This window comes from Rattus norvegicus, chromosome 4 (genome assembly GCF_021556685.1).
Source record: "Rattus norvegicus strain SHRSP/BbbUtx chromosome 4, alternate assembly SHRSP_T2T, whole genome shotgun sequence".
NCBI classification, from domain to species: Eukaryota; Metazoa; Chordata; class Mammalia; order Rodentia; family Muridae; genus Rattus; species Rattus norvegicus.
Genome location: NC_141537.1, coordinates 160127144 through 160231641, shown reverse-complemented (window position 1 = coordinate 160231641; position 104498 = coordinate 160127144). Strand labels below are relative to the sequence as shown.

At 50.7% G+C, this 104498-nt stretch overlaps 4 protein-coding genes and 1 long non-coding RNA gene across 13 annotated transcripts; 3 read left to right on the top strand and 2 right to left on the bottom strand.

Moving 5' to 3' along the window:
- Positions 1-23056: 23056 nt before the first annotated feature.
- Plekhg6 (pleckstrin homology and RhoGEF domain containing G6) lies at positions 23057-41508 on the top strand. 4 transcript variants are annotated; one of them, NM_001427743.2, is given in 17 exon segments: positions 23057-23223; positions 23600-23817; positions 24686-24896; positions 26081-26227; positions 27672-27836; positions 28198-28293; positions 28492-28542; positions 28862-29011; positions 30422-30532; positions 30686-30835; positions 31031-31168; positions 31484-31603; positions 33491-33623; positions 33709-33824; positions 39144-39289; positions 40126-40806; positions 40972-41508. In NM_001427743.2, coding segments are annotated over 15 exon segments (2352 nt in total). In that variant the 5' UTR covers positions 23057-23223; positions 23600-23817; positions 24686-24758; the 3' UTR covers positions 40982-41508.
- On the bottom strand, positions 41358-54069 carry Tnfrsf1a (TNF receptor superfamily member 1A). 2 transcript variants are annotated; one of them, NM_013091.2, is given in 10 exon segments: positions 41359-42159; positions 42264-42573; positions 42750-42778; positions 43168-43281; positions 43417-43490; positions 45609-45687; positions 45880-46029; positions 46312-46440; positions 46603-46756; positions 53795-54069. In NM_013091.2, coding segments are annotated over 10 exon segments (1386 nt in total). In that variant the 5' UTR covers positions 53834-54069; the 3' UTR covers positions 41359-41851.
- Positions 54070-58778: 4709 nt separating this feature from the next.
- Positions 58779-81984, bottom strand: Scnn1a (sodium channel epithelial 1 subunit alpha). The gene is given in 12 exon segments (NM_031548.2): positions 58779-60075; positions 60472-60547; positions 60691-60746; positions 60945-61002; positions 61112-61190; positions 64255-64372; positions 64540-64638; positions 65057-65220; positions 65563-65666; positions 70929-71119; positions 72200-72473; positions 81126-81984. Coding segments are annotated over 12 exon segments (2100 nt in total). The 5' UTR covers positions 81620-81984; the 3' UTR covers positions 58779-59688.
- LOC147995065 (uncharacterized) lies at positions 81709-88354 on the top strand. 4 transcript variants are annotated; one of them, XR_015687020.1, is made up of 4 exons: positions 81709-82285; positions 83410-83514; positions 83861-84065; positions 88143-88354. It is a non-coding gene; the product is annotated as an uncharacterized LOC147995065 (long non-coding RNA). The 4 variants fall into 4 exon arrangements; XR_015687017.1 differs by having other exon boundaries at positions 83407-83514; XR_015687018.1 differs by lacking the exon at positions 81709-82285 and adding an exon at positions 82314-82444 and having other exon boundaries at positions 83407-83514.
- Positions 88355-89619: 1265 nt separating this feature from the next.
- Positions 89620-96046, top strand: Ltbr (lymphotoxin beta receptor). Of its 2 annotated transcripts, none has more exon segments than NM_001008315.1 (10): positions 89620-89904; positions 90008-90104; positions 90368-90493; positions 90571-90729; positions 91063-91159; positions 91305-91384; positions 93256-93366; positions 93631-93656; positions 94601-94817; positions 95170-96046. In NM_001008315.1, coding segments are annotated over 10 exon segments (1251 nt in total). In that variant the 5' UTR covers positions 89620-89808; the 3' UTR covers positions 95412-96046.
- Positions 96047-104498: the final 8452 nt, after the last annotated feature.

Here is a 104498-nt window from a genome sequence, read left to right as displayed (position 1 = left end):
CTCAGATCCTCCCTCCCTCCCTTTGCTGAGTCCCTGAGTATTGGGATTATTGGGATTACAGGTCAGCACCAGCAGGACTTTATTCTGAGTGAGCGCAGTGTGATCCCACAGGGTCTCTCTGCTCCTGTCTGCTTACTCCTTACAAGTTATACTCACAGGCTTACTAACCCTCCTGGACAGGACCTCAGGACCACCACGCCACCATCACAGCAAGAGGCACAGCACAACAGACATTCCTACTCCGGGCTAACTAAATTTATCCTTACTAAATTCTGGGGTCTTCCTGTAGGCTGCCTTTTGAGGGTTATGGTTAGATCGCACATGTAAAGTTTGGCCCTTATACATATAAGCAGGGCCTTCTGTGACTGGGCCTCAGAAAGCTCTTGACTTTGGGTGACTGAGAGGGCGATGCCACACATCCCTTTGAGAGTTTGATTAAAACTATAAAACCAGGCCTGGTGTGGTGACCCTTGCCTGTAATCCCAGTACTCTGAGGGCTGGAGCAGGAGGATGGTGGGTTCATGGTGCATATATTGTCTTCTGATGTTTATAAGGCTGTCAAAAGCCCCGGAAACCAAGAACCCTAAGTATACAGAGAGAACACAAAATTAATCTTAAGAGCTGAGAAGCGTGGCTAGCTTGTGAAGAGAGCCTGGAGTACAGGGAACGCTGCAGCCAGGAGACTAGCATCTTTAGGTCCACAGTGCCCCCTGCTTGTTGCACTCAGCAACTACACAGGCTTGCCTGGTGGGAAGAAATTTATCACCCTGGGAAAATACTTGGTGGGACTATTCCCCAGCCTGTTCCACCGTGTTCTCCACAGCCATCTCTACAGTCTGACATCTCTCCAAGACATTAAATGTGTCAGTTCTGCCCCTCTGCTTGCTACAAGTCTGGAACGGGATGTTAAACACCATTATGAAATACCATTGTTTTTAATAATTGTTTTCTCTGTCTCTTTGGGAATTGAACTCAGGGTCTCAAATATACAAAATACCCGCTCTACCACTGAGATACACCCTCAGCTCAATAATCGTGATATTTCTAATTATTGTTACAATCTTTGCCACAAGCAAGTGTCCCTGGTACCGGAGAAGCTGAGGCAGGAAGTTTGAAAGCACAAAACCCATCTGGGCTGCAGACTGAGTTCAAGGACAGCCTGGGGAGTTTAATGAGACCCCCACTCAAAATTTTAAAAAAGTGGAAAACAAGGGATGAGGATGTGGCCCAGGGCTAGGGAACTTGTCTAGCATGCATGCTGGGCACGGACTTCAGGGACTGCCGGAATCTCCGTGGCTAATCTTCGCTACACGAATGTCTTAGTGCGTGCTTTAAATGGTACTTAGAAATATGGTTCGGCAGCTAAGAACACTTGCTGTTCTTACAGAGGGCCAGTTCATCTCCTCGGAACCCTTGGCGAGCCCTGCACCCACATCAAGTGGCTCACTACTCCCGGTGGTTTCCAGCTCCAAGGGATCCGATGCTTCTTCCGGTCTCCGTTGGCACCCGCGCCCAGACACGCATAACTAACAGAAAATCTCTTTTTTTCTAGCAGTGCTTTCTACATTCCCAGTTTGTGATTCATTAACTCTGAAATCATAGAAGTCACTCTTGCTGGGAACAGGTGACACAGAGAAAGCAAACAGCTACAGCAGAAACGTCCAGAAAAGGCCAGGCACAGGGTAACCCATCTTTAATTTCAGCGCTCAGGAGGCAGAGGCAGGGAGATCTCTATAAAATTTGAGACCCACCTGATCTACAGAGGTACACAGTGAGACCTTGTCTAAAAAAAACAACAAATATCCGGGCAGTGGTGGTGCAGGCCTTTAATCCCAGTACTCGGGTGGCAGAGGCAGGAAGAGCTCTGAGTTTGAGGCCAGCCTGGTCTACAGAGCCAGTTCTAGAATAGCCAGGGGTATTCTCAGAAAAGCCCCATCTCTTTTCTTTTCTTTTTTTCTTTTCTTTTCTTTTTTTTTTTTTTTTTTGGAGCTGGGGACCGAACCCAGGGCCTTGTGCTTGCTAGGCAAGCGCTCTACCGCTGAGCTTAGCATCTTATGTGAGGCGAGACCTGGAGTCATCTCCAGGACTGAGTGGGAGTAGGGAAGAGAGAGAGAAACTTAGGGTCGTGCAGTATGTAGAATTACTCAATAAGGGGCTGGGGAAACGGCCTGGCAGCGCTCCCCACCAGTCGTTGCTTTTGCAGAGAACCTGAATTCAGTTGCCAGAACCCACATAGAGACTCACAACCATCTGTAACTCCAGCTCCAGGGGATCTGACACCTTTTTCTGGTCTCCACAGGTATCAGACATGCAATGGCACATAGACATCCATGTAGGCCAAACACTCAGGTTGTCTTAGTTAGAGTGTCCTTGCTGTGAAGAGACACCATGACCAAAGCAACTCTTACAAAGGCAAACACTTCACTGGGGCTGGCTTACAGGTTCAGAGACTCGGTCCATTACCATCATGGTGGGAAGCATGGAAACCCGCAGGCAGACTTGGTGCTGGAAAAGCCAAGCGTTCTACATCTTGATTCAAAGGCAGCCAGGAGGGTATCTCCCTCACACTTCATGGAGCCTGAGCAGAGGAGTCTCGAAGCCCCAAACCCACAGTGACGCACTTCCTCCAAGGCCACACCTCTTAACAGTGCCACTCCCTGGTCAAAGCATATTCAAATCACCACATAAATACACTGCAATAAAATATTATTAAAATTTATATTCACCTACTTTATGGTATAGGTATGAATGTTTTGCGTATGTTTACATGTATGCATGACTGACCTCTCAGGAGGAGTTGGGTCCCCAGAACTGTAGTTACAGATGGTTGCCATGTGGGTGCTGGGAATTGAACCCAGGTCTTCTGCAAGAGCAACAGGTACTCTAAACCACTGGGCCAGCTCCCAGCCCCAAATGAAATATTTTTAAAATTCAAGAAATACTAAGTGTTATTCTTATCACTGTCAGTGGGCCATTTTGAACTGTATTTAATTCACTGAAAGGCACTAACAGCCAGCAAGTTGGCTCCTGCAGCCAAGGAAGAGTTGAAGGAAGTAAGAAAGAAAACCCTCCATGATTCAGCAACAGTCACCAAGGAAACATTCTTTCTCGTGTGTTCACGGAAAACACAGAGACGTGAACACCGAATTGCTCCTGCGCTCTCCCAGGAAGTCTCGGTCGCTCGCTCCCAGAGTAAAGTGCTCATGTGGGTTTTGTTTGTTCTGCTTTCACATTTTTACTGAGCTGTGATTCATACGGTATAAACTTGTCGTTTGAACTTGGTCAGTGGCTTCTGGCATACTCACTGTGTAGAGACACCATCACCAGTACAATCTCGTCCCAAACCATTCCTATCGCCCCCAAAAGAAACTCCAAACTTGTCTGCAGCTCTGTTCTTTCCCCTCAGCACTCCCTGGAAGTGGTTACTCTGTCCCCTGTCTCTATGGTTAGTCTATTCTGGGCATTTTATATAAATGAGATCAGACAAACTGTTCAGACAGGGTCTTAGGTAGCCCAGGCTAGCCTCCAGCTCATTACTAAGTCAAGAATGAGCTGGAATTTGTTCTCCCAGCTCTGTCTCCTGAATGCTGGGGTTACAGGCGTGTGCCATGTGTACACATTTTTGTATAAATGTGTCTTGAGCTCTCCAATGTCTCCAGGTGGAACTTTGGTCAGTTTACATTTGACCCTTTGAGAAGCCACTAAGTAGTTCTGTGTACAGAACTACTGTATTTTACAACCCCACCAGCAGTGCATGGGGAAAGTTCTCAATTAGCAAAATAATAAACCTAGGAGAAACCCCAGTGATTATGATCCCTGGCTGCTATGCAAAGCTTATCGCAACCTCCCTCCACTCTCACAGACAGATGTCAACGTTATTTAATTAGTATCCAGCAGATAAGAAGAGACACCTTGTGTTTGCTTTCTCTTACCTTGGTTACTGATGGGGTTAGCATTTACACCTCTGTTAGGCGGTTTTGCTGTTGCTTTAAGTTCGGGGTGGGGTTTGTTTGGGGTTGGGGGTTGTTTGTTTGTTTGTTTTGGAGACAGAATCTCTGTAGCCCCAGCTAGCCTGGAGCTTGCTGTATAGACCAGGCTAGCCTGGAACTCTTCCTCACATGCTGGGATTTTAGGTGTGTACCACCGTCTGGCTGTAACTTTTTAAACTTACAAATATGTTGATGCTTTGTGGGTATATGACACCTAATAAAATGACAAGGACCAAGGATGCTTCATTTGAGGGACATCAATGTAAGCCCAACCTGGAAGCACGGACCTGTAATCCCAGCTACAGCTGAAGGCTAGCCTGGGCTAACAGAGAAACACTGACTTATCAGAAGAAGCACTGAGCCAGAAACTAGAATGTTCCGTTTCTGCTCTGATGCTTGTTTATTTTGGTTTGGGTTTTTTTGGGTTTTGTTTTTATTTTTGAGACAGGGTTTGACTACACTGCCTTGATTGACCTGGAAATCTTTGTGTAGACCAGCTGGCCTCAGCTCACAGAGATCTGCGTACCTCTGCCTCCTTAATGCTGGGATTAGAGACATTCAGAAGCTCATTATGTAGCCCAGGCTGGCCTGGAGCTCACTTTGTAGTCCAGGCACTGAAGGCCTCTTCCTAGATCCTCTGCCTCCACTGCTACCTCTTGAGAGGCCTCTACAGACTCGCACCACCATGTTCGGCTATCTTGATTGTTAAGTAACTTGAAGAGGAACCATTATCCTGGGCAGGGTGGTATAAGCCTTTAATCGCAGAATTTAGGGGGCAGAGGCAGGTGGATTTCTATGAGTTCAAGGCCAGCCTGGTCTACGTAGCCAGCTCCAAGCCTGTCAAGGCTACAGAATGAGACCCTGTCCGAAAAAAAATTATTTTTTTAAAGAATAGAGTGATAATCTTGGATTTAGCATCTTCATCATGTTCTGCCCAAAGCGTGTAAAAACGTGAAAATAAAAGGGCTTTGTAGGCTCCAGATCTGTGCATAAAAGAAACTCTGGGCGTGGTCGTGTGCACCTGTGAGCCCGGCTCTCATAGGGCTGATGCAGGAACATAGCGCGTTCACGACACGGCTGGAGTACACAGCGAGCTCCGGGGAAGCCTGGAGTGCTTAGGGAAACCTAGCCTCTAAGGTGGGGTTGCGGAAGCTGCTTTGGCCTTTTCTTTTGGCTCCAAACAACCCGCCACTGGCTGGGAGAACTCTAAGTGACCAGAGCTGTCACTAGAGCTGTTAACTGTTGTACTTTTCATTGTTGGGAGTTTTCTGTGTCTGCAGTTCTGGACTCCTCCCTAATTAGGTGGAGGGAGTGAACCCTCCAATCAGCACAGAGTTTCGCAATCAGCCCTAGTTGTGAGACCAGGCGTCTGTCTCACCTCCCGAGGAAACCCGTGCCGGAGAACGCACCTTCCCCTCCCCACATCGCGCTGCAGTGAACATAGGAAACAGCTGAGTTATGAACCAGACAAGGGAGAGGATGCTCCACCCTGCATACATGCCCTCTAGAAATCGATTTGTGCTGCATTGTTGCTGGGAACCATGGAAACCACGGTGCCCGTGAGTCAGCCGGTAGTAAACAGGATTCTTTACTAACAGAAGTTGCCAGGGCAACCCTGTGAGAATAAGACCCTGCCTCTCTTGGTTTAACCTCGGAGAGCCTCCAGGCACCGGTGCGGGACTCCTTATCTCCCACTCCAGAGCTCCTAGATCTGGCTCTTTGGAGTAAGTCAGGTGAATGACTTGTACATGCCCAGCTCTTTGGGGCTCTTTTCTGGAAACCACAGGGCACTGAGCTCCCCAATCCTGAAGTTCTGGGTTTCCTTCTCAGCACCGCTCACACCCTGAACTCTTTTACTGGCTCCTGACTCAGTCTCTGCTCAGATGACAGGGCCTTTCCTGACCCGGTGAACGACCTTTATAAACTTTATAAAACATAGAGCCTTATTACCACACACATGCAATCTGGAACAGCTGGCTTTTCATCTTGGACTTCCCAGCTCCCAGATTCGTCCCTCAGCTTCCTGGTCTAGGTTGGATGGACCCGTCCAAAGATCCGGATGGATGGAGACAGGGACGATGGGATGGGGACGGGATGAGGAGGATAGGAGGAGCAGAGATGCCGGCTGCCGTATAAATACTGACCGAGGAGTATTTAGACTCCCGTTACAGTCATCTTCTTGGAATTTCCCTGCCACGGTGAGACATCTGGCCATGCTCCATGCCTCCTGCCTTTTCACCAAGTCGCCTGCTTGCCATTTGATAAAAGAAAGATGGGGCTGGGGTTAGGGAAACGGTTCAGCAGTTAAGAACACTGGCTGCTTTTGAGAAGGACTTGGGTTCAGTTCCCAGCACCCACCCGGTAGAACACAACACCCGAAACTCCAGGTCCAGATCTGCCGCCCTCTTCCAGTCTCCAAATCGTACGGCATGCGTGTGGTGCGCAGATATACACGCAGACAAAACACTCACGCACATAAAGATGACGTAAATCTTTTTAAAATTTAAGAAAAAAGGGAGGGGTGGGATTTGGCTTGGTAGGGAGCACCTGACCAGAATGCTCGCGGAGGCTCGGGGGTTCCATACAGCGCTACGAAACCAAACGTGGACTAAACCTTTACCAATGGTGCACACCCCAGCCAGGGGTAGGGGACAGGGATGCCTTGTCTGTGGAGACTCTGAGACCAATAAGCAACCAACGGTTACCTGTTCTTTGTTTTGTTAGTTTTTAATTTTTATACATTTTAAGTTAAATACAATTGTACCACTTTCGCCTTTTCCTTTCCTTCAATCCATTCCAAGCCCTCCTTCCAACCCCTTCCCTGCCCCGCTTCACTCTCATGTTAACAGCCTCTTTTTTTTGACTAGTATTTTTTACACATATACATACACATATGCATACACAGACGCATACATGCACACGTGTATGTATAAATGTATAAATATAACCCACTGAGTGTTTTTGTGTATCAGTGTTCAGGACCGACTGCCTTGTATAGGATGAGCAATTAGAGGCCTTATCCCCCCCACCACCACCACCACCGCAAAGGCTGATTCTCCTCTCTGCAGTCATTTCTTTCCCATAGTTCTCTGGTTTGGGGGGTGGAGATGGGGCACATGAGTAACCCCGCCCCCTTTCTGGTTTGCATGTTGTTGTTCAGATAATGTTTACGTAGCCATTTCTCTGAGAGACCCTCTCGGTAGACATCATGGTATTCTGACTCTTAAAATTGTTCTACCTCCTCCTTTTCAGGGTTTCCTGAACCCTTGATGAAGGAGCTGGGATGTAGACACAGGCATTGGAGCTGGGAAACCCCTACCCCATTGTGTCCAGTTGTGGTTTCTGTGATGTTCTCCGTTGCCTTAAAGAGAAAGTTGTTTGAGAGGAGTGATAGATTTGCCCGTGGGTATAAGGATAAGATTTAGAATGTAGTTAGGATTCAATGCTGACTCGCAATGTGTCAGTAGTAGATTGCCTCCTAAGATCCAGGACCCTGTTAGCCCTGGGAAGCTGGCTTGGTTTCTAGTAGTAGAGATTTCTTTCTTGAGTTCCTTAGAGAGCAGCTGGTTATCACCAACTTGAGTGTTACTGTTGCTATGGTCCTTGCTGGTCACTGTTGTTGTTCACGGATGTCACTGGGTAGGAGTGTCACTTGCTTCCCGCCATTTGGCGGCTTGCACAGCTCCTTCTAGTACTATAAAAAGGAGACTGCAGGAAGGAGGCTTCAGAACAGATCCAGATCCTGTCCCCTCAGTGGGTCTTCAACAGGAGGGGCTGCTTACCTTTGAGACTCAGCCAAGGACAACTATTGTCTTGGGAGTCACTTGGACTATGCTCACCACCATTCAAAAGGAGATTTCTCAGAAGTGGTCCTGGGGGTTTTGTTTGTCTGTGGTTCTTGTGGGGAGCACTGTTAACCCAAGTGGCATGATCTTTCTCTCTCCTCCCTCCCTCCCTCCCTCCCGTCCTCCCTCTCTCTCTCCCTCCCCCTCCCCCTTCCCCTCTCCCTCTCCTTCTCTCTCTCCATCCCTCTCTCTCTGCATATGATTTTAGTTAAATATAATGTAAGAAAATTCCTTGAGGCTTTATCAAACAACTGTGTGGTTGTTCATCCCTCGCCATCTCCTTCAGTGTTGACCTCCCATTCCCAGTTGAAGCCCTTCCCATTTTCCCACTTACTACTTAAAATCATCTGGATCCCACTACTCCCCTCTCAAGCCCCTACACACACACACACACACACACACACACACACACACACACACACACACACACTCCATGGTCCCTTTATACTTACTTCCCTGGTTTTTGTGGTTACTCCAAGGATTACACCCATACCTGAGGATTTGGAGCTAGGAGCCACAGATGAGATGGGTTTTTCTTTCTGAGTCGGGTAATCCATCTCAATATAATCTTTTCTAGGTCCATTCACTTCCCTGTGGATTTTGTTTGTCTTTGCAGCTGAAGGGTATTCTATTTTGTACCTGTACCGTGTTTTTATTACCCGTTCACCTGTTGAAAAGCACTTAGATTGCCTCTGGTTCCGAGCCGATGTGAATAGCGTGGCTAGCAAGCTACTTGCTGAGCGAGTATCCGTGGATTAGGGTGTTGAACCCTTTGGGCATCTGCCAAGCAGTTTGGTTCAGCTGAGTCATACAGCAAATTTACTCAGTGCTTTGTGGGCTCTCCATACTGCTTCCCAGAGTGGCCACAATGATCTATATTCCGAACAACAGTGAATGAGGGTTCCCTTTTCCCACAACCCCACCCGCATTTGTGATCAGTTGTCTTGTTGATCTTAGCCATTCCGACTGGGATAAGAAGAAATCTCAAAGTTGTTTTAATCTTTGTTTCCCTGACTACTGAAAACGACTGTCTTAAAGTCACTGTTCTATTCCTGAGAAGAGACACCATGACCAAGGCAACTCTTATATAAGAAAGCATTTAGCTGGGGCCTTGATTACAGTGTCAGAGGGGTAGCTTATGATCACTATGACAGGAAACCTTATGGTAGATCCTTATGGGGCTGAGAGCTTACATACCGATGCACAGGCAGCAGGCAGAAAGACAGACCCTGGGCCTGGTGTGGGCTCTGAAACCTCCCAGGAACACACCTTCTCCAACAAGGCCACACCTCCTTCAACAAGGCTACACCTTCTCCAACAAGGCCACACCTCCTTCAACAAGGCTACACCTTCTCCAACAAGGCCACACCTCCTTCAACAAGGCCACACCTCCTTCAAAAAGGCCACGCCTCCTAATCCTTCCCAAAGGGTCATACTCAAACATATGAGCCTATGAAGACCATTTTCACTGGAACCACCACAATGATGAATACTTTTTGTGATATTTCTTAGCCGTTGAGAACTCTCTAGACTCGTGAACCACATTTTGATTGGTCCCTTTGTTTGCTTGACTCTGTTCTTTGTTTTTGTTTTCAGTTCTCTGTGTATTCAGGATATTTTTCTTCTATCAGATGAATGGCTGGCAAATATTCTCCCGAATTCTGCAGGCCTCTTCTTCACTTCACTATCCCCTCGGACCACTGATCTGATCAATGGCGGAAGCACAATGCTTTACCCTGAGAATGTGTTTTGTTGGTGTAGGAGGTTGGGGTTGTTTGTTTGTTTTGTTTCTGAGGCCAGATGTGCATCCCTGGCCTGTAACTTTCTACACAAATCATGCTGGTTTCCAATTTGCCATGATCCTCCCGTCTCTACCTCCTCAGAGCTGGGATTCAGGGCATGAATGAGCTGCCATGCTCAACCTTGGTTTTGGTTTGCTCTGATGTGGCTCCGTACGGGCTTCATTATTTGCTTGTGTTATGTTTTGGGGCCAAGGATCAAACCCAAGGTCTTAAGACAGTAGGCTAAGCTGTCTACTGCTAAACTCAGTTCTCTAACCCTGCTCTAAGTCAAAATGAATGACAGTAGTGACCACTGAGCTTCAGGGATGTGCAAACATCAAATCAGAAAGGTAGGTGTGTGTATACATGTATAACTTAGACTTCAAACACATGCAATACAAAATGTAATTCTAAAAACTCCAGAGAGGGAGGGGTGTTCCCGAACCCTCTGGACTCAACTATATGTGTTGCTGCCAACACTATGAGGCACCCTTCTGTATTGCTGAAGCTCCCTTTGGCCCAGTCAGCACCACACCCCTGTGGTGTTGCCTGTGCCCTGGACTGCTTGCTGCCTGACCCTACCTGCCCTTGGGGGTCAGGTGGTGCAGAGTCAAAGAGACAGGCTCCGGGATCAGGTGAGAAATGTAGCAGCAAGCTCATCTGAGCACTGCTGCAAGCTCCTTTAATCCCCTCCACCCACGCCCCATGGATCCCGAGAAAGCCTCTCTTCTAAACAGCAAGTCCAGATTGGCAGGCATTGTCTGCACCATCGACCACGGTCCTCCTGCAGGAGATGCTTTTGCAGCTGTGCTGCCCCCAGCGTTTACATAGAGGCGGTCCTGCTGTTCCTGCTACACTGTGGAACTGGGGATCTCTGAGCCCCAAGAAGTCAGTGACCTCGATGTCACAAAGGCGAGGCACGTACACTCCCTGCCTCTTGGCTTATGGTGTTCTAGCCGTGTCAGGATTCTGCCAAGGAGAATCATCCCTCCTCCTTGCGCGTGTCCCGATTTGCTTTCTGCTGCCGTGATCACACCCTTGAAGGCCAAAGGCAACTTGTGGAGAAAGGGGTTTGTTTCACCTTATACTTCTAGATCACAGTTCCCCCTCAGAGGGGAACCAGGGGAGGAGCTCAAGGCAGGAACTGAAACAGAGCAGACCATAGCCTGCTTCCTCCATCTTGCTGACTATTTTATACAGCCCCATCTGCCTACAGTAGCGCTAACCGAATAGCACTAGCGGGAGTGGGCTAGGTCCTCCCGCATGAATTAGCAATTTTAAAAATGCCAGGGATGAGAAGTGAGAACGCTGGCCTGGCACTTTCTTTATCACCAGGATGAGCTTTAGGACGAGCTTTAGGATGAGCTTTAGGACAAGCTTTAAGCTGGGCTGGAGAGTGCTGTGCAATGGATTAGCACGACCAGGTTGCTTTTTTTTTTTTTTTTTTTTTGCTTTTTTTTTTCGGAGCTGGGGACCGAAATCAGGGCCTTGCGCTTACTAGGCAAGCGCTCTACCACTGAGCTAAATCTCCAACCCCTGGGTTGCTTTTTAAGAATCATGAAAATGGGCTGGAGATGTGACTCAGTAGTTAGGAGCACTGACTGCTCTTCCAGAGGTTCTGAGCTCAATTCCCAGCAACCACATGGTGGCTCACAACCATCTGTAATGGGATCCAATGCCCTCTTCTGGTGTGTCTGAAAACAGGTACAGTATACTCACATACATGAAATAAATAAATCTTAAAAAAAAAAAAAGTTGCCCCATAGACATGTAAGGACCTCATGGCAAAGCACTGTGTAGTCCACCTATTGTGATGATGGGGGCGGGGGGGGGGACTAGCAGTTTCTAGACAGGGTTTCTCTGTACTGGCTGTCCTGGAACTCACTCTGTAGATCAGGCTGGCCTCAAACTCAGAGATCCTCCTGATTCTGTCTCCAGAGTACTGGAATTAAAGGCGTGAGCCACCCCTGTCTGTCTGATACTCATGATTCTTTTAATTTTTTTTTAAGATTTATTTATATATAAGTACACTGTGGGTGTCTTCAGACACACCAGAAGAGGGCACCAGAGCCCATCACAGATGGTTGTGAGCCACCGTGTGGTTGCTGGGAATTGAACTCAGGACCTCTGGAAGAGCAGTCAGTGCTCTTAACTACTGAGTCACCTCTCCAGCCCATTTTCATGTTTCTTAAAAAGCAACCTGGTCATGCTAATCCATTGCACAGCACTCTCCAGCCCAGCCTAAAGCTTATCCTAAAGCTCATCCTAAAGCTCGTCCTAAAGCTCATCCTGGTGATAAAGAAAGTGCCAGGCCAGCGTTCTCACTTCTCATCCCTGGCTGGCTGTGGTCTATGCATTACTGTTCATGACTTCAAGGAGGAAGTGAGGGGCTCCATGCTTGCTTTGTTCTCTCTCTCTCTCTCTCTCTCTCTCTCTCTCTCTGTGTGTGTGTGTGTGTCTGTGTCTGTGTGTCTGTCTCTCTGTCAATATAATGTTTGTCAATAATGTTATTCACAGTTGTATGCAACTGAAGTCACGATCATCAACTGAGCTGCAAATGCATGGGGGTAACTGTTGATATCAGGAATTGCCTTTAGCAGTGATACCCTTTTGGTCACTGTTGCCATGGCAACGGCCATACATTCCCAGAAGACCTTTTGGCTCAGTTTGCACCTCCACCTGGGAACCTTTATGCCACATTCCAAATAAGAGGCAGGTGCCCTGTCCCCTAGGCCTCTTTTTCTCTTCTTTCTCTCGCCCTTTCCCCTTGTCTCATTCCCGCATTAAAATCTCAACACGTGGAACCGTGTTGGTGTTGGTTTGGTGTGCTCTTTCCCCACGGGTGCAGCCGATATTCTGATATTATTAACAACTGATATCTGGTATTAATATCTGAGACTTAAATAACAACAGTAACACTCTAAGAGCATCCAGATGTTAACTCATCTGGCCCTCCTGTAACTGCGCAAAGTCAACACAATTGCTTTGAAGATACGGAGGTACAGACATGCTCCCCCCACCCCACCCCAGTTTTCTTTCTGTTGTTGTGATGCAAACACCATGGCCAGAGCAACTGGGGAGGGGAGGGTTTATTTAATCTTGAGGCTCTCAGTCCTTCATGAAGGGCAGAAACTCAAGGCAGGATCCAGGAGACAGGAATTGAGGCAGAGACCAGAGAAACATGCTGCTGTCTGGCCTGCCCAGCTACCCTTCTTTTTTTTTTTTCTTTTTTCTTTTTTTCGGAGCTGGGGACTGAACCCAGGGCCTTGCGGTTGCTAGGCAAGCGCTCTACCACTGAGCTAAATCCCCAACCCCCCAGCTACCCTTCTTATACACCCAGGACCACCTTCCCAGGATTGTGCCAACCATAGTGGGCTGGGCCCTCTCACATCAGTCATTAAAAAATATTCTCTCGGGGCTGGGGATTTAGCTCAGTGGTAGAGCGCTTACCTAGGAAGCGCAAGGCCCTGGGTTCAGTCCCCAGCTCCGAAAAAAAGAACCAAAAAAAAAAAAAATTCTCTCTACAGGTCAATCTGATAGAGGAATTTTCTGAACTAAAGTTCTGCCTTCCCAGATGACCTGAACTTGTGTCAAGACTATAAAAAACAAAACAAAACAAAAATAAAATAAAATAAAATAAAATAAAAAAACTAATCAGCACAAGAAACATTAGATTTTCTTTGAAATGGCAAAATCCCACCTCTAAACAAGCTGTCCTGTAACATGCCTTCTCCAAAGAGGTCCTTGTCCTTCTCAGTAGGGTCTCTGTCCCTCCTCTTTTGTTATCAGTGGTTGCCCTGGCCTCACATTCAACCTCAGATGGCGTACAAGAGCAAAAAATAAAAGCAATGACCAAGCAGGGACAGACTCTTTTTTTCTTTCCATTATTCCCTAAACAATAGAGCCACACCCAGCACTTGGTGCTATTGGGAAGCAATGGACACTCTTAGAGGTGGGTCTAGTAGGAGGTCTTTGGGTCCCTCAAAGGTACTCTTACAATGTGTGAGCAAGCCCCATCCCCTTCTTTCTCTTGTGCTTCCCCACTGTGAGGTGGATGGTTTGATCCACTCTCACCATGATACACTAGGTTGCCACAAGCCCCAAAGCAACAGGGTCAACCAGTGCGTTAAAACCTACAAACCTGTGAGCCCTACGAAACTGTGAGCCGAAATGAACTTGCCTTCTTTATGAGCTCTCTATCTTGGGTCTTCGTTATGGTGACACAGGTCTAACACACACAAGCCCTCACCAGCTAGTTCTAGGAAAGCAGCCTTTGTGGAGAACGGCACTATTGGACCTTCTCTTGGATTAGGTCTCTCTGGAGGGCAGATGGGGACACATCAAGGCTCAGAGACACGTCAGGTTCACACCACAGGTCCCTGCACTGTCATGCCTCTCCAGGCAGGCCCCCAAGGAGTTTTTCATCAGCCTTTTTCAGTGCCACCCAAAGAGTTCTTTATCAGTCCCTAGGGAGCATTCCCAACCACCCAAGTTGATTGCCCACTCTATGCCCCGCCTCAGTTTACCCTGGATCTCAAAGTTGGTCTTTGACACTGAACAACTGTCTCTCATCTGAACAAAGGAGTCAGAATTTTTTTTTTTTTTTGGTTCTTTTTTTCGGAGCTGGGGACCGAACCCAGGGCCTTGCGCTTCCTAGGCAAGCGCTCCACCACTGAGTTAAATCCCCAACCCCAGGAGTCAGAATCTTATGCTATCACACATCTGCCTGTCACTGTATGCAGTTGGCTCCAAGGAAGGAACAGGGTGGGTAGGCACTCCTTCAGCTGAGGCAATCATTAAGACAGAAGAGACCAAGGGAACTGTCAACAGGCACCCACAACATTTCTAATCATGGGAAGCATTAACCTCTGTGCCAGTATAGATGGGACTGTATCATTCTGTTGGTTTGGTTCAGGCTAGGTTGATTTCATCCAGGTAAGGGGCTAGCTTTATTCTGTTAGGTCTTATGTGGTAGTCTGAATAACAATGGCCCCATAGGCTCATGTATTTGAATGCTTTGTCACCAGGTTTTGTACACTGTGTATTATTCAGACGCTCATTACTGTGCCCAGAGATCTAGTTGCAGTTTGGACACTGGCATTGTCAAGCAACTCTTGTCTCAGCATTGTGTAAAAATTGTCACTTCTGACTGATTCACAAAGAGGCAGGACTTCCAAGCCCAGTAAGAGGGTCTCTGGTGGGGAGAGAGGGAGATTCCCCATGAGCAGTCTCCATGAACAGGTTGCCAGGGGAGTCGCTATGAGGACACTGGTGGAGCAAGAGAGCAGCCAGGGCAAGACGAAGTTGGCAAGTAATGGAGCACGTGGCTTGGTAGGAGGCCGGCATGGATGGATTAGAATAGATGGTTATCTGCCCAGCTTGAATGAGCTCTTATATTAATAAATATAAGGTCTCTGTGTCTTTATTTGGGAGTTAAAGCAGGCATAGAAAAGCCAGAATTACTTTACAACCAGGGAGAGGCACCATTTGAAAGATTAGAAGGATTAGGAGGTATGACCTTTTTGAAGTGTCTCTAGGGGTAGGATTTTTAAGGTTTCAAAAACCCATGCCAAGCCCAGAGAGTTAGTCAGTCTCTCTGTCTCTGTCTCTGTCTCTGTCTCTGTCTCTCTGTCTCTCTCTCTCTCTCCCCCTCCTCTTTCCCTGCCTATGGATCAGGATGTAGCCCTCAGCTATGGGTACTGCACCTGCCTGCACACCACCATGCTTCCTGCCATGATGATAATACAATAAAACCTCTGAAACTGTGGGCTGGCCCCCAGTTAAATGCTTTCTCTTACAATAGCTGTCTTGATCATCGTGTCTCTTCACAGCATTAGGACACAGTGACTAAGACATCTGGGAAGGACTCAGGAGGAGAGCTCATGCCACGAACTCTCTCACCCTGAAGAAGGTACTGGCTTCTTCCTCGTGCCGGTGGGAAGATGTTTGAGAGAGAAAGAAAAAGCACAAGACCAATGGTTGTGTTGGTGGTGGTGTTGTTGTTGTTGTTGGTGGTGGTAGTTTGGTTTGGTGGTTTGGTTTGGGTTTGGTTTGGTTTGGTTTGGTTTGAGAAGGGGGAAATCTCACTGTGTAGCCCAAGCAATCCCCAAATTCTTCCTGCCTCAACCTCCCAAATTCTGGGATTATATTTGTAACTGCAGACCATTACATCTAGCTATGCAAAAGTTTCTATTTGAAGCCAGTACATTTCCACTCCTAGCACACGTCGTTGATCCAAGCAAATCACAAGCTCAAACCAGAGTTAACATGGAAGGAAGATACCAAATAACACAGACAGATTTAGTCGTGCAAGATCTGGAGCGCCTTCCACAGTGATGGAACAGAATGCACATCCCCAGAACTTTGTTCTTCTCATTTTTTTTTTTTTTGAATGATTTGATTGTTTAAAACACGATCTTGGGCTGGAGAGATGGCTCAGTGGTTAAGAGCACTGACCGCTCTTCCTGAGGTCCTGAGTTCAATTCCCAGCAACCACATGGTGGCTCACAACCATCTGTAATGGGATCTGATGCCCTCTTCTGGTGTGTCTGAAGACGGCTACAGTATATTCATATAAATAAATAAATAAATTTTTTAAAAAGTTGTTTATAAAAACATGGTCTTGCCATATAGCCCTGGCTGGCTTAGATCTTATGATATAGCCTACCGTGACCTGTAACTCCCCACCCTCCTGCCTTAGCCTTCCTAGGAGTTGGGATTACAGAGACACAGCATGGTGCCCAGTTTGTAAATCTGAGTAGGCATCAATATCCCTTGTGAAGACCTTGGGAGTTCCACGTCTGTAACTTTGGGCTGAAGCAAAGCCACCAAGCTTTGGTTGGTTGGTTTTGCAGACAGAATCTCACTTATGTATCCCAAGCTAGCCTTGAATGAGATTCCGTTGCCTCCGTGTCTCTAGCGTGCTGGGTTTATATAGATGGGGCTGCCCTGCCCCGCTAGGTAATTAGCTCTAGTTGGTGTTTCCTCAGAGGTCAGCTTATGTGTACAAACTGTTCATTTCCCACACAGTAGCTAAGTAGTAGTTAAGAGTTAGGAATGAGAGGAATTTGAATTGAAATTCTGTCTTTTGCTCTTGCTAACATTGTCATCCTACAAATGTTTGATGACCTTTCTGAGTCCATTTCCTCATATTATAGGACAGTGATGCCTACGTGGGTTCTTTTGGTTTTGTTTGTTTGTTTGTTTGTTTGTTTGTTTTAGGTGGGGTATCAAGCAGTGAGTTCTAGGACAGCCAGGGCAATGGAGAGAGAGAGTGAGAGACCCTGTCTCAAGGAAAATAAATAAAAATAACCACACACACACACACACACACACACACACACACACACTTAAGTATCTATGAAAGGCTTCCTGAACTCTTGAACTGGAAGTGAAGTTCAGTGGTCAACTACTTTACACGTACAAAGCCCTGGGTTGTAACTCGCAGCACCACAAAAGAGAGAAAAGGAAAGAGAGCCTCCTACTAAGTGGAGCCTCTGACAGACACCCTGATATCCTGACACAGGACAGCAAGCCACACTAAGCCTCTGGGGCTGTGTGCAGTGCGCATACTCCAATTCCATTTCCTTTTGAACTTTTTCCCCTTTTGAGACAGCCTCTCGAACCTAGGCACACCTTGAATTCACTATGGAGCTGAGTGTGACCTTGAACTCACGATCTCGCTACTCCCACCTCAAGTGTGGGGATTCCAGGTGCTTACTGCCACATTTATAGCAGTTGCTGCTGTTGCTGCTGCTTCTCCTCCTCCTCTTTTCTTCATTCTCTTCCTCTCCCTCTTCCTCTCCCTCCTCCCCCTCCTCCCCTTCATCTTGCTCTGTTATGCTGGGCCTGTTATGCTGCCCAGACAACAGGCTAGTCTTGAATTGCTGGACTCAATCCACCCCGCCTCCTTAGGGACATGTCACCACACCTGGCCTTTTGCACCCTAAAAACAATCAACCAGTGAACACAGGAACAGCAAGGACTGTGAGGGAGGGAGGCTTAGGCAGACGGAGAGGATTACCACAGCCCCAAACTGGAGGCTGGTCTCTCGCACTCACAGCGCTCTCCTCTGAGGAGCCTGAGGTTGGACCTCACGCTAACACCTTGTTTGATGTAAGGACTGAATCACTGCGCCTTCTACTCTGCCTTTGTGACTTCAGTCAGGCCAGTTCACGTCTGAAGCTGAGTCTGGCATCTACAGGGTAAGAGCAACAGAGGCGGCCTCATTAGGGATGGTGAGGAGAGAGTAAACCAGTCACTGCCTATTCCACAGTCCTCGAAAACAGTTCCTGACACACAGGGTGGTCCCCTGGGCCTCACCAGCAGCCCACGGGAATTCCACTGAGGACCTGGTCTCTGAGGGAAGGTATGAGAACCTTCTGAGAATGACTGACTGCTCACTAAAATGACCTATGATGCCACTTACTCACAGGAGAGCCTCTAATAAGAAGGGATTCCCCAGAGCATAGGGACATTAAGCTTGGGCAAGACAAATGCAGGACAGAGATGAGAAAGAACTTCCTGAAAGTCAGGGTTGGCTAATAAAATTGGAAATAATGATTTAGAGCTGTGGCGTTCCTGGGCTGAACAAGGAGTGGCATAATGAGACGGGTTGGGACAGTCACCTGCCCTGACAAGTGGGTCTTCACACACACACACACACACACACACACACACACACACCAGGAGCCAGGTCTGTGACCTCTGACTAAGTGGCGTGGGCTGGGCTGGTAGAAACTGGCTGTGGTTGGGGAGAAACTGCCCTAACTATGAAAAAATTTACAAGGACTAACCTTGAGTGTCTACTGCCCACTCACGTGGGCTTCGGGGACACCCAGGCACAGAGTGAAGCACTTTGAGGAAGGGAACTGAGGGAAGCAATTGTGTGCATGAATCAACCTTCATGTGTAGCTCCCAGGGGCAGGCTGGGAGAAGGTTGTTAGGCCAACTCAGGGACCCTCTGCCAGGATGTCAGCCAGCCCTCAGATTGCAAGGCCTTGTGGGTCTCCTCCAAAAGAACAGGCATAGGGCTTGCCCAAGGTTCCCCAAAACCAAGCCAAATCAGTTGTCATTTCCAGGAGAAGCCACTAGGGGCAACAATGTTCCCCTGGGGTAATGGGGCAGAGAAATCCCTGAGCAGCTGTGATGTGTAAAGTACCCATGATTGCTGTGGTTTTGGGTTTTCATTGTTTTGTTTTGTTTTCCTCTCTGGAAGCAGAGAGCATCCCACAGATGAGGGGTTTGGTATGGTCACCTGTGCCTCATTGCTAAGGTTTCCTGGGATGCCGAGACACAAGGGCCCTACAAGTCTGGGTGAACATTTTACACCCTTCTCAGGTCAAAGGCAGAGGAAGGCCCAGTCAGAGAACAGGCCTGGAGTTCAGACACCCGATTCCAAGGCCAGCCCTGGGGAAACCCCACATCATTCTTCCTCTGGGGCTCCCTGTTCCTCTTCTAACTTCCTCTGTCACCTGTGCCCCCAGCAGACGCCTCACATTCCCACAGTGCCTCAGCCTCTTTCCATGCTAGAATAGACAGACATCTTCACACATTTGAAAGAGCGTCAAACGCTTTCCTGATGAGCCATCCCCATCCACATACTCTGCTTAGCCTGCCGATGAAGGGTAATACTAAACCAAGGGTGATCATAGGAAATCATCCAAACACCAGCTATCAAAAAACAGGCGGGAACAGAGAGAGAGGTGACAGTGTGGGCAAGTATCCTCCAAATGAAATGTTCTGGGTCTTCCAGTTCAGTGCAGTGCCATTGGGCAAATACTGAGGCTAGGCTAGCGCCACCATGCTTTATGCAAGGGGCTATCTCTGCTTCAGGGACATTTAGTCAAGGGCCAGGACACACACACAGAGATAGCTGCGGGGCTGGAATAAGAAAGTGGCAGAGCCTTTGAAGAAACACTGTGGGGCTGGAGAGATGGCTCAGCGGTTAAGAGCACTGACTGCTCTTCCACAGGTCCTGAGTTCAATTCCCAGCAACCACATGGGGGCTCACAACCATCTGTAATGGGATCTGACGCCCTCTTCTGGTGCGCCTGAAGACAGCTACAGTGACTTATATATAATAAATAAATCTTTAAAAGAAAGAAAGGAAGAAAGAAAGAAAGAGAACTGTGAGTGGGGCCACCCAGAGGTGATCGGCTTGGAGGTGGGATTACCCCTAGGGAGCCATCAAAGCAGACGAGTCTGGAAGACCTGACCTTTCAGTATTTCTGTTTGTTTGTATACAAGCCCTGGATAATACTGAATCTCTGGTCCTCATGCCTCCGCCTCCCCAGTGCCAGAGTAAGAGTCACGTGCCACCAGGTTACACTGATGTGGGGAGTCAGGCTGTGCGCTTCACACGTGCCAGGCCAGCACTGAGCCAACTGACTGAGCCATGCCCCGGCCCTCCTTGTTTCCTTTTAAAATTTTCTTCCCAATTGTATTTATGTGTGTGAGGAGGTCTGAGTCTCTCCTTCCACTAGGTGGGTCCTGAGGCCTTTGTTTTCCCAGTCTTCTCCTTAGCCTTGTTTGCTAGTTTTTCTGCCAGGGTCTCACTGTGGGCACTCATGCTTCAGCCTCCTGGGAATGGGGGACAAGTGTACATCACACTCAGCTCCCAGCTCCCAGCTCCTTTACATGAAAGCTCTTCCACATCATGGGTCTTTGTTCATCCTTTGTCCCAAAAGTGTCCTTCCTGCAGCCCCGCCAGCATCACCGTTTGCACTCAGCACTGTGGTCTCAGTACAAAGCTCAACTCCTCCATGAAGCCTTCCTTCCTATGTAGGAGCTGGTCCCTCTTACGTGTGCTCATGGTTTCCAGCCCATTAAGTCTATGTCTACCTTTATCAAGGTTCTGTCTACCCATCTGTCTCTCCACAAGTCTGGAGGTCCCTGAGTCTGGGTGGCATTCTCTCATTTATCTCAAGATTCCTGAGACCTCCCACAGGGGGACAGGAGGAAGCAAGGCAGGGAGAACAACGGGAGGCCAAGGCCAACGGAAGGCACCAGTGACCCAGCTGCCTTGCATGCATTGTCTTCCATGACCTGCTCAAGCCCCCAGTCTGTCCCCAACTCTTCAGAAAAGACATGAGTCCCATTGGCTGCCTCCTGTGGCTAGTAACTCCTAGCACCTCATTAACAAAGATGGCCCACCTCTCCCCAGGGATGTGGACTGGGTCGAACTTAAAGCTCAGTTCATCTTTGGCACCTTCCCGCCTCTTGAAGCTTTGTGCCTACCCCGCAGATTCACCGCTGGGCCCCAAAGTTACCTTTCAGACAGAGCCTTTCGATCCTCCAAACTCAGATCCCAGGACACCTCATCAGCTGGGAGCCTGATGAAGAGCATCTGGCCCAGGGAGGAAACTGAGGCATGGTCAAAGAATGTGACCCATGTTCTGGCTACTGGGAACTTCTAAGGAAACAGAAAAAGGAAAGAGGTATCCAGAAGGTCCCCTGTGTTCTAACCAGTGACTCCCAGCCCCTCCTGGCAGAGGTTCAGCCTCTGGCACCCTAGTCTTCAGTCGAGTGAGGATTCAGTTCCTCTCTGCTTGTGCTTCCTTCTCAGCCCGCCCCAGGAGTCTGCCCTCCCCAGTTCAGAAGAGCTTGGTTGTAGAAAGGACGGCCAGACAGAGCCAGAATAGAAGGAACGAACCAAGAAAGCCTTTGAGTCCACCTGCCCACACACCAGGAGCTGGCCACACCTCTGTCTTTAGCTGTGTCTGGGAACCTCTCCTCCCAGGGAGACTTGATACAGGCCCCAGGGGCACTGGGAGGTGGAGGTGGGACCTCAGTCCTGAGGGAAGGGAAAGGGTTAACTCTGCCTGGGTCTATGGGAGGCATCAGCAGCTCATCCCAGGTGGGGGGGGGTGGAGGGGGGGCAGGGGTGGGGGGGTGGAAGTCCAGGATTGTCTCTGTCACCCTCTCAACTCCAATTTCCCTCTTTCTTCTCCTTCCACCTTTATCTGGGAAACAGTGGGAGGAGGAGCCAAGAGCCCTCAGCCCCGACCATCTCCAGGGTGTCATTTAATATGGCCAGTAATCACCACCAACTGGTTCCTTAACTCTCTCCCACGGCTACTCACAGTCACTGCATATGTCTTCCTCTTCTCCTGGCCCCGCACAGTGTGACTGCTAGGAACAGGCAAACACTACATCCTTAACAAGCAGGGATCCAACTCCTTCCCCCCAGGGCACACAGCTGGGGGCAGGATGCAGGATGGAGGTAACCAGAGGGCTCCTCTGTAACGCTGAAACCTCACCACATCATAATTTGAAAAACAACACTGGAGAGCAAATTGTGGCTGAGAACAGGAACACACATTCAAATAACCAATAAAGGTTGCCTCTCGCCATGGGAGAGGGTGAGAATTACAGCATCCCCCCCAACCCCCCACTCCCACCCCTTCACCCTCCCCACCCCCACCCCCAACCCGGCTCTGAACACTTCTGAAAGGGTTTTGAGGACTTTGGGATGCTTTGTGTGGTGAGAGGTTGTGTCAGTCCAGTCCATTGGCAGAAGGAAGATCCCAAAGTGGACCTCAGACCTGCCCACGCCTCTACAGAGACGACTGCCTCTGGATCACACATCCATGAGATGATGCCTCTCATTTCTTCCCTCAGACCAGACAACGTGACTTGGGAATGTGGGGCGGGGTGTGGATGAGGGGGTGGGGCTTTCACATCACCTCCAACCAGTGCTGTACCACTTTGGAGAAACTGTTCAGTTTGTAGCCTTTAGGAAAGCCACGCTGGCCCAAGGGCAGTACGGTGGGAAGGTGCCCTCACCTGGTATCACCCTCCTTCCAGGCTTAGGTAATGGGAGGACTGTTGGGTATGGGCTAAGCCTGGCCCCAGACCCCTCCCTGAATCAAACGCAAAGTCCACAGAACCTTCCGCCCTGTTGCCAGGGAAGGCCAGCAAGTCCACTGGAGATAAGGGCTACACTTTGGACTCTACTCCATGGCCAGAGGACGGCCATAGTGACGAGGATCCCTGGGCCTACGCCCTTCCTGATGCTAGGCTGGCTCCCTTTCAGGGTAACGGTCTAGGACAGGCAAGAGGGGAAAGGGTGCAACGCAGGGAAGGTTACCTGCCACAAGTCACTTGGTCATTACCTCACCGCCTCCGCGTAGCGGCGCCCAACCTCTCATTTACCCCTCATTACCCTGGCGCCTGGCAGGGGTCTGGCCGGGAAGGGAAGACGCGCTGGTGGCCTGCGGGTGGCACTGGTTCCAGCCCCTGACCCCGACCAGGTGACAGATTGCTGACTAGTTCAGGTGCAAAAGAAAGGGAGAAGGCACACACCGCGAAGTGAGCACTCCTGGTCTGGGGTTGGTGTACCGGAGTCCGGCTCCGTCCGGGTGACCGGGACCGCGACGCTGCACGGCTCCCAGGGAGGGGGAGGTGCCAGCCCGCGTCCCGCCCCTCTGCCGCCACCTTCACCTCCCCTCCCGGCCCCGTGCTGCCTGGTCCCGCGGGCCGCTCGGTCCTAGTCCCCAGGCTGGGACAGTGGGACTGCCATCGCCAAAGAAGCTGACAACGACCCGGATTCCCACCGGATCCAGCGGGCATCAAGGACAGCGGAAGCCCGGACACCTGCGCTCACAGGTGAGCACTTGAGAGGGCGAGTGCCAGTGGACAGGGACCCGGGGATCTGGGACAGGGTCGCCAGGCCTCAGAAGGAGGAGGGAAGGAGGCCGGGAAAGAGGGAGGGAGAAAAACTGGGCCTGGGAAAAGATAGAAAGGGTGGGAGTGGGGAGGGATAGTAAGGGAAGCGGGGGAGGGAAGGGCGGGGGACTGCCCTCAGGGGCTGAACTGTTGTTGCCCCGGGGCGAGAGACGTAATGAGCAATCTCCTCTGCGCAGAAGTCAGAGAAAGTTAGGGGAGAGAAAAGGAGGTGCTCAGGGACCAGCCGATGGGAAACCAGCCCCTGTATAGTGTGTGTTATTGAGTCCAACTCCCATTAAGGGCCTCTTCTCCTCAGGCCCTGCCTACTGCAAGGGATGGGTCTTCCATCCAGGTCTGGAAAAGAGGGGTGGAGTCCGGCATCTGACTTGCAGCTCCATGGTGGTGTCCTCAGAGGCTGGGAAAGACCGAACTTAGTGGGAGTGCAGCGGGTTGCCTCAACTAGGCTCGTCTCTACAGACCCTGTCTGACAGTTCTCCCGACTTCGCCAGATTGTGCGTGGACGTGGGGGTCCAGGTAAGGGGTGCGCAGACTTCTCAGGAAAGGGACAAGATTTATTGTAGAGCCTCTTGCCTACTGAGTCTCAGTTGCGACTAACAGAAAAGCAGCCATGGATGGCAGCCCAACCAGTAAGGGTGACCGGATGGCTGAACCGTGATAAAACTAGATGTAACTCATGGCATGGGAACTGTGTGTATTGTTTTTCATTTCCCCCAAACATTATTATTATTAATTATTATTATTATTATTATTAGCTTTCCCCCCTACTATTTAAAAACGTAAACGTTGCCAAGCCCAGTGGAATATGTCTGTGATCACCGTCCTCTAGGAATTCAGTCAGGGGAATGCAGAGTTGGAAGGTGGTCTAACCTGAGTTACACAGTGTGTTCCAGGTCAGCCCGAGCTATGAGACCCTCCTGTCTCAAATCAGGAAAGAAAATAAAAGCCGTTCTTAGCCCACAGTCTGTCCCAACACGAGGGACCCTCTTGGCTGTCTCGAGTCAGTTTTACCCCTCCCAGTTCATGGAGTTTGTGCAGTGTTGACAAAGGCAATGCAAGAAAGGAGACACCTAAGTGCGAGAGGACCCGGCTACCTGCGGCTATCTAGAGTGCTAGACATGCCTGCGACCCTTGCTCCCAGCTGCTCTTGAGGCTACAGCATCCTCTGAGGCTGAAGTGTGGATGTTTCCCACTTGTAAAGCAGATGTTCCTACCCAGCCTGCACCTGGACCTGCCTTCCCTCTACTAACCTGTAGTTAGCACACACCCCTCCTCCCTCAAGTGATCACCACCTGGCCCTCTTCCTCCCCACTCTGGTCTTTCCTTGCTGTCTGACCAGCGGAGACATTCCTTACTAATACAGCCTGGGCTTTCTGTCTTGCAGAAAAGGGGACCCCCACCCCTTTCTCCTGGACATTGGAGATATGATCCTCTGGGGGTAACTCAGGAAAGAAACAATGCAAACCTTTGATCCTCCAAATGAGGGCCCCCTCCAAGGCCTGGTTGCTTCCCGAATTGAGACTTATGGGGGCCGTCACCAGACCTCTGCCCAGAGTTCTGCTGGGAATACATATCCCAGAGGAGGTCCTGCATTGGTGAGTTGGCCTGTGCCCGGAAGGTGACCTGGGTGGGGCAGGAGGGATGACACCAAGGCTTTGAAGTCTGTCCCCTTCTAGTTTCACAGGCTGCTCTATTCTTGTCCCTTAACCTCCTCCACTTTCCGGGGTTGCTAGGGTGAGGGAGGGGGCAGTGCCTGGGCCAGGACACCCAGCCCCAGACAACAGAGTGGGAGAGGCAGGGAGCTCAGAAGAGGGATTGGGAAGCATTTCTGAGTTACCATTGCATCGGGGAAAGGCATCTTTCAGTCTCTACTTGAGCTGGGAGGAGTCAGAAGCTCCCTGAGTCAGGGCTGAAGAAGAGCAAAGGTTCAGGGTGCCCCTGTTCTCACAGGGGAGGCGGGGGAGTGGCCTGAAGGGTCACCGTCCCGCCCCTGGCTCCACCTGCCCGGCCCACTTCCAAGCCTCGTAGAGGAAAGGGGTGTGGAAGCCAGGGCTTAGGCTGTTTCTGCCCTCAGTGCTTCCTTAAGAACAGTTCCTCTTCTAGCTGGGGGTATTCCCTGCCTCCCTAGAGGATTCCACCCCTGGAAACAGAGACTTGCCCAGGCAGAGGGCAGAAAGGGACACTAGGAAGTATGTGAGGCCATTCAGGCCAAGGCAGACAAAGAATGTGACCAGGCCTGCCTTGGGAGGAGACTTGTGGCTTCAACCTCTAACACAGAAGGGCAGCAACTCCCAGTGGCATAGGACGCTAGCTGCAGGCCCTAGGGAAGAGGCTGAACCTTTGTGGTCTCTCATTCCCACATGTGAGGGAGCCCAGCCGCCCACCAAGGGATGAACTCAGAGCACAGCACAGATTATCCACTGTTCCTGTGAGTCCGTGGCACAGAAGGCATGTGTAGAGCGGGGCAGAAGCTGGGCAGCCAATGCAGAGCCCAGGCGTGTGTGTGCCTGTGTACCAGCTCTGCAGGAGGCCTCAGCCTCTACCTCCAGGTTCCCTCAGGAGCCAGGCAGGCATGCCCCTGCCCAGCTGAACTTGGCCTCCCTGGCAGCAGCAGCAGTGACTCAAAGCAGCAGCAACTCACACCAAACTGGTTTGATGAGAGCAGTGAGCCAGCCCAGCGTGCAGGGGCAAGGGTGACGGACCGAGCCAAGCTCATTCCTTACCACCTCTCTAGTATTTCTGGTACTCCCAGAACATCCTCTGTCTTCTCCTCCCCCAGGACCTTAGTCGCCGACGCCTACAGCACTATGTCCCCTTTGCCAAGGGTTCCGGCCAGACCCGAGGCCTGTCTCCTCAGGAACCAGACCCAGAGAAGAGACATGGAAACTATTTTGGGGTTGGCTCACCTTACTTCCCCAAATTCAAGGTAAGGATTCCCTTGACTTCTGTCCCAATGCTCACAGTCCCAGCCACGATGGCAGAGAGAGAGAGAGAGAGAGAGAGAGAGAGAGAGAGAGAGAGAGAGACACCTCTGAGAGCAAGCACCTTTGAGAAGTCAGACAGGCACAGCTCTCTGCAGAGGCACTCTCCAGAAGAAGCTCTGTGCGTGGCTGATACGCTGGATCCCATGAGACTGAACTATTAATATTAAATTCCCTGCTTTGGGGGCTGGAGAGATGGCTCGGCAGTTAAGAGTACGGACGTTTCTTCCAGAGGACCTGGGTCCAATTCCCAGCACCAACAGACACAACAGCTCACAACTGTCTGTAACTCCATTTCCAGGGGACCTGATACCCTCACATAGACATACATGTGGGCAAAACACCGGAGCACATAAAATAAAAATAAACTCACAGCTTTTGGAAATTACCAAATACTATGTGATCTGGGGGCACTCTATTCATCCCTACTCTCCCGTAGCATCCTTCATCCCAGCTAGGAGCCCTACCACTTCCTCCCATGTCACAAGAAGGGCAGAGTGGACATAAAGATTATTTGTTCCCACATTATTTGACACCAAAACCACTTACAACAAACAATTTTAAAGCATGATGCTTCATAAATATCTCTGTTTTGAGCCAAGTGTGATGATTCACATTTACAATCTCTGCACACCGGAGGCTGAGGCAGGAGGGTTGCAAGTTCAAGGGTAGCCTAAGCTGCATAGCAAATCCCCACCTAAAACCAAACAAAAATGTGTCCACTTTATGTCCCGGTGTTACCTGACACCGTGCTTTTTTGTTTTATTTTGTTGTTGGTGGTTTTGTTTTGTTTTGTTTTCAAGAGAAGGTTTCTCTGTGTAGCCCTGGCTATCCTGGAACTCACTCTGTAGACCAGGCTAACCTCAAACTCATAGCAGTCCACTTGCCTCGTCCTTCAAGTGCTTGGATTAAAGGCACACACCACCACCACCCAGCAAGACTTTCATAAGTCTCGTCCTGGTCCCTGCTTGAAGGCCCCTCAGTCTGGGGTGTATATCTTAGTGGTAGAAGCATGCAGAAGGTCCTGGATTCGATTTACAGCACAACCAAAAACTGATTTTTTTCTTTCCTTTCTTTTTCTTTCTTTCTTTTTTTTAAGTAAAGAAAATCAATTCTTGAAGACTACTCTGAGAAGTCTGATTGTGCCCCTCACCCCTATTCTGAATTAGGAAACTTCTAATTCTGGTCAGGGAGGTCCCCTCAAACCCCTCTACCTTGGAATCTTTCTGCAAACAAAACTGGGACTTGACTTCCTGGGCAATAACAAACCTAGTTATTGCCCTACCAGGCACACATGTGTATCCGTGCGTGTGTGCATGTAGCCCTTCCAGAGCCTGGGCACCAGACGTTGAGGACATGACAGGCTAACCATCTTCCCTGCTCTCCCAGGAAGTCTCCAAGGCCCATGAGCTAGAAGTGAGACTGCATACATTCAGCATGTTTGGGATGCCCCGCCTGCCACCGGAGGATCGGCGACACTGGGAGATAGGAGAGGGGGGTGACAGTGCCCTGACCATTGAAAAGTCCTGGAAGGAGCTGGTGCTAGGACACAAGGTGGGCTTGAAACGGTATACATCCCCACAATGCTTCAGACCCTCCTCCACACACACAAGCATGAATTTCACTTCTGGCCTAAAGAAGACAAAGGCCTTGGGATACAGCACGTAGACGGGAAAACCTCCAGAAATCTTGTTCAAATCCCAGCTCCACCACCTTGGTTATGACAGGGAACCTCCCCGAGCCTCACTGGCTTCATAAGGAAAATGGTGGTGATGTCTCCTACAAACTAGAGGACTGGCTAAAATGACAAGGTCCTGGGTAAAGGGACCAGAATCCGTGGCGCGGATCTAGCACTTAACAAATGGCACCTGCTCTCATCAGCGTTCCCCAAGTGAACCAGCACTGTCCCCCTCAGGAGATGAATCGCGAGCTTTGCCACCAGCAGGAAGCACTGTGGGAGCTCCTGACCACTGAGCTGATCTACCTGAGAAAGCTGAAGATCATGACTGATGTGAGCCACCTTCAACCCCACCCCCCACCCCAACCTGGGTCCTTAGTGTTATCTCCATCCTCCCAGAGCAGAAGGGCTGGGATGAGGTCTGGGAGGCAGGACCTGCTCAGGAGAGAGGAGACTGGAGATGGCAGTGCTGGGAGGACCCTGAAGGAGGAAGGTGAGGGGCTGAGTCTCTGTCTTCCTCCCTGCCTCTAGCTCCTGGCAGCTGGTCTGCTGAATTTGCAGCGGGTGGGACTCCTGACTGAGGTGAGTGGAAGCATAGAAGGAGGCAGGGTCTCGGGGAGTTCTCCAGGCTGCACAGTCTGAATTCCCACAGCCCTGTTTTCTGAGACGTCCCTAGTTTCCCTATATTTTCCATTTGCATTAGACCCTCAGCAGGCCACAGGCCCCTAGCTCCCCTGATGCCGTGGGGGCGGGGTGGGACAGAGGGACTCCCAAGGATCTTCCAGGCCACTGTCAGGCTTTTCCCTTCCTTCCCAGCCCTGTCACTCAAGCTAAAAGTCTTCACCTGTCCCTCCCTGACTGTGACAAAAGTCTGTTACAGAGTTCTGCTCACTCCTTCCAGGTGTCAGCTGAGACCCTCTTTGGAAATGTCCCCAAACTGATTAGAACTCACCGGAGATTTTGGGAGGAGGTGTTGCAGCCCATCCTGGAAGACACTCGTACTTCTGGCCAACCTTTGGACCCTGTCAGCTTACAAAATGGCTTCCTGACAGTGAGTCTGGGGAGACCCAGAAAGATCAGGATGAGGGCAACTCAAAAGAATCCACAGGGCACACCCCAGCCCGACTCTAATATACAACCACATCTCCTTCACTCCATTCCACAAATGTGACCTGTCCCAAAGGCTCTTTGGTCTTCTAGGGACTCTTATGAAATGAAAATATACCTAGGAGGTGGGGGAGGGGTGCTCTCATCAACTCTACAATTTGTATTTGTGTTCCTTTTTATTTATTATTATTATCATTATTAATTTTGAAGTTTTTGTTATTGTTTTTATTTGTTTGTTTGGTTGGTTGTTTTTTTTTTTGAGACAAGATTTCCTATGTAGCCCTAGCTATCCTGGAACTCACTCTATAGACCAGGCTGGCCTCAAATTCACAAAGATCCACCAGCCTCTGCCTGCCTCCTGAGTGCCAGGATTAAAGGCATGCACCATCTCCACCTGGTTCTTGTTTTGTCTTGTTTTGTTTTGTTTTAAAGACAATGTTGCCCAGGCTAGCCTCAAATACAAGCTCTCCCTGCCTTAGCTCTTCAAGTGCTGTAATAACAAATGTGCGTCACTTGGCGGCTATAAAACATTAATGATTTCATTGAGACCCATCAGCAAACAGCTAAGAGCAAGACCTCGGTCTAAAGGGCTAGAGAGGTGGCTCCATAGTCATGAACACTTGCTGCTCTTGCAGAGGACCTGGGTCTGTTTCCCAGCACCTACCTGGTGGCTCACAACCATCTGTAACTGGTTCAAGGGGACCTGGCCTGACCTCTAAGAGAACCAGGAAGGTACATGGTACACACACACACACACACACACACACACACACACACACACACACAGGTGAAACACACATACACACAAAATAAAATAAATAAATTTAATAAAATGCCTCTTAAACAATGCTACCTAAGTAAGGAGATCCCGGAGGCATTGAATGTGAGAAAAAGAGCTAGCCTAGGGCTAGACTTTCTTCCACAGTGTCTCTGAGTCAGCAGGAAACACTGGGATGGCGTGCAAAGCTAGGTCAGGCAGTTTCCTGGGAGCCTTGGCACCCTCTTCCTTTAGAGCAGAGCTTCTGGGCAACTTTCAGGTCATAGAAACAGGAGCCCCAGTGTCCCGAAAACAAGTTAGGTTGAATTATTGATGGCGAGAGAGTGAGTCTGGAGGAGCAGGTACAGACAGTACCACAGAGAGAACGAACTCCAGGAGTGACCAGGGTCTGCCTCTCCGGGTGTCAGTTCCTCTCTGGAGGACAGAATGAGGGGTCCAGTTGTGGGAGATGTCTAGGGAGTTGGAAGCTGGCAGAGGCTTCCCTGAGGGACTGTGTGAGGTTCTCTCCTCAGCCTACAGCCACGTTCCACAGCCAGAGTTTATTCACGGCCTCCCCTGCCTAATTTGTTCCTCCAGTTTGGCCAGCGGTTCCAGCCCTATATCCAGTACTGCCTTCGAGTAAAGCAGACCATGGCTTATGCGCGGGAGCAGCAAGACAGGAACCCGCTGTTCCGCACCTTCGTGCAGGTGGGGTGCTGTGGAGCACAGGGGCTCCGATGGGGGAGGGTGCAATTGCACAGCCAGGTCATGCCAGGCTTCCGCCGGGTGCAAGGCTGGGTTACTGGAAGTGCAGGCAGGAAGGGCCCTGTACACTCCTGAGCTCTGCCCCCTCCCCTGCAGTGGTGTGAAAAACACAAGCGCTCCGGAAGACAGACACTGGGTGACTTGCTCATCAAGCCTCACCAGCGCATCACCAAATACCCACTGCTGCTGCAGGCTGTGCTCAAGAGAAGCCCTGAGCCCCGAGCCCAGCTGGCCCTGGACAACATGGTAGGTATTTAGGTGGGGCCAGGGTCCTTGTGTGGTGGGGGCTGGTGGGTGGGTAAGAAGTGATCTGTAGAAATCCCCGGAGGTCTCATTCCTCATACAGTGCTGACTGACTAGACCTATTTTAGAGCGCTCTGGCTACCATTGAATGGGGAAGCCGGGCTCAGCTGTACCTCCTTCTGCTTCTCACACCCTAAGATCGTAGCCGTGGAGTCCTTCCTGCAACACATAAATGGGCTGGTCCGACGGGGTGAAGAGCAGGAGAGTTTAATGGCTGTGGCCCAGCGCATAGGACCCTATGAGGTGCTGGAGCCCTCCAGCGAGGAGGTGGAGAAGGTGAGGAAACGGGGTGGGGGATGGGGGGAGGGGCTCCGAAAATGCCAGGCTCCAGGGAAAGCAGATGGAGGAGAAGCCTGACAGAGAACACAAGTACCTGAGTGCCACAGTCGGGTGTGTCCGTTCCTTTCTGTGGGAGGAGCCCAAAGGGTAGATGGGAAGAGTAAAGAGGGAACCCTGGGATGTCTGCTGTGGCTCCCGGTTCAGAAAGGATGGACCAGTCCCAGCACAAGGAGCCACCGCGGGTTGGGATGGAGAGGCACGCCCGCAGGATGCCCTGATCCCTTTTCTGCTTGCTCTCTGTTGTTCCCTTAGCACCTGCGTCAGTTCTCCACCCTGGATCTGATGACTCCTATAGAAGGGGTTGCCCCTGAGAACACCAGGCAGCTGTTGCTGGAAGGGCCTGTGCGGATGAAGGAAGGGCGAGAAGGGAAGGTGAGGGTACCATGCATAGAGGTGACAGAGGAGAAGACATGTAAGGACACAGGGATGAGAGGCAAAGGAGCTGGAAACAGGAATAAGGGAGGTGGCTTGGTGGGTAAGATCGTTTGCTCTTTAGGTATGCGGACCTGGGGATAGAGAGCGATGGCTCAGCAGTTAAGGGCACTTGCTGCTCTTGCAGAAGACCCAGTTTCAGTTTTCAGGACCCACATGGCCACTCACAGTTGTCTGTAACTCCAGCTCAAGGGACTGGCATCTCCAGGCACCGCATACATACATGTGCTACACAGACAGATTCATGAAGGCAAAACATGCATCCACATAAAACAAAATAAACAGGGCTGGAGAGATGGCTCGGCGGTTAAGAGCGAGGATTGCCTTCCGGAGGTCCTGAGTTCAGATCCCAGAAACCACATGGTGGCTCACAACCATCTGTAATGGGATCCGATGCCCTCTTCTGGTGTGTCTGAAGACAGTGACAGTGTACTCACAGATAAATAAAAATAAAAAATAAAACAAATATCTCCTTCAAAGAAAAAAATCAAGAAGCCGCAGTTTCCAAACGGGATCCAAACATCAAACAAAACGTGAGAACCTACATTTGAATCCTCAACACCTTCTTAAGGAACTGAGCCTAGGGGCTAGAGAGACAGCTCAGTAGCTTAGAGTGCTTGCTGGTCTTGCGGAAGTCCAGTGGTCACCACCCATTGGTGGTGGTTTGTTATTGCCTGTAACTTAGCACCAGAGGAGGATCTAAAACTCTCCTCTGGCTTCCTGGAACACCTTCACTTACATGCACATACTCCCACACAGTCACACACACTAAATAAAATAAATGGTTTATGATTTTTTTAAAAAATTTTTTATTGGGGTTGGGGATTTAGCTCAGTGGTAGAGCGCTTGCCTAGCAAGTGCAAGGCCCTGGGTTCGGTCCCCAGCTCCAAAAAAAAAAAAAAAAAGAAAAGAAAAAATTTTTTATTTAATTTAACTTAATTTTTTAAAATGTATGTTGAGTACACTGTAGTTGTCTTCAGACACACCAGAAGAGGGTGCCAGATCCCATTACAGATGGTTGTGAGCCACCATGTGGTTGCTGAGAATTGAACTCAGAACCTCAGGAAGAACAGTCAGTGCTCTTAACCTCTGAGCCATCTCTCCAACCCCCAAAATAAATGTTTTGTTTTGTTTTTTAAAAAAAGAAAGAAGGGGTTGGGGATTTAGCTCAGTGGTAGAGCGCTTGCCTAGGAAGCGCAAGGCCCTGGGTTCGGTTCCCAGCTCCAAAAAAAAAGAACCAAAAAAAAAAAAAAAAAAAGAAAAGAAAAGAAAGAAAGAAATCAAAAACTGGGCATGGTTGCTTGCATATGTAGCACCAGGACTGTTGGGAAGAGACAAGCAAACCGAGAGAGTTCCCTGGCCAGTCCACTTCATCTCAAAGAAATAAAGTAAAAAGTGAGAGTAAGACACTGAGGATCTTGCTGTCTCCCACACATGCGCACACTGGAGTGAAACATCCATACACTCACATATACCTCACACCCACTACACAACACACACGCGCACACACACACACACACACACACACACACACACACACACACACACACACACACACGGTAGCACTGGGAGAAAGTGTGGTGGGCTGGGCAGGAGGACATGGCTCTGGTCCTGCCTGAGTGCTAGGTCTTTGTATGACCTTCAGCCCGCTCTGTTCCCTGCTTGGAAATCAAGATATGGAACCAAGTCCACTCTCTCCCAGCTGATCGCTCTGCAGTTCTGACCTTGTCCTTGCGCTCACAGGCAAAGAGAAAGCTGGGATCCCAGAGAAGCCCCTCCCCTGACTCTGCCTGACCCTACCTCTTCCTCCTGCACCCTTACCTGCAGATGGATGTGTACCTGTTCCTCTTCTCGGACGTGCTCCTAGTAACCAAACCTCAACGCAAGGTGGACAAAGCCAAGGTCATCCGTCCTCCTCTCATGCTGGAGAAACTCGTGTGCCGACCACTTCGAGACCCTCGTATGTCTCTTCTCCAGAGGAGGAAGAGTCGGGATTGGGGTCAGATAAGACCCAGACCTTAAAGCAGAGCTTCTTCTCCATGCAGACAGCTTCCTGCTGATCCACCTCACGGAATTCCAGTGTGTCTCCAGTGCCCTCACCGTGCACTGTTCCAGTTCAACGGAGCGGACACAGTGGCTGCAGAAGACCCAGCAGGCTCAGGTAGGTGGCAGTTAGGCTTGGAGCAGGGTAAGCATGCACCCCTGGAACTCAGGACTGACATCACAGATGGGTGAAGGAGGGCAGAGAGACTGGGCTCAGTGCTGGTGCAGACTTGACCAGCAGCAGGTCGGATGCGCTCCAGAGTCTGAGAAAGCCTGTGGCCATCTACCAAGGCAGCTATTGAGACGACCCAACACCTGGTACACCCTAATGGTTTCCTCACACTGAAATGGTGAATTTCTAAACCTTATCTTCTGTTCAGAGACACCTATGGAGTGCTTTTTCGGGGCAGGCACTAGTGCTAGGTGCCAGGGAATCAGAAAAGAATGAAAACACAATTCCTGACCTCCAGATCTGTAGCTCATTAGAGTCATCAGGATACAAATAACAGAAGCGAGTATACAGAACGGGGCCATGCCTTCTATCCCAGCGGTCTGCTGGAAAAGCCGTGGTGCTGAGGGAGGTTAGGGGGAGAAACCGTTGCATCAGAACAGACAACGAAGCAGGAAGAAGGGAATCTATACAAAGATCCAGAAAGAGGAAACAGTCATGTGTTGAGAGAGGCACCGGACTGGAAGTGTCAAGTCAGCCCCATCTCTCACAGGAACAGGACTGGATCAAGGTCATACAAACACCTAGAGCTCAGTAGGGACCATGTTCTCTAAACCTCCCATTGCACCGAGTGTGTGTGTGTGTGTGTGTGTGTGTGTGTGTGTGTGTGTTTATTATGTGTGGTATGTGTGTATTATGTTGTGGTGTATGCATGACTGTGTATGTGACTGTATTATGTGTATGGTTTACACATATGATCCCGTGTATGTATTATGTGTAGTATTTGAATATGACTGTGTTGTGTGTGTGGTGTATGTATATAACTGTGTGTGTCCTGTGTGTATGTATTTTGTCGTGGTATATGCACACGACTGTATATTATGTGCGTATACACATGACTGTGTGTGCATTATGCATACGATTGTGTTGTATTATGTGTGGTGTGTGCATATGACTCTGTGTGTATTATGTATGTGGTGTATGCATATGACTGTATGTATGTGACTGTGTGTAGAATGGAGTAGGATGTTTGCTTGGCATTGCCAGGGTATAGGGTGGGTGCAGCAGAAGTTGAGTCCATGAGGTAGTACCACGGGATCCTGCCCGTCTCTAAAGGCCAGGCTAGGAACTTGAACTTTGTCCTGTAGACAAAATGGAGCCAGTGGAGGTTTTAAACAGGGCAGTGATGTAGGCAGACTTAAGGGATAAGAGTAGGAGTTCAAAAAAAAAAAAAAGAGAGACATCAGTAAAGCTCCGTCAGTTATAAACAAGTCAGCAGCTTTAAAAATAATAACAAGAAAACCCAAAAAACAGTAGCAGGGCTAGGGTGTAGCTCAGCGGGAGCGTGCGTGCTTAGCATGCACAAGACCTGGAGTTGATTGAGCCACATTTCCACACAAACAAAACAAAACATCCAGAAATAGAGTCCCTCACAATTTTAAAGGCCACGAGCTCAAACTGGAGGTATTGACAGAAGTGAGCTTTCTGCTCAGGTCCTAGGGGAGCACCTATGTCTCAGCTGCTGATGGCTTCCGTGGCCCTTAACTGGGACAGCAACTCCCGGCACCCCATCTCTAGTTTTCCCCTCCATGTAGCAGTGCCCAGACTTCCCTCCCTTTCTTAGAAAGACGCCAGACGTCCAGTTTAGAATCCACCTGGAATGCATGAGGGAATCTGTCTGAGATCTTCACCTTGGGTCCTATCACATCTTCAAAGACCCTTTCCCCAAATAAGGTCACATTTATGCTTTCTGGGGAATGGGTTTCAGACCTGGCTTTCTCCAGGCAAACCCACCGTGGGAGCAGAATAGCAAAGATTAGCATTAGAGGCTCCTTGTCTTGCTTGTTGGCAGAGCTGAGGCTCAAACCCAGCATCTCTGCTGTATTGGAAAAGCACTTGACCCCTGCACTCCACTCCCAGCCTCACGAAGTAAAATGTTCATTCACTCACTTACTTACTTGTGGGTGGGCAGGTGTATGTGCATACCACAAATTTGTATCACCACATCTGTAAACTTCCCTTTACCAAATTCCTCTCAAATTTCTCCCTTTCCTTTGGTTCCCAATCTTAGAACAAGCCTTCTCCCAAGTTCTCCCTTTGAACTTCTGGGAACCAGTAAAACCTGCTGGTGAGCATATGCAAAATAACAGCCTCTGTTAGGCTCTGCAGGTCATTTCTGCTCTATGACCAAACTTTCAGTGAGGTTCCCAGCCACTCAAAGACCGAAATACTGCAACACACACACACACACACACACACACACACACACACGTGCACACACACACACACACCACCACCACCACCACCACCACCACCACCACCACCACCACCACCCCACACAAGGGTGACAGAATATCTCTTAGTCCCTTCACTGCTCAGGGCTGAAAGTTTTTCTTCTTCCCATTGCAGAAATGTTAGTGAGATGGCTTCCTTGAGGGCTTACAGAGGTGGCTTACGCTTTAACAGAAAAATGAGCTTGCAGTGGGGGCGGGGAGGCTTCATGGCTGGGAGGAGGGAAAGGAACTACATCTGAGGGGAACAGGAACCCTCAAATGTAAAGGCCAAGAGATGAAAGTGAGGCCAATTAAACTAAAGCAAGATTTAGAGGACAGGCCACAGCCCACCCTGTGTTCTTGGCAAACTTTCTAAGCGTCTGGGAAGGTACAGTGATAGCAAGCCAGTGGCTTGGCATGAGGCCATGTGCTTCGTGGGTGTTTCTACAGGTGTGTTTCATTGTGACACAAGGGAGAGGGTGCTCCTATAATCTCAGCACACAAAGCTGAGGCAGGAGAATTGTGAGTTCAGGGCTAGCCTGGGCTATATAGCAAGTTCTGGATCTGAGCTGCATCGAAAGACCCAGTCTCAGAAAAATGAAGAAGAGAAAGGAGGAGAAAGAAAGAAGAGAGAAGAGGAAAGAGAAGAGGAGGAGGAAAGAGAAGAGGAGGAGGAGGAGGGCAGAGCTGGAAGGCGGCTTTGGTGTTGGTGGCTGAGAGGCGGAGAGCTCCTTCTAAAGATCTCTTGTCATACCACACTACTGGGGAGACAGTGGGTGGATGTGGTAATCCCAATGAAGTGCAGAGAGAGGAGGCATTCTCTCTTGGGGATTCTCCACAGGAATCTTGCTTGGGAGCCCTCCCCCCTTCTTTCTTCAGCTTTGTGGGGGAGGGGGCGCTCCTATAATCTCAGCTATGCTCTAGCTCCTTCTTTCCCACACCACTCACCATGGCTCTCCTCTTGCTGTAGCCAGGAAGATTTCCCCGCCCGACCAACGCCCCCGTCCCCCAACCCCCAGGGGGATTCCCCAACCCCTGCCTTTCCTGGGGAGGGTCAAGGGCAAGCTTAGTGAAGACAGGTCAGCAGATGTCCTTTAACTAAGACTTCCTCTTCTCATCCTTTCCCTTCACACCAACCCTATCCTCAGCACCCATCACAAACTGAACTTGGGTGTGTGGGGCAAAGGGCATGGCTTCTCCTCATAACAGGCCATGCAGCTCCACCACCGTCCTTCTGCTCCTACCCTTCCCCACCTCACACTGAGTAGAAAGATGAAGACTGGGGAAGAGGGAGGAGACACAGGAACTGGCCCAGACTGCCAGCTTCCTGCTCTCAGCCTCTGCTCTGGTTCAGTGACTGGGAAGCCAGGGAAAGGAGAGTTGTCAAGACTGTCCCCTTGATATCACTTTCCTATGCCTGCCCAACCCTCCTCCAACATGTCTCACCCTGACCCTCCATCCCCACCCCACCCTGCCCTCACCCTCATCTCCTACCAAAGCTTTGGAGACACCCAGGAGCCCCAGAGCTGCTGCCTCACACTCTCCACACTTCTGAGAAAGTACAAACATGGAGCTAGGAGGCTGACTTAGCATCAGTCAGAAGAGAGCATTGTATGGGGTTAGGGGACACTTGAGGTCCCCACTCTATGTCAGATGCAGCACCTTAGCTGCCACTGAGGTGGGGATGCCAAAGGGAGGAGATAAAAGACTCCAACTACAGTCCTTTCTTTCTTTCCTTCTTTTCTTTCTTTCTTATTTCTTTTTAAAAAAGATTTATTTATTATGTATACAGTGTTATGCTTACATGTATGACCCTCCACCAGGAGAGGGCACCAGATCTCATTACAGATGGTCATGAGGCACCATGTGGTTGCTGGGATTTGAACTCAGGACCTTGGGAAGAGTAGCCAGAGCTCTTAACCTCTCCACCATCTCTCCAGCCCCTCTTTTTTCTTTTTGAGATAGGGTCTCACTGTATAAGTTCTGATAGGTCTTGGACTCTCCATGTAGATTGGGCTGGCCTCAAACTCAGAGATCCGCCTGCCTCAAGTGGACACACCTATGAATATTGGTGTCCATTCTGCGCACAGCAGCTGCTTCTACGTTTCTTCATGCCAAGTCTCCTCTTACCACCCACCTTGTGCCCCCTCAGACTTTGCTGTCTCCCCCAACATTAACCTCCTGTGGTAACTCAAAGCCCTTCAAGGCTGCCAAAAAGCTTGCAGTCACTGAGCTAAGACTTACAGAGTATACTCTCACGCGGCTCTCCTCTCCACCAGAGCATCCTTGGCAAGTAGCCGCATCTACGTCTAGTCTTTGCATCTGTGAGGTGAGCTCATGGCCACACTCTCCATGCTGGAGGGTGCTGGTGTGTGACAAAGCACCCCGTGTGTATGGAGGTCCTTTGCAAGACATCTGTCGGCTGTCACTGCTTTACTCTGTGTGAAAACTCAGAAGGGACACAGACATGTGTCCTCTTGACTTCCGTCCTGGGACAGCTTTCCTTTCTCACCAGTCTAAGGGACAGGAGAGTCCTCAGCCTAGGACAAGCATGGCCCCTGCTCCTCCCTCCTTCAGGATGAAGACCAAAGTGATGAGAGAGCAATGTGCCCAAAAGAGTGACCTGAGGACCAGTATGGTCCAGAGCCCTTGCAGTACCATCCTCTCAGAACGGGAGAGATTCCTAAGAGGAGCATCGAAGGGCTTCCCTGAAGGTGTAGGGAGCAGGGGCATGAGAGCAGAAGGAAGGGGCACCAGCTCTGCAGCTTGGTGCCACCATATCTTGTCACCATTGTGCTCCCTTCCTGTAAGAAGGACTCCTATGGTGGTCCCTAGCCCTCTAGTTTCCTTTCTCAGTAGGAAAAGAAATGTAAACACCGTGCCTCAGAGGGGAGTTAGGAGAGTCTCGGATACCATAGGTAAAGCCCTTAACACAGTGTCCAGCAGACAGCAAATACTCTATAAATGACAGCTCCTAATGAAAGTCCCTCCCCAGGCCACTCTGCAGAAGCTGAAGGCCGAGGAGTATGTTCAACAGAAGAGGGGGCTGCTGGCCCTCTATCGAGACCAGGGCAGGGAGTCTCCCAGCCCCAGGCCCTCCACACCTTCCCCAGAGGACTCTCAGAGCAGTGCTGAGGGGAGGTAAGACTGAGTTCACCATCCAAAGAGGGGAACACGAGGTGGGGAGGAGGGAGGTGACATTTATGAGGCTAAGAAGAAGGGTGAGTAGAGAGCGTCGGGGGACTTGGTGTAAGAACAAAAACATTAACTGCAGCCAGGAGTGGAACAGGATAGTAGTTACCATGGGAAGGGATCGGTGGCATAGGGTGGGCACAGGGCAAAGGAAACAGAAACATGGCGTGCGAGCTCCCTGTGGTGAGCAGGCTCCAGAGTAAAGGGAGATCAGGATTCTCAGAATAGCAGTTTCCAGAACACAGCAAGCTCCAACCCCCGTAGTGTAAGAGGTTCATTCAGGATGATACAGCTGCTTAGCAACAGGCTTTTAGAGGAAAGGACCCATCCTCGGACCCACACAGCAAATCTGAGACAAGCTGCTTGAGACGAGGTCTGAACCAGGTGCTGTAGACAGAGCAGCTCAGAAGCAACCTAAGCTTTTACTCGTTTTCCCAGCGAGTAACTCAGGCTGACCGAGTTACTCTCACGGCCGTTCCTCCCAAGCAACCACTCCCAGCTTACCTCAAAGTCTTTTTCTTTTTCAAATATGACTCTACACAGGGACTGTACTACTCTCCATGTCGCTTCAGTTTTAGTATAGGCGCTGAAGAAAGGGAGTACCCAAGGTCTTTTCTAGAGTGCTAACCAGTGAGGTGGGAAAAGCCAATCGCTGTCATGTACAGAGACAGGACAGTAAGTTTGGAGGAAGAGACATTTCTGAATGGAGCAATAGGAGACGTTTCCCAGCCTTGAATTTATTTGATCCTCAGCGTCTGAGTCTGAGTCTCTGCTCTTAACTGTAGGGCTTTGGAGTTCACTGTAATCCCCCGACTGGTAGTGACTGAAGATACAGATGAAGACACGCCCTCCGTGACCGATGATACCTCAGACTCTGGCTATGGCACCTTAATTCCAAGTTCTCCAAAGGACTCTCAATCCCCCCTTAACAGGCTTCGGAGCAAGGCTCTTCGTAGGGACCCTCGCCTCACCTTCTCCACCCTGGAACTCAGAGACGTTCCCTTGCGCCCCCAGCCTCCTGACCCCCAAGCTCTCCAGCGACGAAGTGCCCCAGAGATGCCAGAAGGGATCCTAAGAGGAGGCAGTCTACCCAGGAGAGCCCCACCAACCTGGTCCGAGGAGGAAGATGAGACCTTGACACCAGGGAATGTGGTGGTAGAAACCCTAAGCAGGGCACAACGTCGGAGTCCGCTCCCCCACTCTCCCGCCCATACTGACTCTGCTGGGGAAAGCCCCTGGGAGTCCACAGATGAAGATGAGGGGCCTCTATCCCCTGGACTCCGCCCCCGCTCCTTGCGGGCTGAGGACATGCTCAGGGAGATCAGGGAGGAGCTGGCCAGCCAAAGGATCGAGGGAGCCTTGGAACCGGAACCAGGAAATGGCAAGCTCCGGAGGCTGACTAGAGCCCAGCTGCAGAGAATGAGGGGCCACCACGTCATACAGCTGGACACGCCCATGTCTACATCGTAAGTGCAGAAACTATTAAGGGTCAGAAGGGCAGTATGGAGGGGCTGTTCTAAGAGGTAGGCTGTGCAGAGCGAGGACCAACACAGGGGAGGGTACTCTGCTTTACCCATCAGTCCACTCGTTGCTTGCCCTTGACCTAATGCCTTTGTCTCCTTCCTTTACAGAGACGTATGAGGAATGCTGGAGCCCTTTGATACATCTCCTAGAGGAATTGTCTCCCCAAGAGTGCTGGTCACCACCTCCCCCTGGACTCTACCTCAAGGATTCACCTCAAACCAAGCCTGACCCAGGCATCATCTCCTTGACTCTGAAGGTCAAGAACTGGACATTGTGTCTCACAGACAAACCCCCAAGTCCCACATAAAACTGCCGAGAAACATGACTGTTTTGGTTAGCACTGGTCCGGGTGAGAAGAGGATATAGCATGGGTACCCATCCGGTGGCGCCTACTGTTAGCTAGCGGGATGACTGGACCTTCCATGTCACTTTTCATGTTCCGGGCTTTGCCGGGTCTCTCCTATCCACAGACCACTCTTTCCAAGGTCAGAGGTCACTTTTAGATTTTTAGTGTATTTACAAGAGTCGGGGGCTCCAGCTGGAGACCCCACTGTTCTGTGCTTGCCCCTACCTTAGGGAGTTCAACCGTTCATCCATTAGTGTGATATAATCAATACAAAGACTGTTTTATCTACTGTGAAAAGGGCCCAGAAATCAACTGAGGAGGCCCTGAGAAGCTTTGTTTGGGTCCTTGCATCCCAAGTGGGTATCAGATAGATTGTGCTTTTTCTCCACAATCACCTCTCCTGGCTTTTGGCACCCTCAGCTGTCTGGGAGCAGATGGCACACTTCCCTGCCATGCACAAGTGGCTGGCACAGGCTGTCCTCGGCAGCTGGGAAAAGCTATGTACACCAAGTCGGTAGCACCAAGGAAGTGGCTGCCAGATCGAGCCTGCCCCCTAGAGGACCAAAGAGGAGGTTCACAGGGAAGCAGGGCATCTAGCAGGATGGTCCTTCGAGTCCCGTTCCTGAGGTGGGGGTGTGGCCTTATCGCGGGAGGTGGGTCGTGGACGAGTGGGCAGGGCTTTCTAGAGTCTCGCGGATGTTCTCCAGGCAGCCACGCAGGTTCATGTCGCAAAGCACGCGGCCCACTACGTCCAGCGTGGCCTCGTGTCGCGGTGTGCGGCGCCGCCAGGCTTCCAGCATGCTGTAATGAGCCTCGCGGAGGCAACGCCCGTTCTGCAGCTCCAGCCGCTCGATCTCGTGCTCGCTCAGCCCCAGGAGCCGCATGAACTCCTTCCAGCGTGTCGGAGGCACGCCATCCACCACAGCATACAGCATCGCAGGGTCTGCAGCTGGGGACAAGGACCATGCACCTCCAGCAGCAGCCCTACCTTTGTACCCTCCACCCTGCCCGACTCCCTCCAGGGGTAACGCCCCCAGCGCGAACCCAACTTACTGTCAAGCCGTTGTGGCTGGGCCGCGACGACGTCTTCCCATTTCCGAACAGGGGCGGGGATTGGCACAGGGTTGAGGGATCCGTAGAGGAGAGGGTCAGCACCCTGGGTTGGGACCACCTCTCTTACAGGTGGCACGAAGTTGTGCCAGTTACTAGGACCGAAGACGGGGCTGATGGGGGTACTGGAGACAGGAGGACTGAAGCGTGGGGTGGTGCTGAAGCCCAGAGTGGGGTTGAAGCCGGGGTTGGGGCTGAAGGCTGGGATAGAGGCTGGAGTTAGGGGCTTAGTAACAATTCCTTCACCCTCCACCTGAAAGAAAGAAAACATAGCATTAGTGGGGGAGAAAAAGGACTCCCTTCAGGTGCTTTATTCTTTATGGGGGTGGGGATAGAGGAGCTAAGGGAGCCCACCACCCTCATTCCAAGTAATTTGGGTATCAGGTGTTGGAAGGAGTAGTCAGAAAAGCTGGAGTCCTTTCTTCTCACCTCTTTGACAGGAGCTGAATCCCTACAAACTGAAAAAAAGAAAAAAGAAAAAAGATATGAATTTCACTTCCCTTTTGATGTTGGCACCCTGGCCTTGGGGACTTGTGGTGTCATGCCTCAGGGCCTATGTGGCCCTGGGGAAAAGAGAATTACTGATATCAGTAAGACTTGAGGATGGGGAGGGGAACACCCTTAAAGAAGGGGGGGGGAGGGACTAGGGGGATGTTTGCCCAGAAACCGAGAAAGGGAATAACACTCGAAATGTATCCGTAAGACTTCTCTCCCACCACCCAGGGCCACTCAGCCTAGAATCCTTAGCCAGGGACAGAGAGGCCACCCCTCATCTCCCTCCATCTTGCCCACCTGACCCCCTCCCGTATTTCCACCGACACCCTTTATCCCCAAAGTCCACACTCACTGATGGAGTAGACCCTGGGCCTCCACTGGGGATATCGGCACAGTAGACTGACGCAGATAAAGAATAAAAGGCAAAGACCTAGGAAGATAACCAGAGGCAACAGCACGGCAGTACCTGCAGACAAAAAGGAAGATGCTCAGTGTGAGGCAGCAGCAGAGACTGGGGGCTTGGGGGGGTGGGCGGAGGGAGGCCATGGAGTCAGCCAGCCAGCTGGTGAGCATGGGCACTAAGCCATTCATTCCCCCTCACCTGAGTCCTGGGGGTTTGTGACATTTGCAACTGGAGGTAGGCACAGCTTCATACATTCCTGATTTTTCTTGCAGCTGAAAAGAGATGAGAACAGGTGAGTAGGAAGCTCTACGCTTTGCAATTGTGCTGCTATCTCTTCACGGAATGGAATTTAACCTGCTTCTTTGAGAGCTGATGCAGAAGAAAGAGCTCATCCTCGGAAAGGCTGTGCTGACAGCCAGGAGCAGAAGTAGATACAAGTGATCTCAGCACTTGGGAGCTAGTGAGGAAAGTATCAGTCCAAGGTCACCCATAGCAAGGTCAGGGCCAGCCTGGGCTACAGTAGACCCTGTCCAGCAAAAGAACAAGGAGAAAGGAAGGGGAAAGGGAGAGAGAGGGCAAGTCAACCATCTCGATGAGTTTAAAGTAGTCATCGTCCCACACCGTAGCACCCAATCATCTGTAACTCCAGTTCCAGGGTATCTAGTGCCCTCTTCTGGCCTCTGAGAATACCATGCATGTACACGGCACACATAGATACGTGCCAGCCAAACACTCATACACAGAAAATAAAAATAAATTTCTAAAGTATTTTTTAAATGTCAGGCATGGCAGCACATGTGAGTGGTCAGGAGGCTAAAGCAAGCAGATATCTAGGAGTTCAAGGCCAGCCTGGTCTACCTAGTGAGTCCCAGGCCAGCCAAGGCTAACCAGTGAGACCCTGAGTAAAGACAAATAAAATAAAACAAAATGGGGCTGGAGAGATGGCTCAGTGGTTAAGAGCATCGACTGCTCTTCCAGAGGTCCTGAGTTCAAATCCCACAACCACATGGTGGCTCACGACCATCTGTAATGGGGATACGATGCCCTCTTCTGGTGTGTCTGAAGATACCTACAGTGTACTCATATATAATAAATAAATAAATAAATATTTATTTATTTATTTATTTATTTATTTATTTCTCTTGGCCTCTCAGCTGCTACAAGGTGAGCTACTTTGCTTGCACAGTATGCTCTGATCATGATGTCCTGCTTCAGCACCGGCTCAAAAGCAGCAATGCCAAATACTGTGAATTGATGAAACCAGGAGGCAAAATAAGCCGGTCTTTGCTTTAAGCTGATTCAGTCACAGGTCCAGAAAGAGGACTCATACAAGAAGCTGGAGGGCCTCCCATCCGATAACACTGCTGTTTACAGCACTTGATTTTGGATATGACCGGTCACGGGGGCATGAGAGATTTTAGGATGTCTATCACTGGGGCAGCCATTGAGAGCTGTCGTGGGGGGTTGGGGAGGAGAGAGATGAGAAAACTACACTGCGTGGGGGTAGGGGGACGACAGAGGAATGTGATCTCAGCAGAAGTCTGCAAACAGGGAAAGGAGATTTTTGTCTTCCTCATGAGCTCGGGATAGAACACATAGGATTGGGCACATGAGCTCTTCTGAGTTGAAACTGAGTAGGAAAAAAAATAGAAAGTAGACAGCGTTGGCTCAGACAGTATTATAGATCGTTGGTCTAGCCGTCTGTTTTGGAGATCCAACCCAATGCCTCCAATAGGCTAGGCCAGTGCTCTACCATTGACCCAAAGTACTTCCACCCTGACTCTCCTTACCCTAAAAGTTAATAAACATTAGGTGTGGGGATGTAGGAATTTGCCCAAGGTTGCAGAGCCAGGAAATGGGTAGGTTGGGATTTAACCCCAGGTCAGTTCAACTATGAGAGTCTCAGAGTTTCTTCCTCTGGAAGCAAATGTATGAGAACAGCCCATGTGGAGGCACAGGAATGAGGAAGTCTGTCAGGGAGGCTGGGAAGGAATCACCAGCAATAGGGTGGCAGACACACCAGACCTAAGACACCATCAATAGAGAGCCGTGGAGAACAGTGTGCGCATATTCTAACTGCCCAGCACTGAAGAGGCATGCACGCTATGCCCTGTATGTGGAGGTCTGAGGATGACTTTGTGGAGCTGATAGTCTCTCCTTTCACCTTTACACGGGCTCCAGAGATTGAACTCAGGGTGCCAGACTTTTGCTGCAAGCACTTTACCCACTTGCCTGTACCCTAACATTCTGGAGAAACAGAAAGGACAATCTGATGTCTTGCTGTACTGTCTTCTCATCCAGTTGTAGGATACTTCCTTTAATCCTGCTTGGAGCCTCTCAGCCACAGCTGTTCATCCACCCTGGTCCCCAAGCACTTGGCAGATACTCACTGGCTGCAAGGGGTGCACTCATTTCCGCTTAGAAAGAATCCTGCGTGGCAGTTACACACGGTGTTCTGTTTCTCCTTACCTGTGAGAAAACAGTGAGACTAAGAGAGTGTGCCTGCAGTCTGAGGACACGAGGGAGGGAGAAGGGCAGGATGCAGGCACCACATAGGAGCTCATACCCACAGAGGAGTAGAAAAGCAGCTCCCTCATGGGGAGGAGGGAAGGAGGAGATGGGGTTGGGGGAGAGGCCTGGACTTGAGTGAGTGGTGCTCACAGGGGATTGTCACGGTGCCATTGAAGCAGGGGCTGCAGTCCACACACTGGAAATGCGTCTCACTCAGGTAGCGCTGGAATTGGTTCTTCTTGCAGCCACACACGGTGTCCATGTCAGCTTTGCAAGGAGAAATCTCCACCTGGAACATTTCTGAAGAGGGAAGGAAACGGTATATGAGTCTCGCACCGCTTTTCCCACACACATCTTGACGCCCCAGCTCGCCACGTGCATTTGTCTTCGTGACACAGACAGTCCCACACACACACGCCCAGGTTTGTAAGTGCATGCATGTTCCCGCCACACCCACGGGCAGATTCGAACCCCGACCCCTGGCAAACATCCATGGACACACACACACACACACACACATGTTCACGCGCGCCTTCTCGCACCGTGCACCTTCTAGAACCCTTGCCCAATCCTAAGGCTTGCCTTTCCGACATGTCTTGCAACTGAGACACTGTCTGACGTGGTTCTGCGAAGCTGTAAAGGTGCCTTTATCACACACCTCGCAGACTGTTTCCTGCCCTGGGCTTGGACAGTCACTCACCAAGTAGGTTCCTGTGGATGGGGTCAGGATTAGTCTGTAGTTGAGAGCTGAAGAGCAAAGCCCAACTCCGGGGGAAACAGCAAAGTAAGGGGACTCCCATGGACAAGGTCTGGGAACGTCAGAAACAAGCAAAAGGAACCTCACGAGGACTCTCTGCCCCCATTGTCTCCTACCTTTGTGGCACTTGGTGCAGCAGATGGAATTATTCTTTGGATGGGCATACTTTCCCTGGGGACACAAATTATCCCTCTTCTCCCGGTCACCAAGAGAAGGAACCAGTCCGGTGACCCCTGACGGGTGTATCCCCATCAGCAGAGCCAGGAGCACCTGAAGGAACAATCGGAAAGAGGAAATTCTGTCAGGGATAGGGTGAGGCCTTAGAGGCAACAACAAACTGGATACACACACACACACACACCGCCAAGTTTACATCCTCCCGGGGAACATTGTCCCTAAGATGGTGGCTGCTGTGTAGTCCAGTGTTTTCCTGGTCTCTGGTGGTTCTGTATGCTAGCAACGGTCTCTACAACTGAGCAGTTAGGTCTCAGGCCCCAGCTGCATTTCATCCTGTTCAGTTCCCTGAAGCAGCTCACAAGGCTGACCACGGCGGGGGAGGGGGGGACACTGGTCAAGGAATGTTTAGGCTTGTTTGCAGGGCTGAGGGTGGAGCTCCTGGTCTCACACAGAAGCACTGAGGTGCCCTCTGCCCTGCCGAGAAATGTAGCCAGAAGGAGGAAAACAAGGCTGTTTCGGATATGGCCTGGTTTTCCCGCAGACAGACTGACAGACAGACAGACAGCGGCGCCTTTGGCATTTCTCTATCTGGCTGCGGGTTTCACACTGTGCCTGTTTGTGGACACTTCCTAGAAGTGAGCAAACCTCTCTGGATTCCATTACAGTAATTAGAAAAGTATGTTGTGGGGAGGGGGTTAAGTTATAGGGAGGACTGTCGTGAAGATAGTTCGGGAAAGTGCTGCTATGCGACCTGAGGACCTGAGATCAAGCTCCATCGCCTACATAAAAAGCCAAGCATAGCAGCATAGGTTTATAATCCCAGTAATGGAGAAGAGCAAGGCAGGTCCCTGACGCTCTCTAGAGAACCTGAGATTGACCTCTGACCTCCATCCACACTGACACACCCGGAAATGAACACACATCTGTGGACCATGCTCTTCCAAGCACCACTCCTGGGCAGAAACTAAAGGAAGAACTCTGTGCGAGTGCCGGGATGGGGAGGGGGAGCTGGGAATGAAACCCAGGACCCCCACAGAGCCCTGAGCCACAGGCTCAGTCAAGACTTCCAAATATTTGTTTCAAGTCTGACTCAGCAACCTGCCCTCACATCCATGCCTCACATCACATACAGCGCAGGTTGGCAAGGACAAACAGAGAGGGAAGGCAGGTGACAAGGGTTAGGTATGAGCAAAGGCAAGTGGCTCATGGACCAGAGTGGACCAGAGCTCAGTGATCTGGCTCAAGATGACCAGCAAATCGGGAGCTGAGGATGTGACAAGAGTTCCAAAGAGGTCCATTCTAGAAGGCAGGTTTTATAATCTGAGGAAAGCTTGCACCAACCAAATGGTTTCCCTGTATGTAAATAGCTTCCGTGTGGAGAGAGCAAAACCCTCTTAGCTTCAATTTAGACCTCACTCTTTGATCTCTCCCAGCTTTGGTTCCTTTCTCTCACCCCCCCTCAGCCCCCCCACCTCCCGCTGAGCCTCTTTCTGGTCAAGACAGTGGAGGTCTTCAAGACAGATGTAGGAGCAACCGACCAATCAGATCGCATTCAGGAGAGACCTAAGAACCCATAGCTACCTAGACTCACAGCTGCCTTTGGGGGCCTGCAACACCACAGCTCTTTTGGAAGGAGGCTGGCAGCTTGCACCCTGCCAGCTGCTGTTACTCGAAGTGCTATCTCCCTGGCAACAGCAGCTGCACGGGCCAGGAAGCCCGTGCCTCCACCGCCGGAGACCTGAGAAGCCACACACAGAAGCACACCAGCAATCTCTCAGGCAGGCAGGGGGTGCACTCCTCCATGCACACACACACACACACACACACACACACACACACACACACACACACACACACACACAGGCTTCCAGGGTGACAGGAAGGGTTAGTTGTGATAAGAACTTCCCAATCATGAAAAGTGTGGTTCCTTTCCCCGAAGAAGAAAAGCCTGGAGCACCTAAGGTCAATGGTGCTTCCAACCCCATCAGAGGACCTGAAGCAAAGCCAATAGGCCAGGCGGTGTCAGCAAGAGGTAGAGGTGGGCTCCAGGCCAAGAGCGGCCTTGGAGGGAGCATCTCAACCAGTGATGGATGAACCTCCAGAGACGGAGGCTGGCTTCTCCGGTCACGTGTCCCTCCCATTCCAGAACTCTGGGGGTTAAGTCAAATCCGGGAAAGGGAGATCTTTTCCCAGCAGCTCCGCCCCAGTGACTCAGGCCAAGGGAGGGAGGGGATCTAGGACAGTGGACGGGGAACTGCAGGGCTGTGAGTCAGCAGAAAAGTCAACCAGCAAGTGGAACCCCATCTGCTCCCTCTAGGGTGCGCAGTCTCTCTCTCTCTCTCTCTCTCTCTCTCTCTCTCTCTCTCTCTCTCTCCTCCCTCTCCATCTCCCTCCCACCCCCTACTCACTCAGATTTCGGGGAAATGCCTCCCTCTTCCACCCCCATCCCAAAGGGAAGTCTTCCTGACCCCTGGCTTCCCAGTCAGGTCAGTAGGCTCCTCCCAGAGGACCAGCCTCCTCCATCCTTCCTCTAGACTGGGACCTGCCTTGATCAACAGTCTTTATCTGAAAAAGCCTACCCCGGGATCCCTGCTCCCTGGCTCCCCGGGCTTTCCCCGACAGCCCCCTGACACTCCCCAGTTCCAACCAGAATCAAACCCAGGTTGCCCTTCCACCCTAGTTCCCCACATTCCCATAGCCTGCCCGGTTCTAACCAGTCCCATTGGGTTTGGCGGCTCCCTAGACAAACCCTTAAGAAAGGACCAGTTCTGAGGCTTTATAGCCACTCCCCAAGCCAAGTAGCTATGGGGCAAAAACCCACAGCCCTCTTAAGGTTAGAAGAGATGGAGGGAGTTAGGTTTTAATCCAGGCCCTGGAGAGATAGAGGCAGGCTAACCACTGGGTTCAAGGCCAGCCTGGTTTATAACATGAGTTCCAGGAAAGTCAGGGCTACACAGAGAAACCCTATCTCAACAAAAACAAAGTAACAAAAGAGATGGGGCGCAGGCAGAGAACCGGCACTCTATCTCATGTGCTCCAGGCTTTCCAGGGCCCTCTGGTTCTTTCAATAGGTACCTGGTATAGGTGCCCTATTAGCAGTTGCATCATGAGGCAAGCAAGGGACTAGGCTATCCAGGTCCAATGTCCTGGTCCAAACCTAAATGCCTTTGCCTGGAGCAGAGGAGGGGCAGGAAGCTGGGGGTGCCTGGGGAAGAGATGGTTGAGGGGGTGGCAAGACATCTCTCTAACTACCCCTCAGCTTCCGCCTTAAGGTAGGACTTCCTGTGTAGGGGCTGTTGTATAGGGCAAAGAAGCTGTGGTCAAACTTGACCCAGCCACCTTCGGGGGACTCGCCCATCCCCCACACCAACGCGCTCATTACGTTAAAGTGTGCTTGTTCCATTTAATGTCAAGACCTACGCGGTGAGGAGCTCCTCAGTGTGACCTCTTCTGACAGCGCTGCCACAATCCTACCTTCCACCCACGAAGCCCCTAATTGGTGATTCATGTTTCCCCACCCAAGCTCCACAGATACCCTGTCACCTGTTCATGTTGAATAATGTGTTGAATAATGTGAATTTGCCCATATCTATTCTGGGCTCTTATCAGAAGCTATGGTTATTTCAGATGAGTAGATACAATCTCCCCAGGCAGACCGCAAACCTTATGAGCTAAGAGGTCAGAGCACTGCCTTGGTCACATCACCCAGGGCCAGGCCTGCGGGCCAGAGGGACAGACTGGGGTGCCTTCCATTCAGACGGAGCTGGTGATACACCCAAGGATGTAGGGAAGCAGCACCCCCGCAGCCCCCCTCACCTCAGAGACACACTTGTCTCTGGGAGGTATTTTAGAAGCTGTGCATTCCCTTCTACACACAGGCACACTCTCGCACATGTCCATGTTGACAATTCTGCCATTGCTCATCTCTTGCCGAGTCCGGCTGGCGAGCCAGTGCAGCTGGCATTAGTTAGAAGAAAGGCTGAGAGAGCTCTTGCTCCAGTCAGCACAACCACACTTCCACTTAGCCAGTCAGCGACCTACTTCACCTGCCTCCAGCTGAGCTCACCAGGCTCCTCATCTAGATGTCACATCACCAACTTCTTGGTACCAAGGCTGCAAACTCTGCAGCAGCCCTAAGAGTCACCTGCCAGTCCTTTTGGAATCTCTCCACCCTTTACCCCACACCCCAGCACTGATTTTTTTGCAACTGCCTTCCTCCTACCTACACCACTCCACAGTGGTGTCTCAGGGCCTCACTATGTGGCTGAGGCTGACATCAACCTTCTGGTTCAAGGGATGTGCCTGTCTCAAACCTTGGCAGGGGCTGAGGCTACCCACATAGTTTCTTATCTACATTCAGGCTTCAACTTGTACCACTGGGTTATGAATCTTCCTTTGCACCTCCAGGGTCTGGCTTCAAGAATCATTTCCATGGATAAATCCTTCTGTGAGCACATACATACTTCTGAGAAACTCACTGTTATTGGAACACAGTCTGGCCAGGCTGCTTGGAGAATAGCAAAGGAAAGAGGGAAGGAGAGAGGGAGGGAGGAAGGGAGGAGGAGGGGGAGGAAGGAAGGAGGAAAGAAGAAAGAGAGGAAGGGAGGAAGAAAGGGACAGAGGCAGGGAGGCAGGGAGGAGGAGAGGGAGGGAGGAAGGAAGAAAGAAGAAAAAGAGGGAAGGAAGGAGGGAAGAAGAGGGAGGGAGGGAAGGAGTAAGGGAGGAGGAGAGGGAGGGAGGAAGGAAGGAGGAAAGAAGAGAGGGAGGGAGGGGGAGAGGAAGAGAGGGAGGAAAACGGGCCCTCACCTAGGTCCTTAAGCACGATTCTATTTCTTTTTGGTATGTTTTAGGACATGGTCTCTAATCCAGACTGGTCTCAAGCTCCCTGTCTAGCCAAACCCAGTCATGACCTGAGCTCCTGTCTCCATCTAACAAGTGCTAGGATAACAGGCATGTACCACCATGACTGGCCCAAGGTTCTTTTTCACACACTCCAGAGTGCCAGTTGTCACATTCCTCAACATGGCCACTCCACCCCAGCTGAGGCATTCACCTCCTGTAACCACCTCCAACACAGAGTCCCACCTCTCCGTTCCCCTAATCCAGGCTCTCAATTCCTCTGTCTTCCCTCCTTCTGGCTTCTGCACGCCAGTCCCAAGCCCTCTTTTCTATACAACATTCCCCTGTTCCTATCTGACCGATTTCTTATTCCTTAGTTGATTAAGCCATTAGTCAATGGTCAACGTCTCCTTTCTAGGGCCCAGATAGGTGCTGGGGATGGGACAAGGCTCACACTTTCAAGAGCTCTCTGTGAGCCAAAGATAATACACTATGAGCCTTCGGGTCTCTGCAGGCAAGCTCAGCCCAGCAGACAAGCAAAAGCCATTAAGCAAGAAGATAGTGTTGGCCTATAGCCCAACCTCCTCCCCCAGCTCTGCCTCCAGGAAAGCACATCACATCACGCCAGAGTCATTTTCACTCCTGTAGTCAAACTCTTTAAAAAGTGGCAAAGTCTTCTTGGCCTTGCCACATCCCTGCCACGTCCATTGCTGCCTCATGACCTCAGCACTTCATCATCACCTGCACACCTCACAGCCCTATGCTCTGCACTGACGAGGCGGGGACAGCCTTCCGTGTCCCTGGTCTTCAGGTTCTGCTTTCTGTTCACAGTATCCCCGTCACCACCTGGGCCTCCTCCACTGAGTCAGGATGTCTCCTCTACCCAGCCTGTCAGAGGAGGACGGCCATTGAGTAGTGACACTAACACTGCTAGAGATGAGGAAAGAGAAGCCAAGCATTCGCTGAGCCCTTTCTGTTTGTGGCATACATTCCCCTTTGGGTCCACCAACTTGAACTTGATTCATTCGCCACTGATCCTAGCACCCGAAGTTGGGCCTAGGAGATTAATAAACTAATAAATATTCAACACACATTCATCTACTCAATCTTGACAACGACGGGGTACTGATCACTGTAGACATTTTGGAAATGGAGAAACAAAAGCGTAGGGGAGTCACATCACATGTCCGTAAGGGTGCTGGGCTGAGCCCTAAATCCAGATGATCTACCCCTCAAGAGAAAAGAAATGAGTGGATGGGGAGCTGGAGGATAGCCAGAAGGGCAGTCTTGACAAGTTGTGAGGTGAGGCTGGAAGGCAGGAGAGGGAGAAGGGAGGTAAGACCAGGCAGACTGGATCGGTACAGGGTTCTGGGAACACCGCTTTAGATTGGGACCCTAGAGAAAAGGAAGGGAATGGGCACAAAGGAGATTGACCAGAAGAGAGAAAGGGCATAGAGAAAAAGGCAGGTCTCAGGGGCAGCGCTGGGCCAGGGAGAGGCAGGACCAGAGACACCGTGCAGGTGGTACAGCCCACCCAGACAGCCAGGGAGCCCCGGAGGATCCCCACAGAATGATTATGGACACACAGAAATCAAGGGAACACGAACACGGGGCCAAGGCCAGAGAAAAGTACATTTTCCAGTGACGAGAACAAGCTGCCACCAACTTCCCCAATCGGAACTGTGGAATTGGAAACTGTGAGATTGACTTTTGGGTCTGTGGGGAGGGAGCTAAAGGATACGTCGCCCAGGTAAAGAGTTATTAGCTACTTAAGAAGGGTCAGGCCAGTGGAGACCTCGTATCTGGAAGCAGAAATGGAGGCAGAAGGGCAAAAGGTGTCTCAGGGTGAAGTCTGGGACCGGGAGGCTGCCCAGCTCTGTCCAGTTTCTGGTCCACTCCCAACAAGCACGCTATCCCAAACTTGTCCCGCCAACGGATTTCTTTCTGCTCAGTCTTCCAACATCCGGCCCCATGCTGTTCAACCTCTGCCAGAGAAAGAGGGCTGCCCCCTCTAAGTCCACTGGCCGGGCAGCTGGCATGGCCACAGCCCAACACAGGCCAGGACCTCCGCTGTCAGGCCCAAGGCTTGCCTGCTTGGCTTGCCGAATTCTCTCCCTCTCAGATCTCTCCCTTCTACATCTCAGGGCAGCCCCAGGTGAGGCCCAGCAAACTCGGGGGCAAACTGAAGCACACAAGCCCCTGCCCCCATCCCTTCCCCAAGTACAAGCCTACTTCTGCCAGGCCGCGCCTCGATAGCAGCCCACCCTTCTTCCCTCCCGTCTCCCATCTCACCAGTGACAGCAGCAGGCCAGGCACGATGGGGAGACCCATGTCCGGCCGGCAGTGGCCTCTCTCACTCCCCCATTGGGGCTGGGGACAGGGCAGCAATTGGCAACGCTGGTGAATGAAGTAAGACGATCGGACCAGGTGGCCCGGGTGTTGGCAGCGTGAGCCCCGGGTTAGAAAGGCTCAAAGTCAGAGGTAGATGGAAATCAGGGTACGGTCCTCCAGGATCTCGTATCCAGTAAGCCCGATCATGAGCCAGAGTTCAGAAAACTCGGAGAAAATTAAAGCCGAGGGGAGAGAGGAGGTAGGAGGGGAAGGGAGAGTGGCGGGGGTGGTGTTGCAAGAGCGGGACCGGAAGAGCCTGGGGAGCGGCGAGGGAGGAGGGAGGAGGGAACTAGAGGAGAGAGGAGAGGGCCAAGGTTCTTTAACGCTTTGTAGCCCGGGACCCAACAGCTTGGCGCCCCAAACCTACTTAACACCACTTAAGAGTTCGAGAATCCACAGAATTCCAGTTCGGACTCCTCTGTTTTTTAAGTGGGTGAACTTAGACTGGTGGACTAACCCCTCCAAGCCTGTTGTCAAATTCACCGAATGAAGACAAACTACCGATCTCATGGGTATGGAGGGAGGGCAGTATCTGATGCACTCTGTTCCTTAGCGCTCTCTGTCCCTCTAGAGTTCCCTCTAATCTCACTGTCTTGGAAGTTTACCCAGGCAACCCAAACCGGGAGGGAAACCAAATGTACTTTTGTACCCTGCCTGGGCTCTGATCCTCGGTCCCTCCCACTGACTCTCATCTTGTCTCTTCCAGACAGATACCCCAGCTACCCACCACGGCTTGCCCACCAACGGTGGGAGTGGGGTGCAGGTGTCAGACAACCCCCCTTCTAAGCCTTGGTTGTCTCCTCAGCTATTAGTTTGGAGTAAAAATGCCTTCTCTGACATAGGGAAAGAGAAGCCTTGAGGATTCGGGAAGCCATATCTGTAAATGCTTCAGGTTTCAAAGGGTTCGTTCCCAGGGCCCCTTTCCCAAACATACAGTTTTGTCTTGTTTGAAATTGGGGTTCATTTAGGCCAAGCCGGCTGGTCTCAAACTCACTCTCTAGAGGAGGCTGGTCTTGTACTTCTGATCCTCTCACCTCCTACATGCTGAGATTACAGGTGTGCACCACCACGCAAGCTCTAGATATTCTGATGCATCCATTCGGACTGACCCCAAAGATTATACCACATTCAGGGGTGAGAAAGAAGTCACAGAACTATGCATGCTGGGAGGCAGAGCTCTGGAGAATCAGGATTCCTGGCTCCTGTTGGAAGGCCCCACTGTTCTCTCTGCCCTTCTGAGTAAGACCTTACCTTCTGATAGCCATCCTTTACAAGGGATGGATACCTCCTGCCACCCCCATTCGGGTGGGTCTTCTCCCAAGGGAACCCTATAACACCGGGACACCACTCACTCAAGTGCCCTTGAGAGTCAGTGACCTTTATGCGAGCCAGTTCATCCAGCCCAAGGTCCTTTAGCAGCTGAGACTTTGAGACAGGGAGGGAAAACCAAGAAATAGGGGGTCGAGGGTTTGAGGACTTGGAAACAGAGCTCCTGGCCCTTCCCTGTGAGCTACTGCTGACCTCCAACCTCCAGGACCCCAACCCTGATGTTTCCTCTCCTCTGTTACCCCAAAGGTGAAGCTTCTGAAGACCAGCTGGAGGTGGTGCTGGGGGCCCACTTCTCTCCATCAGACTGCATCAATGGGAGCAGGCCTGGAGAAATAAATGGTGGGGAGTGGAGGTGGGGCTTGGGATGTAGTTCAGTTGTAGACTGCTTCCCCAGCATAAAGGAGGCTCTCATCCCCAGCACACACACACACACAGACATACACAGAAACACACATACATACACATAAATACACATACACACAGACATACACACACAGACACACACAGACACACACAGACACACACATATACACACATACAGACACATACACAATATACACACAGACACACACACACATACACACACAGACACACACATACACACATACACACATACAGACATATACACGATATACACACAGACACACAGACACACACATACATACACACACAGACACAGACACACGCATACACACATATACACACACATACAGACACACACATACATACACACACAGACACAGACAACACAGACACACACACATAAGCACACACACACAGACATATACATACATACACAGAGACAAACACATACACACACACCACACACACACTAAAATAGACAAGAAACACACAGCTCCCAGAGCTGGTTCAGTGGTTAGATTCAAGTGTTTGCCACATGTTAAGTATCCACAATATCAACAATTTGTAAATAACAAATAACGACTTCGAGGTCCCATGTTTAATATCACGAGGAACTTTTAATGGCCTATGAAAACTGCCAAAGCCATTATTACTCAGAGACTGGCACAAAGGGGGAATTTCCTTCAGGGCTTTGGATAAACGCTGGTTTTTCTTAGCACCTTTGAAGCATTGAGACAACACGGTACTAATGTGCTCCATAAAACTTGGTTTAAGAGAAGACGGTAAAAACAGGTGAATCTGAGGATGTGAAAAGCCAGCTAGTTTTACAGAGGAGATAGAAATAATAAGACTATGGGGGTGGAAAAGGCAACCACTGGGCTGGAGAGATGGCTCAGCAGGTAAAAATACTTGCTGCTCTCGCAAAGGTTCCGGGTTGGGCTCCCAGCACCCACATGGCAGCTTATAACTGTCACTAATTCCAGTTCCAAGGGATCAGACACCCTCTCCTGGCCTTAGGGATGCATGTGGTACACAGAGACACATGCAGGCTAAACAGCCATACATATGAAATAAAAATAGTAAATCTTAAAATGAAAAAATAACAGAAAAGATGGTGTTTGGTTTCGGACCTGGGACTGAGGCATATACTTTACACACCAAAGCAGAGCCGGCTTCCCCAGCATCCCTCTGTCCCTACCTGGCATACCCCGCCCCCAACCCTAAACTTTCCAGCCCAGGACCTGGGCTGCTCTTCCCCCAGAGGCTCCTCCCTATATAATCCAGACATTTTGGACTCTCTTCCTCCCCCTCCTCCCCCTCCCCCTCCCCTTCCCCCTCCCCCTCCTGTTCTTCTTCTCCCTGTGCACATGCCCCCTCTTTCTCTCTTCCTCCCCTTCCTCCCCTTTCCCCACAGCAACTTCTCTGGTCTTGTTCCTTAGGTCCAGAGAACTGACCTGCCCAAGTGCAGTTTCCTAACAAACCTGCCTTTAATATAGTCCAACCTGGCTTGAACTGGCTCATTTCACCAATGGCAGAGAAATAACCTGGAGAAATGGCTCTGTGGTTAAGAGCACTCGTTCTTGCAGAAGACCCAGGCTTTTTAGTTCCCAGAACCCACACAGTGGCTCAGTTCAAGGGGATCCAGATCCCTCTTCTTACTTCTGTGGGCACCAGGCGTTCATGTGGTGCACATACATACATTCGTGCAAAACAAGTATAAAAGTTTTTGAACATACCCTCCCCCAAAAAAGAACTAACAACAACAAGAAGAAAGAAAAATTCTACTTTCTTAAGAAAAAAGAAAAAGAAAAGAATGTGGCACTGGGTAGAACGGGGGCCAGAGCTGGTGGTTGGAGAAAGCAGATCAAAGGATGAAGGAAAGAGTTCCAGATAACAGCCACCCTCCCAGTGGTGGGTGGATGCCTCACACGCACAGGTACCTAACGTCATGCAGAATCCAAAGGGCATGGGCTCCAAGTCCCTGTGACGTTGGCCCTGGCTACAGTCCCGAAATTCAATGCCCTGTCTTACACAGAGGCTAGGTGAATCAGTGATACCAGGCCAGTTCTATGACAGTTACAACCCAAGCAAGTCACTTCATCTGCTAAGCCAGATAAGGAAAATGGGGAGGAGTGAAGTGCTCTATCGCTCTGATCCCCAGTCCCAGGAGTGGTCTTCAGGAGAGAAGTAAGGTGAGGACAGACCCTAGGGAGGGACTACAGGTGCATAAGGGGAACCTGGAGCTCAGGGGAAGGGAAAGCTGACTGCAGTCTCCATAACACATCCAGCTTGGTCTCTGTCCAGCAGGCCTTCCCTTCCGTGCCATTGCAGACAGGGATGGGAGGGACAAGGCTGGGGCCAGGCAGAGAAGCCAGAGCAGCCACACCTGAGGCTGTGACAGGGACACTGTTGAAACAACACCATTTCCTAACATTTGCTTGAGTCTAGGAAAGGGAAGTCAAAGCCTTCAGGTCGCATGACCCGTGGCCTGCTCCTTCCCTCTTTCTACAAGATCCCCTTCTCCACATACCTTTGATCAAATAAAAATGACCAAACCTTTACTACACTATAGCACTCAGGAGGCAGAGATAGGTAGATCTCTGTGAGTTCTGAGTTCAAGGCCAGCAAGGTCTACCTAGGAGTTCCCTGAAGGGGGAAAAAAAGCCCCACTTCTCCTCTGCCTCCTAAGGATGATGAATGGGGAAAGAGAAACAGTCTTACTCCCCAAACACAGGGTCCCACTTCTGCATCCTTGGTCACATCCCTACAGTGGGCAGAGCAGGTGAGGGTTCCACCCAGACATTCCCCAGCTTCTTCTCTATTGGGTTGAAAGGGTTCCCTCTGCCCCTCTCACTGTGGATAAGACTACCCAAGGCTCTGACATACTGGAAGAACTGGTCAAGCCTCCTCCTCCTCCTCTTCCTCCTCCTCCTCCTTTTCCTCCTCCTCCTCCTTTTCCTCCTCCATCTCCATCTGGGCAGTGGTGGGGAGGAGGGTGGCAGAGGTCACATCACAGCAGGGTGGAGTCTGAAGAAGTCAATTCTTGTTGACACATACTGTGATACTTTGGGATGGCTGCCTGTCCCCTCCCTCTGCTCTAAGACTTTCCCCCAAAAATGTAGGCGGTGCCTCAGGGACTTGCATGCCCCTCCCTAGCTATTTCATGAGGCCCCATCCAGCTCTGCAGACGCTGTTTGATGGAACAAGCCTTTATTGAGTACCTGCCTACCCGTCCCAAGTGGGAGACTGGGCTAGACCGGAAGGATACAAAACAGAGCAAATCTCATCCCTGACCACACAAGGAGCTCAGTTTACCCAGGGAGGCAGACACAAAAGAATGTGAACATATAATACAGTACACTGTGGGGGTGAGGGGAGAGGGCGACAATTCTGGGGGAGACATAACAGGGTAACTGAGTTCACAAAAGAAATGGTGCCTTTGGGCAGGTTTCTAAGGGATGCATAGACTGTGTGTTCTGAGGGACAGTGAAAGAAGCTTCCAGGCTGAGGAAACAGAAAGAAGGAGACAACACCACAGAGGCACTGGGGTATGGTGTATCAAATGAGAGAGTCTTGAGAATGAGAGAGAACACCAGGCCTACCCTGGTCTGTCTTACTCTAGTCCCCACCCTGAGGAGTGAGGGGAGGGGAATTGCCAAAGAACTAACAAGGGGGCTTTTGGGTGGGGTTCCCCACCCAAGTTCAAGGAGAGGAGCAGACATCAGTGTCCCTGAAGGCAGTGAGGCCAGGCCAGCCTCTGGTCACGGGGGTAGGAGTGCGATGGCTGTTCTATTTGTTCCTTGGTCCTCTCCCAGGAAAGTTCCTTGTCAGAGCTCCAAGTCTGGCTGGGCTGATCCGAGGGAAGAGGGAACTTGTCTGTGCTTGTGTGGAAGGCAGTGTTCAGAAGCAGGGGCAGGGCAGCTCTGAGCAGATCGTTAGCCCCTGTCCTCTGGACGGCTTCCTGGGCCCCTTACTCAGCCTGTTCCCTCAGGCAGGCACACCACAGAGGGCTCGGCGGGGCCGCTGGGGAAGATGTGCTGAAGTGAGATATCCATCAGTTTACAAGGGAGCTCAGGGCTGGGTGAGAGGATCCTTCTCCTCTCTCAGAGCGCCGCCAGGGCACAGGCAGAACAGTCAGGCGCCGCAGAGTCCAGTGGAGGGGCACTGGGGCCTAGAGTAGCATAGGCAGGTGGAGGGGCTGTCAGGGCCAGGGGAGGGGTCATGCCCTGCTGGGGCAAAGAAGGTGGTGGGGATGTAGGGTGAGGACAGAAACGGGACGGGAAGGAGGAAGCTGGAGTGGAGGCCACCTCCCTGGCACCCCTGGCCCCTCGTCCTGGAGACCAGTACCGGCTCCGGAACCGGCGTAGCAGCATGAGAAGTGTGATGACCAGGAGGTCGAAGATGAGCTCCGCCATCTCCACCACAGAGAGCACGGACGAGCCAAACCACAGGCTCCACTGGCTGCCCAGGTTGGACAGGAGGCTGACCATCTGCGGGAGAAGGAAGTACCCATCCCCTTACCACACAGGCTCCCTTGCAGCTAGGGCCCACCTGGGACTCTAGCGCCTCCTGTCATGCAGGGGCAGCCCCAATCGACCCGTCATCACCCACAGTAAACAGTCATGAGACCAGCAGAAACCAGGGCAGGCCTCAAGGGCCTTCTTCCAGCCGTCTGCCGCACGTGCATGCCTCCCACCACTCACCTCATCCCCCAGATCCCCCCTTCAACTCTTCCCCCTTATCCCGAACCCCTCTTCCTTTTCCTTGTTTTCTGCTTCTGAGGCACAAACCCTTCTGACCCTTCAAGGTGACCCTTTGTCTTCCCTCACAGCTATGCTGCCAAGCTCCCAGGAGGTCACAGGCTTCCTGACTAAGGCAGACCATACCGTGACAGAAGGAGACTCCGAATTAGTTTTATAGTTCAGCTCCTTGAAGAAGATGTTGAGCTTTGCAACTCCGTTTCTTTGGGCAAGGGGAGAGAGTGGGAAGAAGTGGTAGGGTTAACACCACCTACAGGCCCTCTCCCCAATATCTCCACCAGAACCCCTTCACAGAACTCCTTTCCCCACCAGGGTCCTGCCCAGGAGCTCAGATGCAGGCCTGACCTTTTGTTGTTAATAGTGTAATTGTTCTGCAAGGACAGCATCTCGAAGATCCAATCCTGGTAGGGGAGTGGGGAGGAGAGCGGTCAAGGGGGTCACCTCTGTATCCCTCATGTTTACAGGGATGGGTAATATCAGTCAACTATACCAACATGTATGATACTCAGAGGACCACTGTGTTATGTCCACTTGTGCGTGTGTGCGACTATGTCCATGTGAACATCCGCCCCTCCCCTCCCTTCCCGTCCCTACTTCACCTGGGACTTCACAGATGGCCACCGTGAGTAGCCGGCAGAGAGTTTGTAGTTGATCACACTGCAGACAGATCAAAGTGCCCAGTTACGGAGTGGGAATCTCCCAGCTACCTTCACTCTACCAGGTTAAGCAGCTGCTGCAAGGCCCACCCCCAGAGAAAGGGCCTTACCTACAAGGCTTCCGACACTTGGAGAAACAGCCCAGGCTGTCCAAGGAGAAGGCGCCCTGCAGTTTATAATAGCAATAGCCTGTGGGTGTAGAGAAGCGCCTGTTTTCTGAGGGCATTTCCACCTTTTCCACAAGCAAGGTCTTACACGCTGCCTGGGCACCCACTTTACAAGAGCATTTCAATGGTGCCTTGGGAGTGGCAACCACAACAAAATTGTTCAAGGAAGCTGGGGGTCAGGAACACCCACAGAGATGTGTCCAAAAGGCACAAAAGTTAAGTCAGAAAAAAAAATGGGAACAATGGTTGCATAATAAAGGGGTTAAACCACAATGAGATACCATTGTACACTCACTAGGAAAGCTATTAAAGACAAAACAAAAACAAAACCGCCAACAAGGACCACTGGGGCCCAACAAGGACCACTAGGGCCATCATTTAATATGGGATGCTACAGCTGGGCTGGAGAGATGGCTCAGTGGTTAAGAGCACTGACTGCTCTTTCAGGGGTCCTGAGTTCAAATCCCAGCAACCACATGGAGGCTCACAACAGCTACAGTATGCTTATAATAAATTAATAAATATTTTAAAAAAAGATGCTACAGTCACCCCCAAAGTATGACGGTGCCTCAGAAGGGTTGAGCAGTCCAGCTCCACACGAGGACATGTATACGAATGTGCACATTAGTCACCAAACTACAAAGTAGAAGCACCCAGATACCCATCAACAGGGTACGTGAATAAAACATGTAGAACGGAGCCAGGTGTGGCAGTGCACAATGGCAATCCCAGCACTCACGAGCCCCAGGCAGGAGGATTGCTGTTAAGTCTGAAGCCAGCCTGGGCTACAGTGTGAGATTCTGCCTCAACAAACGGAAGTGTTACGACTACACAGCAGGATACTGCTCAGTCATAACAAGGGAGAAAGTGTCGCCGTGTTATTACATGGATGGACCCTGGAAACACTGTTAAGTTAAAGGAGCCAGGAGCAGAGGCCATCGGTTCATGACTCCGTCTACGTGGACCGTTCAGCACAGGGACTAGTGAGTGGTCGCCCAGCAGCTGGCAGTGGGGGTCGGGAAACTCAGGGGACTGCTCACAGGTGCAAAGTGTCTTTGGGAAGTAATTTATAAAATCCTCAAAGAGAAGGTGACTGTGAGACCAGAATAAGAGCCCAACGCCAACTACAATTATATTTAACTAAAACCGTACAGTTTGAGTGAGTGAAGTTTGTAAGATCCAAACCATCTCAGTAAGAAAAGGAGAAGAGAGGGCTCAGGGGGTCTAACGGCATTCGGGAGCTACAAGAAAAATAAAAAAATAATATTTTATTATAGTGTAGGTGTGTGCATGGAAATGTGTGTATGTGTGTGAGAGAGAGACAGAGAGAGAGAGAGACAGAAACAGAGACAGAGACAGACAGACAGACAGACAGACAGAGAGACTGGGGAGGTGCTGTGGTACACACAAGTCCTCCATGTCTGACCCAGCGCTCTACCCACCATGCTGGGACTTAGTAGGAAGCAGCCTAGCATCTTGCTGTCTCTGGGGAAGAAGACTGAGGAAGGCTACCAAGCTTCTGTTAGCTCAGTCTATCTCCCTCACCTGCACAGTTTCTCTCAGATTTCTCTAAGCCACAAGAACTCAGAAAGAAGGCCGGGCATGGTGGCCCACGCTTCTAATCCCAGCATTTGGAAGTCAGAGGCAGGAGGATCTCTGTGAGTTTGAGGCAAGCCTGGTCTACATAGTGAGTTCCGAGGCAGCCAGAGCCATGCAGTGAGACCCTGTTTGAGTAAATAAATGCTTATAAAAAAGAACTTAGACTTGTTGAAAAGCAGGGAGGAGAAGAGCTCCCCCAATGTCCTGTCTCTCCTCCCCTTCAGGATTCTGTATGTCCATCCAAGAAAGAAGGGGACACCAAGTGGCCTCTGAGTTCCCTCCAGTTCTGACATTCTGTGATCCTCCAAGGCTGGGGACAGGAGTCAGGGAGCTGTAGGGTGTAGGCAGGGGCAACAGAAGGGAGGCAGGGGCAGGGGGCTGTAGGCAAAAAGCAGGAGGAAAGAGGCAAGAGGAAGCAGGCAGGGGGCAGAAGGCGGGAGACAGGGGGCAAGAGGCAGGAGACAGAGGGCAGGAGGCAGGGGGCAGAGGGCAGTGGGCAAGAGGCAGGAGGCAGGAGAAGGGAAGGAGACAGGGGGAAGGAAGGAGGAGTTGTCCTGACAAAAGCAGTGACAGGACAAGGACTGTCAGAGTGGACCAAGTAAGAAAGGAGGCAGATACCACAGACTGATGGGACCGGGGCGGAGGTGACACAACTCCACAGTGGTCTTTCTGTGTCCACTGCGTCTGGTGCCTTGCCCCCTCAGCAGTGGCCCACTTCCTCCCTCTCTCACCCAGCTAGAGAGTGGAGTGTGTAAACTCCTGGGAGGAGGGGTCTGAGACAGTCTGTGCAGACGGAACCTGCAGCCCCACAGCTTCCTGTTAGGATATTTTTCTCCCAGCATCCTAGGATAGCTGTGCCTCAGCAGAAAGGAAAAGGGTGTGTTCAAGACAATGGCCGGATAAGCAGGCTGTGCCAGGGCTCTCCAACTTGTCCTGTTGTGCCTTGCTCCAGGTAAAAACATTTTCTAACTTTTGATTTACAAACTGAATCCCTGGGGGAAGAGATGATAGTTCAGGGGGTAAAGCTCCTGAGCTTGAACAGAGCCCAACCTGTGACTCACGTGGCACAAGCACAGATATCACACACACACACACACACACACACACACACACACACACACACACACACACACACTTCCTTCCTTCTGTGCTGTAGGTTATTTTTTTTTCTTTTTTCTTTTTTTCGGAGCTGGGGACCGAACCCAGGGCCTTGCGCTTGCTAGGCAAGTGCTCTACCGCTGAGCTAAATCCCCAACCCCTGTAGGTTATTTTTAAGCTGGACAATTCCTTCACTAATGCACAAAAGTCAAAGACAGGAAGGGAAGGATCGGGGAAACTGAGGCAAGGACTAAGGGGAAGAAAAGCAAGCAGAGACTGGCTGGAGACTGGGCCAGGTGGGAGTGAGCCGTCCCAGACAAGGCCTCTGGGAGCCAGCACCTAGGGAAAAGGAGGTGAGCTCCAGACAGCATAGGGGCTCCCTGGCTCACCCCAGGAGCTCTGCTTTCGGTAGTCACAGAACTCAACTCCCTTGGGCTTAGGGTAGAAGATGTAGGCACAGCCACACTTCTTGATCATGTTCTCCTGGAAGCAGGAGTGAATGCACACCTGGAGGAGAGGGGAGAAGCAAGAGGCTTCAGGCCCGGCCCAACCCCACCCTCCTCACCAGGACACATCACGGCCCTTTCTACCACTCCCAACCTACTTCCCCTCCATCCCTCCACCCAGCTGACTGATGTGCAGTTCCAGGAATGGCTGTGACGGATTCTGTGTACCTGCTGTGTATACTTGGAAGGGTAAAGGTTCTTGACCGGGACATCGCTACCATTCTCAGTACAGTCGCCGTAATTTCCTCCGAGGCTGTCCAGGGCTTCCTGTGAACCATTGTGCATCAAGAGATCACATGCGAGGTGGGCAGAGGGAATGACTCAGGCTTCACCTTGAGTTTTCCCTCATTCCCAAGTTCAAACTCGAACCCTGCAAGCAATCCATCAGTCTCCCCATCTCAAAGCATGTTCCAGCACCCCAAACACTCCTCCTTGTACCACTTTCAAGGCCTTGCATGGGTTTAGAGAACCCTCTGAAATCCTAAGGACATCCTGAACCCCTCTTAGCCCTGAGTTCTTCTCAAAGCTTTGCTTCCCAGGGGCCCCTTGGCTAGCCCCTCTCTCTGGTTCTACTCCCAAAGACCTCCCTTCAGTCTCCTGCTGCCAAATCTACCTCCCATTTCCCAAGTCTTCCTCTCCCTCCACTGGGGTTCTCCTCCCAGGTTCCCAATCAGAATGTCCTTGCCTTTCTCATACTGATGGAGGTCTCCACGCCAGGCCTCAAGTTGAAGCCACCATCATCCATAAAGGCAGGCTCATCCTGACCATGCACCATCACCCTGGCCCCCGTCACTGTGGACAGCAGGGGGATGAAGTCATTCTGCTCTGTGCGCAGTGTCAGGGACAAACCTGGGGATGCAGCAGGAGAAGAGTTCAGAATGGAGATCCACCCTCTCACCCTTGCAGAGCCCTCCATCTCCTGATAGAACAAGGCCAGCGAACCCCTCAGACCTGGCAACCTGGAGCTGGTTTTTGGGCTAGCTTAAAGGATAGAATGCCTTCCATGCCTAGAATGGGCTATGGGGGGAGTTTGGAGGAGAAAGGACAGGGCAGACCCTTCCACGATAGCAAGCGGCATACCAAGGTGAGACCCAGAAGACACCCAGCATCTCTAGAATGTAAGGCTGAGGTAAGGAAGGGCAGGTGAGGCAGGTCAGCGGGAAGGGCATCATGGGGACAGGAGCTGCTCACCATTGTTGACTCCAGGCATGGAGGACATCCAGAGATTGGAGTTGTTCTTGTCATTGAAAGTGTAGCAGTTCCCGTACATGGGGTGGTGGAACTTGGAATAATTCCTTAGTAGGCAAGGGAACCAGGATAACAGGATCAGAGAGGGATGTAGAGGAGTTCAGCGGAGCATGAGGTGAGGCCGAGGAGATTCCCCTCCAGGCCTCAGGAGCCTCAGTTTCCTGTCACCTCCAATGTGTCCGCAGCACCGGGAGGTAGGCCTGTGCTCGCTCCTTTGTCCCTCCAGCCGAACAGTCCCATTCTACATCATACAGGACCACACAGACAGTGATGGCACGCCTGGGGTTTACATACGTGATCTTGTGTGTTACAAGTCTACTTTATCTTTTTCTAGAAGAACGAAACCCTTCTAAGCTCTGTTTTTAAGATCCACCCATGATGCCCCATTGGGTCCACTGACACCACCTGCTATGCACCCTCCATGATGAGCCTCCTCCGCACTGCGCCCTTCTTTCCCAGTCATTGGGGATCCCAAGGCCACAGGTGAAGGTGGGCTTGGGGTTGAGAGCTGTTAGACCGGCTTCTTCTCCTCGACCTCACTGCTCGCTCACTTGTGTCCTGTAATGTCATATTAAGACTCGGGCAATGCTCCTAACCATTCAGCATCGAAATCTTGGCTCTTGATGCACAGATGAAGGGAATGGAGAAATGGAGGAAGTCAGAGTTGGTGGAGGGAACGAAAGCCACAGTGAGCATGGGGCCGAAGGGAAGAAGTTCAGAGCACAGGGCAGGACTGAAGCCAAGCGTTCCCCATAGGCCTCTGTGCAGCAGATTAACAAGTCCGGTGATAACAGCCAGTCTCTGACAGGCTTGGGAACCACAGCCATGCAACCGCAGCAGACAGACAGATTGGCAGCAAATCATAGGTTCTAAGAGCCACGTGGGGAGTGGGGACCTGTGTTCTACTTCCTGCCATGTGGGAGATGGCAGTGGGAACCAACCCTGGACAGGAGGCTCTGTCCTGTGACCAGTAGAAGAGTGGGAGGGGACAATGACCACAGGTGGGTGTGGCTCTGAACGAGCCCCATCTCCCAGGTCATTCACTTCCTCTCTGAAACAAGGAGAGCAAATCCAGAAGCTCCAGGACAGTCTGCTGGCTTTGAAAACCAAAGGCAGGCTCAGGACGAGGGACACTGCGGCTCATGTTAGGCTGTCAGAAAGCCAGCATTTCCAGAGATGATCTGGATGTAAAGAGGAGAGGTCTACCTTATAGGGTCACTGATCCCCACTCACTGGAGGGGGAAAGGCACAATGTAGTGGATTCCCACCATGATGGATGGTGTGTAGCGGGGAAGTCAGTGGGTCCGACGGAGCATCAAGAATGGGTCTAGAGGGCTGGAGAGATGGCTCAGCGGTTAAGAGCACCGACTGCTCTTCCAGAGGTCTTGAGTTCAATTCCCAGCAACCACATGGTGGCTCACAACCATCTGTAAAGAGATCTGATGCCCTCTTCTGGTGCGTCTGAAGACAGCTACAGTGTGCTTATATACAATAAATGAATAAATCTTAAAAAAAAAAAGAATGGGTCTAGAATACAGAGCTTAGCTTTGTATTTTAGAAGATAAGATCTATAACACACAAGATCACGTATGTATATAAAATGTAAACTTTGTAAATGCACGTACAGGGAAATGTACATTGAACACATTAGTACAGTGTCCATTGAGAAACCAAATCATGTGATAGTTAAGAGTAAAGCCTTGGGCCAGCAAGATGGCTCAGCAGGTAAAGGTGCTTGCTGCCAAGACTGACAACCTGAGTTCAATTCCCCAGGACCCACATTGTGGAAGGACAGAACTGACTTCCACAGGTCCTCTGACCTCTACAAGTACATCACAGCATGTATGTGTATACGTGTGTGTGTGTGTGTGTGTGTGTGTGTGTGTGTGTGTGCGTGTGCGTGCGCAGAAATGTAACAAACAAAAGGCCTCATCTAGAAATGGCGATGCCCTCTTGTAATCTCGCACTTGGAAGGTCGACACGAGAGCATTGTTGCCAGTCTACTTGGGGCTACAGGTTACATAGTAAGTTCCACATTGGCCTGGGATAAGAGCAAGACCTCGCCCCCCACCCCACCCCAAAAGAAGGCTCTAGAATTCAACTCCTTAGAGTAAATGCTAACTGTAGCAAATACTGGCGAAAAAGCCGAACAAGTTTTGTACTCTCCTCCTCTGTCAAACGAAGATTCCAGAAGCAGGTAGGATAGAGACCTGAGGTCTAAGCCAAAGTGCCAGTACTTAGTGAACTGCGCTGGCTTCCCACTAGGGTGGTAGTGATTGCTTCTATTGCCTAATAGGAAAGAGGCAGCGGGACGGGAGGGAAGGCTCAGCTGGTAAAGGTGTTTGCCACCAAACTTGCCGCCCTGCGGTTGAGAAAACCGACTCCTGAAAATTGGCCTCTGCCCCTTCACAGGCACAAATACAAACAAGTACAGGTGATTCTGTCAGCTTGCTTGTTTGTTTTGGATGGTAGACAAGGACAGGCAGAGGATGTGGAGAACTTAGATCCCTCAGGGTTGCTGCTGGGGATATAAAGGCCTGAATCCCCAGGCAAAGTCCAGCAGCTTCCCAACGCTGGGTGAGCCAGCATGCACTCCAGGTGCATTCCAAGCGAAACGAAAACATTGCCAGTCTAAAGCCTCACTCCGGGACATCCACATCAGTGTCCTTCATAAAGGCCAAAGGGTAGGCATGCTCCACATCGGGAAGGTGTCTCATACAAGACAACACAGTATTGCTCAGACGTGAGTTCTGACACGTGCTATAGCATAGACAAACCTGGAAAACATGCTAAGTGAAAGACGCCATCAATCACAAAAGATGCCATATATATACACAAACACATATGTACATATATGTATGTGTGTGTATATATATTATATATATTATATATGATATATACATATTCACCCCAGAACCTAATAAATGCTAGACAATCAATCTACCACCAAACTACATCCCTAGCCCTGCGTGAAATCCCCACAGAGAACAGTCCATTGAGACAAGAAGAAAGCAGATGAGTGGTTCCCAGGGCTTGAAAGGGATGGAATAGGGAACTGCTAACAAGTAGACGGGTTCCTTGGGGGTGGGTGAGGAAAATGTTCTAAAATTGGATAATGACGGTAGTTGCACAACTCCAAAATATTTAAAAACCACTAAATTGTACATATGAAAGGGAAGACTTTTACTACGGGTTATTAAGGAGAAGATTACGTCTGAAGACGAGCTCAGGGATGGAGTGCTTGCTTGCATGCTGTGGGGGCCTGGCTTTGATCTTCAGAACAAAAAACAAAAGGAGAAAGAAAACCAAAAGAGGAAAAGAAGGAGAAGGGGAGGGTCGGGGAGGCCATGAAGAGGAGGATCCGGGAGGCCATGCAAAGGAAGTGCAGTTAGAATCAGACTGCAGAGGATTTTATTGTATTAATTGTATGCGTGTGAGTGCTCTGCCTGCTTGTATATCTGTGTCCCGGGAGCATGCCTTACACCTCTGGAGGCCAGAAAAGGGTGTTGGATCCTGTGGAACTGGAGTTAAACACAATCGTGAGCCACATGTGGGTGCTAGGAACGGAACCCAGGTCCTCTGCAAGAGCAGCCGGTGCTCTTAACTGCTGAGTCTCTCCAGCTCCTACTTGAGAGGAGTTCGAACAGGTCTGACCCGAATAGTTAATATAACAAATTTAAGCTCCCTGCTATGTTTCAAATGTGCCTCTCAGTTCCTGGGTTGGAAAAGTACTTCCCAATGCGTTGGAGATGGGCTTCAGTAGGAAGAGACAGGACTGTGGAGAAATCCTCACGAAGGAATCTATGGGTCGCACGGAGTTCTAGAGAGGGTTAGCTAGGAAGACACGGCCTATTATTCGGTCAGGCCCGCCCTTCCTGACTCTTTCACATGCTTACTTTCCCTTCCCCTTTCTGCTCTGTTATGCTGTGGGAGCCTTCATCGAGTTCCGGCACCAGGCTCTTTGACTTTTCAACCTCTAGCACTATAAGAAATGAACTTCTTTTCTTCATAAGTCAACCAGTCTGTCGTATTCTGTTATAGCAACAGAAATGGACGAAGACTTCCTGTGAAGAGGGAAGCGAGAACTTGGAGGCAGAAAGTTAGACAGTTTATAGAGTTGCCCCAACAGCCCTCTGTGGAAAAGAACAGGATCTTTTCCGCGCACCAAGACTAAGATGAACAGTGGACTTCCCAGGAAAGGGGGGCAAGAGCTTGGAGTGAACAAAGGGAGAGGACTGGGACCAAAACTCCAGGTGGAAGGTGACAGAGAGGCTTGGCAGGACAGGTGCGGCTGGCCCTGGCTTAGCTGCCTCACTTCCCAGCTGCTGGCATTTATCCCTAAACAAACAAAGAGCACAGGCAGGACAGAGCTGTGATGGGAAGCCTGTGGGCCCAGAGTGAGAAGCTGGAGGAGAAGCAGGTGACACCTGGTCCTGCTGCCACTCTCGGGTGACACTGGAGGGAAGGGTCCCCTAGAAAGACACTGCCTCAGTGCCATTCCCCAGCCAGGCAGAAGCAAGAAGGTGGCCCTTGAAAACCAAGGAGCAGAGGTAGAGGAGAAAGCAGGAATAGGCAGCCAGAGGCTATAGAAGGGAGCCCCCCTCACTTCTACCTTGTACCAGCTCTCAGAGAGCTTGTGACCTCTTTAGAAGGACATTATGACGGAAATTATCCACGAGGGACAGTGGGCTGTGGGAAATCCTTAGTATGTCTCTGAACATACTCTGGGTATCTTACGTCACCCGTTTGGGTGCAAGAGGACTCACCCCCATCATGCCCCAGAGTGTATAAAGTAACCTCACATTCTGACCCCCACCATGCCCCAGAGTGTATAAAGGGACCTCACATCTGTCATCTCACACATGACTCTTAAGGTGGGTATTAGCATCATGGTCTTTATCACTTGAGTGAAATGCCAACCGGGCAAGGACTGAACATAGTTTTCCCTGTCATATATCCCAGATGCGCACAGCAGAGTCGGGCACATGGTCTACACAGTCAGAAATATTTACTGAGTAAACCTACTTTCTTATGTTTGGGTTTCTGTTTTACAAAGAAAAGAATCCAAAGAACGATGTGAAATGAAGAGTCACCAGGCCACGAGGAGACAGAACCATAGTGGTAACTCGGGTTGGGACCTGCCATCCATGGATCTTACCACAGTCCCGTCTACAGACGACATCTGGGCAAAGACTTGGGCATCTGCATTCCATCACTTCCTCACCTAACCACCAAGCATTTCCTGAGCCCACAGGAGGACGCAGGAGAGGAGATCCTGAGGAACAACTGAGCCAGCAAGGCCTACTCACGCCTGGTTGCAGGGGGCCTGGTTGAAGCGACAGGTGAAGATGAAGTTGCCCAGGGCTTCTTCCTCTAGAGCGGGCGAGGTGTCCGACAGTCTGGACAGAATGTTGATGTAATGGAAGCGGTACCACTCCCTCACTGCATCCACCCCAGAGGAGTATGTCTGGTAGAAACAGTCTGATTTGTTCTGGTTGCACTGCATGGAGACAGGAAAGTCAGAGCACATCAGAGAGCCATCAAGGTGAGGGACAGAGAGCTGAGGTGTTTTGAGGGCTGACTGGCAGGTAGGTATAGGGAACAGCTGTGGCTAGAACAGAAGGGGAGAAAGGAATCCTCCTAGAAGTCCCTAGGAGAGCTGGCCAGAGGACCAGGGGATTGAGACAGTGTCAGGCAAGAATTCTCCCCTTTCACTGGAGCAAAAGCTTCTAGGATAAGAGGTTTGTTCCCACAACAGCGGTGGGCCTAGAACTTCCGTGTGCTAGTGTGGTCCATCTCACCTGGGCCTCCCTTTCTCCTTCCTTTTTTTAAAAGATTTATGTATATAAGTACAGTGTTACTGTCTTCAAACGCACCAGAAGAGGGCATCAGATCTCATTACAGATGGTTGTGAGCCACCATGGGTTGCTGGGAATTGAACTCAGGACCTCTGGAAGAGCAGTCTGTGCTCTTAACCGCCGAGCCATCTCTCCAGCCCCTCTCCTTCCTTTTTAATCTACAAATTTAGGGTCTAGGGGTGTAGCTCAGTGGAAGAGCCTTTGCTAAGTATGGGCAAGGACCTGGGTCAGACACCCGCGCGCGCGCGCGCGTCCACACACACACACACACACACACACACACACACACACGCACATCTCGTTTTACTGTCTGTCTCATTTACTTCCCTAACTGTTACAGGCTTGAGGAGCCTCAGTTCTTCACGGGAGAGTCTCAACTGAGTCCCATCAGTAGGGACTAGAATGCAGAAATGTTTATTTTCTACAACATGTTTTACTTCCTGCCACTTATCCTATGCTAACATACTCACTCACTCACTCACTCACTCACCACTCAGTCACTCAGTCACTCAGTCAGTCAGTCAGTCAGTCAGTCAGTCAGTCAGTCACTCACTCACTCACTCACTCACTCACTCACTCACTCACTCACTCACTCACTCACTCACTCACTCACTCACTCAGATTTGCTCGAAAGTCCATCAGGCCTCTATCTGAAGGGATGGGAGGGCCATGGGACCCGGGCGAGCGCGTGGGCGGGCCCTAGACAGAGGGGCGGGGCTTACCAGTTGGAAGCCGATCTTCCAGTCCTTCCGGTCCACTTGGGGATTGTTGTCGCGTACGCTGGAAGACCCGCTGCGCGCCGTGCGGCCGGAGTAGGGCGGAGGTGGAGTGCGCAGGCGCTGCAGGGGGTGCGGGAAAGCACCCAGGAGGTCGCGGGAGCTGCGGCGTCGGGCCCCAGCCTGGCGAGTGTAGGAAGAGTTGTATTTGTACAAGTCAAAAAGCGTCTGCTCCGTGATGCGGTCCAGCTCTTCCAGCTCCTCTTTAATTTCAGTGTATCTGAAAAAGCCGATGGGGAGAAAGGCGGTCTAGGGGCCGTCCGCCGAATTCCTGGCCACGGTGTTCTCCGTTAACACGGAGGGGATCAGTGATCCCTATGACGGCTCCAGAGCTGTCGGCTGGCGAGTGTTGGAGATGTACTTTAACAGGTCAGAAAGAGCTGGTAGCTCAGGTCGCCCTGCCTGATCCCTTTTTATTTGAGGGGGAAGGTGAGGGTTGTAAAACCTGTCACCTTCAAATCGAGGCTTCTCAGCAACTGCACTTTGAGAATCTCCCTGCCCTGCTCTGAAAATAGCGGATGATGGATGACGTTCCCACCTTTGCCCTTTCCCCGAAGACTACATTTTAATGAGATTCAGATTCGGGAGGGACCCAAATACTAGTCCGTATTCATCCTTACATTTTTCATTCTCAATACAGCCAGTATTACCATCTGCGTGACGGACATCCTTAGAACTACAGTCTAAGAAACAAAGCAGAAATGATACATTAAACCAGGCTGCAAGAGGCAAAACCAACACTCAGATATCAAGCATTTCTAAGAACTAGCCACAAATGGAAACTCTTTTCAAAACACCACACTGGAGCTGGAGAGACGGCCTGCCGTGGAGAACACTTGATGCTCTTCCAGAAGATCTAGTCTCAGCACCCACATCCGAGTAGTCACAACCCCAACACTCCAATTCCAGGAAAATATGACTCCCTCTTCTGGCTTCCAGCCACACTCAAAGTTACTTTCACAGACCTTCGCATGTCATATAAACAAAAGTAAGGTGGTTTTTTTCTCCCCTTAAAATAATGTCTTAAGTCTGATAAGTTTAGGAGTAGATCTGATAAATATAAGCAAGATTTCTTATACGGAAGAGCACACTGGAACCCCGCTGGAGGCCAAAACAGACGAAATCATACAGCTGCTCATATGTCTCCCAACTTTAGACCACACATGATCCGGACCCCAAATTCAGCTAACAATTTTAAAGGAAGTGGCAGGTGCTTCCAAGATTTCTATGAAGCTCAGGGTGACCTCACCTTTGAAACCGTCTCGCCTTAGCCTCCTGAGCAGCTGAGCTTACAGGGACATGGCCACCACAACACCTGTTGGCAAAGAACCTGCTGTGCCCAAAACAGTTGTGGAAAAGAAAAAAGCTGGGGGGTGGGGGACTTATACTACCTGAGTAGCCACAACCTTCAGTTCTAGGGGATTGATTCATTCTCCCTTGGCTTTCATGGGTACTGCGTGGACTTGGTGCTCAGACATACATGCATTCAAGCAAAACACTTATACACTTGAAATATAATAATAATTTAAAAATATTTGCTGTGCATGGGGGCGCACATCTTTAATCCCAGCATTGGGGAGCCAGAAGCAGGTAGATCTCTGTGAGTTGTAGGCCAGCCTGATATACATAGCAATTTCCAGATCAAATATATATATATATATACATATATATGTGCATATATATGTATATATACATAAGTGTGTGTGTATATATATATGCTCAATATCTTGACTATTAAATGTCACTTAAAGAAAAATTCAAGAGTCACACGCCTTTGATCTCTCAGCACTTGGGAGGCAGAGGCAGGAGGATCTCTGTGAGTTCAAGGCCAGCCTGGTATACAGGTCAACCAGGGCTACAAGATAAGACCCTGTCTAAGAATAATAATTTTAAAAAAAGTACTAGTGAAGCATGTTATTGCCAGAGATGTGAGATTAGTGCACTTGGGGTCTGACACAGGCACTGGTTAGTTTCGTTTCATTTCGTTTTGCTTTGCTTGGCTTTTGTGGTCCCCAGGATCAAACCCAGGGCCTTAGAGTGCTAGGTCCTTCCTCCACTCTCCACCGCTGAGCCACACCTGCAGCCCAAGGTTACTTAAAATCTCATGCATGGTCCCAGTGTCCAGTTCAGAGGTACGCAATTCTCTCCTTTTGGCTCTGAAAATCCAGCTGACTGGACTCTAGGCGTTCCCTTTTTGTAGCTGACCCCTCATCCCCTCACAGAAGAAAACAGAGCTCAGGTCCGAGGTGTGTACCCAAGGCCTTCCGAGAGACTGATTCGGTATTGATGATTCCAAGAATCGTCATGCCAGCCCGTGTGAGCCCTTCTGAGGAGCCAGGTACACCCATTACATATACTCCTCAACAATCTGGACTAAAATCACTGCCATGCCCTTTTCCAAGATGATGTGGCCAGAACATGAGCCAGAATGCGCTCCAACTTTTCAGTGTCCTCCAGTTTGTCCCAGGAAGACCACTAGAGCTCATACACACTGCCCCCTGCTGGAAGGGCGCTCTGGTGCCCCAGTTATGTAATGTTGGGTCAGGCATCCAACCTTTGCCCATCTGTAGAATGGACACAGTGCTAGGTCAGCTTGACGCATAAAGCTCTGGAAATGCCCAGGCCTCAGGAAGACATAGACAGGAGCCCAGAAAAGCGGCGTCACTTCAACTTTCTCAGCGTCATACAGGAAGAATAGGTCCCTAGCTCTGCTGGGATTATTTCTATGACACGGGTCACTACCTCATCTTCCTTTTCCCCACCACCACATTGCTACCCGTCTGCCTTCATCACACTCTTCCCCACTGAGTTGTGTCACTTCCGAACCGAATTCATCTCAGTGACAATCCAGGCATTCAGCTTCCTTGTGCCTCTTCTGGACCGGATGCCAATGAACACACACTCACCTGTTTGGTCTCCCAGCCCTTGGTCCCTACAGAAGTTAGGTTCTATGCAGGGATCTTTCTGACCTCAAGCCTCTGCTTCTGTCTGACAGGATTCAGAGCCCTTGACTGACACTAGTGCTGAGAGAACTGACCACTGAGCAAAGCACAGTAGAACACTCAGGTCTTGTCCTGAGAGCAGGAGGTAAACAAAGGATCAAGACTCCTTTGATGGGATGCTAGCAAGATGGCCGACCCCATGCAACTTTGACTTCCTGTCTGGACCGTGCTCATTGTCCTCACCCTAGTCTGTCTGGCAGGCAAACCACCTGTGGGAAGTGGGTGGTTCCCTGTTCCCAATCTAATTCCATCAGGCCTTACCGTCTTACTCCACAACTAGGCACCTACACCAAGGAACTCATCTGGGAAATATTGAGCTTTCAATGGCTTTAAACCTAGGCTTGTTGGGCTCCATATATTTTTATTTTTCCACTACTCCTGCTAAGGCTAAAGATTGTTTGAAACTGGGTATGAGCATCCTCTCTCTGAAGCCAGCCTCCCCTCTGACTCTCCTCTAAGACAGGATGGCAGAATATAGGAATCCGAAGAGGTTTGGGGCTGACACACAGTAACACATGTGTCTATGCCTCCATCCTTGATATACTGGATAGGCTCCCAAATCCACTCAGGGACCTCTGGAGCACTCTCAGCCAGCCCTGAGGAGTACTAGACAGTGCTGAGAAGAGGAAAGAAACCAGTCTCTATGCTTGGCAGTGCATACCTGTGAGCTTGGCCCTACTCTCTGCTTCATCCAGGCCCCCCTTGACACTCCTCCATTTGGTCAATTTCCCAGCCCTTTCTCTCCCAGGCAGCCCTGAGCAATGCTAGTGGGGCATATGCACAGACCCTATGGCTTCAGCTTGTATCACAATGCACACACATGAGGCTACCCAACGAGTAGCCCTTATCCAGATCTTTCGTAGGCTCTGAGCTCTCATGGTAATCAGTCACACAGATGGGATTTAAGAGCCGTTGAGTAAGAACACCCAGGTGCTGAGTGTGGTTATCTACCGTGCAGAGACAGAGAGCTGTGCTGAATTCTAGCCTCGTTGACTGAACCGTTAGTGCCTCTGGGCAGGCTGGGCTCAGGACAACCCCTGTTGCCTCTAAGCAGGATTCATTGTTGCTTTAGGGAGAGTTATTCACAGTGGCTGCACTCTCTCTGAGGCTGTCAGGATGATGCTGTGTAGACTTCTACTTGGGTTTTTGTTTGTTTCTTTTGTTGTTGCTGTAGTTTTTTTGTTTTTTGTTTTGTTTTTTGTTTTTGTTTTTTTTTTGTTTGTTTGTTTGTTTTGTCTTTTTGAGACAGGGTTTCTCTGTACAGTCCTGGCTGCCCTGGAACCTGCTCTGTAGACAGGGAAGGCCTCAGACTCACAGAGATCCACCTGCCTCTGCCTCCCGAGTGCTGGGATTAAAGCTGTGCCATCCCTTCCCAGCATGGAAGTCCATGAGCTGACCCAGGCCATGTAGAATGTGACCCCTAGTGACCTAAGACATCTTTTATGGATAGCCAGTCCCCAAAATAAATAACAACTCATGCTGTAAAACCTTTTTCTGGGCTGAAGAGATGGCTCAACGGTTGAGAACACTGGCTGCTCTTCCAGAGATCCTAAGTCCAATTCCCAGCAACCACATGGTACCTCACAACCATCTGTGATGAGATCTGACGCCCTCTTCTGGTGTGTCTGAAGACAGCTACAGTGTACTCACATACATAAAATAAATAAATAAATCTAAAAGAAGTATTTAAAAACAAACAAACCCTTTTCCTTTGCAATACAATTAGATGCCCATGTTGTCATTGGAATATGAACCCCGCATAGATGGCAGAGTTCCTGCTCCCCGCTGGGCTGATAACAAATGAAAAGAGCTACACCTCACTCTTGGGAGAGTGGCTCCTATGCGACTGCAGCAGGTGTTTTATCATCGTGGGCATTCGTTATTAGAGATGTGTGCCACCACAGGGGAGTACCGATTATTACTTATCTACCATGCGACCTCAGAGTTGTAACAGAAGTACCAGGAGAGTACTAGAGCCCCAGATTCTGATCCTCATGTCTCTCAACAGCTGGTGGCTTTTTGTTTCTCTTTGCTTTTAGGTCATTGGGTCCTCAGTTTCCTCATCTGCCCTTCTTACCCAGGAAGCTGAGATGGCCCTGAAGGTAAGGACACTTGCTGACAAACAGAGCAGTCTGAGTTCAGCCCCCAAAACAGAACCCAGGTAAAGGATGGCGAAGACTGGCTCCAGAAAGTCCTCTTCCACAGACTTACTGCGACACATGCGCACCCACCCGTACACAGAGCACACCCACAGCTTTGCCTGTGCAAGAACTCTTGCACTGTACCACCCCGACCCCAGCACCAGACTGCCTGACAGAGGAAGGCCTGACCACTGGCCAGCCCAGGGTCTCGGCCTCTGTCTGGCCTCTCCCTGCCAGACGCCGAGTACAGTCTGGCATCCAGACTGAGAGTTCAGGTCAAGGGTAGCTTTCCAGCTCAGAACCACACCTCCAGTGGCTCTCTAAGGAAATGGCCCTCCCTTTGTTCAGTCTTGCTGCCAGTCCCTTGCTCTGCCACCTGCAGAAAAGAAAAGCCCCTTGGTCTTCACTGTTCAGAAGCTCCACGTCCTTCCCTGATTTTATTTGTTGTTGGCACAGGGTCTGATGTAGCCTATCCAGCCTCAAACTCAAGTTGTACCTAGAGCTAAACTAACTCTGAGCTTCCGGTTCTCCCGCTGTCCGTTACTTCCTGAGGGCCAGGGTTACTGGCATATGCCAGCAGGCCTGGCAGAATTCTGCCCTGAGTCCAGCCCTGAGTTCCATATATGTTTGAGGTGGGCTCTGTTTCCCAGGGATGTGGCAAGGAGCAGCGCTGTCCTTCGAGCAACTAGAAGCCGTAAAGCCACACAGAGCTACCATCAGGCCCTCCCTTTGACAATGCTCTGCAGACTGTGCCCCTCAGCAGGTGGACACCCAGTGTGACTCCGTAAAGCCACACAGAGCTACCATCAGGCCTTCCCTTTGACAATGCTCTGCGGACTGTGCCCCTCAGCAGGTGGACACCCAGTGTGACTCCGTAAAGCCACACAGAGCTACCATCAGGCCCTCCCTTTGACAATGCTCTGAGGACTGTGTCCCTCAGCAGGTGGACACCCCAGTGTGACTCTGCTCCTCTCTGGGCCTCCTTTGGGAACTGGATCTTCCTTCCTGGCCTCCTCTCACTCGAGATCACTAGAGTCCCTCCCCGTGCCAGCAACCGTGATTCATACTCAGGGCAGCAACCACCAGGCTACTCTGGCTTGTCTGCCACCTGTGCCTCTCCCTGGCCAGTGGCTCCCCGCCCCTGCACTCCTAGCCAGGAGCCCCCTTTCTTTCTGCTTCTCTTCCTGCTGCGTTCCTACCAGGTGCCCCACCTTGGCCGACAGGGAAGCTGAGCAGGGATCTCCTACATAAGTTCAGCCGGGGTTTGGGGGGGACATCCGACCACACGACGTAGCTCTGACTGTCCTGGAACTATATAGACTAGTGTGGCCTGCGCTCACAAGAGATCCGCCTGCCTCTGCCTCCACAGTATTAGGTTTAAATGCATATGCCATTACACCTGGCCCATTTAATAATATCTCATTCAGATTTAGATTCATCTGGGACATAAGTACGCATTCGCTGTTATTCACTGTTGTCTTCATTATTAGCCATATGGCTTTGGGTCTTATTATTTCCCTTTGGTGAACATCAGTTATCGTCATCTGAAAACTGGAAATAACGCAGGTGTGATAGCAAGTGCCCTGTAATCCCAGGAGTCTGAGGCCAGCATAGGCTGCACTGAGATCCTGTCTTTTTAGAAGAAGAAGAAGAAGAAGAAGAAGAAGAAGAAGAAGAAGAAGAAGAAGAAGAAGAAGAAGAAGAAGAAGAAGAAGAAGAGGAGGAGGAGGAGGAGGAGGAGGAGGAAGAGGAGGAGGAGGAGGAAGAGGAGGAGGAGGAGGAGGAAGAGGAGGAAGAGGAGGAAGAGGAGGAAGAGGAGGAGGAGGAGGAGGAGGAAGAAGAGGAGTAGGAGGAGGGAGCAACAAAGGAAATGCCCACCTCTCTAGACTTTGCAGGATTAAGGAGTTAGTGCTTAAAAATCACCTGACGCTGAGTCAAGTACTTAGTAGGTCTTTAGCTTCCTCCTGTACTTGGGGTCCCTCCCATCCCTTCTTTTTTTTCTTTTCTTTTTTTTCTTTTCTTTTTTTTTTTTTTCTTTTCTTTTTTTTCGGAGCTGGGGACCAAACCCAGGGCCTTGCACTTGCTAGGCAAGCGTTCTACCACTGAGCTAAGTCCCCAACCCCCCTCCCGTCCCTTCTGATGTCTCTCCTCCTCCCTCTACTGCCACCATCTCATAAGAGGGAAAAATTCCGTATAGACAGCTGATTCCTAGTCCGGGGCCTCTAGGCAGTGTGCTGTCCACTCCCTGGTGTTTTATCCTGGCCTGTCCAGGGTCATGCACCCAGCAGAACCTTAGAAAATGTGTAGACTTCAACAGGATCACCCCAGCCCTCCCCATATCTCCTCATCTTTGTGACCGCAAATATTTATTGAGTGCCTGCAGCCTATTTCCAGGCCCCAACCCCGCCCCTCCCCTGCCACCACCTTCAGCCTGTTATGTCCCCCACCCTGCCTGGCCTCGGGTGAGAAAGAATTGAGAAACCTGAGAAGAGATGAGGCTAAGGAAGAGCTATCCCAAGGCTTGACTGGACAAGTGGTTGGAAACCTCACTTATTCCAAGTTGTACCTCTTGAGAAGAAGAGAAGGCCGAGTGTGGGGCTCAAACCAACAGGGTAAGTCAGGATCTTGTCAAGATCGGTGAGCCTGCTGACTTGCCTTGGCCTCTCGGCCTCATATGTGAAATGAGGATAATACCAGCCCCGACCCCAAGACTGATAAAAACACCAGGAGGCTGCAGATGACTTCTAAGGGTCTGACGTGTTCAGCTCCAGTAAGTGACTCCTACCGTGTTTGTTGTGTGGGGACAGTTTTACCTTTCCAGAACAGGACTTCCCAACCTTTGTTAATCCATGACACATCTTTGGACATGACAGGTTACCTGAGGGAGCCTCCACCCACCGCTTGTGACCAATCCCAGCCATCCGTAATTGCCCACATTCCTGAGGCTGTGCTCACATGCACTTACCCCCATGCAAACCCTCCTAAGAGACCTTACACTCCTTGAGGGCAGACCGGCTTCCAGTTTTTATTGTACTAATCACGGTTCGCTGCAGTATTTGTTTACACGCCTACCTCTCCTACCTTGTTGTAGCTTTTCTGTCTCCAGTACCTGGTAAAGTACCTGGCCCTTGATAAAGGGCGCTGAATTAGCAACAGTTCTCTTCTGCTGGGAGCCCAGCACAGTCTGGCTTGACGTAAGGTCTCAATGTGTGGCAGAACCGAGAGCAGACCAATGGTATGTACAAACACCCAGCCCCGCCCTCCTCTCTTCTCCATGGTAACAGTCCAGTTTGCAGACCCAAACTGGCAAAGACCATTGATGAAACCCAAAACGTCAGAACACACCAAAGAAAGCCCTTAAAGGTCAGAGACCTGGGCAGGTGGGTAGGACAGCTGAGGGGCAATCCCTTGCACAGGTCAGCCTGAGACTTTGGGGACAGCTACCGATGGGCCTCTTTCCCATTCCACTCTTCCACCCTTCATCCCACCCCCATGGTGCCTACACCACCGCACAGCAAATATCCCCTCGACACAAAGATCTTATCCACCCCCACAGCACCTGCAAGGCCTTGACCTCTCCGCTCACTGGCCCCACAGCTCTGTGACCACTTTTGTTTGCTCTCCTGCTTGCTTGCTTTTGTGCTGCTGAGTGTAGAATTAAGGGGGGGCCTCCCGCATGCTAAGCACATGCTCTCCCACGGAGCCACCCCTCCCCACGGTCAGACTGACCTGTAAGGATTAAGGGTGCAGACAGTGACGGCAGGGAAGACCAGCTTGTCTGAATTGAGGTTGATGTTGAGGCTCACTGGGTAGCTGAGGTACTCCTCGAACAGCAAGGCGAACTGCCAGTACATCATGCCGAAGGTGCACAGCCACAGCACCGCCCAGAAGGCCGTCTTCATGCGGTTGTGTTTGGAGCACACCAGGCGGATGGCCCCGTGGATGGTGGTGTTGTTGCAGAAGAACTGGAAGAGCTCCCGGTAGGAGCGGTGGAATTCAATCAGTGCCTCCTCCTCCTCGGTGGGCTGCCGGGGTGCTGAGGGTTCCGGGCCCAGGCCCTGCTCTTCACGTTTGTCCCCCTTCCCCAGTCCTTGCATGGGCTGAGGAGGACAAGGGTCTTGCTCCTTGAATTGGTTGCCCTTCATGGACCCCTTAGGCGAGTTGGAGGCGTGAAGGTCTAGGTCAATGTTGAGCTCAGGGGCTCTGGTGTGGTCCAGCATCATTAGCGTGAAGGCAGAATGGGGCTGTCCGGGACCGTGCCCGCATCCCAGGCTGAGTTCACTCTCCCTCCCACCCTCCTCCACCTTTCCAGGAGCCAGCTGACCTTCTGGAGTCGGGGCCAACCAAGCAGTATTGAGCTTCTCTGGAGTGGCCACTGGACTTCACAGCGAAGGCCACCTTCGTTTGCCCGCTAGCGCCTCCCTGGGTCCCCACAGCAGGCACTGCCTGGCTTAGCGTCTCTCCCTCTTGCCCTTTTTTCCTCCCGGACTGTTTGACTGGCTCCAGCTTTCACGCCCTCTTGGCCCAGCTGACTCCCGCTTCTCTTTGGGTCTCCCTTTCTGTGCCAGGCTCTCTGATCCTGCCTCACTTCCTCCCTTGCCTTCCCTGTCTCCTCCTGGGTCCTCTTCTCTAGGCTCTAGCCCTGGCCTCCAGCTCCGTGCTACCGCCTTCTCTGCCTCGGGGACCGCGGGCTGCAGGAGGCCGGAGCTGCCTCCTGCTCCCGGCTTCCAGGTGTGGCTGGGCTGTGACTGGTTCCTTTCCAGTTAAATCTGGCAGCGGAGCCTCTCCACCCTCTCACCTGACAGGTGCAGTGCCTGGCTCTGGAGACCGCCCGTCAGCCACCCGCAAGGATGGGAGCGACAGAAGCCTCATTAGCATCTCAATTAAAGGTGAGCAGGGCAGAGGGGGAGGGTCGGAGGAGGAGTCTAGTCTGGGAGTTCTCCAGGGAGGAGGGCTCTTGGGGACAGGTGAACCGGGTACCTGCTGAAGAGTTTCGGCCAGGGACTGATGGCGAACTGACTAGCAAGGAGACTAGGGACAGGAGACAGGTGAGGCTTAGAGAACCTGTGCAGGGAAGAAGGATTCTACACACAAAAGCCAGGAAGGCAAAAGCGGAAGGAGGATCGCTGAGAGTAGGTGGGGAAACCAGGAGAACAGGGAAGGCAGAAAAGAGAGACAGACTGACAGGACTGGGCAAAGAGCTGAGGGAAGATGGAGGAGGAGGAAGAGGAGGGAGCCAGTCCCAAAGGAACTCCCCTGTCAGGCAAGATGGTCAGGGGAAAGAAAGCTTAAGTGGACTCTCAAAAAACAGGGTCCCTTCTGATGGAGGTCCCTCAAGGTCATCCCAGGTCAGCCTCACACCCAAGATCCTGGAGGAAAAGGAGAATGGGTCCCCCCAAAACTGGGAGCACCTGCTGACCCCACCACCCTCTTCCCCATCCTCTTCGCTCTAAACTTCTCACCCCATCTACCTGGCCCTGTCCAGGCCTGGGAGGGGCCCAGGTGAAGTAGGGGCTGGGCCAGGTCCTAGGACATTCTGTTCTTTTTGACACCATCGGCTGATAGGCCAGGAATGTGTAATGTCCCCTGTTGTGGTCACAGGGTTGCAGGAATGTGCGTGGGGGCCAGGCAGAGCTCTGCGGGCACAGACCAAGAGCCCAGGGACAGGCAGGGATGACAGATACTGGGAGAGACCACCAGCTCTGCCCTTGCCAGTATCTGGGGCAAGGAGGGTGGGCACACTAAGAAGCTCCTTCATCCGGGCTGTGTTTGTCTCCAAAATCTCCCTCGAGCTACGCCAGCTAGAGGAGACAGAGGCAAGCAGTGACCACACAGGTGTGAAAGCCTCAAACTCCCACCCCAAAAGTGTAAAGAGCCACGGGAGAGTCATTCACACAGCCCAGGCCCTGCAGAACTTGCTAGTGATAGCCTCCCTTGAGCCCTGGAGAGGGCAGCCACAAAGTGCTCCGGTGTGCACACTGCCTCTTCCTACCACGCACTCTCTCTCCAGCAGCAGCAGCAGCAGCAGCAGCCAGAGGTATTCTCTGTGCCCCAGACCTGCAGACACAGACCCAAGCAGCCACAGAGGCTCATAGGAAGCAACAGGCCTGCATAACAGGTAGTTGAAATACAGTGAGATAAGGGTAATGAGGACAGGGATAAGAACCAAGCGGTGGGGGGAGCACGGGTGGGGGGGGAGGTGGAAGGAGGGATCCATTTCAAGTGACACCCTGGAGGGACCCATTACAAGTGACACCCTTGGAGACTGGCATGGCAGCTGAATCTGGCAGAATAAGGCGTTTACCAGACAAATAAGAGGATCCGCTCTGAGCTAATGCCTCGTCTCACTCTTGAAACAGTCAACCTGGGTTCCGCCCGCTAGCTAGGCTGTTTGACAGACACCTTGACACATTCATGAGACCTTCCTTAAGACGAGGGAGGCTGGCTCCTTCTCCACTTTTCAGATAAGGAAACTGACCCTCCAAAACAACCAACCAGTTTTCGGTCGTCACAATGCGGAAGAGCAGCAGTTGTAAACAGAACACAAACACTCGTCTTTTCCTCTGATCATTACCTCCTGAGACAGACCAGTCAGAACTCCTGGGAAACCAGACCAGCAGGAGGGGCTTGGTCCCTCCCACACAAAGCCCATGGATTCATCCTCTCCAGGTAATGTCTACTTGGCTTCGTGTCTCTGAACTGTTCCTACCTCTCCATATCCCGGCCACCCCTATGCTCTCTTGAATCAAGCAAATCCTTAAACCAGTGTCCTACAGGCAAGGTGCCCGGTTCCCCTGACTGTTTAGTCTGTGAGGTTCCGAGAAGCTGGCTCCTCCCTGCTTCTTCTGTTTGCTAGCTGGGCCTGAAACCCAAGTACTGGCTTAAGGCAGCATGACAAATAATTCTCATCTCAAGGACTCTGTGAGAATGCCTAGCCCAAAGAGTGTGGTGACTCTGGCATGTTCCGACAGAGTGCGAGAGAATGGCTTGGCTTGGCTTGGTGACCACAGCACTAGAGATCTGGAATGGGCCAGTGCAAGCCTGCTGTGAGAATAGATATTGGGTACTTTGGTCAGAGCCCCATTTGAAACATCACACATACAAATTCATATGCATACACACAGACATTCACACACATATATATGTGCACACACACACACACACACACACACACACACACACCCCAAAACCAGGGGATTCTTCTGTAGCCCAGGCTGGTCTGGAACTCACAGTAGTTCTCCTGCCTCAGCTTTCCGTGTGGATACATTTCTGTCATAGTACAGTTTCCCAGCAATTATGAAGTACATGAACCAAAGCTTTCTGTCATCCCCTTTCTCTCCGTCCCCACAGCCCAAAGAGAGCCACCATGACCCGTTCATCACTCCATCTCTTCCTGGGTGTCTTTCAGACTTAGATGTTTTTATATGTTGAGACAAAGTTTCAATGTCTAACTGACCTTAAACTTGCTTCATAACCAAGGCTGGCCTTGAACTCATGGTCCACCAGCCCCCCACATACTGCAATTACAGATATGTATGACATGCTACCTTACATGCATTTCCAAAAAGTAAACAAAACCAAAACCAAACCATAAGTACTTTATATGTATTACTCTATGACTTCCATTTTTGTTTTTTGTTTTTTTTTTTTTCTTTTCTATTTTTCGGAGCTGGGGACCGAACCCAGGGCCTTGCACTTGCTAGGCAAGCGCTCTACCACTGAGCTAAATCCCCAACCCCCCATTTTTGTTTTTAAACTGTCTTCGAGAAAGCATTTTTAAGTCAAGCATAGTAGTGCATTCTTTACTCCCAGCATTTGAGAGGCAGGCAATCTCTGTGAGTTCAAGGCCAGCCTGAGCTCATACACAGTGAGTACTAGAACAGCCAGGGCTACATAGAGAAATCCTATTGAAAGAGAAGGAGGGGGGTAGGAATTGATGGACAGATGGACATTTTTACCTCTCTGAGCCCCGGGGCTCTCATTTAAAGAATGAAGGAGCAGGAAGTGGTGGGTAAGGCTACCTGACAACAAAGGTCTTGGGGGATCGAAGACCTGAGAGCAAAGCGACCTTCTCAGGGCCACCCAGGGGTTGTGGTGGATTGTTTCCCAAGTCTGATGCTGCTTTCCTGACTTCCAAGATAGTGGAGTCCTGTATGACATCTCAAGGGCATGTTTTACATTGTCTGAGAGAGGCCCCTTACCCAGGGCTTCCTGTTGCCTCTCCCAGAACCCCAAGCCATCTCTTAAATAAGGGGCTGCCTTCTCTGCCCCATACCAGCCACCAACCAACCCTTAGTACAGCCATAAACTATGCAGTGGCTCTAGGGAAAGAAGTGAACCTTCAGGGTCGAAGTGGGGTGGGCATTAGGACTCACAGGTCTTCCAGAGATCTTCATTCCAGAGATAGGAATGAAGGGAAGGAATCCCTTTCTCCTCCACACTCCTGAGGAAAGCCTGCCTCAACACCTCCTACTGTTTACTGTTAATGATGAGGCCAACATATGCACCTGTGTTCAGGTCCACGCACACGCCTCCTACACATGTGTAGACCATATTATGAGTGCTCTGACGGCAAGCACCAGGCCTGTTTATCTTGGTGACTTGGGTGAGTAGCGGCTACTATTTCAGTTTTGTTTCTGAGACACTCACTCTGTGACCCAGGCTGCTCTCAAATTTTCAATCCCCCTCCCGCAAAGTTACAAATGTATGCCACTGGGCCCCACTTAATGGTCATTACTTGGTGGCCCACTCCACAAACAACAGAATGTCACATCTTGGCGCTAGGATCCAAGGTTAGTCTTTTGTCAGAGTAGGGTGCACACTGGAAAAACATCAATCATCTTGGCTTCCCCCAATAGCGCATTGATTTGAGGGTCTGTTAATTCATCGAAATTTCTTTCACTTTTTCCCTTTCAGCTTCTATGCTTTCTAGGGTAAAAGAGTCACAGAATGAAAAGGACCCCTTTACCCCTATACTTAGCATTGACTACAGGGCAGCGTACTGGAGCAAACAGCTTCCTTCTATCTTTCTTTATGTAGTATGAATCTAAGGTGATGGGTCAGGCAATTTCTCTCTGCCACCCTCAAATTAGCGACCTGGAAAGATGCTTAAGAGTCCCCATTAGAGACTTATTCCTTCGGTTAGTTACAGGGCTGAACGGGTTCGTCACTCCTGACATTCCCAGCCAGTCAGTGCCCGGTTGTCTGGGCCTGTCTTGTACTGCAGGGGTCACAGTGACATCCCTGGACTCTGTGTGCTGGGTGACAGTGGGAATTCCAAGCAGTTGCAGCCTAAAATGTCTTAAGGTATTTCCAGATGTCTTCTGGGGAGCAAGGTTGTCAAGATGGAGAATAACTGGACAAGTCTGTGCTCCCACTGAAACTCCAAACGCTTAGGGAAAGGGCCACCTTTTATCTGTTCCGTCCATTTTTTCCAGTCCAGCAGGGCGTGCTAAGGGGAATCAGTGGGCTGAGGGAAGTATAATGGGGAAGGCAGGAGTGTTTTAGAGTGAGCCGGTCACACCGATCCACCTTGGGAATTAGTCACAGGCTGTGAGGAGAAGGGTATTTCTTCAATCCCCTCGGAGGGAGGCCTGGGAGAAGAGCCCTTCACGCCTTCTGGGAGTCTGGACCCCCTCAGTCCTGGTCTGGTGTTGCCCAATGGACACTGATAAACGTTTCCAGAAGCTGGTAAAAAGGCCAAGAAACAAAGACAATGCTGTACTCACTAAGAAATTGAAGATTTCTCATCTGAGTCTCCATCCCCCCCAGAAGAAGCTTGGAGAGGCATTGTATTAACCATTTCGTATTGAGTTGTCTGTCCGCAGTCTTTGTAGGCTGCTAGGAGGTGGGTCAGGTCTCCCCATCTGAGTCCTGATTCAGAAAATGCCCAACGCATACATACTTACTGCATAGATATACAAATAAACGGATTAGAAAAAGTTAATGAGAATCCACTAATCTACATGCGAAAGCTCACAAACTTTAAAATACACATTAAAGGGCTGGAGAGATGGCTCAGTGGTTAAGAGCACCGACTACTCTTCCAGAGGTCCTGAGTTCAATTCCCAGCAACCACATGGTGGCTCACAACCATCTATAAAGAGATCCGATACCCTTTTCTGGTGTGTCTGAAGACAGCTACAGTGTACTTAATAAATAAATAAATCTTAAAAAAAGAGAATTTTAAAATACACATTAAAGACAGTAGAGTAACACCTAATCTCAGAAGGCAGAGGAAGACAGATCTCTGAGTTCAAGCCCAGCCTAGACTACAGAGGGAGTTCTAGCCAGAGTTACACAGAGAAATCTTGTCTTAAAAAAAAAAAATAGGGGTTGGGGATTTAGCTCAGCGGTAGAGCGCTTGCCTAGCAAGCTCAAGGCCCTGGGTTCGATCCCCAGCTCTGAAAAAAAAAAGAAAAGAAAAAAAATTTAAAAAAAATAGGATATGAAGAAAAATGATGGGTCACAAGTGAAAGCTAAATAAGACAACATAGTGGTTCCTAATACTGCTCTCTCCGTCCCCCCCGCCCCATCTCACTCTCACTCTCTTTGGATAGTACATGTGAATTTTCCCCAATAAAACATAAAATGAGGAAATAATGAGATTTATCCAAGGCTGCTACCCACCCACCTGCCCCTTTGTTTTTAAGAGATCCAAGTGAGTCTAGCCCATGCCCCAACTCCTTGAGCCTAGAAGGAAGAGAAGTCAAAGGTCTGCTACTCAGGTATCTGTACCCTTGCCAGATGGCCTTGGACGATTGATACAGACTGTTGCCAGCACAGGGGAGCTGATGGGCCGGCACCCACTGAGGAGACAGCACAGACTGACTATCAAAAGCCCAGGCGGCACCCCTACCTCCAGCCTTCTCTAAAACTTACACCCTCACCAGCATTTCACCTGGAGGCTGAAAGCCTGTCTGGATATCTGATCCACCATGGAAAAGGCCAGTTCTCAGGTGAGCTATTGCAAGAGGAGACTTCCCCTCATTCCAAAGGAGACTCCCCCGAGTCACAAGGACAGATGCTGACATGGGCTGGGATCTGAAAATCAGATCTGGGCTGCAGTTGCAGTTATGTTCTACCCGAGTGGCTTGAGTGGTGTGGACAGCCTTCATTTACTCCGTGAATATGTACCTGGCATGTGGCATAAGCCAGATCATGCTAAACTCTGTGAGCCAAGACTAAACATCCAAACCAGGCCATGGGCCGGCCCATAGCCTAGTAGGGAGCACGGGGCAGACATTAGGCTTCCTTGGGGGCTCCATGGCTGCCTTCTGAATTGAAATTTGGAGAGGGGGTTCGGTGAAAGGGGTTGGGGGTGGCAACCAGTGGAAGTGGGAAAGAGGGGTGTCACACACGTCCAGCAGCTCTGGGCTATTAATGACAGGAGGAAAAGGCTCACCAGGCTGAACAACCTTGGAACCAAACAGTTCTCTGCCTGACACCCTGGGCAGGTCGTCTCTAGAAAGTAAGGTACCTGCACTGGCTTATGTGCACACAAGCTGGAACTAGGCTACCCAGCCCCAGCCCAGAGGTCCCCACTCACCAGGACCTGGGTTCACACACACACACACACACACACACACACACACACACACACACACACACACACACACAGTCTGGGGCAGAAAGGGATGTCTCCAGAGGACAGGACAGATTCAGGGCCAGCTGAAGTCTCTCCAATGTCTCGTTGTGTGCACCGTGGTGTATGGTGTGGGTGGGCTTGTTACCATGGCAGCTTCGTTTTAAAGAGTCACAGAATGGAGCAGGCCCTCAGTCTCTGCCAAGTGAGGAGTCTGGCCAGGCGCTGCATCTGCTAACCACCTCTGGGTGTCTCGGCTGGGTGCACTGTCAATCCCTGGTGCCTCTGCTTTGCAAATCTGGCACCCAACTGTCCACTGTTCTGCCTCAACATCCATGTCAGGTCACCCAGGTCAGCTCTGCCTCAGGTTCTTGGAGGTCAGCCTGAATGATGGCCAGCCTCTGACTCTGCAGCCCCCTTTCCGCCAGCAGGCGGTCCTAATCCGCAGCCCCTCAGAGGGCCAGGCCTCCGAAGAAAGGTGGAGACCGGGTTCCGGGCCTGCAGCTCTCACGTGCTTTCCCGGCCACCCCCTCCCGCCCTGCGTCGAGGCGGCCAAGCCTGTTCCTCTTCCCCCGTCTCGATTGCGACAGGCCGGCCTCTGCTCCCAGAGCTCCCTGCCCCCGCCCCCGGCCAGCTCTCTCCACTCCCACTTCCTGAGCCCGGCGCTGGAGCCCTGGAGGCCAGGCCCGGCCGCTCCCGGCCCCCGGGGGCACGTCGGCCCAGCCACCAGGCTTGGGAAGTCGTGGCCAACGCTGCTCAGGACGTCCGGGCTTCCCACCTTCCTCCTAGGCCTCCACCCGGTCTGGTCAGCCGACCCGAAAGGCCGCCATGCGCCTGCCTGGGGCCTCCTCTCCCTGCGGCCTGGTCTGGGGACCACTCCTGCTGGGATTCTGCGGGCTCCTGGTGGCCTCTCAGCCCCAGCTGGTGAGGGAGGGACTAGGTGGAACGGGCCAGGTTTCTCTCTAGCCCTTCTGCCCTCCAGAGCTGACCCTGCCTCATTCTTCTCTGTCTCCGCCTCCCCTGGAAGGTGCCCCCATATCGCATAGAAAACCAAACTTGCTGGGACCCGGACAAGGAATACTACGAGCCTCTGCATCAAGTCTGCTGCTCCCGCTGTCCCCCAGGTGAGAACAGTGGCCCCAGGACGCTTGGGTGGTAGAGGTGAGCCAGAGTGATGCCAACACCGGTAAAACTGGCTAGGAACGAGAGACCGAGACGCATTAGCATTGTCACACGGACACTGAGATTTGAAGAGGTAGCCACACAGCCGTGAAGGCAGGATGGGGACAAAGAGACCGAGGAGAGGCTCTGTAGCATGCAGCAAGCAACGGAGGCAGGGATAGCCTCCTTGTCTCCTGATACCCCTCTTCCCCCCTTCGCCTCACAGGCAAGTTTGTCCATGCTGTCTGCAGCCCCAGCCAAGACACGGTTTGCAAGACTTGCCTCCATAATTCCTACAACGAACACTGGAACCATCTCTTCTCCTGCCAGCTGTGCCGCCCCTGTGACTCTGGTGAGAGGGGGTGCGCCTGGATGATGGATACTGCTGGCAAGGCCATACCCTCTCTGACTCTTCCCTCTCCCCAACAGTGCTGGGCTTCGAGGAGATTGCCCCCTGCACCAGCGATCGGAAACCCGAGTGCCGCTGCAAGCCGGGGATGTCCTGCGTGTATTTGGACAATGAGTGTGTGCACTGTGAGGAGGAGCGGCTTGTACTCTGCCGGCCTGGCACAGAAGCTGAGGTCACAGGTCAGAGGTCACTGAAGGCAGCCGGTGAAGGGAGGTTGGGTGTCAAGGGCGAGGAGCACGGGACTGTGGGCATAGTGCCTCTCCCCACTGGCATTCTCTTTGGCATAAAGAACCTATCATTCTTTGGAGAAGGCTCCCGGGAGGGGGTCTGCCAAGATGTCAACTGCCGTGAGGAGCACTGGGGAAGCTTGGGCTAAAACGGCTACAAAGCCAAGCTTGGGGAAGGTAACAGCTACAGAACAGAATGGTGGGCAAAGAGGAGACATAAAGGAAGCCCACAGCTAGCCTCACTCTTACCCACTCGCCCTGACTGGCCTGCCTTTCTTTGGCCAGATGAAATTATGGATACTGAAGTCAACTGTGTCCCCTGTAAGCCAGGACACTTCCAGAACACGTCCTCCCCCAGAGCCCGCTGTCAACCCCACACCAGGTGAGAGGGCCCCTTCCTGTTAATGCCCCCAGCCCAAGGTGCGCCCTTGACTTCAGGCCCTCACCTGGCCCTTCCCTGACCATGGGCTCCTGGAGCTGGACGCCCAGGGGAGCGGGAAAGACTCACAGCCTTGTTTCCTGCACAGGTGTGAGAGCCAGGGCCTGGTGGAGGCAGCTTCAGGTACCTCGTACTCTGACACCATCTGTAAAAATCCACCCGAGGCAGGTAAGACGCTGGGCAGAGGGACCCAAGGCAGGGTCTGGGAAAATGCCTCAACCTCCCTTATCTGGGGAAACAGGGAGATGTGCATCTTTCTTCCCAGAGTTAGACAAAGTAAGAAACATTTCTTCTGAAGGAACTGGAAGGAGGTAGCGTGCAGTTCAGTGGTAGAATGCTTGCTTGGGATCCACAAGACCCTGAGTTTGAACCCAAGTACCACCAAAAGAAAAAAAACTTGGAAAGCAAGGTGTCCCCAGCACTTAGAAGGCTGAGGCAGAGGACTCGAGAGTTTGAGGCCAGCCTGGGCTACAGAGTGAGACTGTCTCCACCGAGGGCCTGGGGATTAGAACATCCTAGACACATACCGTGCCAGGAAACACTCCTGTGCTGTGACACTTCTAACTGGCTTCGTCATTATGTTTGGATGTGTTTCCATGATAGCATTTCTTCACTAATTAAAGGAATGCCTCACTGTTCAGTTACACACGTCCGTTGGAGGCGTGCTCCCCGGTTGGACTCTTTCTAGGTTTTCTTGTTTCTTGGTTTCTGTCTTTGAGGAAACCCACTACTTTCCCAGCCTGGTGGTTGACTATAGGTTGTTTCTGATGACTATAATCGTTACTAATTGGCAGAATGTAGTAACATTTTTGAATGGCCAGACTTTTATAATTATAGCCTCATGTACTGAGAACAGCTCTGAGCCCGTCAGCAATCCCACTAAAGTGGGATTATTCATCCTCAATGACAGGGAGAGAAAACCAAGATGTTAAATGAGTGAGTGTGTGTGTGTGTGTGTGTGTGTGTGTGTGTGTGTGTGTGTGTGTGTAAATCATGTTATTATTCTCTGTATCTAGGTCTTCCTTACTCAGGGCCCATGTATAAGGTACACATGCTATAACGTGTTTTAAAAATTCATACCAGGTGTGACAGCACATGCCTGTCGTCCCTGCATTTGGGAGGTTGTAGCCAGGACTCAGAGGCTGGGCTGAATGAGACCCTGTCTCTGAGAGAGGGAGGAGAGAAGGGGAGAATGGAAATTTAGCTAAAATTTCCCCTCTGAGCGTAGAGCCCTTCCCTCTTACTCTTTTGGTCTATCCCTTCCAATATATTCCCTATGCATTTCTAGTCATATAGAATATATATAACTAGTATATACTAGTTAACAGTGTGTCATAAGTATTTTCCCATGCTGTCTCAGAGACTTTCAGCTATGCATCCAGAATCAACCATGCATCAAATATCATTGGCATTTCAGAGCTAGGATTTTAAAGTCTGTTAGCCTGCTTGTTTTATGTACAACAGACTGATGCTCGAATAGGTGAACTGACTTAAAGACAGGGACCTGGGTGTCCAGGTGCCTGGTCCAGTTTCTCTCCGTGCCTTGTATTCTGTACTTCCTTAGGCCATAGCTGTGGTTGAATCACCAGGGTCAAGCTTGGGGAACCAAAATCCCATCTCTCTGCCTCTTTCCTTTGTATGCCCTTGTCATGAGCAAGTCAATTCCTACTCTCTGAAGTTCTCACAGGCACAGAGAGGCAATCTCAGGTCCAGTGGCCCTTCTGTAAGATAGCTAGGTCACAGAAATGGGGCTCTCCCCATAGGGCCCAAGCACCAGCTCCCCGTCCCCCTGCCTTTCACCTACTTCCAGCCTTGAAAACCAGCTTCTGAACATCCCTCACCCACTGACTACGAGAGGTCTAGTCACCACCACTCAGGACAGTCTCTTGTGTGGTCAAAAGATCCTTCCCAAGACCAGCCTTAGCCCTTTCTCCACAGCCCAAGGGAAATGGCTTCAGAAGAGGGAACGGGCTATCTGACTTCTGGGAGAAGCTCCTCCCCTTGTCCTTTGGTGCCATCACTCTTGTCTGCTCTCCTAGCAGGAACAATGCTGCTACTAGCCATCCTGCTGTCGCTGGTCTTCTTTCTGCTTTTCACCACTGTCCTGGCCTGTGCCTGGATGAGGCACCCTTCCCTCTGCAGAAAGCTGGGTAAGAAGGAGTCTCCACCCCCTGTCCCCGCATGCAGGTGGTGGTTGACAGGAGGGAGATTTAAGGGCGAACCCTCGCTCAAAAGACTCTGGGTACTGGACACCATTCTCTCTCCTAGTCCTCATTCTGATGCTAGGGGTAAGGGTAACAATAGCATCCTCCTCTGGGACACACAGGGTTGGCGGTGGCAGCACATGGTGTTGGGATAGAAGGTGGGAGATTGGGAACCGCAGGCCTTTCAAGACATTCTGGTTTTCATTTCAGGTACTCTGCTCAAGAGGCATCCAGAGGTAAAGGAGTGAAAGAAGCCATCCAGGAGGGGTGGGGCTGTGAGGTCAGGGAGGACAGACTTAGCTTCCATTCATTCCACTGATTGGTTGTGCCACGTTCCAGTCACCATTCTAGGCACCTCCCGTCCTGGAGTTTGCACATGAGTGAGACAAGAATACACGGGGTTGGGGATTTAGCTCAGTGGTAGAGCGCTTGCCTAGCAAGCGCAAGGCCCTGGGTTTGGTCCCCAGCTCCGAAAAAAAGAAAAAAGAAAAAAAGAAGAAAAGAAGAAGAAAAAAAAAAAAAGAATACACAGCAAAGGCCGGGGATGTTAGAGCCTTTAGCAAGCACTTATCTGGACTCTATTGCCAGTGCCATGGAGTGGGGATGGGGGTGGGGTATCCAGGGTGGTGGCTCAGTCCTGTAACCCAAGGACTTGGGAGGCTGAGACAGAAGGCTCACCATGAGTTTGTGGCTAGCCTGGGCTATTTAGTGAAATTCAGGGTAGCCTGGACTAGAGTAAGAGCCTGCATCAAACAAAACAAAACTACCACAACAGTAAATACACACACACACACACACACACACACACACACACACACACGCACACACGCACACACACGCGCTCACGCGCGCCAGGTAGTAACCATAGCAACCGTAATAAAAAATGTGATGGATGGAGAGTGACAGCAAAGGATTGGGTACATTCTTTTAGACAGAGTGGACAGGGCCTCTTTGATACACTGATTATTTGAGCGGTGAGTTGACGAAATGAGGAAGCTAACCGGAGAAGAAAATGATCTAGGAATTGGAGGAGCAGGAGATACAAAGGCCCTGAGGCAAGAAGCATGGTGAGGCACAAAGACAGACAACGAGGAGCCAAAATACAAGGGGTAACAGAAGGTGTGATGGAGTCTAGGGCCCTTTGACGTTGAGTGGTTCTCTCTCTATGCCTCTTCTACAGGGAGAAGAATCTCCCCCCTGCCAGCCTCCAAGAGCCAACCCACATTTCCGTGACCTGGCAGAGCCACTCCTACCCATGTCTGGAGACTTGTCCCCAGCCCCTGCTGGACCCCCAACGGCCCCCTCCTTGGAGGAAGTGGTGCTACAGCAGCAGAGTCCCCTGATCCAGGCCAGGGAGCTGGAGGCTGAGCCTGGGGAACATGGCCAGGTGGCCCACGGTGAGCTGGGCAGACCATAGCAGGACAGGAGTAGGGGGAGGAAGGAAGGGATGGCGGCTGGGTTGGCGGGGAGAAGGAATAAAGTCCAGGCGGGATAAAAAGGTACAGAGGCACGACAGAAGGGAAGAGTGTGAGTGAAGCAGAGGAGTGTGTTCAGAATGTATGGAACCTATAGCACGGGCACAGGCACATCTGTAATCCCAGCACTGAAAACATTCAGAGCAATCCTCCACTACCCAGCCTGGGCCATGTGAAACCCTGGCTCCAAGAAAGGAGTAACCAATGGGAGGAGGGCTGGGAGGAAAGGAGAGAGTTCTGGAAGCATCCTCTCATTCCACCTTCCCTCCCACAGGTGCGAATGGCATTCACGTGACCGGAGGCTCTGTGACTGTCACCGGCAATATCTACATATACAATGGGCCAGTGCTGGGGGGAACACGGGGCCCTGGAGACCCTCCAGCTCCCCCTGAGCCTCCATACCCGACTCCCGAAGAGGGAGCGCCTGGCCCCTCTGAGCTGTCTACACCCTACCAGGAGGATGGCAAAGCTTGGCATCTGGCTGAGACAGAGACACTAGGGTGCCAAGACCTCTGACGGGGCCAAGGGACCTATTAGCCACCCATGCCTGATGGCATCTGGGAAAGGCAAGGAGGAGAGAGGGTCCAGCACCTTCTTCCTGAGGCTGCTCTACCCACCAGGACTCACAGAGTTTGGCTGGGCTCTGAGATACAGAGCCCTAAGGGACTTGGCCTCAGACACCTCTTCAGAGAGACACTAGCGGGGCACCGTGCCCGCCCAGGCCCCTGACGACCGCCTGAGCAAGCCTGAGACCTTGTTGCAGACCCACCAGCTCCCAGAGGCCTCAGACACAGGCAAGGCTTGTGACCCCACCATGCCTCTCTGAGCCCTAAACATGGCAGAGGAGGGAGCTGGGCCCAGGGTCACTTTCAAGGACATCCGGGGACCTTGCAAGGCTTTGTGGTGCTCATCCCCAACCTTCAGAGGCCTTGAGGGCTTGTACTGCGTGGACCAAGATAGACCCTGGGTGAACATGATGTCGCATGGAGGAGCACCCCTCCCTTGCTCCTGGGGGAGAGAGGACAGTGAGAAGGGCAGGGGGGCTTCAGTAGCATTACCACATGTGGAGGACAGTTTGGGAACGGGAGAAAGAGTACAAGTGTATTTATGAATTGTAACCACATGCAAATAAAGACAAGATGGAGATCCTTTATTTTCTCAGGTTTTATATGGAAACACACAAGACCATTAGGACGAAGCCAAAGGCGAAGTTGAAAGCAGGAGACTATAACCCGTCACGGGCGCTCCCGGGAGGGTCCCCAGGTTCCATTCAGACAGCATCCCAGTGAAGCAGCAAAGGCTGAGCGCTTGCCAGGAAGCGCTCTACACGCCTACACTACACACCGACTCAGTCCGCCCAAGACAGAGGCACGGACAGAAGTCATCTGTTCAAGCCAGTTAACCCAGCATCAATGTCTCTTCTTCCACAGGCACTGTCTGTCTCAGGGCATCCCCAAACATCCCACTGCCCTGTGCGATGGAAAGCAGGCTTGTCTGGGAGGAGTAGTGGGTGCTCAGCACCTGCTATATGAGAGGCCAACTTCCATGGTACTGGTGAGGAGAAACCTAGGCTGGCCTCATCCTTTCAAGTCAGAAGGAGCAGCCATGACTGTGTGTGTGTGTTGTCTTATTCTATCTTTACCTAAAAACAAACAACTGAGTCTTTATATGTCTCTTGCCCCAGCTGGGTGATTGTGGCACAGGCCTTTGATGCCAGCAGTTGGGGGGCAGAGGCAGGCAGATCTGAGTTTGAGGCCAGCTTGGTCTATAGAGTGAGTTCCAGTGCAGCCAAGGTTACACCGTCGGTGCACAGTGATACCCTGTCTCAGTGGGGGTTGAGGGGAATCTCTCTTGTCCCTTCCTCAGTAAATGTCCGCTGCTCACACATGTATCCGCCATACTGGCCAGCAGAGGCAACCAGAGCTTGAAGGATTGCTCCGTGCTGACCGTTCCTGCCATAAAAGGCTCCAAGTGTTAGGAGCTTGGTAGCTGGCCTTCATCAAGATTACGGTATGGCAGGAAAACACATACCCCGGAGTCTGCTGGGCCAACTGAGTGGATGGGTTATTTAAGGCTGACTGTGAAAATCAGATCCAACTTCTCCTGCACAAAGTGATAGTGGACTGCATCTTCACAAATACAAATCTTCTCTCTCTCACGCTAGAGCCAAAGAGCGGGAGTCATTAATAATCATTCCAATGCGCTTAGGCTTTTTTTCTTTAATTACTACATTCTGCTCAACAAAATAAAGGAGGACGCAGGGAAGTTCAGCGAAACGGTGCTCCAGGGACATCAGGAAGCTCAGCAGGTAAGAGCGGGATGCCACGCCTCATGACCAGGTCTCATCTGCAGAGCCCATTCGCCAAAAGTAGAGAACTGATTCCTGAAAGGTGCTCTCTAATCACATGCTCATGTGTGCGTGCGTGCGCACACACGCACGCATGCACACACACATGCACGCTCACGCTCACGCTCACGGAGGTGGAGGGAGGGTGGGGACAAGAAATGCTCTTCAGGCACAGCCCTGTTGACACTGTTCAAACTGAGCATTAAGCCTGCCTGCACTGTGCTAGTCCCAAGCAAGCTCCTGTCTTGTCTGCATTGAGTATACAGACTAGTTCGGAAAGGCTGACATCTTCCTGGTGTTGGCTCTTCCTGTCAAAAACGTCGCTCATCCACATATTGGCAGCACATCCGTGTGTTGACACTTTTACTGTTTGTGTCTAACAATAGCACCTCAATGTTTTCTCCCCTTTACTTGTCAAGTCGATTCCTAGGTGTTTATCAGGTGCTGTACAATCAGACCATTCAGTTTATTCTTTTGTTTTGTTTTGTCTTGACTTTTTTTTTCTTTTTTTCAGAGCTGGGAACCGAACCCAGGGCCTTGTACTTGCTAGGCAAGCGCTCTACCACTGAGCTAAATCCCCAACCCCTTGTCTTGACTTTTAAGAGACAAGATCTCACTACGTAGCCCTGGCTGGCCTAGAACTCCTATGTGGACCAAGCTGCCCCCTTGAACTTGTGGAGATCTACCTGGCCTTCTTCCAGAGAGCTTGGATTAAAGATGTCCAACACCATGTCTAGCTGAGGGCATCTCATATTTTTAACTCAACTACTCGTTAATTCTTTTATCATCTATAATGATTTCTAGTTAGTCCTCTGAGATTATCACCTCTAAGTAATATGAAATCTATCTCTGCTGTTTATTGATTGATTGATTGATTGGGCCTCGTGTATCTTACTCCAGGCTGGCCTTGAACTCGGTATGTAGAGAAGGATGACCCTGATGTCCTGATCCTGCAGCCTCTACCTCCCAACTGCTAGGTTGCTTACCTGGCTTCTACTGCTGAGTTTTTAGCCTTCTAGTAGCTTTACTGCCTAAAAGCATTGTCTGGACCTTCCAGGAGAACGTAAAACAGCACTGCACACTTCTATTTCAGTCTTAATTTTGGGCAATATTTTTTGGCACATTCTCTTTTTAAACTTTTTTGACCTGTTCTTTTAGCTTGCACACAAAGCAGTGGGTTGTGTAATGCCATTTTACAAATTGCCAGGTCCAATGACACAGGCCAGTATTTCCAGCATTCAGGAGGCAGACAGAAGAGGACCACCTCGAGTTCAAGGCCAGCTAGTTAGCTCCAAGCCATCACGGACTACAAAAATCCCATGTTAAGTAAATAACTAGAAAACCCACCACAACCACAGTGTGTTGCTTCGTCTTATCATTGGCACAAACCTGGACAGGCCTGGGGAAAGGGAATCTTAGTCAAGAAAATGTTTCCATAAGATTGGTCAGGAGGCAAGTCTGTGGGGTATTGTCTTAATGAGTGATCGATGTGGCAGGGCCCAGCCTACTGTGGGCAGTGCTACCCTTGGGCAGGTGGTCCTGCGGAGCATAATGAAGCAGGCTGCACAAGCCATGGGAAGAAGCCAGCATAGCAGCCCTCCACCCTGGCCTCTGCTTCAGATCCTGCCTCTATGTTCCTGCCCTGAGTTCCTGCCCGGCTTCCCTCCGTGATGGATTTATGAGCTGCAAGCTGATATAAGGTCATAATGTTTTAGCACAGCGATAGAACCCCTAACTAAAACAAATAACAAGACAACAACAAGAACATGATAAACCAAAACCACAAACAAAAAGTATCTGCTTTGGGGTCCAGAGGTGCTAAGAACACTTCTTGCCACTCTTACAGAAGACCCAGAGTTAATTCCCAACACCTCCGTCAGTCAGCTCACAACTGCCTGTAGCTCTTGCTCTAGTGGATTGGACTCCACTTGCACGCACACAGCACACACACAGAGAAGCAAGCACTCAGGCACATACACAAATAAAAATAGTTTTTTTAAAAAATGTGGGGCTGGGGATTTAGCTCAGTGGTAGAGCGCTTACCTAGGAAGCGCAAGGCCCTGGGTTCGGTCCCCAGCTCCGGGAAAAAAAAAAAAAAAATGTAAGCACGCACGTAACATCATACCTCGCTCACACGCTGGTTCCACCACGAACATCCCTCGCTCTAAGCTTTTTCTTGTTCAGTGGGAATTTAAATAGATGTGGTGATTTGACTATTTTAAGGAAGTGCGTACACCTAACCGTTCCGTGCAAATCAGACCGTGCAAATCAGACCGACAGAGATTAGAGATCTAAGTGGAGAGACTGGGTAGAGCTCCTGCAGCTGGAAGATGGGGAAAGTGGATGATCTGGGATGGACCCGGCAGAATGAGTCAACAGGATGTGCTGATCCGCTGGCGCCCAGCTCTCATTTTGTGGACTTGGCTGGTGGTTTGTTAGATGAATCTGAGCCACGCTTTCAAAGTTCACAGTTGGGAAACATTAAAGAAGTATTTTCTGTGTAGCGGTCGTTTTCAGATAAAACAACAGCATCTTAACAAACTTGGCTGAGAACTTCCTGGAGTTTATGTACTAATTAGAGAGTGATGAGCGCTAAAAAGCACGGAACTGGGGTCTGGTCCAGGTTGGAAGGACAGGAAATGCTTCCTGAGGAACAGTGAAGGGTTACCCCAGTGGAGAGCCGGGAAGATGCGTAAGCGGTCTGCGCAGAGGCCCTGAGATGGAAGGAATGATTTGCCTGGTGCCAAAGAGCTTGGTTCCAGGGAGCGGAAGCAGGAGAGGTAAACAGGAAGCAGGTTGTTCAGTTGAACTTATAGTTTGTAAAAAGTTTGTAAAGTTGGAACCTCACCCGGGGAACCACAAGGAGCCACTAAACTTTTTTCCAGTGCAGTAGACCGAATGAAGTCAGAGGCTGAAAGGCTGGTGACCATTCCAAGGACTCTGTAGTCAGCCTGAGCTTGGCAAACCTGGCTCTGGCAGGCCTTGCCCTCCTCCCCCACTCCCTCTGCCTCACTTCTTACATCACATTCCTAAAGCTCACCCCCAAGGTCTAGTCCCTTATTTGGCCACCTCCTCCTCCTGAGGCCAAACACCAAGGTCCAGCTATCAAAGTATTAAAGTCCAAAAATGAAAAGTCCCCTTTGGCTCACCTAATTAACCTGTCAAATCAAAATTAAACACCTTATCCGTAACACAGGGTAACACAACGCCTTTTGTTGTGTTTTATAAAAAGAAAGAAAGAACCAGGAATATGTTTGGTAGAGGTGCAATATGGCGAGGTGGAAGGGGGTGCCTCTGCGGGGCTGAGACATCCCTTCCCCCAAGGTGCCAGCCACATATAGTATAGTATAGAATAGAGTTTATTTGGGGCATAGGAGGGAAGTTGAGGGAGTAGAGACAGAGAAACAGCAGAGAGACAGAGAGACAGAGAGAGAGAGACAGAGAGAGAGAGAGAGACAGAGAGAGAGAGGGAGAGAGAGAGAAGAGAGGCCATGAACGTATGGAAAGAAGGAGGAGGGGAATGGGGAAAGAAGGGGCAGAGAGGGAAGAGAGTAAGGAGGGGCAGAGGCCCTTTTATAGTGAGTCAGGCACACCTGCTGTCGCCAGGTAACTGTGGGGTGGAGCCTAGAAGCAATGCCAACGCTTTTACCTTTTATAAACTGCCATTTTCCTAAGTGCAATGTCTGTCTCCTCTCTATCCAGAGGTGTCCTTTGTCCCTTCCCATTCCCCACCCCTATTTTGGGACAAATACCCTTTTCTCCTTTCTTTTCTCTCTCTCTCTCTCTCTCTCTCTCTCTCTCTCTCACACACACACACACACACACACACACACACACACACACACACACACACCTCTCTAGAGGCTGTTGGGAACTCACTCCATAGACCAGAGATCAACCCTTCCTGAGTGCTGGGATTAAAGGCTTGCACCAACACCACCCAGTCTCTCTGTCTTGTTGTCCCGTCCCTTCCCTCCTTTGTTCTGAGAACTCATTGTGGACTACTGACCCATACTGGTCCCTTTCACCAATGGTTTAGAGTTTAACCCCTCACCACTCTGTTACTCTTAACCATTTGTGCAGCTCCTCGAAAAATAAAGAATTTTAATGTAAAAAAAAAAAGTATAAAGACGGTTGCAAACCTATCCTCATATAAGCATTCTAAGTTTCCCGTCTCTTTAAGATTTTCAACATTTCAATTATTTTAAATTATGTGTTGGCTATGTGTCTGTGTGTGTATGCGCAATGAGGACAGGTGCCCACTTAGGCCCCAGGCAACAGGTTCCCTGAAGCTGGAGCTTCTGGCCATTGTGAGCTGTCCAACCTGAGTGCTGAGGACCAAACTGAGTCCCTGAAAGAGTAGCCAGCGCTCTTCACGGCTGAGCCTCTCTCCATGCCATTGCTCAGTCATCCTGGTCGTTGGAATCCTATACTGTAGGAGACTCCTGGATTTGGGAAGTAGGGTAACCAAGGGAGTCACCCACTTTTTCTCTCCATCTGGTACTGATGATGGAATCCAGGGTGCATGGTAAAAACATTCTACCACTAAGTTACAATCCTAGAACCATGGTGATTTAAAAAATCTTTTTTTTTTTTTGGTTCTTTTTTTCGGAGCTGGGGACCGAACCCAGGGCCTTGCGCTTCCTAGGTAAGCGCTCTACCACTGAGCTAAATCCCCAGCCCCTAAAAAATCTTTAATATTGTCATTCGACAGCCCAGATTAGCTTCAAATTTGTGATCCTCCTGCCTCGGCCTCCTTCGAGGAGCTAGAATTCAAGGCGTGCCACCCCTTCAAGCATTCACAATTTATTTTATCTATGTATCATTATCTTTGCACTTGGTGTCTAATGCGGTGGTCATCAGACAACTCTGTGGAGTTGGTCCCCTCCCTGTTCTTCTTTATGTGGGTTCGAGGCGTGGAACTCAGGTTGGCAGGCACCAGCCATCCCGTTGGCCCTTTGATTTTATTTCTCACTACTTCAAAAATAAATGTGTGTATTAAGGGACAGGGAGATAGCTTAGTGACTAAAGGCACTTGCCACCAAGACTGACAACACGAGTCTGGTCCTTACAGAGAGAAGCAACTTCTATAGGTTACACTCTCAGCCTACACACACATACACACGAGCACACACACACGTCAGACAAGCAAGCAAGTACGTACTGCGATGCTGGGAACCAAGCAGGATCCTGTGCATTGAAGAAAGCAATCGCATCAACTTTGCTCACACGTGAGGTACAGATTGATTATTTTTTATTTCTACTTTTAGACAGGACTTAAATTAAATTCACATGTATAGCCATGCCTTTTGCCTTTCCCTCCCGAGTGCTGGCACTATAGGTTTGTGTGTCTCACCATGGTGTGAGTGTGTGTGTGTGTGTGTGTGTGTGAGATGCTGAGGGCCTCAAACACACTAGACAAACTGTCACTGAACAACACTGCAGTTCTACCCGTTTTACTTCATGAACCTTTACTATTTATTTATTTGTTTGTTTGGGGGGTGTCTGTTGTGTGACAAGACTTTTCCTTGGGGAGACACAACACACACAGGTCTACTCACCTCAGACAGGAAGCCCACCACACACAGAAGTTAGATATCACCAAAGTCCAACTTGGTGAACCGATGAGTTTTATTGGTGTTACTCAAAGAAATAAAGGTGTGATTAGGGTTATTAAGTTGATACTAAGTTAATTAAAACCCTGTAAGTTAGGGTTTTATTGCTGTGAAGAGATATGACCATGGCAACTCTTATAAAAGAAAACATTTAATTGTGGCTGGCATGCAGCTTCAGAGGTTTTGCCCATTATCGTGACAGGACATGGTGGCACGTAGACAGTCATGACATGGTTCTGGAGAAGCGGCTGAGGGTTCTACATCTTGATGCACAGGCAGGCAGCAGGAGAAGATTGTGTGCCACAGTGGGCATGGCTTGATCATAGGAGACGTCAAAGCCCGCCCACACCATGACACACATCCTCCAACAAGAGCACAACTCCTAATGACGTCACTTCCTATGGGCCAAGCATTCAAACACATGAGTCTATAGGGGCCATACCTATGCTATAGGGGTTACTTACAGGAGCAGAAATGACTCAAAGACATCACCAAAGCCTATCCCAGCACAGGTGACAGCCCACAATGCTGGGACCCTGGAGCTCACTGCGCATCTGCAGGCAGGCCGCTCAACCGGTTGGAGGGTTATGAGAATGACTTCCAGCAGGCTTCATTGTTTACGCTGGAAAGGAGAGGACTAGTGGATCTGGTGCGTTTCAGGGACATCCAGAAGCCATTTTGAGTTGTTTACTTCCGGTTTATGGAGCTTCTCTGGAGGATGGAACGTTTCAGTCTCAGAGAAAAGGGCTACGCAAGCGTCTTGCGTGCGTGTCACAGTGCACATGTGGAGGTCAGCCAACTGCTTGTGGGCGTCAGCTCTCTCCTTCCACCATGTAGATCCCAGGGATAAAACAGGTCCTCAGGCTTGGCACAAGCACCTTTACCTGCCGAGCCGACTCACTGACTCAACCTGTATCATGGCTATTACTTAGATCTAAGGTGCTGCAAAATACAAAGAGGCGTGTTCAAGATGTATGTGTATGAATATTTTACTTGCATGTATGTCTGTGCACCTTGTGCATGCTTGGTAGCCTCAGGTCAGAGGAGGGCACTGGATCCCCCTGGACCTGGAGTCATAGGTGTGTGTGAGTCACCATGTGGGTGCTGGGACTCAAATCTGTGTGATAAAAAAGAACAGTAAGTGCTCTTAACTGCTGGGCCACCTCTCCAGCCACTATTAATGTTAGTATTATAATTTTCTGGGGGTGTGGGGGTGAGACAGTGGTATTTTTATTTCAGGGGTACTGGGACAAAACCAAGGGACATACATACATTAGGTAAGTTCTCTAACACCGAGCAACACGACACTCCTAGACTCTCTTGCTACTTCCCTCCCTTGAATGCACATGTACATTATATATGCAATATATATTATACAAACTATATCTATGTAGATAGATATAGATACAGATACAGATATGATATTGCTCTGTAGCTCAAGCTGGCCTCAGACTCTGGATGCTGCAGCCGCCATCTCCCGAGTGCTGGGATGAAAGCCCCGTTGCACCAAGCACAGGGTTTTGTTCCTCTTAGGTAAGTTCAACCTTTGGATCCCAGCTAGAAAGCCAGATTAAAAGAAAAAGCCTTTTCCCCTTCCCTTATAGAAGGAAGACAGAAGAAAACACACAGCGTAGTTCCATT

Coding starts and splice junctions, on each gene's coding strand:
- Tnfrsf1a (XM_087656163.1), bottom strand. CDS start 43,610: ATGAGCTCTTTCTTCTGCATCAGCTCTCAAAGAAGCAG. Junction 42,779..43,167: donor GCCCAGGGTCTACTCCATCA/GTGAGTGTGGAC, acceptor TCTTTTTTTCAG/TTTGTAGGGATTCAGCTCCT. Junction 42,574..42,749: donor ATTCAGCTCCTGTCAAAGAG/GTGAGAAGAAAG, acceptor TCTTTCTTTCAG/GTGGAGGGTGAAGGAATTGT.
- Plekhg6 (XM_087655426.1), top strand. CDS start 24,759: ATGCAAACCTTTGATCCTCCAAATGAGGGCCCCCTCCAAGGCCTGGTT. Junction 29,012..30,421: donor TACAAAATGGCTTCCTGACA/GTGAGTCTGGGG, acceptor TTGTTCCTCCAG/TTTGGCCAGCGGTTCCAGCC. Junction 30,836..31,030: donor AGCTGGCCCTGGACAACATG/GTAGGTATTTAG, acceptor TCACACCCTAAG/ATCGTAGCCGTGGAGTCCTT.
- Ltbr (XM_087657023.1), top strand. CDS start 89,809: ATGCGCCTGCCTGGGGCCTCCTCTCCCTGCGGCCTGGTCTGGGGACCA. Junction 90,730..91,062: donor CACAGAAGCTGAGGTCACAG/GTCAGAGGTCAC, acceptor TTCTTTGGCCAG/ATGAAATTATGGATACTGAA. Junction 91,160..91,304: donor CGCTGTCAACCCCACACCAG/GTGAGAGGGCCC, acceptor TTTCCTGCACAG/GTGTGAGAGCCAGGGCCTGG.